At 46.0% G+C, this 144,179-nt stretch overlaps 1 protein-coding gene and 2 long non-coding RNA genes across 6 annotated transcripts in view; 1 reads left to right on the top strand and 2 right to left on the bottom strand.

Moving 5' to 3' along the window:
- Window positions 1–54,907, top strand: part of LOC146009368 (C-type lectin domain family 2 member A-like) — a 70,477-nt gene extending 15,570 nt beyond the window's left edge. For 2 of the 4 annotated variants that reach the window (XM_083149670.1, XM_083149671.1), the window contains exons 3-8: window positions 22–202; window positions 14,311–14,409; window positions 14,521–14,580; window positions 15,419–15,591; window positions 49,722–49,831; window positions 54,557–54,907. In XM_083149670.1, coding sequence (XP_083005796.1) covers window positions 178–202; window positions 14,311–14,409; window positions 14,521–14,580; window positions 15,419–15,591; window positions 49,722–49,831; window positions 54,557–54,689 — 600 coding nt within the window. In that variant the 5' untranslated portion in view covers window positions 22–177 and the 3' untranslated portion in view covers window positions 54,690–54,907. The remainder of the gene's footprint in view (window positions 1–21; window positions 203–14,310; window positions 14,410–14,520; window positions 14,581–15,418; window positions 15,592–49,721; window positions 49,832–54,556) is intronic. The other 2 variants (XM_083149672.1, XM_083149669.1) reach the window with 1 other exon arrangement.
- A 38,248-nt stretch (window positions 54,908–93,155) lies between these two features.
- LOC146007287 (uncharacterized) lies at window positions 93,156–94,370 on the bottom strand. Its single transcript, XR_014444316.1, has 2 exons — window positions 94,257–94,370; window positions 93,156–93,405 (listed from the first exon to the last, which is right to left on the bottom strand). It is a non-coding gene; the product is annotated as an uncharacterized LOC146007287 (long non-coding RNA).
- A 103-nt stretch (window positions 94,371–94,473) lies between these two features.
- On the bottom strand, window positions 94,474–128,458 carry LOC146007286 (uncharacterized). Its single transcript, XR_014444315.1, has 3 exons — window positions 128,352–128,458; window positions 119,483–119,566; window positions 94,474–94,617 (listed from the first exon to the last, which is right to left on the bottom strand). It is a non-coding gene; the product is annotated as an uncharacterized LOC146007286 (long non-coding RNA).
- Window positions 128,459–144,179: the final 15,721 nt, after the last annotated feature.

Here is a 144,179-nt window from a genome sequence, read left to right as displayed (position 1 = left end):
GTCCCTGTTTCTTTTTGTTAGACGCAGCTCTGGTTGCCGCGGCAACCATACAACGCAGTGAAGCCTGGACGTGTAGTGCGGGCGATCCGGAGGAGGGGGAATGTCATGACGCCTGTGGGCGCTGACGTGACTGACCTGGCCGGGTTTGATGACGTCACTCCAGGACGAGCGTGGTGAATGCCGGGCGACGGAGGGCGTGCTGGTATGTATGTATATATTTGTCATTTTGCACTGTGGTTTTTTGTATTGCTGGTCCTGAGGAAGAAGCGTGAATAAAGCTTCGAAACGTTGACCTGACCTTGGGGGTCTGAGAGTGTCATTTCTTTGATCGTGTGCCACCTCCACTCTGTTTGTGTGTATGTATGTATGTATGTATATATATATATATATATATATATTAGCCTTGCTGAAAGCTCCCCTGTCCTCTATACACATGAAACAGACAACAGACAGCTAAACATTAATATTTCATCCTATCTGGGAACCATTGAAACAGGGATATGAGGGAGGGGCCGAGTAATATTCATTAAAGCAATTACGGTATATACCCTCCCCTTTCCCTTAGCTCTGCAGATATTTGTTTTGATGCCAGGCAATAAGAGAATATAGTTGTTTTTTTTTTCTTTCTTAAAGTTTTACATTAATCTTAGAGCTTGAACCCCCTTCTGGCATCAAAGCTCGAAGGGGAGGTATAGGGAGCATTACCGGTAGCCGGTATTGGTAGGGTCAGATTAAACGTTCCATCCGCCCGAGGCTCATACAGTAGTGCACCTCCCCACCACGACCACCACCAATTTTTTGCTCATATTTATCTTTTCATATTGCCAGTGCCAGCAATCACAGCCTCGGTGGCAGAATCAGCTGCAGCTCTCACACAATCTCGATTTCTGGCATCCCTGACCCAGTGACTGGCAATCCCAGGAAGCGCTCCTATCCCAGCATAATCTATTGTGCCAGCACCTGCGCTGCACCCCACCTGGTCCTATTGCCCCAGTCTGCAGTATAATCACCCTATTGATTAATTAAGTCTGAACTGGGCCCTGGAAGAGCATTACAGGCATCCACGGGTGTGCTGGGACCATAGGATATTAAATAAAGTCCCCTGTATTAGCCGTATTCACGGAGGCTGCAGCTATGACTGGTGCTACAGCTTACTGTATCAGTGTTACTTGGTGACCAAAGGTGGTTTCTGTGGCAAGGAAATTGCATAAGCAGGGGTTGCTTTATGGGTTCTCCGGTTACCTCTAAGGGTGGAACAGGAGGCACAGTGAAGCATACCTGGATAATAGAGGCTCCATCTAGTCCTAGTGGATGTATTCATGCCCACACTCCCAGTGACTTTGGGAGGTTAGGTTGATTCTCTGTTGGATTTATTGAAAAAGAAGGTGGCCAGAGGCTGGGAAGCGTGGTATAGTTGAGAAAGCCAGAGTCTAGGAAGTGTGGTATAGTTGAGAAAGGCCAGAGGCTGGGAAGTGTGGTATAGTTGAGACAGGCCAGAGGCTGGGAAGTGTGGTATAGTTGAGAAAGGCCAGAGGCTGGGAAGTGTGGTATAGTTGAGAAAGGCCAGAGGCTGGGAAGTGTGGTATAGTTGAGAAAGGCCAGAGGCTGGGAAGTGTGGTATAGTTGAGAAAGGCCAGAGGCTGGGAAGTGTGGTATAGTTGAGAAAGGCCAGAGGCTGGGAAGTGTGGTATAGTTGAGAAAGGCCAGAGGCTGGGAAGTGTGGTATAGTTGAGAAAGGCCAGAGGCTGGGAAGTGTGGTATAGTTGAGAAAGGCCAGAGGCTGGGAAGTGTGGTATAGTTGAGAAAGGCCAGAGGCTGGGAAGTGTGGTATTGTAGATTTCTTGCTTTGGTTTCTTATTAAAGTTGCTAGAGTAGTGTAGTTAATTGAGATTTTTTTAAGTACTTACAGTAGGATTTCTTTATGTACCTATTTGTGAATGAGACCACAAAATGTTGCGTTTTGCAGTTGGTTCATGGCATTTTCAGTTCTGGGTTTTGCCCTTAGGAGTTTTCACTGCACCATCCAAATTGGTTCCAGAACAGAAGATGGTGTTTTGGGGCCTTCTGTTCAACACTGTGAGTCAGTGGGAATCAGGGAGTTGCAGTCCCTAGTACAGATGTTTTTGTCTTTACACAGGGTGTCCAAATGACATGGCATGCAGCTACATTCTTCAGCGCTGAAGGGGGTTGGATCCCTGTTTAGATTGACATTTTTTCCCCTATCTGTACAGGGGCGAAACTACATAAATTGTGCCCCTCGCCACCAATTCCCCCCCCCCCCCCTCTGCACTATGACCGTACCTGCCCGGCCGCATCTGCGGTCACGGTCCCGTCTCTCCCGGCGCCGGCTCCTCCTGCTATAATGAAAAGTGACTCTTAGAAAATGGCTGTCCCCATACTGCAGACAATTTTTAAGGATGCTAGAGGAAGCCGCCACTATAGTTACGCCACTGTATCTGTACAATTATGACAATCCCTGGTTTGGTGGCTCTGCACATGCAACAGGTCCAGGGGTTGTCAATTCTCTCCCTGGAAATAGACTCTAGTTACTACAGATTCCGGTCTCCAGGGTTGGGGTGTAGTGGTTCTAGGTTCCCAGTTCTAAGGTGATGGGTCACTGGAAGAAAGAATGTTGTCTATTAAGTGCTAGAACTGAGAGCAGTCATCTGTGTTTTGGTCCAAGCACAGGATCTTCTCAGAGACAGGTGGATAATGCTATGGGGGTGGCATATATCAACAAACAAGGAGGGACCAGGAGTCCTCTGGCTATGGAAAAGACTACCCAGATTATGGTGTTGGCAGATACATTTTGTTAAAAGCAATGTTTACAGTCCTCTGGAGTGGTGGAGTTGCCAGTGTGTTACCTGTCTATCCCTATCTTGCAGGAGCATGTGGCGCAGCTCAGCAACTGTTGATGTGATTGCCATTGCTTCCGATCACCCTTCTGGGGGTTTCCTCCATATTTCTGCCCAGACGTCATATAGGTCAAAGAGGAAGACCCAGGCAAATGACCCATGAACCCCCACGTGTGTCCAGTTATTTGCCCCATTTACACACCCATTTTTTTCAATACGTACCCTTCAGAGTCCAACGTTGACAGCTGCAGCAGTACAGTAACAATGTTTCCTGTGTTATATGCATGCGCAGGAGGAAATTAACAGAGAATTGTGCTCTACATTCTGGGTCTCATAGTGCCCAGAGTCTATAGCTGAGGGGGAAGGCGGTCCGGATGGAGGCTGCACACAGGCCTCCTCCTCTCTTGTTGCACCCCTGGCTGTAAGTAAGGATCATACTGTATAAATAACTTACAGAAAGTATATTTCACTTGGAAAACTGTATATAAAACAATTAAATTCTTAAATAGTAGTTAGATGTATACAGTATTTAATAGGTTGTTCCACAAACTATGATACTGTATTTAAGCTTAATGTGATCCATTAGAGAGACGACGTTTCAAGACATGTGCGGTCTTTTCATCAGGTCAGGTATCAAAGTATAATAGCATGTGTGCTGTGCAAAACATTTCATTTTGCACAGCACACATGCTATTATACTTTGATACCTGACCTGATGAAAAGACTACACAGGTCTTGAAACGTCGTCTGTCTAATGGATCACATTAAGCTTTTATGCATTTAAAACACCTTTGAACGATCCATTTGAGTGCCGCCTCTTTTTCTCATGGTTTCCGAAGTTTGGATACATATGGGAGTCTACATATATAATATATATGCAAAGGAGGAAAAAACCCAACCGTGCAAACAGAATTAATACCAGCACCTCTGAGGATCCCCTGTTAGGCGGGAACCCGTGGAGTTTTAAGAGATAAGAGAAGAAATGTTCAGGGTGCGCTAAGGAAATTTATACTCCATTAAAACAAAAGTTGTAATTTAATAAAACAATGCCCCATGGGCAGTATATGAATCACAGATAAAAAAAAAAAACATTTAATACAACACGTGTTGAGAATTATTTTCAAGCTTTGAGAATTATTTTCAAGCTTTGGTCTTTCCAAAAGTATGATAGGCCCAACGCGTTTCGTCAACTACGTGACTTCATCAGGGGCTTAGATAGCAGAAAGCCAATTGACACTGAAAATATGATTTACATAATAAAATGCAATGAATAAATGTATGCTGAATAAGAGCATGATGCAGAAGGAGAGGAGGACAAAAGGAGGGAAATAATCATACAATGAATTTAACAAAAACTGAACTTAAGTTGGTAATGAACCAAAAAGATTCAGGGGCATATTCTTAGTTAACATTCCAATAGTGGTTAACCCCTTCCCGACATTTGACGTACATTTACGTCATGGCCGGGATGTACTTCCCGACGCATGGCATAAATGTACGTCATGGCTTTAAACTGTCACCGCGTCTATAGACGCGGTGACAGTTTGGAGATGTCTGCTGTCCCTGACAGCAGACATGTCCCTGCATGCCCAGGGGGGGCTGCGATGCGGCCCCCCCGTCGGCGATCGCTGTGATTGGCTGTTCAAATGTGAACAGCCAATTACAGCGTTTTCTGTGTACCGGCGAATAACGTTCGCCGGTGACACAGGGATCGGTGGTGATTGGTGCTGTAAAGTACAGCACCAATCACCACGGGGTGTAAGGGTGACACTGGTGTCACCCCACCTCACCCCACCCGCCCCCAAAGGCCGTGATTGGTTCGTCGGTCCGACGGACCAATCACAGCCATGGAGGGTGATTTAAACTAACGGTGACTGCACTGCAGACGCCATTCCGGTCTGGAATTGCGTGCAGTGCGGTCACCGTGCCTATCTGCCGTGATATACTGACCTGATCCTTGCAAATACTTACCTGATCACTGCTTGTAGCGTGCTGGATGCTTCCTGGATCTTGTTACTTCTTGTGACTTCCTGTGTTGTGCTGCTGCAGTGTGATAGAGTTATAGATAGAGAGAGATAGAGAGAGATAGAGAGAGATAGTGACAGAGAGTGCTATATTTTGTGTCTGCTGCCCCCCCCCCTGTTGTGCTGATCAGTATATCTGTGCTGATCAGCAACTTTTTGGGGGTGCTGGTTTTTTTTTTAATATATATACAGCTGTGTTGCGTGTGCAACTGACTGCTGCCCCCCCTTTTGTGCTGATCAGTATAAATTAACTGATAAGCAACTTTTTGTGGGTGCATGTTTTTTTTTTATATATATACCTGTCAGTGCTGCTGCTGCAGTGTCATAGAGTGAGAGATAGTGAGAGATAGTGAGAGATAGTGAGAGATAGTGAGAGATAGTGAGAGTGCTATATTTTGTGTCTGCTGCCCCCCCTTTTGTGCTGATCAGTATATCTGTGCTGATCAGCAACTTTTTGGGGGTGCAGGTTTTTTTTTTTTAATATATCTGTCAGTTGCTGCCAGTTGCACTGTCAGTTGCACCAAAGGTTGTGCACCTGCTGCCCCTCACTGGTAATCAGTGTCGCATCAGTGTCGCATCAGTGATCACCTTTTTTTTTTTTTTTTTGAGGGTGCTGTGGGGTCTTTTTTTAATTTTTTTTTTACACACACTGTGATTTTGTGGGTGTCCTGTGGCCACTGTGCGCTGATCAGTGACGTACATCACTGATCAGCTTTTTCGGCACAGGGTTGATCTATTTATTTATTTTTTTGATCAAATTCCTGTTGCCTTTGAGCGCTGTTCAGTGACGGACGTTACTGACCAACATCTGTGCTCAATTTTTGGCGCAGGACCTTTTTTTTTTTTTTTTTCTGCACTACATACACACTACACACTACATACCTCCCCGGGTTGAAATAAAGTTTGTACCCCCCCTACACTATACACGTGTTGAAACATTTCACTACCAGAAACACAAAAATAAAAATGGCATCCCAAATGTCATCCCAGTCATCCAGAAGAATGTATTCAGCGGAGGAGGCATATGCCATGCTTGCCTCTGACTCTGACACAGCCAGTGATGCAAGCGGGGAATTTGAAGGATTCATCTTAAGCTCCTCTTCCTCCTCTAGTGATGAGGGACCCCCTCAAAGACGCCCCCGTAGAGCAGCTGAGACCCCCCCCCCCCAATAATTGATCTCGTATGGACCCCACCACCAGACAATTTTGAGCCCCAGGTTCCTGAGTTTTTGGCCATCCCAGGAATCCAATTTGATTCCACAGGTCTCAGAGAAATTGACTTTTTCAAATTATTTTTCTCTGATGATTTTATAAATTTAATGGTGGACCAAACTAATTTATATGCCCAGCAGTTTATTGCTCAAAACCCCACGTCATCATTTGCTAGGTGGACCCCTGTAGATGCAGTAGAGATGATGACGTTTTGGGGTCTGGTGTTTCATATGGGCATAGTAAAAAAGCCAGAAATTAGGCAATATTGGAGTACAGATGTTCTGTACAGCACCCCACTTTACCGTATGGCCATGACCCGGACTCGTTTTGAGTTAATCCTTAAATTTTTGCATTACAACGATAATGCACAGTGCCCACCCAGAGATGATCCCACCTTTGACCGGCTATTCAAAGTCAGGCCGGTCATTGATCATTTCAGTGCCAAATTTGCAGAGATGTACATCCCAGATAAATTCATTTGCATAGACGAGTCCCTTATACATTTTAAAGGAAGGGTTAAATTCCGCCAGTACCTTCCCAATAAGAGGGCAAGGTATGGCATAAAAATGTATAAGCTGTGTGAAAGCACCTCAGGGTACACTCACAGGTTTAGGGTATATGAAGGGAAGGATTCAAGAATTGAACCGCCAGAATGCCCCCCCTCCCTCGTAGGTGTTAGTGGAAAAATTGTCTGGGATTTAGTGCACCCCTTCCTGGATAAAGATTATCACCTCTATGTGGATAACTTTTACACTAGCATCCCCCTGTTTAAGGCCCTTGGTTCAAGAGGTACAGCAGCTTGCGGTACTGTGCGCAAGAACCAAAGAGGCCTCCCAAAAACGCACATTGCCCAAGTAATGAGAAGGGGTGAAAGCAGGGCACAATCCACCGAAAATATGTTGTTGGTCAAATATAAGGACAAGAGGGATGTCCTTATACTGACAACAATTCACGGAGACAGTACCACCTCCGTCCCTGTACGAGGTACCAGTACCCACACCTCAAAACCTAATTGTATCCTGGATTACAATAAGTACATGGGCGGAGTGGATCTTTCAGATCAGGTACTGAAGCCGTACAGTGCCCTGCGGAAAACAAAAATCTGGTACAAGAAGCTGGCCGTGTATATCATCCAGATGGCACTGTATAACGCTTACGTGCTATTCCGTTCTACCAGCCAGAGGGGGACATTTATGCACTTTCAAGAGGAAGTCATAAAGGGCCTAATATTTGGGAACCAGCAGGCAGAGGGCCCCAGTACTTCTAGTACTGGCCCCCGTATTGTACCAGGGCAGCATTTTCCTGATGAAATCCCCTCCACTGGAAAAAAGGGCAGGACACAAAAAAGGTGCAAAGTTTGCTATAAAAAGGGAATAAGAAAGCAAACTATTTTCCAGTGTGACACTTGCCCCGACAAACCCGGCCTATGTATAAAGGAGTGTTTTAAAATATACCACACATCTATGGATTATTAGGTTCATCATTTCACCGTGCTTCGGGGGTCTTGCTAATGCCACATAGCACCCACCATTCATTCCACCAGAATCTGAGCCGCAAAATCCAAAAATCACTCCTTCCCTTCTGAGTCCTGCCATGCACCCAACTGGTATTTTTTGGTCACATGTGAGGCATTGCCGTACTCGGGAGAAATTGGGGCACAGATTTTGGGGTGCTTTTTCTCCTTCATACCTTATGAAAATGAAAAATTTTGAGCCAGAACTGCATTTTTGTGTAAAAAAATGTAATTTTTCATTTGCACAGCCCAGTTGTATCAAAATTGGTGAAACCCCTGGGGGTTTGAAATGTACACTATACCCCTAGATGAATTCCTGAGGGGTGTAGTTTGCAAAATGGGGTCACTTGTGGGGGGTTCCACTGTATTGGTGCTTTGGGGGTCTTGCTAATGCGACATAGCACCCACCAACATTCCACCAGAATCTGTGCTGCAAAATCCAAATATCACTCCTTCCCTTCTGAGTCCTGCCATTTTTTGGTCACACATGAAGCATTGCCGTACTCGGGAGAAATTGGGGCACAGATTTTGGGGTGCTTTGTCTCCTTCATTCCTTGTGAAAATGAAAAATTTTGAGCCAGAACTGCATTTTTGTGTAAAAAATTTAATTTTTCATTTTCACTGCCCAGTTGTACCACAATTGGTGAAACCCCTGGGGGTTTGAAATGTACATTATACCCCTAGATGAATTCCCAGAGGGGTGTAGTTTGCAAAATGGGGTCACATTTCTCTAGTAAAATCTACTGTGTTCCTTTGAAAAATGTATTAAAATTACAAATCTGCAAAAAAAATGAAATTTTGAAATTTCACCTACACTTTGTTTTAATTCCTGTGAAACACCTAAAGGGTTAACAAACTTCCAAAATGCTGTTTTGAATACTGTGAGGGGTGCAGTTTTTGAAATGGCATCATTTATGGGGGTGTCTCACATACAAGTCCCTCAAAGTCACATCAGAACTGAACTGGTCCCTAAAAAAATCAGTGTTTGAAATTTTCTTGAAAATTTGAGAATTTGCTATTCATATTTTAAGCCTCCTAGTGTCCAAAAAAATTAAAAGGAGGTTGAAATAATGATGGCAACATAAAGTAGACATATGGTCTATGTTAGTTATTAACTATTTTGAGTGGTATGATTATTTGTCTCACAAGCAGAAAATTTAACATTTTGAAAATTGCAAAGTTTTCCATTTTTTTACGACATTTTGGTATTTTTCACAAAAAAACACAGACTGTATCGACGAAAATTTACCACTAACTTGAAGTACAATGTGTCACGAGAAAACAATCTCAAAATCACTGGGATAAGTAAAAGCAAAAAAAAGTTATCCCCACTTAAGTGATACATGTCAGATTTGAAAAAAAGGGCTCTGTCAGGAAGGCAAAAACAGGCTGCGGCGGGAAGGGGTTAATAACCAGTTGTGCAGATCCAATTAAAATTACTGAAATGAGTCAGGTTTTGAAAATAAAAAATAGACCCATAAGAGAAAAGTATCAAATATAGACCATACAAGAAGTAACGTCACATAACAAATACCTTCAGACAAGGATAAATCTCATACTGACATGATGGAGTCTGTATATCAAAATAGATAGATGGTGAAAAACCGAATCTGAAACAGTATACAATGGTATAATTATAAAATGTATGTTTTTTTTTATTTGTATGTATATATATATATATATATATATATATATATATATATATATATATATATATATATATATATATATATATATATATATATATATATATATATATATATATATATATATATATATATATATATATATATATATATGAACCGGAACCAATTGGCTGGCACTCCACCAATTGTAGTCAAATTATTTGCCCGGGTGCCATCAGGGTACAAATGAACCATCAGATAGAAGACACAATGCAGCGGCACTCCCACACGAACTATCACCAAAAAAAAATAAACTGTCAGACCACTCTGTGTGGTCTGACAGTTTTTTTTGGTGATAGTCCTGTGGGAGTGCCGCTGCATTGTGTTATATATATATATATCTCTTATATATTTGGCTACATCTGTCACTCAAAGTGTGTCTGAAGCTGTAATGCTGGGTGGAACCTCTGACTCACATGACTGACTCACACGACAGAGAACCAGCCCAGTGAGCCCACAGTGCCAGACTGCCAGGGTCTGCCTCTCCATGTTACACAGCAAAGACACAGCTACTCACCAGACACACCAGGTGAGCGCCCCACACCTCCATACCTCCCAACATGACCCTCTCCAGGAGGGACAGAATGCTCTGTTTGTGGACTTCCATCTTAATTTATGATTGTCATCACCTGTTTTAAACAGGGTAATTGATAAGAAAGGTGTTTAAGCACAGGTGATGGTAATCCATAAATTAAGAAGAAAGTCCAGAAACAGAGCAATGTGTCCCCCCCCATTCACGGCAACCCCATGATTAAATGGCACATGCAAAACACTGACATGGCTATGGTCGACAATGAAAAAGGTTGACATGAGTTTTTGAAGATTTATTTTTCACTTTTTCAATGTTTTCATATTCATTCTCATGTGTCGACATGGACACCAATGAAGTGCCACACTTATGTCAACATTTACATGTGTTGACCTTTCTGTGTTGATTTTTTCTTGTGGCGATTCGCGGCACCCCCCGGCGACCCCCCTCCCGCGATTCACAGCACCCCCCCCAATTCGCGGCGACTCCCACGATTTGCGGCCCCACCCTGTGACACACCCCCTCCTGCGATTCGTGGCACCCCCGCAACCCCCCTCCCATGATTTGTGCCAACCCCCCAGGCCCCCCCTTCCTCGCGGTACCCCCCACCCCCGCGAACCCCCCTACCGCGATTCCCCCCCTGTCATTGCGGCAACCCCCCGCCCCTGCGACCCACCCTCCCACGATTCACTGCAACCCCCGAGTCCCCCCCTCCCACAATTCGCGGCACCCACACCCCCCCCCTCCCGCAATTCACGGCATCCACCCACGACCCCTCCTCCCGTGATTCGCGGACACACCTCACCTCCTCCCTCTCCCCCCACCCCCGCTCGCGATTCACGGCAACCCCAGGATTAAATGGCACATGCAAAACACTGACACGGCTTTGGTCGACAATGAAAAAGGTTGACATGAGTTTTTGAAGATTTATTTTTCTTTTTTGAATGTTTTCATATTCATTCTCATGTGTCGACATGGACACCAATGAAGTGCCACACTTATGTCAACATTTACATGTGTTGACCTTTCTGTGTTGATTTTTTCTTGTAGCAATTTTTTTACAGTGACAACTACACAACCTACACATCAACCAATTCTTTGAATAATATATAACACCTGTTCTGTTTTACTGTAGGTGTTTTAAGTCAGATCTTTTACTGCTACTATTACTGTTTATGTAAATGCATTCTGAATGACAGCAACATCCTACCATCCTTCTACAAGAATATATAACCAACTAGGTGATTTATCGTGCCCCGTGCCCCCCCCTCCCACAATTCACGGACCCCCCGCACACACCCCCACGATTCATGCCCCCTCCCACGATTCACGTCACCCCCTGCACACCCCCCCTCCCACAATTCGCAACCCCCCCTCCCGCAATTCACGCCCCCTCCCACGCTTTGCAGACCCCCGCCCTCTCCCGTGATTCGCGGACACCTGCGCCCCCTCCCTCCCTTGATTCACGGCACCCCCCACGCCCCTCCCACAATTCACGGCACCCCTAAGCCCCTCTTTAGTCCCCGTATACTCACACACCCCTATCACTACCCAGCTTCTGCTCTCCTGAACCGTAACTTCCACCACTGGGGAGTCGCTGACGCTGTTTTGGCCACATGCCCCTATCATGCCTCATAGCCCAGCCTCCTGCTCTCATGTACCCTAACTCCCACCCAGTAGGAGGAGACACTGACTCAGGGCCACCATCCTGTACTCCTGTACTGCCACACTGGACCCTCACCCACTGGCAGAAGCTGCACAGTATCTCCCACCCTCCTCTTTAGTCCCCCTTATGTCCACACACCCCTATCACTACCCAGCCTCCTGTTTTCCTGTGTCGTGACCTCCGCCAGTGGGAAGCCGCTGACTCAAAAACACCCTACTATACTATTGCACACACACACACACCTAAACAACATGCACACACACACCCCCCCCACACCCACAAATGTCACTGTACCATCCACACTATAAATGTACATCTTACTCTGTAACTGCTTTTTAATTAAACAAAACAATACACACCCCCTTCCACATCATATGCTCTCTATTTAACACATTTCACCTATAACTCAAGTTGCAATAGAGGCCATCTTTCATACAATTCTAACCATCTTTCTCATATACAAATGTTCACAAATTAAGGGGGCGCAGCCCCTTACGACGGTGTGAAGAGCGCCCATAGGGCGCGATGAATCACCTAGTGTATATATATATATATATATATATATATATATTTGAAACTCAAATAAATTCATAAATATTTCACAGTTATAATGGTTTTAAATATACCTGATAAACGTTGGTACTTATGTATTATCTGGGCACCCAATTTTTTCATTGCATGCCACTACTTAAGGCATGCGATGCGATTTTTCATTGTAAAGACCCGATTTTTAATTGTATAGTCAACCATGGGTGATTTCATACTACCTCACTATCCAACTACGCATGGAGTTGACTCTATATAGTGTGGCGAGCCCCGCAAGGGGACACGGATTACTTTACATGTATTCTGTGTCCCCGCGCGGGGCACGCTGCGCTCGCTGCGCTTCGGGCGCGGTGGTTTGCTACGCTCGCCACGCTATATAAAATCAACTCCATGCGTAGTTTGAAAGTGGGGGTATGAAATCACCCATGGGTGACTATACAATTAAAAATCGGGTCTTTACAGTGAAAAATCGCATTGCATGAATTGTATGCCACTATATTGCATGCGATGTGATGCAATGAAAAAATCGGGCACCCAGATATTACATAAGTACCTAAACGTTAAATGTTTTTGTAAATTTAGGATATTTTTCAATACCTACCTCTGCGCGCCAAGAAGGAGACATTCTTTCCATTTTCTTTCTGACTGTAATTTCATTGTCTCTGGCTGCACCCCCATACAGAACCACTGACTCAGTGTATAAACTGTACCATTTTCCCTCTTACAAAGACTATCCCTCCAGTCAGGTAGTGGCTCTGCTGGAGAACTGGTGGCATCCTGGGGTCAGCTGTCACTCACATCATCTAGACTTGTCCAACAAAGACTTTGCGGCTGTGTGGGAGGGCAGGGTTAATGGGAGGAATGGTTCTTCAGAGGTGTGCGCTGCAGCTAGCCCAGGCTCCCGAAGGCTGGTGCTGCCACTTTATACAAAGTTTGCCTTGCAGCCTGAACTCCTCCATCTGCCCCTAACCTAGGCTGATTTCACAACAGTTGGAGAGCCACAGGTTGGCCAGGCCTGCTATAAGCCTTTGCCTGGTGGTACAGATTGCAGATAGTGGTGGGTGGAACCCTAGGTAGCTCCCTATATTGCTTTGGTCCCTATACAGGGAAGGATTAGGTATTCTGCCTACATAGGGAAGGGAAATGGGTACTCTTTACCTAGCACGGCGCCTGCAATTGGCATCGCGGTCATCGGGGGTAAAAAATCGCGGCCATCGCATGCACTAAAAAAACGGGTGCGACGCGATGCCCGTGATGCCCGCGATTTCCCATAGGGAACAATGTTAAAAGTCTGAATGGACGCGATTTTAGTGTTCAATGCCTCAATGCTTGCGATTTTTCCATAGGAAACAATGTTAAATGGGCCACAGAGCCCTAATAGTCCCCCTGAAGTGTGAAATGGCCCCCACAATTGTTAACGCCACCCCACGATCAACGTGAACCCGAAGCGTGGCGTGCGCAGCGAGCCCGCGAGGGGCGGCGGTACGCGTCCTCCGACCTTTTCATACCCCCACTATCCACGTCGGCGTGGAGTTGAGAATAGAATAGTGTGGCGAGCGCAGCGAGCCACCGAGCCCGAAGCGTGGCGAGGGGACGCGGATACCTTCACAGGTAAACGCGTCCCTTCGCGGGCTTCACAGGTATCCGCGTCCCCTCGCGGGCTCGCTGCGCTCGCCACGCTTCGGGTTCACGTTGATCGTGGGGTGGCGTTAACAATTCTGGGGGCCATTTCAGACTTCAGGGGGACTATTAGGGCTCTGTGGCCCATTTAACATTGCTCCCCTGTGGGAACATGCAGGGGAGCAAATTAATTATAATGAACTCCAATGATCTGTTGGGCCATCAGGAGTTGCTGGTACCCTCACCTGGATTGGCTACATTTTAATTTGCACAAATAAAATATTTTCAATTTAAACCATTAATAATTAATTTTTATTGTACAGCTGCTGTTCCTTACTGTCTGATTATTTCCAATTTCGGGTTAATCTTATACGGTGCGATGTGTCATCAGAGTGTAGATTCTAGGCTGGCAACGGCACCCAACCTTGCACCCTTTGTGGGCTGAATTTAAAAACAAAATAGCTTGGAGACCTATGGGGCATAGGGGGATGGGCAACAAGATGAATTTAGCCTGCATAAAGTGCCTCACAATGATTCGCACCCAGAAGAAGATCACTGTGGCTAATAGGAGTGACCGCTTTATATTGTCTTAGAATGGTTTGTGTTAAAATCAAGTTTCATCTTTCTATCTTTTTTTTGTTAATATGGAATCCGTTTTAGAACCAAGAAGATATCTTCGTCTGATCTTTGCTAATGGGCTATTGATGATCTCCCTATTATTTGTACAAATCGTTATAACAGCTGTTCTCGTCAGGGCAGGTAAGCAGCAACATCTGAGCGCAGAGACACCATAATCTGCAATACACAGACAGCACTGACCAGCAGTGCCCAGAGGACACTCATTTACCTGTATTCTTTCTTTGGTTCCAGGTGAGCAGTCACGCCATCATGGAGAAGTTAAGGTGACACCCACGCCAGATACTGCTTTATGTAAGATAAATGTACACATGGTTGGCTTTGTCTCTTTTAGCTTGTGATCCACTTAATAAACCTGTATCTGTAATGCTGCTTACTAATAACACTGAGATGATCGGACTTACCGGGCTACTTCTACAATGCAGCTATTCCTTCTCCCATAGACACCCCTGTATTTTTTTGTCCCTGGGACTTCTGCCCAATGTCAGGGATGGCAGCCTCTGTAAGCAGATGGTCACAGCAGGCAGGGATGGTGCAGCAACAAAATAAAAATGTATTCAAACAGCGCTGTTGGAATTAAAACAGTTTATTTAATTTGTACTATATGGATTAAAACACCGTCCGGTGTTAAAATATTAATAGGACACTTGTATCAATTAATACCACAATGCAATACAACAATCTCGATTTAAATTATAATGTAGCAGCAATTTCGATTCGCCCACTGCTCACAGGGTGATTGACAGCCTGCAGGCATTTGGGGGTGTGCCGTCGGCATCCTGCGGATGTTGGGAGGGAGGGCTGCTGACATCATCAGCGGCCTCCTTCTTCCGAGTCCTGGCTCACTCAGCGCTCACTCCCCCCCCCCCCCCTTTCCTGGAGAAGAGCTGCGTATGTTTTTGCAGCGGTGCACATGGGTGCGGGAGTGGGGGCGCGCATTTGGCAGCTACCTGCTCTCTGGGCTCCAAGCATTGGCAGCCCAGTGAGCCGGTCTGAAACTGGCCCAGGGTCCCCACATCTTGGATAGTCTATTACATTCAGTGTAGCATCCGTCACACTTGCTCGATTATTACAAATTATAGAGAACAAATTGGTAATAAAATTTATTTGTATAAATATTATCTATTTACAGCTCTATTACTACAAACCTACTTACTAATGGCTGCTCCATGTGAGGATGACTGGGTCTGGTTCCGGGGCAAATGTTACTTTTTCTCTGAGACTGATGACACATGGACCCACAGCCAGAGCTTCTGCCGGTCACATAATGCATCCTTGGTGGCTATTGATACTGCAGAGGAACTGGTGAGTGTGACGCGTGTCCTGTGATCATTGGTTACATGCATTAGTACCACTTTTAGCAAAGATTTAGCAGTTTTCCTTGAATTCCCTGAGCTCCAGAACAAAACATACCTTTATTGGCCACATGCTGAGCATGCTGTCATTGACAATATTGGGGCTCATTCAGGTATGATCGTTAATCTGAGAAATTGCAGTTGACTGCAAGCAGGAAGCCAGTGCTCAGACAGAAAGAGAAATCCCCCTGTGCATATTCGCAGATCCATACACAAATACCAGAACATCGAAGATAGTTTGACATCTGAGGAAATGTGAGTAGGTCAGATGCTTCCACTAATCTGAGACAGGCTGGAAGTGTTCAGTACTGACATCAGAGACCCTCCCCATAAACACCTGTGCCTGTATACATTTTTTACCGGTACACCCTGAAAACACCACATCCCCCCCCCCTCAACGGCAATGACTGGGCCTGATAGGTCTTATGTAACTACTCCTTACCTTTTTGAGGTGAAGTACCACCAGTGACCACTAGAAGCCCTCAACGGACTAACTTAGGACCCTATTCTGGTTGCGGCGGCCAAACGTACGTACGTCCCGTATCAGCGTACCACCCACAACACAGCCGCATACGGACGGTCACAAACACCGACAAAGGGGAGTGGCGTACACTTGAGCCTACACCAACGTGCACGGACGGATCACCCCTTAGACTCCGACAACTGGCGTACAACAGAGCGTACGCCACCGTTTACGGACATCTCTCATCCGTCTTCCCACCGACTTCTTGCGGCTATCTGAGCGTACGCCACCGTGCACGGACGGGTCTCTATTGTTTTCAATGGAAAACTCAGCGTATGTCACCGCTCGTGAGAGTGAGCGTACTGTATGTCCGTTCACGCTGGCATACCCTTCACATATATGGCCCTCATAATCTACCCTTTCAACTATGATTAAGACAATTAAAAGAATTATTCTATTTGTTAATCAATTATTGTTTTCTATTACCTCAATTGTCTACCTTAATGAACAGGCTAAAAATAATACATTTTAACCCTCCTTACATGTAAATATTTTATGTTCTAATGTTGCATTTTTATCACTATCTATGTGTCCCCACATTGCAATTTACTTTTAAATAAAGTTATGTTGGTGTTGGTGTTTGTGTTTATGTACTAAATTATGTTCATAATTAGTGTGATCCGAATTTGTACTATGTATACCTACCCTGATGTTAAGTGTGATGTTTTACTCTAACAACATTAAATATTCATGCTTTTTCACTATGTCTTATTTAACTCAAAAACACACACATTCACACAGCAATCGTTACCCCTCACCTCAAATTAAAAAGTATAACTTACATTACACATCCCTATGTACCTGCCCTTACAAACCTGCAAACATATTTTTGATTAACAACACAGGCAACTTCTCTCTGTACAGAAATTTTTATTATTAACATATAAACTTTTAAACTTTTTAAATAAATTTATATGCGGGCCTCCAGCTGGTAAAACAGGATGTGGAGGTACAGGAGAGTCAGGAATATCTCCTGAATGATGACTGCCACCTCCTCCTGGTACTGTTCAGTGTCTGTAGTGATGGGAAAAAAAATTAATACATAATATACACAAATGTTTGTTGTGTTTGTACATAATAAGAAGTTGTGAGTTATGTGTGAAGGCCACATACATTTTTAAACTACATTGAAGATGGGTCTGATGTAAACACAGTACTAAAAACCAATATGTTAACACACACATGCTGTACATAGTAAATAACATTAAATTACTCCTTCTTGGATGAATGTATGCTGTATCCCAATTGGTAGTTTTGTTTTGGGGGACTCACCTCTAACCTCACAATTAGGCTGTGCTATTTAAGGGTTATGACATTGTTGCGGCTTAAGCACTCCTTACTATTTTAAATTTAGGACATTGCTGTACAAATTCTAGGCCTAAAGCTATGTTTGTAAAGCATGCATCCGCATGGCCTCACACACTATTAACAAAACAATCTATAAATTAATGTTGCACATCATGCTGGGAAGTGGAGTTACACAACATCTGGACCCACATACCTACAACACCACTAATGTCGGATATGTCATTGGATGTACTGTTATGTCAATTTTTCAAGGGGTGAGGCATGGCCACACTCAAAAAAACCACCAAGGGGACCCTTGTTCCTGGAGAAGAACAGGCCACACCTCATGGTCGACCTGCAGTGATATGTTGCAAATAATATTGATGTTGGATACACATATGTGGTTGTTGTGATTGTTTATGTGTAGAAATGTGTAGGTAAACATTAGGCACATTATTTACTTACGACTAGATGACTCATCCTGCTCGCCGCTGGTTGGGTGTCTGGTGGTTGGGGGGGTCAGGAGCAAGGGGGATGGGATTGGATTTGGGATAAAGGCATTGGGTTGGAGTGGGGATTGGAGAGGTTTGGGTGTGAGTGGTGGGGAGGTGTAGGGGGGTTGGAAATGGGGTGGGGGTAGGGGTGTGGGTGGGGGTAGGGGTGTTGCTGGTGGAAGGGGAGGTTGATATGGGGTGGGCACCAGCAGGCCCCAATGTTTCCTCCTCATCATCATCATCTTCCTTCTCCGGCACTTCATCTGCCTCCTCTGGCCCTTCCTCTGCCTCCTCTTCCTCCTCTGGCCCTTCCTCTGCCTCCTCTTCCTCCTCCGGCCCTTCCTCTGCCTCCTCTTCCTCCTCCGGCCCTTCCTCTGCCTCCTCTTCCTCCTCCGGCCCTTCCTCTGCCTCCTCTTTCTCCTTTGGCCCTTCCTCTGCCTCCTCCTCCTCCGGCCCTTCCTCCGCCTCCTCTTCCTCCTCTGGCCCTTCCTCTGACTCCACTTCCTCCTCTCGGGCTGCCTCCTCTCGGGCTGCCTCCTCCCGGGCTGCCATGCGTGCCCTTGCGCATGCTGAAATGTTCATGTTGATGGCATAGCAATCGAAGGTTGGGTTTCATAAATTTGGGGGATAAAAAAAAAATTCACATTAGTCATGTTCATAACCTTACAAATTATAATTTCAGTTATATTGAATACATTTATCATGCTAACTGATTGATTTGCTACACCCAAAAACAGAGGGACTACATATACCCCCCCTATACACCCCCTATACACCCCCTATACACCCACATACTCATGCACATGTTTTAAAACTACAGAACGCAATGCTATAAAACGCATAAATATTTGAAAGTGATATACTTACATTGGGCGATATGGCGCCGAATGGCGCATAGTAGCTGTGGCTGCCTCCGCTGCAGCTCAGACCAGCGCCGCTGAACCTGCCCCAGGCTTCTGCGGACGCTGGTCCGGCGGTAGATGAAGCGGCGGGCAGCGTTATACGCCCGCCGCTTAGCTTCATTAGAAAGATATGGGCCCCAGGCGCTGGTCCATTACTTGGACCAACGCCAGCAGCTCAACATTGCTGAAGGGGTTAGCCCTTGGGGAAAACATATTGGCAATGGCGCAGGTATTAATTGCAGGTACATATATAACTTTGGGTGGTTGCTGATTGGTCTAAAAGCGAGTTTTTTTATTATTAACTTTATTGATCCATCTTGCATTAACAATATGTATGCAAATAAAAACTTTCGCGGACCGTTCCGATATGCACACCATAACATACAGTATGCTTTCAATGTAGAGAGAGACGTACTGTATATACAGTGTGCGAAAAATAATACACGCAACCATCTACTAATACATACGCTAACAAGGCACATACAGCATGTTGGTGTATGAGAAATGTATCCTCATAACAAATGTAAGGAAAGAATTGTAATGTTGGTATGTTTATACATTTGTTTAAAAAAGCATACATGTACTCCCAACAGAGACCACCTGAAAACACTCATCATTGGAAAAACATGTGCACACATTTCACCATGTTTCACACAATGGTCAACAACCTGTGTATGTGCATGTACAGGTGAATGCTCAGGTGCGTTGAGACCAGCGTAATTTCCGCGGTCATAAACGTGGAAATTATCGGCGGGAAATATCACCGGAAAATATCGGCGAAAATTAGCTACTACATTGCGGTAAAAAATATACGCCCTCTTGATCCAGGCGGGAAATTACCATATAAATATCCATTCAGATTCTGGCCATAATTGCTGCAAACATGTCTGACTCAGATGATTCCGCAGCTGAGGACGCCCTACGAAGAGCACAAGCAGAATCCCTGCTTGAAAGTTTGAGGCAGAGGGAGCAGGAGCGGAGAAGGAGGGCCCAAGACCAAGGGGGACCCTCACTAACAACGCCACCAGCTCCACAAGGGTCAAGCAACCAGCCACAACAACAGGTTGCATCTCTCCAAACATGTGAGACCAAGCAGGTGCATGGTGAGAGAACTGGGGCCACCAGAAAACCTCCTATTGAGGTAACCTGGATGCGGTGGACAAGCCCATACTAATGGCCATTACTATGCTAATAACCTCAAATGCAATATAGCAAGATATTAAAAGGTCTAGCATATATATTTAGTGTGCACCTGCAAACTGCTCCTCCTGCTTGCCACCAGAAAACGACCTGCACCATCTAGGACGAGTACTGAGCAGGATACCACCACCAAAAAAAAGAAACCCTGCATTTCTAGAGGAATTGTGTATTTTAGTTCCCAGGGCACGAGAATGGATAGAATTGCCTACCAGGAAGCCGGGTGCCAGTGCAAGAAAAAACCTTTGGGAGAAGATCACAGAGGAAGTGAACCAGGTGTCAAAAGTGGAAAGAGATGTGGCATCAGTGAAGAAAAGGCAAGTGTGTTTCTCCCCCTGATAATGTCTTATGTGTGTACATATGTTACATGTATGTTTTGAGAATATTAGAAAGGTGAGTTTGTAGATATTGCTACACTTCAATGACAAATGTGAACAAAACCATGTCTAATAACCCACATTTATCTATGAAACATGCACCATTGGTGTGATGTGAGGTTATGTGCACAGTTCTGCTCATGTGAAGTATGTGATGGGACAACAGAAAGTGTGTAGTTGTAAAAGAGTTGTAGTAACAAGTTCCAGATGATGCTACTGAAACAAGGATGTCAAAACTGTGCACATGTAGCTGGTGTGAAACTACACATCCCAGCATGTCTTCCCATAGTTAAATAACTCCATATTATCAACACTGTCAAGCTATGGTGGAATGTGTAGTTTCACACCAGGTGGAGGTGCATAATTTGGCCATGGATGATGTCATTTCTGCATAGTGATCTATGTATGTGCATTTAGTGGCATAATGAATGAGATGAGACACTGAAATGCCTCATAATGGAGACATTAATGTGTGTGTGGGAAACCTAAGCACAAAAAACATAAGGTCACCCACACTAGGAAATGTAACGTAGTCATGATGTTCACTAGCACAGTGGTGCACATATCTCATGGTGATGTTTGTATGTTTTAACTTGTAGGTGGTCAGACTTTAAAACTACACTGAAGAGGAAGATGACTGACCGGTACAACTACAGAATGTCCACCGGGAGGGGGCATATCCCAGAGAACTTGGAATATACCCCCCTGGAGGAGGAGGCCTTGGATGTAATTGATGTTGCCGAGGTCAGGGGGATATCCAATATGGATAGTGAGCTCCCGGTGGAGGTTTTTGCTGCTGCTTTTGATGGTAAGTCACAGTAATGCATTGTATTTGGTTAGAGAGATTTTTTTGTGTATGTGATGGTGACATTGTTTAAAATTATTATCCTAGAAGAAGCAGAACCAGCTGATCAACCGGCAGCATCTTCCTCTTCAGAGCCACCGGTGGAGCAAGTGGTCAAGCCTCCACCAACACGCCACCTCCCGCCACAGGCCACATCTGATGCCAGGTGGATCAAGATGCTGGACAAGATCAGGCAGCAAGGGTTGGAGGCTGCAGGTCGTCAGCAGCAGTTTGTGGAATTCATGGGGGATTGGAAGGAGAGCAACACCCAGCAGTTTGAGGCCATGCAACGCCAGAATGACATTCTGGCGGCTGGCATGCAAAGCATTGCCCAACAACTCAGCCATTCTGGCGGAGCTGCTGACCACCGCCAGGTCCCTAAGGGACAATCTACCATCTGCTGGCCCACCCCAAGCTGCTCCCCAACCTTCCACCTCTGCTGACCCTCCTGTGTCCACTAGGGGAAGAGGGCGCAAGCCTTCAGTGCCAAAGGCCCCTGTCCCCAAGGCCCCATCCAAAAAGGGGAAAAAAGGGCCAAAATAATGACACCTGGGTCACTTCCTCTGTGTTTGGAAACCAAATTTTTAAATTGAACTGGACATCCACTTCTTGAGTGGGCCATCTATCCATTTTCGTGCCATGGGCATTAAAGTCCTTATTTTGACCTCTAGAAATGCAGGTTTTATTTTTGGTGGTGTGTATCATGCTTAGTATTCTCCCTGGTTGTTGCAGGTCGTATTCTGGTGTCCACATTTCTCTCACCATTGCATTTGCAGGGTAACACATGTTTGGAGATATGCAACCTGTTGCTGTTGCTGATTGTTATTTTTGACAATATGTTAGATTTTTTTTTTATGATATTAAATTGTGAACTAAGCTGTGATGCTGAACAGTAAATAAATTTGTTTTAAGAATCAAAACACAATTGTTGTATGTGTAATTTCTTGTGTGAAACAAATAATACATTTATGTGTACTTACTGACCAGGGTATTTTTGTGCATTTATTAAAGTGTTGTAGAAGTTTCCCATGTGTAACCCTTTCCATGGCGATTCACATGTTCATATCCAACTTTTCCCAGCTAATTAGTTTGTGTCAGCACATGTGCAGAGCAACTTAATAGGTGAGAAAGCAGTTTGTGTGCAGGTGAGGGAACTCCAACATTAGTAGGTAAAAGCAGGTCCAGAACAATGATCTCGTCATGGAGTGGGTGAGGTAGGCAAACAGGGATCAAAATGTACATTTGTGTAGAAATGCATATGTGTCCTCCCTAAAAAAAAAAGTATGTCTTGGTACAGGTATGTTAAAGATGTGTGAGTCGACCAAACATGATGAAAGAGCTTGTGAACAAACATGTTAACACATTTCCATATAAATGATTTCTCAGTGTCATAAGCAGATGTAGGAATCCTTTGTTAAGGTGCGTACACACGGGGGAGATATATTGCTCAGCCATATATTGCTGAGCAATATATAGCTGAGCAATATATTGCTCAGTTTCTACTTTACATCAGCGACCAGAGATGGTCGCTGATGAAAGAAACTGCCGGGGGGAGCCCGGCAGTGGTAATCAGCTGGTCGCAGGAGCATGTTCCTGCGACCAGCGATCGCCACAGGGGCAAAAACAGGAGCGCGCACCCGGCGATATATCGCCGGTGCACACTCCCATTGCGGGCAATATGGTCGCTCAGCGACCATATTGCCCGCAATTTTGCACAATCGCCCCTGTGTGTACGCACCTTTAGAGAGATGTGATTGCAATAATGTGATTGGTGACATTTTACATCCAGAGTGTAGTAAAATCCAATTCATAGCACATCAGAAAGTGGTACAGTTATGTATTTTGGGTGATATACAAAGATTGTGTGCAAAATAGTGGCCATGGGCTGAAAACATTGCAGAAACATCCTTTGTAGGTGTTAGATGGGGTTTGTATGTATTTGTATCATAAATACAAAACCTATGTTTGTATTAGAGTGAACACGTTGACACATGTCGACGTGTGTAGATTGAGTGTGCTACTGTGTAAAGTATAGGAAAACACGTAGTGATTGTGTACAAATGTTTTAGAAATACCTACCTTAGCATATATAAGCTGATCTCAAAAAGATTCTTACCTTAAATGAAACCAACCTTTACATGTAGAGAAGTGTAGAAAGATAAGCTTCCAATGTGTTTGAGTGCTGTGTGTGGCTTGCAGATAGTGAAATCATGGTTTGGACTTAATAGACTGCAGCATTGCTTATTACATTCAGGTGTATGTGTTTGAGTAGTAATCAGCGTTTATTAGCAGACCCAGGCGCACGCTGGCATGCGGTATCTGTAGGGGTGGTCTGAGGTGGCGGTTGGCGGCCGCCTGTTTTGTGTCCGAAATGCACGGTGCTTTCGCCAACCGAGCGGTAGTAGCAGCGTACATTTTTTGTGCACTCCCCCGTGTACGCCCATGTTTACGCCCAGTTTCCCTCATTATTTTGGCCGCTCCCCTCAACACGCCCCTATGCCGCCCACAATGACCGTACTCTTGCAGACAGGTTTTTTCGCACGGAAAGACCCGTCCGTGAGCGTTGTGGAGTCGTCGCGCCTGCGCATTGCAGATGGTACGCATGAGCAGATAAAAAACCCCCCGGAACATACGCGTACGGCCCAGCCGCCCAAACTAGAATAAAGCCCTTAGTCTTTAACAGAAAGTAAAAACAAAATGATCTGTTTCAAACTTGCTGGATATGGAGAGATGAAGCTGTGAAGGCAGAGATTGGAGGTAGGAGCAGATAGGGACTAAGCCGCCATATTGACGGGTTTTTATCTAGTATACTGTACAAATAATGCTCCACAAGTTTGCCCAGTATTTCTGGACTTTCTGCCTATATGTCAAAAACACGTAGATCAAGTGGCGCTTAAAGTAAAAAACAAACAATATTAATAAAAAAATAAATTTTGATTTTAAGCAGCATATATAAATGACATACAAAAAACCACCCGGGGGTATCAAAATAACATATGATAATATATTAAAGTGTTAAAAATTAAGCATAAAAGCAATCACTGGAGCAGATGTAAATCTGATAGCTGTCACCCAGACATGCTCATCAACTTGCATTAATGGGATGGAAGGGGATAAACCAAAATAAATGGATGTATTCTTTAAGTGTGAGTCCACATATCCATTAGAATGTAAAAGTGGTAAGTGGAGAGTTAGTACGACTGGGTTTGACAATAAGCACCTTAAGATGGTTTCAGTTAATGAAATGCCCCGTTCCTGTGTGTAGCCGTGTTCCAACTTGTACCTCCTTTGTGGGGGATATTGCTAGCACAGCTAAGGGAATGCTGCGGGGAACACTCACTGTATGACGGATGGCTAAAGTACATCTTTGCTCCCAGCGCGGGCTGCCGGTTCGTAGTCCTGGATTACAGCAGCTGCACTTCCCACCTGCACAGGGCTCCAGGCATGTGGGTTCCATTCACTGCAAGCTTGCAAAGGTGACTCCACCCGTGGGCTTGTTGTTGGCCGTGGGATGCTGGTGTGCGCTATAGAATTATCAGCAAGTATCAGCGGGGTAGAGTGGTGGGCGCTCTGCTCCAACAGTGAGGGTTCGAGTTGTCAATGAGTCGGGATTTCCTAAAGCAATCCTTGGGATGCGTTTCACCACATTCTAGTTATGCCTCTATTCAGACCTGATCGCTGCTTGGTGAAGTTGCAGAGCAGGCACCGCCCAGATAGAGTGAAATCCCGTTTCCTGCAAATGGCTTGTGAAAGTCTCACCAGACGGTGGCCATCTGCTGTTCCATTCACAACTCTCTCACCATCTAATGATTTTTCCAGTGTGTGCAGTCTGTTTGTAAGCCTGACCCTGCCGAAAGTGTGGGATAGAATGAGGCTAATTAAGTCCTGAGCTTGGGCATGCCTGTGGTTATTCTGATACTCCAAGAAAACGGCCGGGTGACACCTAAAAATGGCAGTGCCTCCATACCACCTTTTGCCTGCATACCACCTCCTGCCTTCATACCACCTCTGCCTGAATACCACCTCCTGCCTTCATACCACCCCCTTCCTGCATACCACCCCCTTCCTGCATACCACTCCCTGCCTGCATACCACCTCCTGCGTTCATACCACCCCCTTCCTGCATACAACCCCCTGCATACCTCCTCTGGCTGCATACCACCTCCTGCCTGCATACCACCCCCTTCCTGCATACCACCTCCTGTCTGCATACCACCCCTTGCCTGAATACCTCCTCTGGCTGCATACCACCTCCTGCCTTCATACCACCACCTTCCTGCATACCACCCCATGCCTGCATACCACCTCTGGCAGCATAGCACCTCCTGCCTTCATACCACCCCCTTCCTGCATACCACCCCCTGCCTTCATACCACCCCCTGCCTGCATACCACCTCCTGCGTGCATACCACCCCCTGCCTGCATACCACCTCCTGCCTGCATACCACCTCCTGCCTTCATACCACCCCCTGCCTTCATACCACCTCCTGCCTGCATACCTACCCCCTGCCTGCATACCTACCCCTTGCCTGCATACCACCCCCTGCCTGCATACCTACCCCCTGCCTGCATACCTACCCCCTGCCTGCATACCACCCCTACCTGCATACCACCCCCTGCCTGCATACCTCCTCTGGCTGCATACCACCTCCTGCCTTCATAACACCCCATGCCTGCATACCACCTCTGGCAGCATAGCACCTCCTGCCTGCATACCACCCCTGCCTGCATACCTACCCCCTGCCTGCATACCTACCCCCTGCCTGCATACCACCTCCTGCCTGCATACCACCTCCTGCCTGCATACCACCTCCTTTTTACAAATCTGTATATTCAGGCTTCTCTAATAAGCTGCTGCTTGAGTGCGGTGTATAGTCAAGCACCTCTAGGAGAGAGAAAAAAGCAGCGCTTTAGTTTTTACAATTTTTCACATATATATGCAAGCGGGACTGTCTATATATTAATTAATAATTTATAAAAAAAAACATTAAAGAACAATTAAAATATAGCAAGAAAAATTAGTAATATGTCAGAGATAAGTCTGAAGTAAACAGCACATTGGCATGGGGGAATGGCACCATAAATCGGGCACAATAGTTCCTCAGTTATTGGCAAGATGTTGTAACAATTACGTCATTTATAGTTGATATACTGTAGTGGGTATCTCACCGCTGGAGGAATTCGTGATGGGCAATTATTGTGTCTCGATTCTTGAGTCCTCTCGATTCTGCGGATGATGTTGCTGTCCGCTAGAGTCTCTTTACAAATGACAATCCCAGTGTCCTCTCCAAAGTTTTTTACAGCAAGGGTGTAGCTGGGTTATCCGCTGGAGTAATGAAATGTACTGGGATGTCGAAGCCGTCCTCACTAGAATGCTGTGTTTTTCCAAGTTGGTGGTTTAGCAGTTAAATAGGAAATTCTTGCCAAGTTCATCTGGATTTGATGAATGGGTGCCAGCTGTGTGCTAGAGCCCCATCACCGACGCGTATCGCTGGTCAAATGCAGCTATTTCAAGGTGACTAGCAGTTGTAAATGAGCAGGTATATATACCTTAGATAATTAACAATCAGACTTAGGTGTGTGAATAGGCAGTCCCGCACCTTAATTATACACATTCAAATAACAACTCGTCTTAAAATGCAGTGAACCTAGAAGGAAAACCAATTGTTAATTTTATTAAGATACTATCAAAATGAGCATTAAAATTTAGAATACAAGAGTTTTTTATATATTATTTCAAGTACTGGTATCCATACCCAGAAGCCCAGTATTTGGAACGCATTGAACATCCTGATAGTGACTCACAAGCTTCTATATTGCCTAGATACTGAGGCTGGATCCTAGTGTGTCGCTACATACAAAAAAAAAAATTCAGCGCATGCTTGTTTATGTTTTGGCATGCACAACACCATATTTGATGTGACCCAGTATCTACATTGACAGAATGATTAGTAATGATGCACGCGTATTGATACCTAGGTAAAGAACAATCGGTACTTGTGTAATATCTGGGCGCCCGATTAATCGCATCGCATGCCACTAATTAAGGCATGCGATGCGATGGGACCCGATTTTCGGGTCCTAAGACCCTAAAGCATACAATTTTAAATTGCATCGCATGCCATTACAAATTGCATGCGATGCGATGCGATTACATCCTATTTTTAGTTTAACATGCACCCTAATGGTTGACTAGTATGTTAAATTGACCTTTTCATACCCCCACTATCCATGTGGGCATGGAGTTGATTTTATATAGTGTGGCGAGGGCAGAGAGCCACCGAGCCCGAAGCGTGGTGAGTGGACACGTAATCGCGTCCCCTCGCTGGGCTCGCTGCGCACGTCATGCTTCGGGCTTGGTGGCTCGCTGCGCTCGCCACACTATATTATATCAACTCCATGCCCACATGGATAGTGGGGGTATGAAAAGGTCCATTTAACATACTAGTCACCCATGGGTGACCATACAATAAAAAATCGGGTCTTTCCAATTGAAAATCGCATCGCATGGTACAAATCGCATGCCATGCCATGCGATGCGATTCGATTTTAAGATTTCAAGATGAACTCTGAACTGCATGTGTGTATTCCAATGAGCACACAAATCTGTGAATTAGCAGCTCCACCATTGTGTGAGTGACAGCAATCTCACTCTGTGAGAGTGCTGAATCTGCACTTACCCACAGGCTGTGATGGCGTACCATATCTGTATTGCGCAAGGAACACGTCCATTAAGGCGTCAGCCTTAATGATCGGAATTTCATTGCTTTTTGGAGTGGAAGCGTTAAAGTACATCAGGTTTCTGAAATGCCAGATCATGTGTATGAAGCCTTAATGGGACATGTGAAACCGTAAGGTTTTTTGTCAATGGAATTTCATAGCTTTTTTCAATTTTTTTTTTTTTATTTGAAATTTAAAAATTTCAGTGTTAGAATAAAATTGGATTTTTTAAATGTTTAATGATAGCGCACCCCTGGTAATGACTGGCAAACCCCTGTCAAAAGGCAAGACATCCATCCCATGAAACCCCTGGCAATGAGCATGACACCCAGAGTGTAGAAGCTTTACTGTAGGGCATTGAAGGAGGACAATGTACACACGGGGTACACATAGGGGGGCACAGCTTAGGCACGAGGGGCACTGGGGGGCACAGCGTACACACGGGGGGAACTGAGGGGGGACAGTTTACACACGGGGGGCACTGGGGGAGGGACAGCATACACACATGGGGCACTGGGGGAGGGAAAGCGTATACACACGGGGGCACTGGGGGGGGACAGCATACACACACAGGGGAAACAGCATACACATGGGGGGACAGCATACACACGGGGGGGCAGCGTTCACATGGTGGGGACAGCGTACACATGGGTGCACTGGGGGGGGCAGCATACACATGGGGGGCACTGGAGGGGGACAGCGTACACAAATGGAGGCCACAGCATACACACGGGGGCACTGTGGGGGACGACAGCGTACACATGGGGGCAATGGGGGGGCCACAGCATACTTAGGACAGGCACTGAGAGGGGGACAGCATACACACGGGGGGCACTGGGAGGGGGACAGCGTACACGCGGTGGCCACAGCATACACACGGGGGAGCACTAGGGGGGACAGCATACACACGGGGTAGCACTAGGGGGGGACAGCGTACACACGGGGGAGCACTAGGGGGGGACAGCGTACACACGGGGGAGCACTCGGGGGGGACAGCGTACACACGGGGGAGCACTCGGGGGGGACAGCGTACACACGGGGGAGCATTAGGGGGGGACAGCGTACAGACGGGGGAGCATTAATGGGGGACAGCGTACACATGGGGGAGCACTAGGGAGGACAGCGTACACACTTGGGAGCACTAGGGGGAACAGCGTACACATGGGGGACAGCATACACACGGGGAGCACTGGGGGGGACAGCATACACACAGGAAGTACTAGGGGGGGGACAGCGTACACAAATGGGGGGGCACAGCATACACAAGGGGGCACTGGGGGGACAACAGCGTACACATGGGGGCACTGGGGATGGGGCAGCGTACACACGGGGGGCACTGGGGGGGACAGCGTACACACGGGGACACTGGGGGGGCAGCGTACAAACGGGGGGCACTGGGGGGGAACAGTGTACACACGGGGGGCACTGGGGGAGTGTACACACGGGGGGCACTGGGGGGGCTGCGTACACACGGGGGCACAGCGTACACACGGAGAGCACTGGGGGGGCAGCGTACATGTGGGGGCACTAAGGAGGGGGACAGCATACACACGGGGGGCACTGGGAAGGTGACAGCGTACACACGGGGGCCACAGCGTACACACGGGGGCCACAGCGCACACACGGGGGAGCACTAGGGGGGACAGCGTACACACGGGGGAGCACTAGGGGGGACAGCGTACACACGGGGGAGCACTAGGGGGGGACAGTGTACACACGGGGGAGCATTAGGGGGGACAGCGTACACACGGGGGAGCATTAATTTGCGACAGCGTACACATGGGGAGCACTAGGGAGGACAGCGTACACACTTGGGAGCACTAGGGGGAACAGCGTACACACGGGGAGCACTAGGGGGGGCAGCATACACACGGGGAGCACTGGGGGGGGGGACAGTATACACGCGGGGGGCACTGGGGGGGACAGCGTACACAAATGGGGGGGGCACAGCATACACAAGGGGGCACTGGGGGGACAACAGCGTACACATGGGGGCACTGGGGATGGGGCAGCATACACACGGGGGGCACTGGGGGGGACAGCGTACACACGGGGGACACTGGGGGGGCAGCATACAAACGGGGGGGCACTGGGGGGGGACAGTGTACACACGGGGGGCACTGGGGGGAGTGTACACACTGGGGCACAGCGTACACACGGAGAGCACTGGGGGGGACAGCGTACATGTGGGGACAGCGTACATGTGGGGGCACTGGGGGGGACAGCGAACACGCGGGGGCATTGGGGGGGACAGCAAACACGCGGGGTTACTGGGGGAGGTACAGCGTACACACGGGGGACACTGGGGGGGGACAGCCTACACACAGGGAGCACTAGGGGTGTGACAGGGTACATACAGGGATAGTAAGGGGGACAGGGTATGCACAGGGATAGTGGTGTGGGGGACAGTTGGGGGGACAGGGTACACACAGGGACAGTGGTGGGATGGATTTACCTGGGTGCAGCTGCTCCCCTGATGGCCCGGGTGGCTGCTTTCTGTCTTCCGGGTGGCGGAAGCAACTCAAGGCCGGGGCTTCACCAGACTGTTAGGCCGCAGGCTGTGGAAGCGCCTGAACCTGGTCCCGACGAGTCCCGGCGGCAGCATGGGGAGGACAGAGTCTGGGCAGGAAATATAATAATAATAATTACAATAATAATAATGCGTACACACGGGGGGGCACTGGGGGGGGGGACAGATTTCACACGGGGGCACTGGGGGGGGAACAGCATACACACGGGGGGCACTGGGGACGAAACAGGGTACAGACGGGGGGGGGGGGACCGCAGCGTACACACGGGAGGAGGACCACAGCATACACACGGGGGGACCGCAGCGTACACAAGGGGGGGGACAGCAGCATACACACGGGTGGGGGAACCGCAGCATACACACGGGTGGGGGAACCGCAGCATACACCGGGGGGGGACTGCAGCGTGCACACGGGGGGGACCGCAGCGTACACACGGGGGGTTACTGGGGGGGCAGCGTACACACGGGGGGCACAACGTACACACGGGGGCAGGGGGGAAGCTTTCACATGGGGGGGCACTGGTGGGGACAGCGTACACACGGGGGACACTGGGGGGGACAGCATACACACGGGCAGCACTGAGGGGGACAGCGTACACATGGGGGGGCAGCGTACACGTGGGGGGCACTGGGGGGTGGCAGCGTACACACGGGGGGCACTGGGGGGGAGCAGAGTACACATGGGGGCACTGGGGGGGCAGCATACACACGGGGGCACTGGGGGGACATTGTACATACAGGGACAGTGGGGGGACAGGGTACACACAGGGGGCACAGCATACACACGGGGGCACAGCGTACACAAATGGGAGGGGACAACAGCGTACACACGGGGGCACAGCGTACACACGGGGGCACTGGGGGCACAGCGTACACGTGGGCGGGGCACAGCGTACACGCGGGGGCACTGGGGGGGACACAGCGCACACACAGGGGGCACTGGGGTGTGGGGGGATGCGTACACACGGGGGGCACTGGGGGGCAGCGTACACATGGGGGGCACTGGGAGGGGAAACAGTGTACACATGGGGGGCACTGGGGGGGGGGCAGCGTACACATGGGGGCACTGGGGGGCAGCATACACACGGGGGGACAGGGTACACACAGGGGACACGGGGGGGACAGCATACACACGGGGGCACTGGGGGGGGACAGTGTACACACGGGGGGCACTGGGAGTGGCAGCGTATACACGGGGGGCAGCGTACACACAGGGGCACAGTGTACACGGAGAGCACTGGGGGGGACAGCGAACACGCGGGGGCACGGGGGGGGCAGCAAACACGCGGGGGCACGGGAGAGGGGACAGCAAACACGCGGGGGCACTGGGGGGCAGCGTACACGTGGGGCACTGGGGGAGGGACAGCGTACACACGGGGGGCACTGGAGGGGGTGACAGCCTACACACGGGGAGCACTGGGGGGGACAGCGTACACACGGGGGGCACTGGGGGGGGGTGACAGGGTACATACAGGGATAGTAGGGGGGACAGGGTATGCACAGGGATAGTGAGTCTAGGCAGGAAATATAATAATTACAATAATAATAATGCGTACACACGGGGGGCACTGGGGGGGCAGATTACACACAGGAGGCACTGGGGCGCGGGACAGCGTACACATGGGGGGCACTGGGGGCGGGACAGCATACACACGGGGGGAGCGCAGCGCACACACAGGGGGGGAGCGCAGCGTACACACGGGGCACTGGGGGGCAGCGTGCACACGGGGGGCGCAGCGTGCACACGGGGGGACAGTGTAGACACAGGGGGGACAGCGTAGACACGGGGGGACAGCGTAGACACAGGGGGAACAGCGTAGACACGGGGGACAGCGTAGACACGGGGGGACAGCGTAGAGACACGGGGGGACAGCATAGACACGGGGCAGCGTAGACACGGGGGGACAGCGTAGACACGGGGGGACAGCGTAGACGCGGGGGGGACAGCGTAGACGCGGGGGGCACAGCTTACACGCGGGGGGCACAGTTTACACGCGGGGGGCACAGTTTACACGCGGGGGGCACAGCTTACACGTGGGGGGCACAGCTTACACTTGGAGGGCACAGCTTACATGCGGGGGGCACAGCTTACACGCAGGGGGGCACAGCTTACACGTGGGGGGACAATGGGGACAGCGTACACACGGGGGCACTGGGGGGGAGCACAGCATACACATGGGGGCACTGGGGGGGGACAGCGTTCACACGGGGGCACTGCGGGGGGGACAGCGTTCACACGGGGGCACTGTGGGGGGGACAGCGTACACATGGGGGCACTGCGGGGGGAACAGCGTACACACGGGGGCACTGTACACACAGAAGCACTGGGGGTCAGCGTACACACGGGGGCACTGGGGGGGACAGCGCACACACACGGGGGCACTGGGGGGGCAGCTCAAACACGGAAGGGGGCACAGCGTACACACGGGGGGCGCGCACAGCACACACACGGGGGCGCGCACAGCACACACACGGAGGGGGGTCACAGCACACACACGGGGGGGTCACAGCACACACACGGGGGGGTCACAGCGTACATATATATATATGTATAAAACTGCCTCATGTCAGCTCTACCTCATGTCAGCACCAACACACAATACCTATTTACCCTCGGGACCTACACACACACAGGCACTCACAGTCGATTCTCTCACTTTATATCACAAGCAGGCACATCCCCACACTCCCCCAGTCCCTGCACACACATGTAACACTGTTTTCTTCGCTAGACCAGCAGATATTGTTATGCAGTGCCTTCACCAGCGTCCCTAGTCACCATGGACTATCTTTCTGATGGCCGCTCCCCCTGTTCCTCTATTTGTGGGGATGACGGGGGCTGGACTCACCACCTCCGTCCAACTTGTTGCGTCACCCGCCCCTCTCTCTGGCTTGCAGGCAGTTACGCGACAATTTTAGCGCCGCCCATGGATGACGCGATGCTTTGGGACTTCCAGGCAGGGTTCAGAGCTCCGTCCCCCCAACAGACTGGAATGCCGCCTTTCGGATTCAGGTACCCGCTGCGTCTTCACTCACCCCCGGACCCTCGGCTAATTAGGCTGCCTCCCCGCACTCTCTCCGTATCCATTATACTGCGTTGCTCTGCCTCTCACAACCGCTGGATCCACTCTTAACTCTCTCCTCACGCTCTTTCTTTCTAGAAAGTTCTCTCCCTCTCTTATATCAACTCTGTTTTACCGGGCAACTGCTTTCTTGGGCACACGCGCACCCCAACTTTATTTAACACTATAGGGGCATCCACAGTCACTCGTCAGTCTCTCCCCCAACAGCAGGGATCATAGTATAGTCCTCCACAGATCATACCAGTGAACATATTCCATTTGTTAGTAATAAGGGATGTCCCAACAATAAATGCACATATATGGTACTTCAAAAAACCAAGGGTATGACTTAATAAAAAACACATCTTTATCAGGGTTATAACATTTTACCCTGTTTTAACGTCTTATATATATATATATATATATATATATATATATATATATATATATATATATAGGTCTCTGCTATAGTACAATCAGCGGCACTCCGATGGACTTGTGTGAAGACAATTTATTGCACAATGGTGACCGACGTTTCGGGGACAACGCTCCCCGTTTTCAAGGTGTACAAGACAATATGATAAGGAAACTAGGTACCTTAAGTAGTGTGTGAAGAAAACGTGAGCCCTCCTCTCAGCGTCCGTCTCCGGCGTTCAACCCGGCTTCCGCCGACTTCCGCTGACGTCACCGGGGGTGGGGGGATTGTTTCCCTGCGTCCGTGCCCTGGTGACGCTTCTGGCGTCTGCTGGTTGCCTAGGTGATCCGGCAGGCGGCATCTGCATGAGAGAGTGTGAACATGATTAAGAAAAATACAGATGATGCGTGAAATAATTATTGAAATCTGACATGGTCCATGTCATATTTCAATAATTATTTCACGCATCATCTGTATTTTTCTTAATCATGTTCACACTCTCTCATGCAGATGCCGCCTGCCGGATCACCTAGACAACCAGCAGACGCCAGAAGCGTCACCAGGGCACGGACGCAGGGAAACAATCCCCCCACCCCCGGTGACGTCAGCGGAAGTCGGCGGAAGCCGGGTTGAACGCCGTAGATGGACGCTGAGAGGAGGGCTCACGTTTTCTTCACACACTACTTAAGGTACCTATTTTCCTTATCATATTGTCTTGTACACCTTGAAAATGGGGAGCGTTGTCCCCGAAACGTCGGTCACCATTGTGCAATAAATTGTCTTCACACAAGTCCGTCGGAGTGCCGCTGATTGTACTATAGCAGAGACCTACATTCCCCCTTGCCAGAGGGCACCCACGGCAGCTGCACTAGCACCCCGGGAGTGCCAGGCTGATACATCCTATATATATATATATATATATATATATATATATATATATATATATATATATATTTGGGACCGGGTATTACATTTCTCCCCCTGGCGATCAAGTTGGCAATGTTAAGCACAAATTGCCACTTGATCTCCATTACCAAGTATTCGTCCTATGACTTATAACATATTAGAACCTTCACCAGCTTTTATTTAACAACAGTTTACAGCAAGACTTCCAAAATAGGGCCATGAGTATACAATGCTCGGGTGTACCACTCTATTCACCACTGTAGGACACCCTATTTGATCATAAGTTAACATTCTGGGCGGTCTACGCACTCTATCTGGTAAAGGAGGTTCACTTGGATACTCATTGAAAGCATTTTCACTCCCCCAACCATGGTGCTCAGTGACTTCTGGATCATCGGGTATTCCCAAAGATATTTCGGCATCTGTCAATTGGTTAACGTCCAATTCCCACTGGACAGCTGGTTCGGTATTCCCATCATGGTAGAAATACCCCATTTCATTTTCAATCTCATCCTCTTTAACTTCTTCAACGACAGGGCACTCAGAAGCGGGAAGTTTCTTTTTAGTTGATACTAGAGTTGTATCCAATTCATTACTCTCCTTATTATCTCTGGATGGAAACACAATGTCCTGAGTAATGGGTAATAAATGTTGGCTATGATAGGTAAGTATAGGTCCTGTATCATTTTCAGGGACAATCTGGTACACCGGTATATCAGGCAACTTCTTTAACACTAGATAGGGAAGGTCTTTCTATCGATTAGCAAGTTTCTGCTTGCGAGGACAACCCAGCCTCTTGAGAAGCACACGATCTCCTGGTAGTAATACATGTTCTTTTACTTTTCGGTTATACAGGGCTTGATTCTTTTCATTTTGTTTTCAGGCCGAGTCTTGGGCTAATGAGTAGGCATTATTAAATTGTTTTCTCAATTTGGCAACATACTTGGAATGAGAAGGAGCCTGGACAGTAGTAGGAGAGGTGCCCAAGCTAATGTCAATAGGGAGTCTTGCCTCTCGACCAAACATCAGTAAATAGGGGGAAAAACCTGTTGCTTCATTTCGTGTACAGTTGTATGCATGTACTAGGTGACAAATGTATTTGTTCCACTGGATTTTCTGTTTTTGATCTAATGTTCCCAACATGTTAAGTAGAGTTCGGTTGAACCGCACCGGCTGAGGGTCTCCTTGGGGATGATAGGGAGTGGTGCGGGATTTTCTTATTCCACACAGTTCGCATAGCTCTTTGATGAGATGACTCTCGAAATCTGGTCCCTGATCGGTGTGAATGCGAGCGGGTAAGCCATAATGTACAAAGAATTTCTCCCAAAGGGTCCTGGCCACCGTGATCAACCTCTGGTCTGGTGTCACGAATGCTTGGGCATATCTAGTAAAATGGTCGGTTACTACCAGAATGTTAGTGTCTTTTCCATTAGGACTCTCGAATGAAAGAAAATCTATACAGACTAAGTCCATAGGCCCAGAACTTTGGAGACTGACTAGATTTGCAGCATGCTGGGGTAACGTCTTCCTTAGAATGCAGTTTCGGCACATACGACAATACTCCTCAATGTCTCGATTCATCAAGGGCCAATACACTCGTTCAGTTATTAAATGTTGAGTTTTGTCATATCCTAGGTGTCCATGTTGATCATGGAGAGCACTCAATACCACAGGTCTTAGATCAGCAGGGAGTACTAACTGTTCTTTGGTTATACCATTTGGAGGTTTAGTTCTTCGATACAACAGTCCTTGTTTTACCACCAAATTCTTTCTTTGACGACACAATATCCTATACCTTAAAGTCACTGGATCGGATATTATAGTCTTGAAGGGATGTTGCAATTGCTGCAGTATAGCGCCTATCTCAAGGTCATCTTTTTGGGCTTTACGTAACTGTTCCTTGGACCATTTAGGTAAATTTCTCATTTCATCGTTTGTAATCCAACAATACATCAAAGGTAAGGATGTTCCAGAAGCTCCCAGTGCACTAACCCTTTCAGGCATTTGATGCTGTAGGACAGCCACTTGATGACATAACCCTTGTAGATCAGGTGCTGGTACCTCTATCCAGTCATCATTTTCACTACTGTTGCTGGAATGAGGTATTCGAGACAAGGCATCGGCATCAGTATTATTGATTCCTGGCTTATATTTCAAAGTAAAGTTGTAGTTGGAAAGAGCCGCCAACCATCGGTGCCCGGTAGCATCCAGTTTTGCAGTAGAATGGATGTAAGTTAGGGGATTGTTGTCAGTATGGACGGTGAAACTAACTCCATATAGATAATCATGGAACTTGTCCACCACCGCCCACTTGAGAGCCAGGAATTCCAATTTATGGACTGCATAGTTCTTTTCACTGTGGGACAGGCTTCGACTAATATAGGCTATAGGGCGTAGAGCCTTCTCCTGCCATTGGTAAAGAACCCCTCCTATACCATCCATGGAGGCATCGATATGGACTTCATAGGGTAACTCTGGGTTGGCATAGGCTAACACAGGGGTGTGCGTCAAAAGATGCTTTAGTTTTTGAAAAGCGTTGTCACACTCATCCGTCCAACGTTGCCCAAATTCTTCTTGTGGCTTATAATATTTTCCCATAGTAGGTCGAGGAGTCCCCACCGGGGGATACCCTTTGGTAAGTTCAGTGAGGGGTCTCGCAATTTGGAATATTGCGGTACAAATCGTCTGTAGTAACCACAGAATCCCAAAAATGACCGTAACTCTTTCAATTTCAGGGGTTTAGGCCACTCTTTTACAGCTGATATCTTGTCAGGGTCCATAGATACTCCATCCCTGCTGACCACATGACCCAAGTATTTGACGGTGGTCTGACATAGCCGACATTTATCAATGGACAGCTTCAATCCCTTTTTGTGTAACCTTTCCAGTACTTTCATTAACCGACGGTTGTGTTACTCTAATGTCTTTCCGAACACTAAGGTATACTAGTACTTCACGATAGCACATGTCCCCAATTCCTTTCTCCATGGTTCGCTGAAAAGTGGCCGGGGCCCCATTTATACCCTGTGGCATTTTTAGAAACTCAAAGAACCCGATTGGAATAATAAAGGCAGTCTTTGCACAATAATCTGGATGCATGGGTATTTGATAATATCCTGATCTTAGATCCAGTACAGAGAACCATTGGCTCCCCTGAAGACAGTCCAGCCCTTCTTCCACTTTAGGTACGGTATACTGGTCTTCCAGCGTTCGATTATTAAGGGTTCTGTAATCTATACACAATCTTATTTCTCCGTTCTTTTTACGTGCAACTACGATGGGGGACGCATAAGGACTTTGAGATTCAGCTATAACTTGGTTCTCCAGTAGGAATTTTAAATGAAGGCGCACATCGTCGAAATCAGCTGGAGCCAATCTTCCTGACCTCTCTCTGAAAGGAGTGTCATCAGTCATTCGAATTCGGTGTTCCACTCCAGTGGCAGTCCCTAAATCCCAATCACTTAACGAATATACGGATTAAATTTCTTTCATTTCCATAATTAGCTGATCTCGATCGTCATTGGAGATATCGCTGCCCATAAAACATTCAAGTATCCTTGTTTTGAAGGAAGAAAGGTCACTCTCATCGTTTCTATCATTGGCCATATTTTTCGGGGAGGCAAAGGAATTTAGCGACTTTGCCTCTTTGTCAGGGTAATGTGAGGTTAGATGATCCTGGTGTTGGCACCACTAAGACAATGTTTTAAATACATTTGAGTTAGTCCCCACGATTACAGAGATGACTTCTTGTCCAGAAGGAGGATCAGGACATACTAGGGCTAAGAATGGCAACGAGGTTGGAGAATCGTCAGCATTGTCTATGAACTGAAGGTGAGTAGTCACATATCCCAAATAGGGGTATTTTTGATGACTCAATCCCCATATCACCAGTCCGTCAATGGGGTTCAACGGTACATTCGCCAGATGTTGATGGTACCAGCTCTCAAACATTATTGAAACTTGTGACCCACTGTCCAACAGTACATTACAATACTGGCCATTTATCAGCGCTGGAACCATTGGGGCGTCTCCAACGATGCCATGGGGCATCAAACCAGACCACTGGGTGCTCCCCATTGAATTTACATCGATGAGTCGGGAGTCGATGCGGGGTTCATCGGCGTCCCTTGGGAGTTTCCCGACAGAGAAGATTCCCTAGAGTCAGGATTATTTACTCGCCGGCTGTATCCTCCACGTTGAGGGCATTCAAAACTTTGATGGCCCATTTGACCACAACTATAACAGGTATAGTTCCCTCTATCATCCGATCTTCGATTATAACCTCTTCCCCGAGTCATAGGTGGTACTCTGGAAGTTCCTTGGGGGCTAGTAGATTGTATGGCAATAAGCTGATCTAATTTCTTATAATGGGGCAGATGTATTATCCGTCGTTATGGGGGAGAAGGGTATCAGCGCACGTTATGTGCACTGATACCGCTTCTCCCCCATGTATGATCGAGCCGGGATGCGGTAATGGACAGGGGCGCTATGCTCCCCTGTCCATATCGGCGCTGCTATCAAAATGATAGCAGGCCGAATGTATGAGCGGTCAGCATCGCTGACCGTTCCGCACGAAGCCGGGTTTGGCTTCGCCAGCATCAGGCTGGCGAAGCCCTATCTAAACAGCAGGGACAGCGCTGTCCCTGCTGTTAGATCTGGGCTGCGCTGGGGATCTCGCGTGAACAGCGAGATCCCGCGCATGCCCAGTGCGGCCGGCCAGGGGATGGCTGATGCGCTATATCCAGAAAGGGACATCGCCGAAGGGGGGAGTTAACGCTCCCCCGCTTCGGCAGACAAGATGTTAATACATCTTGTCGATGTCCCTTCCTGCTTCGCCTCGCTATTGAGGCGAAGCAGGAAGTATCATAGCGGCGCGATAAGCGCTGCTATGATACATCTGCCCCTTTGTTCTTCCATTAACTTGTAGAGTTTATCATTAGGAAGTGGTACTTCAGGGGATGGTAAAATTACTTTTACTCTCTTTAAACATTTGTCTCGATTCTCAATTTGGACTTCTTCCAGCTTCACCTCTTTGATCAGTTCACTAAGAGTGGGAGCTGGCAATTTGGACATACTGCACCGCAGCCGCTGTGCCACTGGATTCGTGGTCAATGCTCCCCTCAGCACATACTTCATCCGTTTACCATCTATCTCCGATCCTTGAATTCCCCCTTTTTCCAACAACTTGTAAAGAATTTTGTCAATGCGATAAATATAGGTGGTCAACGTTTCGCTTGGTTCCTGATAAGTATGGTTTAACCGGGATAGGATATCTCCTACGTCTTCCAATGTTCCAAATGAGTAGTCTAATGCATCGCAATAGTCTTTTAGAGTGGCATTACTATTGCTTCTCCTTGTAGCTTGAATGATGCCCATTGCCGGCCCCGAAGACATTCAACAATTCGTTGCTTCTTCACATGCTCGGGACATCTCCATTCTTCAGAATGCTGTGAGGCCGCTTCTCTCCAGGCCTCATAACCCTCTTCTCCTGTTGGTACAGGAATTATACCAGAAAAGATGCGCAACCTTCGGTAACCCCCCTCATAGTGCCACCTCTCGAATTGCCTGACCACCCGATCCATTACGTTATCCATTGAGGGATCGGGCACTGACTCCCGATTAGTATCTGTTCCAGAAGTATTGATGGGGATTGGTTCATGGTCAGTTTTCCCATCACCGGCGTTTGTTCGTTGAGGTTCTATGGGGTTTGCTCTCTGATCCTCTGGAGGAAGTTCAGGTCAGACCAGTTTCCATCTTTGAGTGGGTGACCGGGAAATGATAATCTGAGCGGAAATTAAGTTAGAATCTAATCACACTTCTTCTCCCCCAGCTCGGGTCCTCTTATCAATTAACTTGGGGCTATTTATTCCATATAATTTGTCCACTTCCTTCATAATTTCCTCATCGGACAAGTTGTCAAACTTTCCTTCAATCCCAAAACTGCAGTCTATATCCACCCCATGTGTCTGAATCCACTCATGTATATCTTGGTTATTTAAACTCTCCATATTGTTATGATTGGATCTCAGCAGTGCCTCCATATGTAACACTGTTTTCTTCGCTAGACCAGCAGATATTGTTATGCAGTGCCTCCACCAGCGTCCCTAGTCACCATGGACTATCTTTCTGATGGCCGCTCCCCCTGTTCCTCTATTTGTGGGGATGACGGGGGCTGGACTCACCACATCCGTCCAACTTGCTGCGGCACCCGCCCCTCTCTCCGGCTTGCAGGCAGTTACGCGACCATTTCAGCGCCGCCCATGGATGACGCAATGCTTTGGGACTTCCCGGCAGGGTTCAGAGCTCCGTCCCCCCAACAGACTGGATGCCGCCTGTCGGATTCAGGTACCCGCTGCGTCTTCACTCACCCCCGGACCCTCGGCTAATTAGGCTGCCTCCCCGCACTCTCTCCGTATCGCTTATACTGCGTTGCTCTGCCTCTCACAACCGCTGGATCCACTCTTAACTCTCTCCTCACGCTCTTTCTTTCTAGAAAGTTCTCTCCCTCTCTTATATCAACTCTGTTTTACCGGGCAACTGCTTTCTTGGGCACACGCGCACCCCAACTTTATTTAACACTATAGGGGCATCCACAGTCACTCGTCAGTCTCTCCCCCAACAGCAGGGATCATAGTATAGTCCTCCACAGATCATACCAGTGGGCATATTCCATTTGTTAGTAATAAGGGATGTCCCAACAATAAATGCACATATATGGTACTTCAAAAAACCAAGGGTATGACTTAATAAAAAACACATCTTTATCAGGCTTATAACATTTTACCCTGGGTCTCTACTGATGGACTGTGCCATGACTAAGGGCCCTGAGGAGGTCCGAAACTTTGGAATTATGCAGTCATTTTAAGGAATAAAAAGCACCTTTGCATTTGAAAAAGTCTGGTGAGTGCCTTGTTCTTGGACTCTCATACAAGCCGTTCTGGCATCTGCACGCAGCACCCCAGCAACAATTACAAGGATTTACTGTGAGTGCACTGGAAAGAGACACAGGTACTTGTTTCCTATCTGGGCGCCCGTCGTGGTGATCGCGGGTACATTTATGTCTGGCCGCGACGCGACCGACGCGATGCCCCCGATTTCCCATTGAAACCCATGTTAAACATGGAAATCGCGTCGGTCGCGTCGCGGCCGGCCATAAATGTACCCGCGATGCCCGCGACGCGATGCACCCGATTTCCCATAGGAATCAATGTTAAATGGCCCGACCGACGCGATTTTACTGTTAAATGCCTCAATGGACCCGATGTGGCCATAGGAATCAATGTTAAATGGGCTACAGAGCCCAAATAGGCACAATTAACCCTTAAATGTCCCCCCAAATTTTTAACGGCACCCCACGATCCACGCCAACCCGAAGCGTGGCGAGCGCAGCGAGCCCGCGAGGGGCGGCGGTACGCGTCCTCCGACCTTTTCATGCCCTACTATCCACTAGGGCGTGGAGTGAGAATAGAATAGTGTGGCGAGCGCAGCGAGCCACCGAGCCCGAAGCGTGGCGAGCGCATGCGGATACCTTCACAGGTAAACGCGTCCCTTCGCGGACTTCCCAGGTGTCCGCGTCGCCATGGACACCTGGGAAGCCCGCGAGGGGACGCGTATAACTGTGAAGGTATCCGCGTCCCCTCGCGGGGCTCGCTGCGCTCGCCACGCTTCGGGCTCGGTGGCTCGCTGCGCTCGCCACACTATTCTATTCTCACTCCACGCCCTAGTGGATAGTAGGGCATGAAAAGGTCGGAGGACGCGTACCGCCGCCCCTCGCGGGCTCGCTGCGCTCGCCACGCTTCGGGTTCACGTTGATGGCGGGGTGGCGTCAACTACTTTTGGGGGGACATTTTTATGTTCAGGGGTGTTTTTGCCCCATTTCCCATTGTTCCCTATGATAATTTGGGGAAATTGATCCATTTAACATTGTTTCCTATGGTAAATCGCGGTCATCGCGGGTAAATTGAGGCATTTAACATTGTTCTCTATGGGAAAATCGCGGGCATCGCGTCTGGCACATCGCACCCGATTTTTTATCGGCCGCGATGCCCGCGATGGCCCCGATTTTACCCCCGATGCCCGCGATTAAAATCGTGGGCGCCCAGATAGGAAACAAGTACCGAGACACACATATATATATATATATATATATATATATATATATATATATATATATATATATATATATATATATATATATATTAGGGACGGGGTATTACACACAGTGACACACATTACCTCCTGGTCGAACAACAACCTCAGGAGACAGCAAGGCAGGCATGGAAGAAGCAGTATAGGCTGGACTCAGACTGCATTAAGTTTGTTCAGGTCAACGAAAAGGGGGCATGGCCTAATCACGGAACCTCTTGGCCACGCCCCCTAAAAGCCTGATCATTCTGCAGTGCAGCACAGTAATACCAGGTACTTACTGGAGACTCGGAGAGCACTGTGACATGGCCAGCTGTTAGCCCTGTAGCCCTCCGTCTCCCAGTGCCTGCTGTTGAGGCATGTAACTGACCCACTCATCTCTCTCTGCTGGAGTCAGGACGGGCGACCCCTGCAGGAGAGTGAGAGAGCAGCAGAGGAGGAGAGCCCTAGTGTAGTAGCAGCCCGCACATAGCATGTCCCCAACGCTCACCGGTGGAGGGGGATGTGCTCGGCAATCAAAGCGGCTCTCACCCGGGTGCCCTGCCATATAACAGCATTAGATGGGGCACTGCACAGTATTGTGATGCTCCTTATGGGCTGGCAGCAGATGCCCGGGGCACTGATGGAAGGTGCATCTTGCTGCAAACTCAGGGTGCCCAATTGGCTGCAAACTCTTTTTCCTGGTGGCTGTATATATGTCTCTGTCACAGTGTGCTAGTAAGCTAGCTCCCACCAGCAGGGCACAGAGACTTGTCTGCCCACATGCCAACACACCCCGCTCCGCTGGCTGCTGCACAGACCACTTTTGAATTTCCCGGCAGTGCAGTGAATAAATTAAATGACGTCAGCTTGGTTACAGCCACCTGACACAGCGGTAGCACGGACCTTAAACTCTGTAATTAAAGCAATGTCAGGGCTAATAATCACTCAGCACCCATCCCCATCCCCACACCCACCCACATTTATAACTTAAACACAGCTATTTCCACTTACAGATGAGAATTTCAGTTTGCGAGCAGGAGTCGGCCATCTTGGTACACCCAAGTGAAGCCACTGTGAGTACACCCCCTGCTGTGGCTTCTGCGGCTGCGCAACAAGTTGAGCTCTCCTATCTTTATAATGGGGGACATTTCACTAAATTATAAAAAAACTTCACCTATCTGAAAATCCTCAACCCCAAAAGGCACTCCACTGGGACAATATCTACCTAATAAAACAAACCCCAAGTCTCAATTGTTCCTCTACACCGAGTTATGCCTTCCCAAAAATACCCTCATAGACTAACATGGGTGACAAAGTGTCATTTCTCGAGTGTCAGAAAAAAACTGACAGTTGGAAGTTTAGATCGCTCCCAATTGGTATTTGGCACGCAGCACCGGTTGACGATTCTATGCGTACATGCCAAATTTCAGCTCAGTACGCCCAGTCACTTTTGAGGTGCAGTCCCTCAAACACCATGCCCCCATCCGAAAAGTTCCCTATGGGAAAAATCCGTTCGTTGGATTCAGCCTTAATATAAGGGCACGAACGTGCCCTTATTATATATATATATATATATATATATATATATATATATTATTATTATTATTATAATTTTATTTATAAGGCGCCACAAGTGTTTCGCAGCGCCGTACAAAGGAACAATACAGGGAGACAAAAACTTAGCATAACATTGAATAAATAACAAAAATACAGTACAAATAAAGAGCACCACAGTTCAATACACATTACAGCTTAAATGTAAGTAGTGAGGACCCAATCAACATACAACTAGAGGCTTGAGGCCAATGATGGAGATGAGTATGAAGATGGTCACTGAGTGTTGGAGTAAAGGAGAGCTGTGAGTGAAATGTGAAGAGAAGAGGGCTTTGACAACAGGAGGGAAGAGGGCCCTGCTCGGAGGAGCTTACAATCTAGTAGGAAGGGGAGACAGACAGATTACAAGAGGTGCAAGCAAGTGGGTGGTGGTTAGATAGCAGGATGTAAACATATATATACATATACCTGTGTGTGTGTGTGTATATGTATATATATATATATATATATATACATACCTGTGTGTGTGTATATGTATGTATATATATATATATATGTATATATATATATATATATGCAAACAAAAGATTAGCTGTGGTGCGCTGACACCTGCAGTCAATTTAACCCTTCACTGGGTTCTTCTGAGTTGATTGTCCCAGACTCAGGTGTTGGTACACTTATCCTTGGTTATGGACAGCAGCTCCCCAATGCAGATGCCCGATCCCAGGGCACAAGAGCAAACAATCTGGAACAAAAGAGCAAAGGGGGCGCCTATGGTGTAGTACCTTTTTAATTTTTTAAAAAGACAAATAAACAATCCGTTTAAAATAAATAGAGCGTCCGTACCAGACAGTTCGTCAGGTGTGGACTTAATACCACATGGTTCAAAACAATAGCCCACTGGCACATCAGCTACAAGAGTTAGCCTGCCGTCAGCAGATGGATTTTACAGACTCACGGAACCTCTCGGCGCGACACACCACAGTGTCCAGCAGTGTCGGTGCTTGCACGGGTCCCGGCGGCTTCTCCCTAGCCCGGTCAGTGGGGATAGTCTAGCGTCACTCTGGCCACGCCCCAACTCGTTTCGTCGTCAGACTTCGTCAGATATATATATATATTCGTCAGATATATATATATATATATACACATACAGAGTACCACAACACTCGCCATCCCTGCGAATGGGGTGCAAACAGCACTCGCCATTCCCAGGTTGGGGTGAAGTGGCCTGTGACCACATGCTCTAATAAATACAAATACAGGGACTCAACACTCTCCATAATGAACTAACTCACCTTAGTATACAATTAATCAAATAAATAATGGGGTTTTAGTTCATGAATTCATCAATGCATTTAAGCTTGCAGCCCATCGCCAAGGGACCCCATTTCACTGCAAGTCATACACTAACAATAGTCTCTCAAGAGCCTGCCAACTGCGGACACATCATAGCTAAAGTGGACATGTGTTTTTTTCCTGGTTTAAAGCTCACCTGCCAAGTGCCTTATGGCTTTTAAAGACGAGGCAGTCACCTAACACAACACCTGACTTAGAATTTATCTGTAACCTGTGACAGCTGCACCTTTAATTCTAAGTCAGGTGTTGTGTTAGGTGACGATGTTAAAAGATTCACCTCCTAAATGACCCTGAACAAAGTCATTCTGGGTTGTTCAGGAGGTGATTTATAATGGGGTCGTTCATCATCATAAGAAGACATCGTATTGTATGTATGGGTCTTTAGTCAGGTTTTCTTTTGCCCCTTTCAGACCGCACATATTAACCGGTATATTGCCATTTTTTACCGTTTCAAAACGGTAATACTGTATGTGCATTCTAAAAGGTCCAGAGCGAATTTACAGTAAAAAAGCAGGGTCCTACCCGTTTCAGACCTGTTTTTTTGCTATCTGAACGGGTCTGAAACGGTACCCAGGCAGCAGTGAGCACTATTGGTCCCCAGCACCGTGCATATTAATGAGCCGGCCACTCATTACATATGCACATATGTAATGAGCGGTCGACTCATTAAAAATGCACTGCGCTGGCTCAGAGAGGACCAGCTAATGCTCAGTGTACCCTGCCTCAGGTACTGGGGGATACGGGGGTATGAGGGGGGTAGTATCCCTCCCCCATTTACCTCCAGCAGCCAGCCAGTGTCAGCAGATCTCTCATTCCTCTCTCTCTGCTATTGGCCTGAGTATGCTCACTCCGTGAGTGCACCAACCTCTCTCATGCTGCCTATCAGGCTCCCCGTGTAACGTGTTACCGCCGGCCAGATGCACAGATCTCCTGCAGTATCCCCCAGCACCAGAGAGAGACTTCAGTGGAGGGCACAGCAGCACAGAACTGTTGCTTTCACACCGCAAACCTGCTTTAGAACAGGTAGTTCACATGCGATGTGAAAAAGGTTAAACTTGCCCTGACCAATTAAAAAAAAAAAAAACGTTTTAAATACCTTGATAAAGGTCATCAAGACCGAAACGCGTTGATCGTGCCAGAGATAAGTGAGCAGCCACACTTCCGGATGTATGTATATTGAACCTTTTTAACAGTATTTTTTGTTTTTTGTTTTTTAAAATATTTTTGGGGAAATTGTTTTTGGATCATCTTTTGTGAACCTTTGGATTTTATGCTTCTGTGTATGTCCTTATGAACTGCCCATGGGACTTCTGTACTATTTTATCTATTAAATTTTGTGGAGTTTTTTACCTTGAACTGGCCTTTGGATAAAAGAAACCTTTATGGGCTTTCTGCCCCCTACCAAAAGGGGTGAGTAAGGTACGCCACCATATTATGGTGTTGTAAACATCTATATTGAATCTAAAAGGATATTTCCTTATATTGGTGAAATTTCTTTATATTCTATGCACCTGGGAACAACGAATTTGAAAATCTGTGAGTTCCATATCTCATCAATGATACCAAACCAGTGAGACACCGTGCTAGAAAAGAAACCTTTATAGGTTTGAAAACCCCTTAAAACATCGTGAGTAGGGGTACGCTTTCCTTTTAGCCTACAAAGACACCTTTATATGTGTACCCTTCCTTCCTTTTGAGTAAGTGAGGTACGCTGTTTAAGCTCTGCCGTACTTATACAGCCCTCACATCATCTATTATATACACTTATGATGAGACCATAGTTCTCAGACAAATTTTCCTTTTTCCCTGAGCAACTGTGAAAACACTGGGATCCATCCGTCTATCGATAATACCTATTCAGTGAGATACTGCACAAGAAAAGAAACCTCTATAGGTTTGAAAATCCCGCGAAACATCGTGAGTAGGGGTACGCTTTCCCCCACTACATAAAGATACCTTTACATATGTATCTCCTCTTTTCTTCTAGTAAGTGAGGTACGCTGTTTAGGTTTTTGTACTTACACAGCTCTCACACTATCTACTGTACCTATATATATTTGAGACTCTAGACCTCAGACACTTTTCTATTTTTCCGAGTTACCACGGAATCATCACGGTTTATGCACATATTGATCTGGAGAAGTTACATCCCCCTTCGGTTAACCAAGTAAAGAAACCTTTATAAGAGGAGTACCATCTTGAACCCACGTGAGTTCTGGTACGTCTAAGGGGCATCTAAACGCTCTCCATATATATAATTAACACTACGCCACTGAGCGTTTATAATAAATAGACACACACACAGTATTCTAATTTTTGTTTATTATATTTTTTCCACGTTCATCACCTTCACCTGGATAAACCCGACCTACCGGAGCATCATCATTGTCACACCGGGAAGAGTCCGGACACACAAACTTTAAGTATTATTTATTGCGCCACTGGTTTGATATCCCATTTTTTCGAAGTTTTAAATACCTGGTCTAAGCAGGTTTTGTGGTGTGAAAGCAGCATAAGTCTCTACAATGGTGCAACACTATTATATTTGCTAGTATTTGTGTTGTTTCAAAACTCTATTCTTTAGATACAATGTCACACTATTTCTTGGGCAACACTGTTAAAAACAGATGAATACAATTAGTTATTTATGGTCTGTTAAGTTTGTAGTGAAATACAGTAATTTTTCACACTATGATTATTATTATTATTATAATTCAATACAGTTCTTACCACCACTGAGTGGTCTGAATACTGTGTCCCTTATATTGGGTTTGATAGGTAGTGTACTCCCAAATACTGCTTCAATATTACATATAGCCAGGTGTGAATCATACTCTCATTGATATCGCCTTGATAATATCCGATATTTAATATGTAGCTTTATCACACATTAACACATTTATTGCAGTACTCCGTTTTTTACATATAAACCAATCTCTGGGCTTTCAGCATTTTTGTTTAATATTAATATGCTTGTGTCACCAAGTACAGTTTATATGTAAATTATTCAGTGTTTTTTGCGCTTTTAATTGCGTGCACTTTTTGTATAATGCTCTACGCTGCAGTTGGCTTCCGTGTCCCACCTCGAGCAGCCGGAGCACACTGAATATTGGCATGTGGTGTCTCAGCGCCATTACTCAGGTACACATGGTTGTACACCGCTTCACGCCGCAGTTGGCGTCTTATGCCTCACCTCGTGCAGCCTGAGCGCACTGACCGCTTCACCTGATACTGGTGTGCGGCATGTCAGCACAAAGAGGGATTATCTGCTATTACCGTCTGTCCCTCATATAGGGGTACATGAAGACATTCCTAATATCTCAAAGACTTTTTTTCATCATTTCTGAGCTAGCCTACATCGCGTGCCTATGCGCATTTCAACAGTGTGTCGGCTTCCTCAGGGCACATCCAGTGCCAAATCAGATAGAGCAATCCCGTGGAGATGCCGGGGGGAGTTCAAGAAAACACAGGTCCAATTTGTGCCTGGGACAATTTGGACCTGTGTATGGGGTCCTTAAGACTCACAATTTGACAGGTTCTCTTTCATGTTCTGGGATTTGTGAACATTGTGATCACTGAGGCATTTTATATTTCAGCCTGGGTGGTGGCTTTGTACTTGCAGTCACCTACCATTTCTCAGATTAGTGATACATACTGAATCAGGCCCTGTGTGCATTCATTCACAACCACGAAGCCTCTCTGCCATGTTACATCACGTTACTACATGTTATAGATCTGTGAGCAGCTGATATTCATCTAATATATTATGTCTTCTATTCCCAACAGAGATTTCTGTACAGATTTAAGGGCATAGACAATCATTGGATTGGTGTAAGGTGGAGCAGTGAGCAGAATGACTGGACCTGGACCAATGGAACATTATACAATGAGCAGCTGTAAGTGACTGTATTTTAGGCATCATTACCAATCCTACTGTGTGTTCTGTTCTGTCCTGACTGCAGCACCAGTGGTATATATATGTCTATATCAGTGGTTCCCAAAAGCCATCCTCATGGCACCTCAGCAGTCCAGGTTTTAGGGATATCCCTGCTTGTGCACAAATTTGTGTAATAAAATTTTAAGGTACTGTAATCACCTGTGCCTAATTTATATCCTTCAAATCTGGACTGTTGGGTTACCTTGAGAAGCGCGTTTGTCAACCACAGAGCTATATATACAGTCAGGGGATAAAGTGAGCCAGAGTTCCATTTTGGAGATGGAACGGTTCTGCCTCCGTCCGCTGACTGCAGGGCTGGCCCGACCATTATGCACGGTAGTAATGAGTACAGTGTCTCAAGTGAGGAACGAGCCGGGCAGCCATCTACAAACAGCACCAGCTGCAGAGCCAATCGGAGTTTGTTTACTGGCCGCAGTGCCTCCTGATTGGCTGCCAAGTGGCCGAGCGGCACTAGCATTACATTTGAAATAGGGATGGCCATCGTTGCCATCGATGGTTGCCATCGATGGCAATTCGGCACTTGGCCATTGATAGTGCTTAACTATGCAATGGATGACCATCGATATTTTTACATCTTGATGGTCATCCATTGTGTTTTGATTGATTGGCCTGTGGGCCAATCAAAAACACAGAGGCGGGGCTTCGCGGGTGTCGGAGGGCGGAGCTATGCTCCGTGTCCCAGCACTTTGGAAAAAAAAAAGAAGCAAAACATCGTTTTGCTATTCCATCGATGGAGGGAAACCATCTGGTACTCCCCCATCGATGGCAAAAGTATTCGACATCAGCCATGAACCATCGATGATTTTGAATCATCCATGGTCGATGGCCATCCCTAATTTGAAATTGCAGCAATATGCTGCCCTAGGATGTCCGGCTGTCTCCGTCACCCCCGGCACGGGCTGATGTCCAGGATCTCTGCTGTAAACAAGTGTAGCAGGAATCTGACAGGACCTGTCAGTGCTCCACTCACCGGACTGCTATCATACGTGATATAGATGGAGCGGGGATCAGTGGCAGATCTATGACTAGGGACAGCTGCTGGGAGCCGGCAGATCTACGCTGTGCAGGTTAGATCTGCTAGCAGAGACCCCACTGTTGGAGCACAGGTACAGCTGAGGTAAGGCTGTGCTGCTGTCCCGATCATACTGTATGTGTACACACTTGATGTAGCTCCCATGTGTTCTGATGTTATGGCCACATACAAAAAATTGGGACAATAAAAGGACCCTTGCAGCGTTGGTGGGAGCGAGAGCAGGTGGCCACTGAGTGATAGGACCCGTCGCGGAAGACACAGCACTGTGGCACAGCATGAGGCAGCGGAGGACCAAGCACAGAAGAAGCGGGGGATCCAGAAGTGGAAGACACAGCTCTGGGCGGAGGCAACGCCGCGGGGGATTCGGGCAGAGGAGACGGTGCTGGGCTGAGCAGCGGAGGACATGGAGCTAGGCAGAGGCAGCGCTGGCCTAAGGCAGCGGGGGAACTGGCGCTGGGATAAGACAGCGCCTGGGTGGCTGAAGAAGCAGAGGCAGTGGCAGCAGTTCCACTGTCCTGAAGGTAAAAGCACTTTTACTGACAAGGCAGAAAGAGTGACAGAGCACAGTCCCATCTGTACTGCAGGAAGGGGGAGAGGTGTAATTATTAGGAGAAATGTTCTTCTTTCTTACCCATCATCATCATCCTTCCTCCTGCCCCCCTCATCCTTCTTGTCCCCCATCTCATCCACCCATGTCATCACTCCCCCATTTGTCTTACTATTTCCCCCCCATCCTCCCTCCTCGACACTCCATTGGCCATCCTACTCGTCCTCCCCATCTTAATCCTCCATCCCCCTCATCCCTCCCTGGTTCTCCCACTTGTTGTCCCTCTTTTCATCCTCCCTCACCCCCTTGTCTTACTCATCCTCATTCCCCCTCCTTGTCCTCCGCTCTTAACCTCCATCAGCCCCACTTCTCATCCCCCATCTTCACCCTCATCCCCCATCCCCCTCCATATCTCCCCCCTCCCCCCCTCCACCCACTCTCTTCTCTGCTCACTCTTCCCCCTGGCCCCTCTTTCTCTCATCCATCTCAATCCATCTCTCTGTCTCACCTGTATTTATCTCTATCTCTTCCCCTAATATCTCTCTTACTTCCTATCTGTCTGCCTGTCTCTGTCACTCCTTTTCTCTCCCTTAGACCGTCTCCGTGTCTCTCCCTTCTGGTGGTCAGCATTTCCTTGTTAGGACTTGGTGTTTGCTGGACTCCATTTTGAGAGAGATATAAATCAAGTCCTAACAATTAAATGCTGACCACCTGCTCCATCTTCTTCTGATCCCGTCCTAACCTGATCCATTGAGACCGTGAGAAACCTTGGACTTCTGGATTGCCATTTCAACTGAAAGGATACCCCGGGCTGGCTATAATAACATCCTCTTTGCCAACGGGCCAACCTCTAAGGCATCCATTAGGATTTTCCATCAAACGGTCACATCCACACGGACCCTCTTTGGACATTATATGGACACAAGCCCCTGGATCAGTGCAGGTCCTATCAACATAGTGCTGGTGACTATACAAATCACATTCTCTCCTAACAGGTCCATTGCTATTAATCATTCAATTTATTCATACATTTTTTAGTTTTCATATTTTATGTATTATGTCTGTATGTTTTTGAAATTTTTATTAAATATTTACTAAATTGATGCAAGCACTTGATTAGCACTTTCTTTTGAGCGCCGATTGCTCGCATCAGGCCTTTTCTCTCACAGAGTGCAACTAAGCTTATCATCCACTCACTGGTCATCTCACGGCTCGACTACTGCAATGTTCTCCTCACCAGCCTCACTCGATCCCAACTGGCTCCTCTCCAATCTGTCCTCAACTCTGCAGCCAGGCTTATCTACCTCTCCCACCGCTCTAATTCTGCCGCTCCCCTTCAACAAAATCTGCACTGGCTCCCATTCCCCTACAGAATCCTTTTCAAACACCACATACTCACATACAGTATGTGGTGTTTGAAATTCCATTGCTCCATATATTTCTAACCTAATCTTCATTCACACACCCTCCCACCCTCTACGGTACACCTCTCCTGTACCTTGATCACTGCTTCCCACGCTAGAGTACAGGAATTTGCCCGTGCTGCACCCCTTCAGTGGAACGCACTCCCTCACTCCATTGGACTCTCCCCGACCTTGCAAAGCTTCAAACGGGCACTGAAACTTCACCTATTCATCAAAGCGTACCCTTCCACTGCATAAACTAGCTGGTTCCCCAACCCCTTGCCTGTTTACATCCTGCTATCTAGACACCACCCACTTGCTTGCACCTCTCTGTAATCTGTCTGTCTCCCCTTCCTACTAGATTGTAAGCTCCTCTGAGGGCCCTCTTCCCTCCTGTTGTCAAAGCCCTCTTCTCTTCACATTTCACTCACAGGTCTCTTATACTCAAACACTCAGTGACCACCTTCGACCGCATACTCATCTCCATCATTGGCCTCAAGCCTCTAGTTGTATGATGATTGAGTCCTCACTACTTATATTTAAGCTGTAATGTGTATTGAACTGTGGCGCTCTGTATTTGTACTCTATTTTTGTTATTTATTCTATGTTATGCCAAGTTTTGTCTCCCTGTACTGTTCCTTTGTATGGACCTGCGAAACACTTGTGGCACCTTATAAATAAAATTATAATAATATTTAATTGGCATTACCGTGTGTGGCATATTGTGTAATGGGCGTTATGGTGTGTGGCATAATGTACAATGGACATTGCAGTGTGTAGCATGTTGTGTACTGGGCATTACGGTGTGGGGCATAATGTGTAATGGTGTGAATAATCCCCTGTCCCACCAAGCCATGCCCTAATTTTTTGCTGCGCGCCTTTGGCGCACACTGTTCCGTTTGCATTATTCTCTTAATTTGTGTGTGGGATAGGCCATAAATTTAAAGCTTGCAGGGGGGTGCTGAACACCCATGCACCCACCCAGTGGTGTAGCTATACCTCCGCAGCCCCCGCGGTGGCGGGGAGGCGCAGAGAACATGTGGGCGCCGGGGGTCTGCGGGGCTATAGTTACCCGCTACTGTCTTGCCGCCATGGTCCCGTCTCCCGGCGCCGGCTCCTGCTGCTATAATGAAGACTGTCACTTAGAAAATGGCTGCCCCCATAATGCAGACAGTTTTCTGTCTGCAGTATGGGGCAGCCATTTTCTAAGAGTCAGTTTTCATTATAGCAGCAGGAGCCGGTGACGGGACTGTGACCGCAGATTCGGCCAGGCAGGTACGGGCATGAAGGGGGGGGGGGCGCAGAGGGGAGGAGGGCAAGGGGAGGGGCGATGAAAAATTTGCGGGGGGGGGGGCATATTAGGTAGTTACGCCACTGCACCCGCCCTTGCTGTCATATGAGAGAGGGGGCGGGGTAATTGAGTTCCACCACCTCACCAGGACCACTTTAAGCACTGTATACAGTATACAATATTTGACTTTAAGAGTTCAAAGATTTGGTGACTACAGTCAGTGTCTTGCGTATAACAGTATTTTACTACAAAATGGGTATAGTCTTTACTGTGTATATTTGTGTGCAATAGGATTATGGGAATATCACTCCTGCTGTTGTAAATATTAGTAGTAGTGCTCCCTCTGATGTTTTCAATTACAACTCACTTTTGCCTTTTTGTTTTTCCAGATTTTCTATCCAGAGCTTGTCCGCACATGCTGATAAATCTGAAGGTGTTTTCCTGCATCAGAACCAGGTCAAGAGTGAGAACGGAAATTATCCCAAAAAATGGATTTGTTCCACGGCTAGTTGTTTTTCCTGAGCAGAGCAATAATCATGTTATTCATTTTAGTGCATGGCCAGACAGGGAAGGCTTTGACGCAGTTGGTTGGCTTAGCAGGCATTATTCCAGTGCGTAATATACAGAAAAGCAGCGCTGGAGTTACAATGAACACAATTATGGTTGAATGTAAAATACCTTTATATACCAATTAAAATGACGTTTTTAACACAATTACATGACATGAATATACAATGAAAACATACAATAAAAATGGAAATAAAAATAAGTAAAATTGGTCTCACTCTGTGGTTGGATCGAGAGAAGCACCTGGGCTAATGCCCAAGTTTTGTCTGTCCAGTTGGTAAGTGCACTTATCAATGAGTGGTCTGCCAAGTGGGACAAGATGGAAGTTGGTGGGGTACCGGTTCACTGGTCCTCACTATGTCGCGGAGGTCTGCTTGATGCCGCTGGAGGGGTCAGTGAGGGGGGTTCCGGATTGGTCCCTTTATCCTGGGCCTTTCAAGGGTATTTGAGGAGAATTTGGGGCACTCTGTACCCATGCAATGAAAGTCCCCTGTGTGTGATTTGTTTGGGTGAAAGTCACTGCTGTTTTAGCACACACGAGTGGAAGGGAAGGGTGTTGGTTCTCCAAATGTGACACTTGTATGGGGATCCTGGACCTCAGACAGGTGGCTGTGATGTTGGTGGCTCGCCTGGAGGTGTGGATGGCTGTTCACCCTGGTCACTCTGGTGGATGGAGAGGATTTTGGGACCCAATTGTCGGTCCTGTTGGGGAAGGGACACAGTCTCCACAGGTGGCTGGGAATGGCAGGGCTCACCTGGAGTTCTGTATTGGTGAAGGGTCCCAGAAGGGAAAGAAGGTGATGTTCCCAAACGGCAGATGATGGTAGTCAATATGCGATCCAATAACACAGAGATGAGGGGCTGCAACTGACGCGTTTCGCCACTAGCTTGTGGCTTTTTCAAAGGTGCCTTCTGGTGTGGTGGGTGGCAGTATAAATACCCCCAGTAGTTGGTGGCCAATTGGCATTCAATTAGTGTAATTAGCTCTAAAATTCACAGTTTTATTATTTACTTTGAACAGGAGACAGGTAAATCTATATACACACTATATGGTATTCTTATTTCATTAATATACACATGGCAAATGCAGAAATTGAAAGAAAAAACAATAAAACATGTTTTAATGCTTCCGGGTCGGAGGTCATATGTCCGATCTTAGATTCATTATGAGGACATATTTAGTCATTTATCTAACTCTATTCGACGTTACCTGGATAATATCATTAGTCTGTTGATGAGGTTATATGGAGAAGGAAGAAATGAGTACTGGAAATCCATATAAACAATAAGCTACGCAGGTGGAACGCATATGCGTTCCACCTGCCGGTAGCCACTTCCTGGTCACTTCCTGATTTTGCCGGAAGTGCTGTTTTTCTATTGGCCATGATGTGAGTGACCGGGTGGCGCTGCGTGACCGCGTCACGCTACCCTCTTTGTATCTATACACTCTATAGCACTTCCGGGAATATCAGGTTCATCTCCATGGTTTCAGAGATGTTTGTAAGAGCGAGGCGGAACCAGGAAGTATGCTCCAGTCTGTAATTGCAGACATATCAATCAGCTTTATTTATTCTTACATAGTTAACATATAGAAGTCCAGCGCAATTGCGCCCTCTTGAGGTATTAGCATATATTGTTCTAAATACAAATCCAGAACATAGATAAAGATAGAAATAATGACTAATGACTAATAATTTTAGAAAGTTATTCTGATAGGGTTTCAACAGGAGTATATGGATCTACAAGACTACATTTAATTCCATTGCCTCGTTGAGGCCTCTGGGATATAGACAATCGACCTTGAAGGTCCAATATATTTCCTGTTTGCAGAGAGTGCGGTATCTATCTCCCCCTCGTTTGGTGCGAGGTATGGTTTCCAAACCAGTTATTTGTAGGCACCTCGGGTCGTTGTTGTGTGATTCACCAAAGTGTCTGGATACACTGTGCATTTGATAGCCCCTCAAAATGCGGTGTTCCAGGAACCGATTTTTGAGGGACCTGGTGGCCCTGCCTACGTATCTCAAATTACAGCTGCAGGATAGCATGTATATGACGTAGGTCGTTTCACAGTTAATAAAGCCCCTGATGTTAAGTGACTCATTGGCTAGTTCAATATTAGTTAGTCTATTTGTTATGTGGTTGCAGGTAATGCATCTTACTTTGCCACATTTAACCCCTTCCCGACATTTGACGTACATTTACGTCATGGCCGGGATGTACTTCCCGACACATGGCATAAATGTACGTCATGCCATTTAACTGTCACCGCGTCTATAGACGCGGTGACAGTTTAAACATGTCTGCTGTCCCTGACAGCAGACATGTCCCTGCATGCCCAGGGGGGGTGGCGATGCCTCCCCCCCGTCGGCGATCGCTGTGATTGGCTGTTCAAATGTGAACAGCCAATTACAGCGTTTTCTGTGTACCGGCGAATAACGTTCGCCGGTGACACAGGGATCGGTGGTGATTGGTGCTGTAAAGTACAGCACCAATCACCACGGGGTGTAAGGGTGACACTGGTGTCACCCCACCTCACCCCACCCGCCCCCAAATGCCGTGATTGGTTCGCCGGACCGACGGACCAATCACAGCCATGGAGGGTGATTTAAACTAACGGTGACTGCACTGCAGACGCCATTCCGGTCTGGAATTGCATGCAGTGCGGTCACCGTACCTATCTGCCAAGATATACTGACCTGATCCTTGCAAAATACTTACTTGATCACCTGATCACCTGATCACTGCTTGTAGCGTGCTGGATGCTTCCTGGATCTGACTTCTTGTGACTTCCTGCTGCTGCTGCAGTGTGATAGAGAGATAGAGAGAGATAGTGACAGAGAGTGCTATATTTTGTGTCTGCTACCCCCCCTTTTTGGGGGTGCAGGGTTTTTTTTATATATATAACTGTCAGTGCTGCTGCTGCAGTGTCATAGAGTGATAGATAGTGATAGATAGTGAGAGATAGAGAGAGATAGTGACAGAGAGTGATAGAGAGTGCTATATTTTGTGTCTGCTACCCCCCCTTTTTGGGGGTGCAGGTTTTTTTTTTTTTATATATATAACTGTCAGTGCTGCTGCTGCAGTGTCATAGAGTGATAGATAGTGATAGATAGTGAGAGATAGAGAGAGATAGTGACAGAGAGTGATAGAGAGTGCTATATTTTGTGTCTGCAACCCCCCCTTTTTGGGGGTGCAGGTTTTTTTTTTATATATATAACTGTCAGTGCTGCTGCTGCAGTGTCATAGAGTGATAGATAGTGATAGATAGTGAGAGATAGAGAGATAGAGAGAGATAGTGACAGAGAGTGATAGAGAGAGCTATATTTTGTGTCTGCTACCCCCCCTTTTGTGCTGATCAATATATATGTGCTGATCAGCAACTTTTTAGGGGTGCAGGGGTTTATTTTTTATATACTGTATACCTGTCAGTTGCTGCCAGTTGCACTGTCAGTTGCACCAAAGGTTGTGCACCTGCTGCCCCTCACTGGTAATCAGTGTCGCATCACTGATCACCTTTTTTTTTTTTTTGAGGGTGCTGTGGGGTCTTTTTTTAATTTTTTTTTTTGCACACACTGTGATTTTGTGGGTGTCCTGTGGCCACTGTGCGCTGATCAGTGACGTACATCACTGATCAGCTTTTTCGGCACAGGGTTGATCTATTTTTTTATCAAATTCCTGTTGCCTTTGAGCGCTGTTCAGTGACGGACGTTACTGACCAACATCTGTGCTCAATTTTTGGCGCAGGACCTTTTTTTTTTTTTTTTTTAACCCCTTCAATTTTTTTTTTATTGGGATCTAATTCCTGTATAAAGTATTTTTTTTTCTGCACTACATACACACTACACACTACATACCCGCCGTGTTGAAATAAAGTTTGTACCCCCCCTACACTATACACGTGTTGAAACATTTCACTACCAGAAACACAAAAATAAAAATGGCATCCCAAATGTCATCCCAAATGTCATCCCAGTCATCCAGAAGAATGTATTCAGCGGAGGAGGCATATGCCATGCTTGCCTCTGACTCTGACACAGCCAGTGAGGCAAGCAGGGAATTTGAAGGATTCATCTTAAGCTCCTCTTCCTCCTCTAGTGATGAGGGACTCCCTCAAAGACGCCCCCGTAGAGCAGCTGAGACCCCCCCCAATAATTGATCTTGTATGGACCCCACCACCAGACAATTTTGAGCCCCAGGTTCCTGATTTTTTGCCATCCCAGGAATCCAATTTGATTCCACAGGTCTCAGAGAAATTGACTTTTTCAAATTATTTTTCTCTGATGATTTTATAAATTTAATGGTGGACCAAACTAATTTATATGCCCAGCAGTTTATTGCTCAAAACCCCACGTCATCATTTGCTAGGTGGACCCCTGTAGATGCAGTAGAGATGATGACGTTTTGGGGTCTGGTGTTTCATATGGGCATAGTAAAAAAGCCAGAAATTAGGCAATATTGGAGTACAGATGTTCTGTACAGCACCCCACTTTACCGTATGGCCATGACCCGGACTCGTTTTGAGATAATCCTTAAATTTTTACATTACACCGATAATACACTGTGCCCACCCAGAGATGATCCCACCTTTGACCGGCTATTTAAAGTCAGGCCGGTCATTGATCATTTCAGCGCCAAATTTGCTGAGATGTACATCCCAGATAAATTCATTTGCATAGACGAGTCCCTTATACATTTTAAAGGAAGGGTTAAATTCCGCCAGTACCTTCCCAGTAAGAGGGCAAGGTATGGCATAAAAATGTATAAGCTGTGTGAAAGCACCTCAGGGTACACCCACAGGTTTAGGGTATATGAAGGGAAGGATTCAAGAATTGAACCGCCAGAATGCCCCCCCTCCCTCGTAGGTGTTAGTGGAAAAATTGTCTGGGATTTAGTGCACCCCTTCCTGGATAAAGGTTATCACCTCTATGTGGATAACTTTTACACTAGCATCCCCCTGTTTAAGGCCCTTGGTTCAAGAGGTACAGCAGCTTGCGGTACTGTGCGCAAGAACCAAAGAGGCCTCCCAAAAACGCACATTGCCCAAGTAATGAGAAGGGGTGAAAGCAGGGGAATATGCACCGAAAATATGTTGTTGGTCAAATATAAGGACAAGAGGGATGTCCTTATACTGACAACAATTCATGGAGACAGTACCACCTCCATCCCTGTACGAGGTACCAGTACCCACACTTCAAAACCTAATTGTATCCTAGATTACAATAGGTACATGGGCGAAGTGGATCTTTCAGATCAGGTACTGAAGCCGTACAGTGCCCTGCGGAAAACAAAAATCTGGTACAAGAAGCTGGCCGTGTATATCATCCAGATGGCACTGTATAACGCTTACGTGCTATTCCGTTCTACCAGCCAGAGGGGGACATTTATGCACTTTCAAGAGGAAGTCATAAAGGGCCTAATATTTGGGAACCAGCAGGCAGAGGGCCCCAGCACTTCTAGTACTGGCCCCCGTATTGTACCAGGGCAGCATTTTCCTGATGAAATCCCCTCCACTGGAAAAAAGGGCAGGACACAAAAAAGGTGCAAAGTTTGCTATAAAAAAGGAATAAGAAAGCAAACTATTTTCCAGTGTGACACTTGCCCCGACAAACCCGGCCTATGTATAAAGGAGTGTTTTAAAATATACCACACATCTATGGATTATTAGGTTCATCATTTCACCGTGCTTCGGGGTTCTTGCTAATGCCACATAGCACCCACCATTCATTCCACCAGAATCTGAGCCGCAAAATCCAAAAATCACTCCTTCCCTTCTGAGTCCTGCCATGCACCCAACTGGTATTTTTTGGTCACATGTGATGCATTGCCATACTCGGGAGAAATTGGGGCACATATTTTGGGGTGCTTTTTCTCCTTCATACCTTCTGAAAATGAAAAATTTTGAGCCAGAACTGCATTTTTGTGTAAAAAAATGTAATTTTTCATTTTCACTGCCCAGTTGTATCAAAATTGGTGAAACCCCTGGGGGTTTGAAATGTACACTATACCCCTAGATGAATTCCCTGAGGGGTGTAGTTTGCAAAATGGGGTCACTTGTGGGGGGGTTCCACTGTATTGGTGCTTTGGGGGTCTTGCTAATGCGACATAGCACCCACCAACATTCCACCAGAATCTGTGCTGCAAAATCCAAATATCACTCCTTCCCTTCTGAGTCCTGCCACTTTTTGGTCACACATGAGGCATTGCCATACTCGGGAGAAATTGGGGCACAGATTTCGGGGTGCTTTTTCTCCTTCATACCTTCTGAAAATGAAAAATTTTGAGCCAGAACTGCATTTTTGTGTAAAAAATGTAATTTTTCATTTGCACAGCCCAGTTGTATCAAAATTGGTGAAACCCCTGGGGGTTTGAAATGTACACTATACCCCTAGATGAATTCCCTGAGGGGTGTAGTTTGCAAAATGGGGTCACTTGTGGGGGGGTTCCACTGTATTGGTGCTTGGGGGGTCTTGCTAATGCGACATAGCACCCACCAACATTCCACCAGAATCTGAGCTGCAAAATCCAAAAATCACTCCTTCCCTTCTGAGTCCTGCCATGCACCCAAATGGTATTTTTTGGTCACATGTGAGGCATTGCTGTACTCGGGAGAAATTGGGGCACAGATTTTGGGGTGCTTTTTCTCCTTCATACCTTCTGAAAATGAAAAATTTTGAGCCAGAACTGCATTTTTGTGTAAAAAAATTTTATTTTTCATTTTCACTGCCCAGTTGTACCACAATTGGCGAAACCCCTGGGGGTTTGAAATGTACACTATACCCCTAGATGAATTCCCTGAGGGGTGTAGTTTGCAAAATGGGGTCACTTGTGGGGGGGTTCCACTGTATTGGTGCTTCGGGGGTCTTGCTAATGCGACATAGCACCCACCAACATTCCACCAGAATCTGAGCTGCAAAATCCAAAAATCACTCCTTCCCTTCTGAGTCCTGCCATGCACCCAAATTGTATTTTTTGGTCACATGTGAGGCATTGCCGTACTCGGGAGAAATTGGGGCACAGATTTTGGGGTGCTTTGTCTCCTTCATTCCTTGTGAAAATGAAAAATTTTGAGCCAGAACTGCATTTTTGTGTAAAAAATTTAATTTTTCATTTTCACTGCCCAGTTGTACCACAATTGGTGAAACCCTGGGGGTTTGAAATGTACACTATACCCCTAGATGAATTCCCTGAGGGGTGTAGTTTGCAAAATGGGGTCACTTGTGGGGGGGTTCCTAAATTTTAGCATCTTATGGTGCCTAGAAACCTACATGGTGCCTAAAAAATAATCTCATAAAAAGGAGGCTCCAAAATCAAGTAGGTGCTCCTTCTATTATGAAGCCTGTGGTTTGGTCAACGTGCACACTAGGGCCACATATAGGATATTTATGAAAACAAAAGAATTGGGGGAATCAATTTTTAGTCACATTTCTTTAGTAAAATTTACTGTGTTCCTTAGAAAAATTTATTAAAATTGCAAATCTGCAAAAAAAATGAAATTTTGAAATTTCACCTACACTTTGTTTTAATTCCTGTGAAACACCTAAAGGGTTAACAAACTTCCAAAATGCTGTTTTGAATACTGTGAGGGGTGCAGTTTTTGAAATGGCATCATTTATGGGGGTGTCTCACATACAAGTCCCTCAAAGTCACATCAGAACTGAACTGGTCCCTAAAAAAATCAGTGTTTGAAATTTTCTTGAAAATTTAAGAATTTGCTATTCATATTGTAAGCCTCCTAGTGTCCAAAAAAATTAAAAGGAAGTTGAAATAATGATGGAAACATAAAGTAGACATATGGTCTATGTTAGTTATTAACTATTTTGAGTGGTATGATTATTTGTCTCACAAGCAGAAAATTTAACATTTTGCAAATTGCTAAATTTTCCATTTTTTTTACGACATTTTGGTATTTTTCACAAAAAAACACAGACTGTATCGACCCAAATTTACCACTAATTTGAAGTACAATGTGTCATGAGAAAACAATCTCAAAATCACTGGGATAAGTAAAAGCAAAAAAAAGTTATCCCCACTTAAGTGATACATGTCAGATTTGAAAAAAAGGGCTCTGTCAGGAAGGCAAAAACTGGCTGTGTCAGGAAGGGGTTAAAGCACCCCACATCCCTCTGGTCTAACCAATTAGAGGCACAGTTGGGTGTATTCTCATTTTTAATGGTTTTTAGAAAACTGGGAGCAAGAATGTTTTTTATACATTTGTTTTTACAAAATATAAAGCAAGGGTCTTCAGGTATTATGTCTTTGAGTATTTTGTCCTGTTTTAAGATACAGTCATTTTTGCGAATGATTTTTTTGTATGTCCTGGTATTGGCTATTGAATGTGGATATGAATGAGATGTTCCTATCTTCTCTGAGGGTTTTGTCTTTTTTGTTATTATTTTGGAGGAGAGATACTCTGTCTCTTTTTCTGGTTGAATCGTATGCCCCCTCTATTAGTTGTTTGGGGTATCCACAGTTTTGAAATGCTTCCATCATCCCTGCGGCTTGGGTATCAAATGTCTCCAGATGGGAACAGTTCTGTCTAAGTCGGAGCATTTGACCCTTAGGAATGTTTTTAATCCACATCGGATGATGGGAGCTTTTAAAATTAAGGTATGAGTTTGTATTAACTGATTTTTGATAATTGGAGGTGTGGATCTTGCCATCAACAACTTCCACTGTGACGTCTAAAAAATCTATAGTGGATGGGTGATGGTTGAAGGTGAAAGATAAATTAAATGTGTTGGAGTTGAGGTGGGAAACAAAGGAGTGAATAGACGTGATGTCCCGATCCCAAATGAAAAATAAATCGTCTATGTAACGGCCATAGAGGACCAGGTTCGCGCCGAAGCTTGATCCCCATATTAATTGATCTTCTAGGTCCCCCATATACAAATTGGCGTAACTGGGCGCGAATCTGGTCCCCATGGCTGTCCCCATGACTTGCAGGTAAAAAGTGTCCAAAAACAAAATATAATTGTGCTTTAAAATAAATGTGATAGAGTTAATAAGGAATTGTTGCATTTCCACACTGAGATCACCATCATTTTGTAGTCTCCTCTGAATGCACTGAATACCCAGATCGTGTGGGATATTCGAGTAGAGACTTTCTACGTCTAAAGTGAGAAATGAGTAAGAGTCCTTCCAAACAACATTCTGTAATAAATTTAGGAAGTGGGTAGTGTCTTTGATATGTGAGGTCAGAGTGGAAACACGGGGTTGTAAATAAAAATCAACAAATTGTGAAAGGTTAGAAGTGAGGGAGTGGATACCTGAAATAATAGGGCGACCTGGTGGGGAAGTGAGATTTTTGTGAATTTTGGGGAGGTGATAGTAGATGGGTGTGTTAGGGTGGGGATTAATTAAAAATTGGTGTTCTTCCTTGGTGATGACAAGATCCACAACTGCCTGGTCTTGAAGCAGCCTGAGCTCAGAGGCAAATTTCTGTGTTGGGTTGTTAAATATTTAAGTATAGAATTTTTCATTGGACAGTTGGCGGGCAGCCTCGTTGACATAGTCCGTCCGATTTTGGATCACGAGGCCCCCGCCTTTGTCTGCTTCCTTGAAAACAATTTAATTGTCTTTAACAAGGTTCTTTAGAGCCATTTGCTCCCATTTGCTCAGGTTGTCTCTATTTTTATGTTTTTTTTCTGTTGTCTTTTGGTGAGGGCCATTTGGGATTTTCTTTTTTTCTTATTGTTAGAAAGACAAAGATTCTTAAAGTCTTCCAACGTGGTTTTGTAGAATGATTCCACATTGGTCCCTTTGGCTTTAATGGGATAAAAATCTGATTTACGTTTGAGTTATTATTCCAGTGCGTGTGACTAACATTCCCTGTATTATCTCCATTATTGCTGAGGGGTTTCTCACTCCTCTGCTGAGACCATTTGTCAATGTTTGCTCACATCACATTGTAACCTTATTCCTGACTGGTGCTATACAGTGCGCACACAATCTATGGGGCGTATGTAATGGGTCCAAATCCATTGCAGGTTCTGGATACCCACCGGTCCCTGGTATTTTTTTTAAAGCTGCAATAATTTACAAGGTGCTATTAGGTTGGATTTGCTTTGTACATTGCTGGCTTCCATATAGGAAGCATAATGTGCAGGTGGATATACTGCAGTGGTGTCATGCTGCCGAGATTCCCAGTACATGACAGTCACTCCCTCCTTGCTCCCATAGGTAAAAAGCGAAGCCAGGCAAACCTCTGTTGTCGCCACTATCCCTACTTTGGCAGCAGAAAGGTAAATCCACAAGTGCAAAGTTAATACAGAAATAACAAAGTTTTTGGTGAAACACCCACTGGCGAGATGTAAATAAACTTACACAAAGTAAGGTATTGTATAGGTCCAGACAGATGGATAAATAATCTAAAGACTCAAAAGACAAGAGCAACAAAAAAAGACCATAGTGTGGTAATGTCATACAATTTCTGGATGATTTTGAATTAAGTAGCACACTCACAAAAGTGGGTCATATATGCGCATATCACCAGTCTTTAAGCCACATCTGAATTGTGTTCTCCTCCTCAGGTTTTTTACCTATAGGACTAACGGAAGAACTAGTTCTTCCGTTAGTCCTATAGGTAAAAAATCTGAGGAGGAGAACACAATTCAGATGTGGCTTAAAGGCCCTTATTCTGAATCGTGCGGTACGGCCCGCGTGCGGCCGTACCGCCGATGTTTTCAGTCTGCACATGCGCAGAGGTCAATCTGCGCATGTGCAGCCCAATTCGCCGCAGACGTAGTTCGTCCGCCGCAAAGGGGGCGTATAGGGGCGTGAGGGGCTTCATACCCTCATTTCCCTATGCATACGCCCCGCGTTTCATGGGCGTTCCCATGCAAACGCGGGGCGTATGCATGCTAATGAGGGTATGACGCCAGTGATGGGGGCGGGAAGCTGACGTCGCCGGATGTCAGCTCTCAGCCCCCATACAAGCTATCACACGGACGATTGTCCGTGTGGTCTCAGCTTGCGGGACCTGGTGGGGCGTGCGGCCCTGCCTTCGATGGTCGCCGACCATCGAAGGCAGGGGGCAGCTCCCACCATGGTGGAGGCGTACGCCCCACCATTTTCTTGCGGATCGCCAGCCGTCCGTGTACGGACGGCCGTGGCGATCCGTATCGTGGGCGGGGATTGGTTTGTGCGGCCGGAGCACCGTGTGCGGCTCCGGCCGCACAGATCTGAATAAGGGCCAAAGAGTGGTGATATGCGCATATATGACCCACTTTTGTGAGTGTGCTACTTAATTCAAAATCATTCAGAAATTGTATGACATTACCACACTATGGTCTTTTTTTGTTGCTCTTGTCTTTTGAGTCTTTAGATTATTTATCCATCTGTCTGGACCTATACAATACCTTACTTTGTGTAAGTTTATTTACATCTCGCCAGTGGGTGTTTCACCAAAAACTTTGTTATTTCTGTATATGTTTTAAAGCTTTTTTGGTGGAAGCTTTCTTGGTGTCACCCTGGGCAGAGTTGTTTGTTTGCGCTGTGGAGATCAGATATATCTTTCTACTAAGTGCAAAGTTAAGTTTAAACAATGGGCCTGATTCTAATTCATTTGGTCCCCGGAGTGCTTTCACCAGGGACCAATGATTTAGCGATGCTCATATTCGCATATGGGGGGGGGGGGGGGGCAGATCGAAGCGTGTAGGGGATTGGTGCATGGGGAAATCTATCATATCCTGGATGTACCCACAAAACCGCTGGGTGTGCACATCAGAGGAAAACAATATTTTATCCTAACCTGGGGTAAATGTGTCTGGTGGTCACCAGCAAGTTGGCCACATTGTTCTACATAGGGGACTGTCCTCTTTCAGATGTGTATGCCACCATGGTTGCAGGGGCAAATATGGTGCGATAAGTTCTTCATTATTGCAGAGAAGCATTAAATACCGATACCTAAACACCACCTTAACTAAAGCAAAATCATGCAATTAGAAATATAGTATAACCTTAAAGATATTTGGTATTCATTACAGCGACTAGAGAAAATAACTAAGGGGGTTATTTTGGTTCACTCTTTCTAACAAAAACCATGTGCACTGCAGGGGGGCAGATGTAAAACGTGCAGAGATAATTCGATTTTGGAGGCGTTATTTTGTTTCTCTGCAGGGTAAATACTGGCTGCATTATTTTTACACAGCTGGGAACAAGTCTGCACAGAGTGAGCATCGCCGATGGCGTGCGGCGGATGGCTCGCTCCCTGCCCACTCTGACATCGGCGGACTCGTCAACAGACGGGGAGCGCCTAGCGTGGTAGCATGGACTGTCTGCAGGTACAGTTTTTTTGTTGTGCCCGCACAGACACAATTCTCTACAAGTTTCAGGTCTATTTGCATCTATTTAATTCTACTACCGAAGGCCAATTCACACCCTCTGCTCCTGCCAGGTGGCGAAACCCTGCACGGCCAAAAGCCGTGCCGCACACAGTAGTTAATAATGGATACAATTGTGTCCATCCACATGCCACGGCCCGGCCGCCCGGTTGCTGCCGGATCCCACCACCGGAAGGGACGGCTGCCGGGCTGTGGCCATCCCCACCATTGTAAACTTCTCAGTGCAGCACGGCTTCTTGGCCGTGCGGGGTTTCACCGCATGTATGTGTATTATCTTTTATGTGAGTTATTTTATTCATATAAGTTAATTGATTAATTTTATACTATTCATTCAGCCAATTGTGTGGCACTCTCTGAGATATATACATAGGGGTAAAATCTCTATGTATTTATATCCAAATTGTATTTTTAGTGTTTACTGAGCAGTTTCCAGTCTGCCATTGGGAGCAGCTACCATTAGATTTCATCCAATCAATCTAAATGAATTATTAATTCCAATTTAGAATTAATTTATAATTGATTGATAATATTTGCGCCCGGGGGTATACTGGTATAAAGGCTCTTAACATCGGCCGTGCAGAGCAAACAATCACTAGGAAGACCAGGTAAACCATGGAGAGCATTAAGTTAGGTTGTCGTGTCTTTTAAAAATGTATCTTCATGCTGGATAACCGGCTGAAGGAAGCTACACAGATAAATGGCAATAGGTTGATACAGAGACCTCCTGGCAGAGATGATGGGTCTGCAAAGGGGATTCTGCAATGACTTATGTACTTTCAGCAAAGTATACAAAAGAGGGACTATAGGAAAAAGCACGGTGAGGGCATCTTTCACATCTTTATGTATAACATCCTCCATGCAGGTATCATTTTTAAGTTTATTAAGCTCTATTTTAAACTCTGTTGTGGGATTGCATTGTAGCCTGGAGTAAGTGTCAGAATCTGATAATTGTTCATAAATTTCAGATTTATAGTATCTTAGATAATAGAGCCACATTTATCAGATGGACCTATCACAATCTGCTCACAATTCTTCAGTTTGACAATGATTTTCTCTCAGAAAAAGACAAATTGGGAAAAACACGCAATATATCATTAGTCACTTCCATATGTACTACCTCAGAGAAATTTTTTTTTTTTAAATTCAATAGTTTTTATTGGTGTTTTTTTTTGTCTTGCGACAAAGAGAAGAACAAAGAGAAAACAATTACATACATACATACATACAAAAGCGAGATTTCAATAGTCTCGCATATTAACAAGCAGTCAACATTCCTGCTTTAACATTATTGCTGATACATTGGATTTCTTGAGTGATCTGCATGCACTGTAAACATTATAGGCTGGATTTACCTATACAATAAAGGTATTTTACCAGTTATTTTGCATAAAGTGTGTTTTGTCTTGCTTCCTACCAGAGTTATAAGATTAACAAGCACGTCCCTGATCTTATACAGTATCTGTGTGTTGGATATGTTCAGTAAACTGAGTACGTCCCCCTGTGTATCTTTATCGCGTCTAATTCCGTCCTCGGCACATGCAGAGGATATATGTCCAGGCTCAGCCCAGTTAAGGTCGCACATATAGGGGGGAGGACAACCACCCGCCCCAGATTCTCAGATACTTGGGCTCAGTGCGTCTAGCCATATGCACAAACCTCTCATGACAGGCCGTGTCGTTGGTGAGTGACACCCATACTTCAAGAAATGGTCCACTGGAGGCTAACCATGCCCGCGCTATACAGACCTTGGCCAGCGTACAAAGGATGTTTATGTAACCCTGGGCGTCTCGGTCAAGTGTATCGTCTCCAGCGGCTGCCAGCAGGCACACCGTGGGTGTAAGTGCATCCAGGGATACACCAGTGGATGCAATAGTATGGATGATCTGTTGCCAGAAAGCTTTTACCACGGGGCAGGCCCAAATTAGGTGCCAGTAGTCAGCATCCATATGAGCGCACTTGGGGCACCTGGAGTCAGCCCTCCCTCCCATACGGAAAAGACGAGCTGGGGTGAGGTACACCCTGTGTAGGATGTATAATTGAATTTGTTGGAAGCGTGCACAGGAGGTTGCTACACGCGAGCTAGCCAAGGCCAACTCCCAGGCTTCAGAGGACAGGGGCCCCAAGTCTTCTTCCCATCGTGTCCTCAAACTCGGAAGCACATTAAGACCATCTATCGGAGTGTCAGGGTCCCACCCCACAGCTCCCATTACGCTGTTTGCCCTCTTCCAGACCAGAATAGCTTGTTTGACCAGGGGTAGCCTGATCAATGCAGTATTTCCTGAGAGAAGAAGCTGTAGCGGTGTGAGTCCCGGAACCAGGGTAGATATTATTTGTGTGGGCAAGGCCCTGTCAGACACCTCGTTTATCCATGTGTGTATGTGGGATAGTTGTGAAGCCAGATAATAAAGACGAAAGTTTGGCACTGCCATGCCCCCCATGTCTCTCGTGCGGGTTAAGGTGTTAAGGCTGATTCTGACCCTTTTAGCGGACCATACAATAGATGACAAAAGTCCATCAATTCTTTTAAATATAGACTGGGGAATATAGACTGGGGAGTGCTGTAGGGCATAGAGTACTTTAGGCTTTGCAATCATTTTAATGAGTCCAATCCTGCCTGTAACGGTAAGGGGCAATTTTCCCCATACTGCGATCCTGGTCTGTAGGTATTCCAGCTGGGGCTGGATGTTATATGGTATATAGTTGGAGGGGTTGTTGGATATCCATATCCCCAGGTATTTGAATTTGTCTACCCATTTAAGTGGGAGGAGAATGGGCACGCTGCTCGGGCACGGACCAGTATGGGGCATAATACAAGACTTATGCCAGTTTATCAGCAAACCAGAGTATTTGCCGAAGGCGTCCACAGTGTCCAATACTATGGGCATGGTAGTTGGGTAGTCCGAGACGAATAGCAGTATATCGTCTGCGTATAGCGCTATTTTATCTGACCTGGACCCGGTCTTGAAGCCCTTCACTGCCTGTTTGTGTCTGAGGAGGCAAGCCAGTGGCTCCACCGCCAGGGCGAACAAAGCAGGAGAAAGGGGGCACCCTGCCTAGTGCCTCTGTATAGCGGAAACGCGGGGGAAATGTACCCGTTGGGCGAAACCCTGGCGCTTGGTGAGGAATATAAGAGTTGAACCCATTTTAAGAATCCTGGTCCGATGCCAAACTTAGACATAGTTCCCCATAGGAACGCCCACTCCACTGAATCAAATGCTTTTGCAGCATCGAGCGATACTACTATAGATGTCGGGGCGTCCCCACGGGGAAATTGTAGAAGGGCAAACAGTCTACGGAGATTTCTGAGTGTGGATTTGCCCGGCATAAATCCGGTCTGGTCGCCATGCACAAGTTGGCAGATGACTGAGTTGAGTCTCATGGCGAGGACTTTGGCCAGTATTTTTATGTCAGTGGTAAGGAGGGAGATGGGTCTATATGATTCAACTTTATGTGGGTCTTTGTCAGGTTTCAATAGTACTATGATGAGTGCTACCGACATAGAGCGGGGGAGGGTGCCAGAATCATATATCCCATTAAAGGTTTCAAGCAGTTTGGGCGCGTAAAAGGTAATATGTTTTTTGTACACCTCCAGAGGAATGCCATCCAAGCCCGGGGCCTTGTTACTTGGGAATGACTTAACCACTGCCTCTATTTCGTCAATCCGGAGAGGAGAGTTGAGGCGATCTCTTGCGTCAGGGGTCAGGGTGGGCATGGGTATGTGGGCCAGATACTCCTCAATTGCCCTATCTGTGTGCTGCAGCCTGGTGCTGTATAGTTGGCTATAGTATGTCTGGAACTGCTGTGCTATGTCTGGTGTGCTGTCGTATTTAGTCCCATTGTTGTCTATTATTTCAGATATAGTATTGTTAAGGTTATCTGTCCTAGCCAGTCTCGCCATAAAACTTCCGGGTCTGTCCCCTGTGTGGTACTGGGTACTTTTGTTGAATAGTAGTTTGGTGCATGTTTTGTCTTTAATGCAATCGGTCCACTTCTTTTGGGCCCCCAGCCAATTTTCCCTAGATGTGGTCAGACATCAGCCAGATATGCTATCTCCAGTGATCGACAGGAGGCCTCTAAAGTCTGTTCCTTTTGCTTGTATGACTTTTTAAGGGTGGAGATGGATTGTATCATTGTTCCTCTCAAGAAGGATTTAAACGCATCCCACACCACCGTGGGAGGCGCTGAGCCCATGTTTGTTTCAAAGAATTCTTGCCAGAGGCTTTCTAGTTCCCGCCCCTCGCCCAACCTTGTAAGCCAAAAGGGGTTAAGCTTCCAATGTATCTGTCCCCTCAGGCCCCCCACGTCTAGCGTGAGCGCCAAGGGGGAATGGTCCGATATGCCTCTGGTCTCATACTGGATCAAACTAGTTCTGGGCAAGAGGTCAGGCGTGATTAGGGCCATGTCTATTCTAGTAAAGGCAATGTGGGCTGCCGAGAAGCAGGAGAACTGCTTTACACCTGGGTTTTTATGTCGCCATGCATCTATCATACCCATTCCCTCGACCAGGGCACAGAATTGGCCATTGCCCCGTCCACGCGGGTCCCCAGATGTCGTGCGTCTATCCAGTGTATGGTCCATGACATTATTAAAATCACCCAGGATGATAGTAGGGGTATCAGGATGGGCGGCCATAAATTCAGCGGCCTTCTTGAGCACATCATGTGAGTATGGGGGTGGGATATATACAGCCATTAGTAATAGTGACATGGAGTGGATTCTGCCCTTTAGGAAAACCGATCTGCCCCACGGGTCAATTTGGACTTGCTCTAGCTGAAATGGGATGGCTTTACGTATTAGAATGGACACTCCTCTCGATGCGGACGTGTGAGTAGAATGATAAGACCAACCCACCCATGGTTTTTTGAGGGCCAGGATCTTAGCACCCTCTAGGTGCGTCTCCTGGAGACACACAACATCGGAGTCATACTGTTTAAGTTGTCGAAGCACCAGTGAGCGCTTGATTCTGTCATTTAGGCCTCTAACGTTCCACCCTAGGAGTTTGATTTTATTTGACGTCATTAGCTATTTGTAATGTAATGTGTGCGTATGACCATGAGAGTGCAAGCAAAGTTTTACACCAGCATCGGTAGGACATATAACATGCATGAACAACATTTCCAGCAATATCAAAACATTGGGCTATCCTTAGCCTCAAAGCTAACCATAAATTTTTAGAAAAACCCATACCCCCTCCCTGTATACTTTCGTAACTAAGTACACCTCTTACCTATAACCAACCCAATAACAAAAACAATCAACCCTAGCGGTTAATAACTATACGAGGCAAAAGAATAATGGCTTCTGGGCATGTGCGCACGGCCAAGCCGTCCGTCCCTCATTACTGCACTTATCTAGAGTCAGTCATCTAGGATAACTGTGAACATAGACCCACATTGCATCAGGTAAATTAAACGGGTACCTGGTTTGCTGCTAACGTGGTTAGTGTATGAGTAGGTTTTAGTGTCCTCTTTTTTTTTTGCGCCCCCCCCACACACACACACTCACACAGAGGATTGGAGCAGTCGCATCAAAAGTGGTGATTTGGTAATGTGATATCCTTTAGTACCGTCATGAGCATCTCCCCTAGTGGAGACCTACATCCCAGATGCCAATACACACATCAGTAGTCATGCAAGTGTATGCGGTCTATTAGACGTGTGTCATGTTACGGCCCTTATTACGATTATTACAATGGGTAACATATCCAACGGGCCAAAACAAGATGGGAAGGTAAAAGGTATGCATAATATACATCACTATTGTTACTGAATGTCCTGTATATATTCGAGGAGTGAGTCATTACAGCCTGAAAAGAAAATACAAGTAATTTTAGCAGGTGGTGTAATATACATTACGGTTCCGCAGCAATTGGTCTTTGTGCTGGCCTAGCAGTGTCTAGCCAGCGGGCCGCCTCCCTAGGCGTGGAGAAGAATTTTGTGTCCCCATCTACGATTACTTTAAGGTGGGAGGGGAACAGCATAGCATAGGTGATGTTAAGTTCCCGTAGTCTCCTCTTCACCGGAAGGAACTCCGCTCGATGCTTTTGGACCTCCACGGCGAAGTCAGGGAATAAAGAGAGTCTATTGCCATTCCATGTCAGTGGGCCCTGTGTGCGGTTCAAACGCAGGATGGTGTCTCTATCTCTGTAGTTAAGGAGTTTAGTGATGAATGTGTGTGGTGGAGCACCAGGGGGTAGAGGTCTTGTCGGCACTTGGTGGGCACGTTCCACAGCAAAGAATTGAGAAAAGGAATTAGCTCCATACGTATCCAGCAGTAATTTTTCAAGAAATTTCTCAGGGTTTTGACCCTCCTCCTTCTCAGGTAGACCCACAAGGCGTATGTTGCAGCGCCTTAGACGCCCTTCCATGTCAAGTATCTTGTCCTGAACGGCGGATAGCTGGGTAGCCATGGTCTGTACTTGATTGCTAAGGGGATCAAACTTGTCTTCAAGGGTGGAGGTTCGAGTTTCCACCTCTCCAACCCTTTCTCTGACCTTTTGTAGATCTTGGTGGATAATGGACAGGTCAGATTGCACATGGCCTATTCTCTCCGCCAGCCTGGTCTCGCACGCGACAACCGCCTCCAGCACTTTCTGTAAGGCGTCATCTGCATGTGTGTCAGTAGGGGAGGGCTCTTGCAGTGAGGAGGCATTTGAGTCCGAATCGCGCTCCGGTGAGCGCCCCCTGGGGGTGGATGACCTAGCGTAGCGCTCCAGCTTGGAGGCGGCGCTTGCGTTCTGCGTTTTACCCATGTTGAGAAATTATGCAGTTAGTATACCAAAAGCACGTGGAGGATATTAGAGCAGGCTAGTGTTAAAACGACAATGAGACCACAGTACAACCGGCGGGCACGCTCCACCTGGTGGTCTCAGTCTCCCCGTTATCAGTGGGCACCAGTGAGAATTTTTTTTTTTTTTTTTAATGGCCTCAAGAGTGTTGTTTTGGAGCAGGGTAGTTCAGGGAGTAGATTTGGCCTCAGGGGTGTTGCTTTGGAGCAGGGTATTTAAGGGAGTAGATTCGATTGAGGCTGGGAATGGGCAGGAAGCCAAGGTGTAGTGTCACAGGGGCAGTTGCTGCTGCAATGTTCTCCACTGTAAATGTATCCTGCTGGGCTTTGTCCCCCTTCACTTACAGTATATTAGTGTAGCCTGTGGTGTGGGGGCCCCCAGCCAGGTCAGGGGGTGTCTTGCAGGAGAGCCCAAGCCAGCTCAGGGCCACAGCAGCGAGTCACAGACGCTTTATCTGAGGGTTCTGCTCCCAGGGTGATAGAGGAGTCCCTCTGCAGTGTCAGTCGGGCAGGAGGGGGGACTGGCGGCGCCTCTGGGCAGACAGTGCGGCACTTCCAGAGCGGGGGAGGCTAGGCGGCCCGCCGCAGGAGCATAGTTGGACGCTCCGGCTCACCAGCGGCTCTCTCACCTGTCTCCTGTTCTCCGGTCACACAACGCTCCCTGCAGCAGCACTGAGCGGGCGGGGGAAGATGGCGCCCGCAACTCGCGTCACAGGTCCCGTCGCCTCCTTCGTCTAAGCAGGGGCGTCGGGCGGCGTGCCGGACCCGCCGGAAGATCAGATCCAGCTGCCCCCTTGTCTGCTTGTCTCGCCTGGGTTCTCACCCGCCGGGGCCTCCTCTGCAGGTCGTGTCGGAGCGACGCCCTCGTGGGACCAAGATGGCGATGGCTTCCTTCAGTGCGAGTCCTCCCAGCTTCACAGGGCACTGCGTGTACATACGTGGGGGGACACCAGGAATTTTCTGCTCCCGCAGGTCAGTGATCACTCCAGCGGGTGTCAGTGGGTCCAGGGCTCGGGTGTTGTGCAGCTAGGATGTGTTGGCAGGATGTTAGGGACGGAGAGCTCAGTCCAGCACATCTACTCCATGCCCCGTGAAGCCACGCCCCCACCTCAGAGAACGTTTTAATTGAACTATTCACTGATACTGGATCAAATCTAGATCTAGGCATTAAACTCTTTAATTTAGCTGGACACCCCACTTTGGTGTCACCCCTCGGTGGGTGACACTGTGCTGGTTAACCCTTTGAGTGCCAACATCTCAGTAAGAGATGTTTAAAATATCCTCTAACAATGACAACGTTGCTCACAGTTGTTTATATATGTTAAAAAAAATGTTGTGTAAAACAAATTAGATTTCCTATATAAGGTAACACTATAGGCAGTCAAAAGGTATACAGAACAGAACTTCATTATGTACAGATTCAGAGACTGAAGCTGGGTACAAATTGAACAATATGGTCAATTTCCCTTGAACTCCACAGAGCTCCTTGACAAGAGAGATCTTTAGTGGCCACATCCAGGAGCATGCTGTCACTGACAATATAGGGCGATACTCAATGCGGCTGGCAAAGGGGTTTGTACGGCGAGGGCGAGTCCGTTGCATTTTGTGGTGAGTCCCACCGTTTTAATGGCCACACTGGACGTTTCCACCTAGCCTCAGGGAACAGTTTGGCGGAAACATCAAGTGAAGGGGGGAGTTGAATACACTGACAGCGAGCTATCGGCACTTCTCGCTGTCATAGCTCGCTGTCAGGGCATTGAATATACAGATGGAGCCCTCTTGATTCCATCGCCAGCCGTTGCCAGGGGGCGCGAGCGCATGAGACGCTCTCACACCCCGTATTGACGGAGCTCCCTGCTGCTGTACTCCTCCTACCCCGCTGCCATCCCTGGTCCCCACCGACACCCCAACTCCCCCCTAAACCTGCCCGTCTCCCTGAAGCGGAGACGGGCATGGTCCCACCACCCAGCCGCCAAGAGACTGGGAAGCACGTGTGCGTGAGACACATGTGCGTCCCAGTCTGATGAAGTCCCTGTATGCCAGCTCTCGCCAGCGGAGATGTTCTGGTGAGCATCGAGCAAAGAATAAAGGGGCTCTATCGTACCTCATAATCAGGATTTTACTGCAGACAACAGGTGGATCATTAACAACCTAAGGGAGCACGCATCGCTAATGATATAAACCAGCGGTTCTCAAACTGTGGGTTCTGACCTCAAAGCAGGTCACGACCCTCTCAGCATGGGGTCACCACTCCATTTTGGTGACCATTGTGCTGATGACAGTCCACATGTATGGCGACCATTCTGTGGTAACTTGCTGGGGTCCTGTAATCATTTTTATTGTCTTACGGCGTCCCAGAGCAAAAACAAGTTTGAGAACAATGCACTAGACGATAAGCACGAAAATATCATAGTCGTATTGTGCAGTCATTTCAACAAAAATACATTAGATGCTAGCATAGTCTCATGGGACCTGGCGGCTGAGCGAGGCTGTTTAACTCAACTGCAGCAATGATCTATGAGGACACATCTGTATATCAAAGTCTTCTCTCCTGACCAATTCATACACTGACTCACAAAGACATGATAATTGCTATTTTCAAATGGATGGATCTCCCACTCAAATGTGATGCATATACAGGAGGAAAGAAAGGCTTATAATGGTGAAGCCAGTTTTAATATAAATATAACATATAACATACAAATACGGGCAGGACTTGTGTCACTTGTGATCTAGACGAGGAAGGACCTAAGGACACATTGCACGGCATCTGTATATCTTGTACCAGTTCTTTTACCCGGGCATTGGACACAGTAGCGCACGCAGGGGGGTTTCTGAGTACCCAGAAACCCCCCCAGGAGTCTAAGGGCCCTAGGCTGAAAGTTGAGGGTCCCCTCTTTCCATGGGTACAAGAATTTTTAAAATCGTCCCTTGGGAACCAGAGATATCCGACTTCAAAGCAGTGGTCCCCATCCAAGCCTGTTAATTGCTCTTCCCAGTCAGATATTTCAGGTCCTGTCTGACTTAGAGTTTTTCTGAGGGTATATTCCAAAAGCTGGGACTCTCCCCCTTTGAGGGACACTAGTAGCTTGTCTCTACTGTTCCCAGAACCAGAGATATCAGCCTTCCAGCAGCTGGTTACTGCTCCAGCTCCACACACCTGGTATACTCGTTGGCAGATTGCTCTGCCTCCTGAACTCTCATCCCCTAGCCCCCAATACCATTTGGTAGGTGGGATTATCTAGTTTTTAAATCTATTTCAAATCTTAGAAATCTATATCTGCGAACTGGAGATATCTGCAGTCAAGCAAGCTGTCCTCCCACCAGAAAATTATGAATAATAAGCCCACTCCACTATACACCCCTCCACTGCGTATTAAACATCCTCTACCACCCTGGAAGTTATGTATCAGGACCCCTTCGTTCAGCCCAATGCCCCCTTCTCCCACCATCTGTGCAGTAAAGGGGTAATTGCAGGCCCTACATGCTGAGCGGTTGATATAATACCCCCTTCCACCTGGGGGACATCAAAGCTTCCCCCACCCCTACCGCTGGAGGATCGGTAGGGGCCCCAATACATTGCTATGCCCAGGGGTCTACTCTACTGTTGACGCCCATGTATGTATATATATATATATATATATATATATATATATATCATTATTATTTATATACTATACATTTGGTCTATCTATAATACTTTAACTGACCCGGCATATACTGGGTCACCTAAGTGTCCATCTCCGTGCTTTGCTCCGCCCCTCTGGAAACCCCCTTCTGAAAATCCTGCGTTTGCCACTGGGACTGGTGACTATATATACAAAAAACTTTTAGAACTGCTTAAAAACCAGTTCTGTTACATCTGCTGGTAATTGTCCCTTTTAATCCCACCTCCTAGATTTTTATGAATTTTATATGTATTGTATTTGTATGTTGTATGTTAAGCATTACTGCCTCACAGCACTGAGGTCATGGGTTCTATTCCCACCATGTGTAATATATGCGGGCAGTACGGATGGTGTAATGGTTACATTACTGCCTCACAGCACTGAGGTCATGGGTTCTATTCCCACCATGTGTAATATATACGGGCAGTACGGATGGTGTAATGGTTAACATTACTGCCTCACAGCGCTGAGGTCATGGGTTCTATCCCCACCATGTGTTATATATACGGTGCAGCACGGATGGTGTAATGGTTATAGCATTACTGCCTCACAGCACTGAGGTCATGGGTTCTATCCCCACCATGTGTTATATATACGGTGCAGCACGGATGGTGTAATGGTTATAGCATTACTGCCTCACAGCACTGAGGTCATGGGTTCTATCCCCACCATGTGTTATATATACGGAGCAGTACGGACGGTGTAATGGTTACATTACTGCCTCACAGCACTGAGGTCATGGGTTCTATACCCACCATGTGTTATATAAACGGGGCAGTACGGATGGTGTAATGGTTAGTATTACTGCCTCACAGCACTGAGGTCATGGGTTCTATCCCCACCAAGTGTTATATATACGGTGCAGCACGGATGGTGTAATGGTTATAGCATTACTGCCTCACAGCACTGAGGTCATGGGTTCTATCCCCACCATGTGTTATATATACGGGGCAGTACGGATGGTGTAATGGTTAGTATTACTGCCTCACAGCACTGAGGACATGGGTTCTATCCCCACCATGTGTTATATATACGGTGCAGCACGGATGGTGTAATGGTTATAGCATTACTGCCTCACAGCACTGAGGTCATGGGTTCTATCCCCACCATGTGTTATATATACGGGGCAGTACGGATGGTGTAATGGTTAGTATTACCGTCTCACAGCGCTGAGGTCATGGGTTCTATTCCCACCATGTGTAATATATACGGGCAGTACGGATGGTGTAATGGTTAGCATTACTGCCTCACAGCACTGAGGTCATGGGTTCTATTCCCACCATGTGTAATATATACGGCAGTACGGATGGTGTAATGGTTAGCACTACTGCCTCACAGCACTGAGGTCATGGGTTCTATCCCCACCATGTGTTATATATACGGGGCAGTACGGATGGTGTAATGGTTAGCACTACTGCCTCACAGCACTGAGGTCATGGGTTCTATTCCCACCATGTGTAATATATACGGGCAGTACGAATGGTGTAATGGTTAGCACTACTGCCTCACAACACTGAGGTCATGGGTTCTATTCCCACCATGTGTAATATATACGGCAGTACGGATGGCGTAATGGTTAGCACTACTGCCTCACAGCACTGAGGTCATGGGTTCTATTCCCACCATGTGTAATATATACGGCAGTACGGATGGTGTAATGGTTAGCACTACTGCCTCACAGCACTGAGTAGATGGATTCTATTCCCACCATGTGTAATATATACGGGCAGTACGGATGGTGTAATGGTTAGCATTACTGCCTCACAGCAGTGAGGTCATGGGTTCTATCCCCACCATGTGTTATATATACGGGGCAGTACGGATGGTGTAATGGTTAGCATTACTGCCTCACAGCACTGAGGTCATGGGTTCTATTCCCACCATGTGTAATATATACGGGCAGTACGGATGGTGTAATGGTTAGCATTACTGCCTCACAGCACTGAGGTCATGGGTTCTATTCCCACCATGTGTAATATATACGGGGCAGTACGGCTGGTGTAATGATTAGCACTACTGCTTCACAACACTGAGGTCATGGGTTCTATTCCCACTGTTGCCAGATAGGTAATTGTTTGCATAAATTATAACTTAGAATCAGAGATATTGTTTTCATTAAACATATTATTGATGAAAGGTGACTTTAACCATAGTGAATAATCTAGATAGATAGATATAGTGTATAGTGAGGAATAGATATAAATGTATTAGGTTAATGCTTATATGATTTAGGATAGTGTTTGAATATGTCTGTATATAGATCTACAATTGTGTCTTACTGCAAGGTTATGGATTTTTATGTAGGTCTACTGTATGCCTGATTCACAGCAAATAAATAATTAGAACCTGGTAGAATAAAGAATAAAGTCAACAGGTCATCTGGTTGTTAGGCCACATAATATGCAAACAGATCCTGGTATGTGCAGGAGGATGTTCAGATGCAAAGTTACAGATCACAATCAAAGATCTGCATACCTTAAGAAGTGTAGAAGCCAGCTGACCTACTGTACTGTCCAGTTATGGTGCAGGCCAGAGGCAATGACAACATGATAACAAACTACTACCAACAGGTTATGATTGTTCATGCCAATACCCTAGGCAAAACAGATCATTGTCACATCAACACAACCAAGGGGAAGCCTCTGAAGATTAAAGAAATACTATGATTTATGATCTTGAGATCATAAATACCCTACATGCTCACTACCTTGGGGCAGAATGAGCAGGGTATGTTTTATGACACTGTGGAATCTGGCAAACCCTATAATTATCTCCCACACTGGGCACAATGGGAATAGGCCAGTTTGAATGGGCAAAATATGGGATAAAAGGAGCAAGCTTATGGGTAGAAGTCAGTCAGCAGAGGAGCACAAGGAGGAGAGAGAGAAGGATGAGGAACAGAATGACTATTGGGGCAGGAGAGGAAGGAGATGTTTACACCTAAGGAATGGAACAATGAACTTGCAAGTATTCAATTAGTGTTAGTAATTGTCAAAGTTTGTTAATTTGTTTTATGTTCAACGTTTAATGTTTAATAAGGAAGTATAAATATAATTATAATTAGCATATATATCACTACTGTGCAAAACTTATTCTGTATGATTTGTGTTTTTCCTGTAAATAAAATATCTTTGATCAGAGCGGCAAAACCAAGTTTGAACTCACTTTGGAATCATAATTTCATAATTCCTATATATGAGAATTGCATGTATGTATCAGCAGCCTAGGTTGTAAGTCTGACGCAATATATTTGCAGATATATAGGATAAACGTGTATTATAGAGCATACATAATTTATTATTATTGAAGAGTCCCCTTTTCAATAATTGGCACCCCAGGTATTAATAAAATATAAGATTCCCAGTCCACACCACCATGTGTAATATATACGGCAGTACGGATGGTGTAATGGTTAGCACTACTGCCTCACAGCACTGAGGTCATGGGTTCTATTCCCACCATGTGTAATATATACGGGCAGTACGGATGGTGTAATGGTTAGCATTACTACCTCACAGCACTGAGGTCATGGGTTCTATCCCCACCATGTGTTATATATACGAGCAGTACGGATGGTGTAATGGTTAGCATTACAGCCTCACAGCACTGAGGTCATGGGTTCTATTCCCACCATGTGTAATATATACGGCAGTACGGATGGCGTAATGGTTAGCACTACTGCCTCACAGCGCTGAGGTCATGGGTTCTATCCCCACCATGTGTTATATATACGAGCAGTACGGATGGTGTAATGGTTAGCATTACTGCCTCACAGCACTGAGGTCATGGGTTCTATTCCCACCATGTGTAATATATACGGCAGTACGGATGGCGTAATGGTTAGCACTACTGCCTCACAGCGCTGAGGTCATGGGTTCTATTCCCACCATGTGTAATATATACGGCAGTACGGATGGCGTAATGGTTAGCACTACTGCCTCACAGCGCTGATGTCATGGGTTCTATCCCCACCATATGTTATATATACGGGGCAGTACGGACGGTGTAATGGTTAGCATTACTACCTCACAGCACTGAGGTCATGGGTTCTATCCCCACCATGTGTTATATATACGAGCAGTACGGATGGTGTAATTAGTTAGCATTACTGCCTCACAGCACTGAGGTCATGGGTTCTATTCCCACCATGTGTAATATATACGGCAGTACGGATGGCGTAATGGTTAGCACTACTGCCTCACAGCACTGAGGTCATGGGTTCTATTCCCACCATGTGTAATATATACGGGCAGTACGGATAGTGGTGTAATGGTTAGCACTACTGACTCACAGCATTGAGGTCATGGGTTCTATTCCCACCATGTGTAATATATACGGCAGTACGGATGGTGTAATGGTTAGCACTACTGCCTCACAGCACTGAGTAGATGGGTTCTATTCCCACCATGTGTAATATATACGGGGCAGTACAGATGGTGTAATGGTTAGCATTACTGCCTCACAGCACTGAGGTCATGGGTTCTATCCCCACCATGTGTTATATATACGGGGCAGTACGGATGGTGTAATGGTTAGCACTACTGCCTCACAGCGCAGAGGTCATGGATTCTATTCCCACCATGTGTAATATATACGGGCAGTACGGATGGTGTAATGGTTACATTACTGCCTCACGGCACTGAGGTCATGGGTTCTATTCCCACCATGTGTAATATATACAGGCAGTACGGATGGTGTAATGGTTAGCACTACTGCCTCACAGCACTGAGGTCATGGGTTCTATTCCCAGCATGTGTAATATATACGGCAGTACGGATGGTGTAATGGTTAGCATTACTGCCTCACAGCACTGAGGTAATGGGTTCTATCCCCACCATGTGTTATATATACGGGGCAGTACGGATGGTGTAATGGTTAGCATTACTACCTCACAGCACTGAGGTCATGGGTTCTATTCCCACCATGTGTAATATATACGGGCAGTACAGATGGTGTAATGGTTAGCACTACTGCCTCACAGCACTGAGTTCATGGGTTCTATTCCCACCATGTGTAACATATACGGGGCAGTACGGTTGGTGTAATGGTTAGCACTACTGCCTCACAGCACTGAGGTCATGGGTTCTATTCCCACCATGTGTAATATATACGGGGCAGTACGGATGGTGTAATGGTTAGCATTACTGCCTCACAGCACTGAGGTCATGGCTGCCCCCTAATAGCAGACAGTTTTTAAGGATGCTAGAGGAGGCCGCCGCCTCCTCTAACATCCCTAAAAAAACTGTCTGCTGTACGGGGGCAGCCATTTTGTCGTGTCATTTTTCATTACTGCAGGAGACGGAGCCCAGAGGCTATCTGCAGTGACGGACTGAATGCGGTGACGGCGGAATGCGGAGGGGTAAGGGGGGGTCTGACCAGAGTGCCAGGGCACCGGCGGCGCCCCGCGGCGGCATGCAGAGTAGAGATGGGTCGTTCGCGAACGATCCGGTTCTTTTGAACGGTTCCCAGCAAAGAACGAGGGAGCCGACGATCCCAAAATGGTGAACCAGATCAGTTTCGTTTTGCATTGCATACAATACAATACAATGCATTGCTTGAGCTCAGCACTGCCACCTTTGGCAGCTGAGATATTTTCTTCTAATTGGAGACTGTGAGTGAATAGAGAAACAAGCCTGCTTGTGCTGCTGCTGCTGCTGTGTCATGTGCAGATCTAGATTCTTCTTGAAGCCCTGAAGGAGGTCAACAGCAGACTCAGCAGAGGCATTGCAAGATTGCTTAACCATCTTCTACTAGTACAGTATCACAGAAAGGTGTGTAGAAGTATGAACATACATTCTCACAGACACACAGACTTTGGTTAGGCAGTGCACATGTTTTTTTTTTTTTTTTACTAGATCTGTGTTTGCTGGGCTGTGTAGTACTTTTAACTTTAATTTGGAGGGGGAGGGGGCCTTCTTTTAACTTTCATTGGGGGGGGGGGGGCTTGGCAATGAGCAAATTTAATCCCCCTTGGCAATAAGCAAATTTAGTCTCCCTTGGCAACGAGCAAATTAATACCCCTTTAACACCGCCGCAAAACCCCGGGTCTTCAGCGGGTCAGACCCCGGTCAGCGGCAGTGTAAATGGGACACGCCGTGTCCCTTTACACGGGACTTCGACCCAGGTCCTGGGAACTGGATTGTTCGTCAGACAAGCGTTGGTCAGACAGTCACTAGGTCGACATGGAAAAAGGTCGACATGGAACAAGGTCGACATGGTTTTAGGTCGACATGGACTTTGGATTACAGGAGGAAGGTCAAAAGGTCATAAGGTCGACATGGGGTTTTCGCTGTTTTTGACCCGAATGTCAACACAGTTGACATGGACACAGTTGGAAGTGAGAATCGGACCCTCGCATCGCTCGCAATGCTTCGGCACAGTGGCTCACTTCGCTCGCCACCCTATTATAATCTCACTACATGCCCTAGTGGATGGTAGGGCATGAAATGCCGCCTGTCGGCACATGTCGGCTCAAAAAACAGTGAAAATCCCCATGTCGACATTATGACCTGTCGACCTTCCTCATGTTGACCTATAACCATGTCGACCTTGTTCCATGTCGACGTAAAACCACATCGACCTATAACCATGTCGACCTTGTTCCATGTCAACCTAAAACCACGTCGACCTAAAACCATGTCGACCTTTCAGCATGTCGACCTAGTCTTGTTGACTTAGTTCAGTCAACCAAACGACCGTTTCCCCAGGTCCTGACCTGGGTAGAACATGACTATGACCTGGGTAGAGGGCGGTGTAAATGGGTACACTGGGTCATCCGACCCGGCTCCCATTTACATCAATGGGGGACCACAGCATCCGCAGGTTGGACAGGGGGCACAGACAGCCTGCGCTGCTGTCTGCTATAATCAGCAGACAGCAGCGGAGGAGGTGAATGGATGCTGGTGTGCGGCATCCATTCACCTCCCGGACGATGGCTGGAGGGGTGCACGGGGGCTGGGGGCTGGGGGCAGCCCAGCAGCTTACCTTGGTGCTGGCCTGTCCCCAGTACGGCGATCGGTGGTCCCGGCGGGGATCACCGCGGGCCTGGCGCTTGGAGATGATGTCATTACATTTCTCTAAAATGTGCAATGTACAGAACGCTTTAAGGAGCCGCATTCCGCTGTAAGCTCCTCTTCTCCTTCTGACACCCTCCGTGTACTCCCTGGTTAGCAGCTGTACATGTACCAGAGACAGGGTATCTTCTACTCTAGTAAGCCAGTACTAGTACATTTATCAAACCATATTTGCGGCTAAATCCCTGAAAACACATGTTTTCGGGGTTTAGCAGCAAACATTAAGTATCCCCTAAATGTATCATCGGGGAACCGCAGCAGAAATCTCCGATCCCTGCTGCGATCCCCCTTTCAGCACCGCCGGCCGCATCCCCATAGGTTTGGGGATGTATCAACATCGGGCAGCCCGGCTTCGCACCCCTGGGCTACCACCATTCTGAGATGGCGATAGCCCATTGTAGTCTATGCCTACACATCGCACTGCCCGGCTCGGATGAGAGGGGTCAGCGGGGGTCTGACCCCCCGGCTTCCGGGTTAGGGCTTCGCAGGGACGGGCTCCTTTCGGAGCCCTGTCCCTGCGCCCTCAAAATTGATAAATTGCCCCGATATGATCAATACCCCAGGACACCACCTTCTCACAAAGGATTATTCCCTGTATTTGTCATTGTACAAGTATATAGGTAGGCATGAGGGAAATGGTTGTATTTAATGGGTGAGTAGACACTTTTATTTTTATATCATAGGGACCCCCTCCTCCCTCCCGAAACTGGCAATGAAAAGGGGTCTTCAAGAGGGAGGCCTGATTTGTACAGTGAGCCACAGAATGTCAGACTCCACCTCCCCCTACTGCCGTATCCGGGGGCGTGTATGCCTGAAATGCTGAGGGCCTATTGGGGAGATATTCAAGGGGAGGGGCTACAGGCTAATTGTAGTAGTACAGAGACCGGTAGCCCCACAGGAAGAGACCCTGAGATATATAAGGGGGGCAAACCCAACGTATTCAATATTCATTTATCTACTGTGTTTACCACGCAGGGCTATTCAATTATTAGTCAATTTCCCCTGTGTGTAAAACCATACTGTAGATTCTATGGGCTAATACTGCGGAGAACAATCTATGTTAAGTGCACCACCTAGGTCAGGGTTAGAGAACCTTTGGCCCCAGCTGTTGCTGGACTACACATCCCAGCATTCCCTGCAACAGTTTTATCATGGCCAAAGAGCAAATTGTAGCAGGGCATGCTGGGATGTGTAGTCCAACAACAGCTGGAGGGCCAAAGGTTCCCTACGACTTTGCTCTGTTTCTGGACTTCCCTCTTAACGAATGATTGCTATTACCTGTTCTAAACAGGTAAATGGGTAAGAAAGGTATTTCCACACAGGTAATAACAATCAAACATTAAGAGGGAAGTCCAGAAACAGAGCATTGTGTCCCTCCTGGAAAGGGTCATGTTGAGAGGTATGGTACACTGACGCAAACCATAAATAACTGTCTTTTTTTACACAAACAGAGCCGTTGATTTGCCCAAATGATACGTATCTTTTCACTGACCGACCCGGTGGGACCCGGATCCGATCAGTGACCCGGATTTGGCCATCTCTAATGCGGAGGGGTGAGGTAATTTTTTGGCGGGGGGGGGCGCCACAATATTAGTTACGCCTCTGGGAGTACTGACTTTATTCCTCACTTGGGGATTAAAGTCCCCAAAATATTGGAAACTTAAATATAAAAAGGGGCCATTTCCACCTTATTAAATGGCCCCTTAAATTATGTTTTTTTTTTTTTTTTTCAAAGAACAATTTTATTGATTTTATAAATGACTAGCAAACATAAACATAGCGTACAGCAGGAAAGAACAGGCTTAGATAAACATATTGCATGTGTGTAAGGGTTAAATATAAGGGTTTTCCAAGTTCAGTAAAGTTTAAAATACAGTACAAATATCAGATTGCCATCCGAGCCATGTAAAGAAATAAAAAACTGATAAGTATAGTATGGAAGGGGGGACTAAAGGAACACAAATTTAAAAAAAAAAGCATGACGGAATCAGAATAATGCATAAATAAATATTAGTATGCGGATAGCCATAATTATAAACAATTTGTATGATTGGAAGGAGTACATTTGAGAAGTACATCATAATAAAATAGATAACCTAGCCATAGCAACATTGTAGGACATTGAAAACAGCACAATAAAGATTACAAATGTGATTAAGAGGGGAAAATATTATGGTCCTTGTCATTACAAAAATAATGAAAAACAATGAGTTATCCCATGGTTATTTTATACCAGTTGGACCTTGTGTCTAAGCTCTAAATTGAGAGTGGATATGGTTCCAATTGGATTCAAAAGTACAGGAAGAATTTGGTGGGCGTGATAATAACCAAGACTTTCGATCAAAATATTGATGTTGTACCATCATGTTGTGGAGTTGGAGCATGGAGGGGATCGTCTTGACTGTCCAATATTTCAAAATTCTTGGCTATTGTAAATATTATTGTAAACATGGGGAATAAAGGTTTTGTGACCGGAACATTTGACTATTTCTGAATAGTTAAGACATAGACTTGCTGAAGGGCGACAGGGAGAAATTAGAATAAATAAAAAGGTATACCTTATTCCATAAATGTCTGATTTTGGGGCAGTCCCAAAAGCAGCGATAAAAATCAGCACTCAATCTCCTGCACCAGAGGCAATGCCGCATACACAGATGGATCAAAGTGAGCACGTGTAGATGGAGGTATATACGCTCTGTGTATCACTCTAAAATGGACTTCTTGCAAAAAAGCTGGTCCTAGTTTTTTGTATAGATGTGAATTGGTGTAAGAACATGCCTGCAGATGTAATAGTAGGAATATCAGTCTGCCATGAATGGAGTAATGTATTGAGAAACAATTTTGATGGGGGATTTATTATGAAATTATAGACATGTTTCAATTTGCAAGGTTGTTTTTGCCATCACTGGAGTAGTCTCGCAATCAGGGAGGAAGGGGACGGCAGATACGTCTGCAACTGGAGGGAAGAGATATAATGATGTGATTGGAGAAACATATAAAATGAAAATATGGGAGATCAAAGGTTTCCTTTAATGAGGAAAAAGGGAGAATGGTCCCACCCGGGTCGAACATTTGGTCTGCCGCACATAGGGCCTTATTCTGATCGGATCGGTGAAACGTGCGTAAGGTCCATCACACCATACGTTTCCCGTACGCTCACGGTGAGCGTAAGTCCGCCCACAGAACAGCCACACACGGACGGTCACAAACGCCGACAATGGGGAGTGGCGTTCACGTGAGCGTACGCCACCATGCACGGACAGATCTCCCTCTTAGCCACCGATACCTGGCGTACATCAGAGCGTACGAAACCGTATACGGACGGGTCTCGTCCGTTTTCACACCGACACCTTCCGTATATCTGAGCGTACGCCAAAGTGCAAGTAGAAATTGAGTCCAAAAACATCCTTGTTGCTCTTAGATGTGGTCTTTTTCCTAATAAAAAACTGGTATGTTTGTGTTACAGTGAAAAAGTTGACACATGTCGACTTCTGTGAATTGAGTGTCCTGCTTTTTAAAGTATACAGAAACACTTTCTGAATGGGTGAGATGGTTATTGCAGCATTGCTTATTGCATTCAGGTGTATGTAATTTACTTGTACTCGGCATTAATTAGCAGACCTAGGTGTCCGCTCTCATGCGGTAGCTCTAAGAGTGGTCAGGAGCACTCTTTGGCGTCTGCCTGTTTTTGGCCCAAAATGCACGGTGCGTTCGCCGATCGAGGCGGTTGTGGCACTGTGCATTTTGTGTGCACACCCCCGTGTACGCCCATGTTTATGCCCAGTTTTCCTCATTAGTCCGGTTGCTCCCATAAAAACGCCCACATGCCGCCCACAATGACCGTGCTCTTGCGGACAGGTTTTTTTGCACGGAGAGACCCGTCCGTGAGCGGTGTGTGGTCGCCGCACATGCGCATAGCGAAAGCTACGCATGCGCAGATGCAAAAAAAAACCCGAACCGACCGCGTACGGTCCCACCGCACCAAGCAGAACAACCCCCATAGTCCCTTAGCCTTACAACTGAGAAAGAAAGAATTTGAGAGAGAGGGAGGAAAAGAGGGGTTGCCCCATATAGATACATCACTTGTGGCAAAGTGTTCGCTAGCTAACTTTTTATGCAGTCTAATCCAGTTGAAATATGTGTTATGAAATAAAAGATGAAAAAGAATATGTGAGGGGATGAGAGATTTTTTGGTGTGCAAAAACGTGTTGAGGGAATAAGGACGGACAGTCCGGAGTCCAAGGAAGGATCAGTATAAATTATTTTCTCGAATATCAATGTAATAGGGGGCGATTTTATCGCATGTCCCAAAATCACACCAAATCACACTTCTCAAAATCGCATTTTGCATTTTTAATGAGATTATTATTATTATAATTTTATTTATAAGGCGCCACAAGTGTTTCGCAGCGCCGTACAAAGGAACAATACAGGGAGACAAAACTTGGCATAACTTTGAATAAATAACAAAAATACAGTACAAATACAGAGCGCCACAGATCAGTACACATTACAGCTTAAATGTAAGTAGTGAAGACTCAATCAACATACAACTAGAGGCTTGATGCCAATGATGGAGATGAGTATGCAGACGAAGATGGTCACTGAGTGTTGGAGTATAGGAGAGCTGTGAGTGAAATGTGAAGAGAAGAGGGCTTAGACGACAAGAGGGAAAAGGGCCCTGCTCGGAGGAGTTTACAATCTAGTAGGAAGGGGAGACAGACAGATTACAAGAGGTGCAAGCGAGGGGGTGGTGTTTAGATAGCAGGATGTAAACAGGCAATGGGTCAGAGAACCAGCTAGTTTATGCAGTGGAAGGGTACGCTTTGATGAATGAGATGCGAATTTTCAGAAAAAAAGTGCGATATGGTGCGATTTTTAGTCATGAAAATGTGCGATTTTTAATCATGAAAATGTGCGAATTTGAGAACATGTGCGATTTTTTTTTTTTTTTACGTGAAAAAAAAAAAAATGGTGTGGGGTCCAACGTCCTGAGCTTAACCAGCCACGGGCTCATTGAGCCGGACCTGGTGCCAAAAATACAGGGTAGAAAAAGCATAGGGGTCTCCCTATTTCTGAAACCAGCCCCGGACTCTTGGACCGGTTCTGGTTCCACAGATATGGGGGACAAAAATCTGGGGGTACCTCATATTTTGAAACCAGAACTGGGCTCCAACAGCCCGTGGTGTCATGCCACAGCCAGGGGACACTTTTAAAATAAGGCCCCAAGGCCATAACATGAGCACCGTGGCTGGTCAGCCTTGGACAGGGTACCCGGGGGAGTGGGGACCCCCCATTAAAGGGGTCCCCCCCCAAGGCTTCATCCTTCCAGGGCTAGAGCCCAGGGCTGTCACCAGCGTCCGTGGCCAGTGGACGCCGGCCTGACAGGGTTAAATCATTCATACATAACATTGCTTTATACAGGTGAACTAGCAGTGAGAGCAGGCCTCCCCCGCATGCTGGGAATTGGCAAACCACCTTGGTATTAATGGGCCTGCTGGTACTTGTAGTCCACCTGCAAAAAGAATGTTAAAAAAAAACACACACACAGAAAAGTACAACTTATATTATAAATGTATAGGGCCTTATTTTGGTTCATTCTTTCTGACAAAATCCTTCTTAGATGGACAAAACCATGTGCACTGCAGGGGGGGGCAGATGTAACATGTGCAGAGAGAATTAGATTTGGGTGATTAATTTTGTTTCTGTGCAGGGAAAATACTGACTGCTTTATTATTACACTGCAATATAGATCTCACTTTGAAGTAAAACCCCACCCAAATCTAATTCTCTCTGCACATGTTACATCTGCCCCCCTGCAGTGCACATGGTTTTGCCCATCTAAGAAGGATTTTGTCAGAAAGAATGAACCAAAATAAGGCCCATAGTGATATTACTTATACTTATATTATTTGCTGATCTAAACCTTAGTAAGTTTGCTCAGAGACCATTCATGCAGTATATATTTCGGTGTCAATGTATTATACAGTACCCTCAGGTTACATGCGGGTATAACTCCTCCTGCTTCACCTCTTTATTAAGCCGAGGCAGCAGATGTATTACCTTCTCGGATGCTGAAGTGGGGGATTGAAAACTCCCTCGTCAGGCGACCGCAGCCAGACCCTTCAAGTGCATTAGCTTAGTGCTGGCGCATTGTGTCTCTCCCCCGGCAGCTCATTGAGTATGCATGAGATCTCGTTACTCACGCAATTTCTCCCATGGATCCAGGAGTGACTGTTAAAGGGGCGAGGACACCTGCAGTGCCACTGACCTTCCTTACAGATAGTAGTGCCGATAATGGCAGTAATACATGGGTAAGAAGCTGTGTCAGTGCATAATGCACACTGATATCACATCTCTCCCATAGCGGGGGATAATACATTTACCCCAATGTACAGCGCATTTGCCTTTTTTTTATTTTGGAGGTCAAAGCTGCAAAGTTCTTGCAAAGCTGCAAAATATGAAGCTTTGCAAGTCAACTAAATGCTGCCTGCAAGAACGCCCCCCCCCCCCCCCCCCCCACTGCATGCACGCTGATTTCCCCTACATGGATGTTTTGCACAAACATCCATTCGCAGCTTGCGTGCGTGGACGAAATTATTCGATTTTCGGCAACCATTAAATTATTTCTAAGGCGTTTGGAAATCTAAGTCACTCTCTGGTGACTTACAGTAGATACAGTATGCGGCTCCCTGGTACGAGAAGAGGGTGGGCAGCTGACATCCAGTGATGTCAGCTGCCCACCCCCAGTACCCGCTTTAAGGGCAGATTACCATGGGAACGCCCAGCGTCATGGGAACGCCCAGCGTCATGTAACAGTGGACGTTCTCATGGGTGCAACTCGTGTCTGCTGCCTGACATAACAGCAATCTCCCTCTCCCCCTCAATAGTAGTCTAGCAATCTCCCTCATGTCACCTAGCCCACAATACACTGTTACATCATAGTTACCTCCCCTCCTGGATTCGGCAGGAGACTCCCTGACATAGCAGCAATCTCCCTCTCTCCCTCATTAGTCTAACAATCTCCCTCATGTCCCTAGATAACCTATGGAATATACCCCCCCCCCGCCGAGCGATTCCCTGCGCTCATAGTAACCGATCATAGTTACCTCCCCTCCCGCATTCTGCAGGAGACTTCCTGACATAGCAGCAATCTCCCTATCTCCCTCATTAGTCTAGCAATCTCCCTCATGTCACCTAGCCCACATTACACTGTTACATCATAGTTACCTTCCTTCCTGCATTCTGCAGGAGACTCCCTGACATAACAGCAATCTCTCTCTCTCTCTCCCTCATTAGTCTACCAATCTCCCTCATGTCACCTAGCCCACATTACACTGTTACATCATAGTTACTTCCCCTCAAGCATTCTGCAGGAGACTCCCTGACATAACATCAATCTCCCTCTCTCCCTCAGTCTAGTAATCTCCTTCATTTCACCTACACCAAATTACACTGTTACATCATAGTTACCTCCCCTCCTGCATTCTGCAGGAGACTCCCTGACATAGCAGCAATCTCACTCTCTCCCTCATTAGTCTAGCAATCTCCCCCATGTCACTTTGTGGCCATTTATATGGAACCACGTGTTTTCATTTATATGAACAATACTTTTCTTTAGAAAGTATAGTAAAGGTCTATGCACACTGGGTGATTATGCTCAGCATGTATGGACAGTGATGACCGCTTTTCCCCTGCCCGGCATGGTCAGCGGGGGGTGGACGGCTTTGCATAGCACAGCACTATGCAAAGCCATCCACAAAGAAGCTCATCTGCTGTTAATGCCAGCAGATGAGCGGCTTTCCTGGCGATGTAGGAGCTCGCATCACTGCTCATCGCCGGGCCATACACACTGTGCTACTTTGAGCTAAAAGCTGATGTGTGTATGGGCCTTTACTCTTACTAACTGCTTTAAGGCTCAGCTACATTTGGATATAAGTTATTTTAAAAGATTCCTCAGATGTAGCAGTACACACCCACGCTTCTAGGTGCCACGTTCTCTTTTTACAATATCTCCATATATGGATCTAGCCACGCCCTTTGGGTGGAGCATGACACACCCCTCAATGGGGCACTGTGCAAAATTGTATTACCAACTATAATCTCCATGAAACTAGTTTTCAAAAGTAGGCAAGTATGGTTTGAATGTTGTTATAGAAAATTAATTAAATAACTGTTGTCGTTGCTTATTTTATGCGGCTGTCTGATGTCCCATTTCAGAAAGATCGGGCCAACAAATCAGTACCCTGTTAGGGTGTGTATGACATCCCATCAGGTCTGATGCCATTGAGTCTGACGCACATCCGAACTGATCCAAAGGTTGGACCTGCATGCAGGTCCAATCTCCCACTTAGACCCCCTTCAGGCGGCATGGAACAGGGGTAGCATGCAATACATTACATGTGAAAGGAACGCATGCAATATGTCGCATGCGATCCTGCCACCCGGGAAGGTCCTAAACGGCTAGCGAGGTATCGGATGGCCATACATTGCTGAGACACATCTCAGTAGTGTATGGCCAGCTTTCAATCAGTGAGACACATGTTCTGCAGATGAGGTTTGCAAGCAAAACATGTTTAATATGCAGCTTTTTTTTTTTTTTAAGCCCTATATGGAACATGCATCAGATATTTATCTTTAGTCAAATGATCCATCAGCATACAGTATTCTCCTATTGCAGCAATGTCACACCATCACAGCTTTCCTCTGACATATGAAATTGTATGTAGAATTACACACACTGAGATAATAACCATTAATACTCATTAATACACAGCTCCATCCATTATCCCCTATCTGGAACCTGTGTAAGAAAAAAAAATCACATTAGAATGTGTTGGAGGTTCTAAGAATAAATAATTATACAATGGTAACTGAATTGACAGAAGCGGATGTTCATGGGGTGCCGGATGATGCTCAGACAGTTGGGATTCAGATGTCAGTATACCGACATCGGAATACTGACTGTTAAGTGGAGTCCATGACCGGCATAGAGGGAGAATAGAACGTGTGGCAAGTGGGGCGAGCCACTGAGCCCGTTGCATGGTAAAAGAAGGGAGCCCGCAAGGAGCTTCATTGCGGTCCCCCCCCCCCTGTTGGAGTACTGGCAGTCGGGATGCCGATGTCGGTATACGGACAGTTGGAATCCCCACTCTCGGAGCGTCATATCACACCTATGTAAATGTACATGGCTTGTATTACAGATTATTGCTAGAACAATGGCTGTGTGTAACTTATCTGGACTCACGATAGATTGACTGTAGGTCGACAGTCATAAGGTCGACCACTATTGGTCAAAAGGGCGACATGGAAAAGGTTGAATGAAGATTTTTTCTTTTTTTTATTTGAGCCGACATGTGCCTACAGTCGGTCTTTCATGCCCTAACATCCACTACGGCATGGAGAGAGAATAAAATAGTGTGCCGAGCACAGTACACGGTACACTTAGACGGTGTCCACACCGACTTATGTCGACATAGACACAAAAAAATGAAAAACTCATGTCAATCTTTTGACCCTGTCGACTTTTGACCCTGTCAACGTTTTGATTGTCAACCGTTTGACCCTGTCGACCTTTTGACCCTGTCAACCTATAGTGTTCGACCTTATGACTAAACCAAAATACCACAACCATGTGTAATATCAGTCACTTACAGGCTGGTGTTATAGTGCCGGCCGCTCACCCATCTCAACCCATCTCCAGCCTGGTATAGTTCATTCAAAATCTTATCCCATGCCTGCGTTTCGAGATTGTGTATTATAAATGCCTAGAACACAGTGATATAACACGGTGATTGATTAATAATGAAAATAATATGATATATTAGATGATTACTGAGCCTCAAAGTAGAGCAAAGACCACTCACCTCCTGTCCCTGGTCCTCTATCACTAGTAGATGAGCTCCCATCACCTCACACAGCTCCTGGCTCTGGTTCCATGTCCTCCGTGTAGCATCTGAATAGTAATAACAGTTGTCCCCATACAGCAGCCAGTTACTAGGACACAGTGCGCACCCTGTAAGACACAATTGGTTTTTGTGACATTCCCCTTTTAATGTACAGCTTTACCGGGTTACATTGTGTGTGCATTGTAATAAGACATCAGGGTGCATAACACCCAAACATCAACATTTTTTGTCAAAGGTGAGATCTACTAAATCTTCACATTGCACTAATGGAACTTGGCATATTGATCACTGAATGGGTGCAGCAAGTATATAGTATCGTGACTATATATTATCTTGTCATACTCCTCCTTCCTTTACAGCATACTTGCCTACCCTCCCGGAATGGACAGGATGCTCAGAAATATTGGGTGGCCCTCCAGGCCCCTCAGAGAAGTGGACAAGCCTCCTGCATCTCCCCGACCCCATACTTGGCCATCCACTTACATATTGCAAATTGGTGTATGCGGATGGAGAGATTGCTCGCCTGTTCTGATCATTCACAATTATTTCTTTGGGATTTCACCGGCCCACAGCAGAGAGGCAGTGGTTAACAAAAAAGATCCAACTCAGTATATGACTCTTACAATGTGAAAGAAAACCAATGTGATAACCAATTAAGTCAAAAGAGTTAGGAAAAACACAAGAAAAAGAAAGCCATTGTGGTTTGCAAAAGAAGTAGCAAGTATCGTGAAAGCAAAAAAGTTGGCCTTTAAGAAATTTAAGCAGACGCAGAAGAAAGGACAAAGAGGTGTATCTTGTTAGACAGAAGGAGGCTAAGAAGGTAATCAGATGTGCAAAAGCACAGGCTGAAGAGAAAATGGCCCAGTCAGTGGGTAAAGGGGGGAAAACTTTTTTTAGGTATATAAGTGAAAGGAGAAAAACAAAAAGTGGAATAATTAGACTGAAGACAGAGAGTGGAAGTTTTCTTCAGGGGGACAATGTAATAGCAGATAATATTAATAATTATTTCTGCTCAGTATTCACTGCCGAAAGAGAGGGGAAGGGGCCACAGTTAAGTTGCAAGTATAGTCAGAAAACTGAGGGAGAGACAAGTACATTTACAGAGGAGAAAGTCCTCACAGAACTCTCAAAACTGAAAGTGGATAAATCAATGGGGCCAGATGGGATACACCCAAGGATACTAAAAGAGCTTAAAGGGGAGCTGGTAAAACCAATAACAGAATTATTCAACCAGTCACTAGCTACTGGAGTAATCCCAGAGGACTGGAATACAGCAAATGTAGTCCCACTGCACAAAAGTGGAAGCAAGGAAGAGGTAAGCAACTATCGACCAGTGAGCCTCACATCAGTAGTAGGAAATTGATGGAAACACCAGGGCCGGTGCAAGGCACCGGAGCGCCCCAGGCGAGTCGGGCTGGGGGCGCCCCGGTGCCGGGGGGGGAGGGGGGGTGGGTGGTGTGTGTGAGGTGTGGTACCTGTCCTACCGGCGCTGTCTATTTCAATCTGGCGGCGGAGGCAGCGGGGGTCCCTGCAGTCTATTAAAAATCACGAGCGCTATCCGCCGGGCTATGCGGAAGCGCTTCTAGTGTGAAAACTCTGGCAGCACGCTGATTGGCTGAGATCAGCGTGCGCCGTGCTGCCAGAGTTTTCACACTAGAAGCGCTTCCGCATAGCCCGGCGGATAGCGCTCGTGATTTTTAATAGACTGCAGGGACCCCGCTGCCTCCGCCGCCAGATTGAAATAGACAGCGCCGGTAGGACAGGTACCCGGGCGGCATTTTCCGCCCTCCAGTGGCCGGCGCCCTAGGCAAATGCCTAGGTTTGCCTAGTGGTGGCGCCGGCCCTGGGAAACACTCTTAAAACAAAGAGTTGTAGAATATCTCAAAACCAGTAATTTACAGGATCCAAAACAGCATGGGTTTACTGGGGGAAGATCATGTCAAACAAATCTTATTGACTTTTTTGACTGGGTGACTAAAGTAATAGATCAAGGTGGGGCTGTAGATGTAGCTTATCTAGACTTTAGTAAAGCTTTTGACACTGTCATACATCGCAGACTGTTAAATAAACTTGAAAGCTTGGGATTGGATTCTAAAATAGTTGAATGGATAAGAGCGTGGTTGCAGGACACAAAACAGAGAGTTGTAGTAAACGAAGTACAGTCAAAGGAGTGAAAGGTTACAAGTGGAGTACCCCAGGGATCTGTACTTGGACCGGTGCTTTTTAATATCTTTATTGGTGATATTGCAAATGGAATTGAGGGTAAAATGTGCCTTTTTGCAGATGACACAAAGGTATGCAACAGGGTAGACACACCAGGAGGGGTAAAACAAATGATTGAGGATCTAGGTAGATTAGAGAAATGTCAAGAGAATGGCAACTACAGTTTAATGCCAAAAAATGCAAAATCATGAACTTGGGTCTCAGAAATCCAAAGACTCAATATAGTATAAATGGCACTATAATGGAAACTACTGAGGAAGAGAGGGATCTAGGTGTCACTATTTCAGGGGACTTAAAAGCAGGTAGGGAATGTAACAAAGCAATGAAGAAGGCAAGTCAGATGCTTGGTTGCATAGGGAGAGGTATCAGCAGTAGAAAGAAAGAAGTAATAATGCCACTGTATAGGTCCTTGGTATGACCTCACCTAGAGTATTGTGTTCAGTTCTGGAGGCCGTATCCCCAGAAGGATATAAATACATTAGAGACTGTACAAAGAAGAGCAACTAAAATGGTGCATGGCCTACATCACAAAACGTACCAGGAAAGACTAAAAGATCTTAATATGTATACTTTAGAGCAGAGAAGGGAAAGGGGGGACATGATAGAAACTTTCAAATATATCAAGGGTTTTAACAAGGTACAGGTGGGAGACATTCTTAACAGGAAGAGGAGCAACAGAACACAAGGACATGCACTGACACTAGAGGGAGGAAGATTTAGGGGAAATGTGAGGAAGAATTTTTTCACAGAAAGAGTAGTAGATAAGTGGAATAGCCTCCCATCAGAGGTGGTAGACGCAAATACAGTAGTACAATTTAAACATGCTTGGGATAAGCATATTGATATCCTTACAAAACAATAAGGATCAAATATGGTTTGAGGTAACATGTTTAAAAAGAGGGCAGACTAGATGGGCCAAGTGGTTCTTATCTGCCGTCAAATTGTATGTTTCTATGTTTCTATGTAATTACTTATATTGCTAACAAAATTACATTACTGTAGTAAGGATACAGCTGAAAAACCTTTTGCTAAGAACAGAAAATAAGCAACGTCTTGCAAAAAATAAACAACTACAAATATACAGAACATATATAACTATAATTCATCAAACCTATATATACAGATGGAGCCACTCTCAATCAATACAGGAGCGGACGGGGAGATGCATGCGTCACACGTGCATGTGTGTCCCATTGTAGAGAATAGGGCACGCGAGCACCTCGTGTGCGTGCATCAGAATCAGAATCTTTATTTGTCATGAAATGGCCACACGCAGTGAACATTAAATGAAAATAAATAGCATACAGCACATATATACAGCAAAAGCATAAAAAGACAGTGATAACCGACAGCCAAATCGTTCATGCCTACATTATTTAACCCTAGGATTTACAATTATTTAAAATCCGAACAGCTGTTGGAAAAAAGCTCTCTCTAAATCTCTTTGTCTTACATAAAACTGATCGATAACGCCTATGAGATGGAAGTAAGGAGAAAAATCATTATATGGGTGGGTTAAGTCACTCAGAATACATTTTGTCTTCAAAGAAAGTCGACTCAAAAAGATGTCATGCAGGTTCGGCAGAACAACATACACTGCCTTACCCGCCGTTGACACAACCCTCTGAAGGGACTTTCGATCCGTAACCGAGCAGGGACCAAACCAAGCCAATAACCCATAAGTGAGGATACTCTCAATTACACAAGAATAAATATGAATCAGGGTCTTCTCACTCAGACCAGCCAGTCGCAGTTTCCTCAGGAAATACATGCGCTGGTTGGCCTTCTTAATAATGATGTTAATATGGGTATTCCATGAAAGGTCATTAGCAATATTGATACCCAAAAACTTGAAAGTATCAACAATCTCCACCTGTTGACCATTTAAAACCAACGGACAACACACAGTCTTTTTATACCTCCTAAAATCTAAAATCATTTCTTTTGTCTTGCTCACGTTAAGGACCAAACAATTCCCTCTGCTCCAGGACCAGGGCCGGAGCTACCACTAGGCAGGCTTAGGCAGCTGCCTAGGGCGCTGGCCGCTAGAGGGCGCCCCTTGTTCAGTCCAACATTTAATTGGTGTACCACCAAAACAGCAGCCGGTCCCTTGACCACTGGTTTTATATATTTTTTTTTATAAATTTTTGCGGGTTTTCTGTGGGGCGGCAAGAAGCCCATGCCTCACCTGGAGCAGCACTATACAGCTGACGGCAGCTACATGGAGCGGTACCTGAGTCCTTGCCAGCAGAAGTCTCTCAGCGGCAGGACCACGCAAGGCGGCTGGGGAACAGTAACCAGAAGATATAAATAGATGGTAGCAGCAGGGAGCAGTAAGTAACCCCCCACTACATCCTGGTCATCGGTAAAATGCTATTTGTTTTTCTTGTGGTGTGGTGGGCTGGGCAGCAGCAGCAGCAGCAGCGCGGGGACAAGGTCCTGTATGCTGATCCTGACAGCTGGGTAAGCTCCTCTGCTGACTCCACGGCTGTCAGGCAAAATGCTGTGGCCATTGACTAAGCTTTAGAAACTTTCAGGGTAAAGAGGACACAGGGCACCCCCCTCTTCATTTTAGTGCTGATCCTCCTATTATTCCCTATAGAAATACATACTGTATGTTCAGCATGCCCCAGTATTAGGCAGGCAGGAACAGGAGTCATCAGCGTGTCTCCCTCCCCCTCATGCTGCAGTCGGTCAGACAGGTTACATTCAGATCTCACGCTGGGAGCCAGGGAAGGTATGTAAACTATATATCCCTTTCCAAGTGTATCCAAATAGTGTTGAATACACTTGAATAGTGGCATGTAATTTGCAGACTACCCCTTACTCCCAGAGTTCGTGAGACATCTCAGACTGGGAGAAAGCAGAAGAGCTGCCCAGTGCAAGACAGCAAAATAAGAATGATGAATGTGCTCAGCTGTATGGGGAGTTGTGGATTTAGGTGGGTTTCTCTATCATCCTGTGTGAGTGTGCCTATGCTAAATCCAGATGATCTGTGTCCCCACTACTACTCCTATCCAGTACCTTCTACTACTCCCACCCTTACCTCACCAGCTCCCCCAGCTACCATGTGCCACTATAACTACCCCCACCCAGTCCCTACTACTCCCACCCTTACCTCACCAGCTCCCCCAGATACCCTGTGCCACTATAACTACCCTCCACCCAGTCCCTACTACTACCCTCACCCAGCTACCATGTGCCACTACAGTCCTTATCACCTCCCTCACCCCTGCCAAGTGCCACAATGTCTTTACTACTACCACCCTCACCCACCATCTCCCACAGATGCCATGTGCCAATATAACTACACCTACCCAGTTGCTACTACTACTATCACCCCACCACCTCCCACTGCTGCCATGTGTCACTACAACTTCCCCACACAGTCCCTACTAATAACTCCCGCACCCACAACATCCTTCTGTGTCACTCAAATGGGGTAGGAAAATGTATGAGACAACACTTTCACCTGACTAACTGGGAAATTGTGTGTGGGGGGGGGCGGGGGGGGGGGGGGCGTTAAGCAAAAGTTTTGCCTAGGGTGCCAAGAAACCTTGCACCGGCCCTGTCCAGGACTCTAATTTCGAAACTTCTGATCTATAAGCCGACTCATCCTCATTGGTGATAAGACCCACAATGGCGATGTCGTCTGCAAATTTAATAAGACGGACAGAATCTGAGCTGGAAAAACAGTCAAACGTAAATAATGAATACAATAGAGGACTCAAAACGCATCCTTGAGGGACTACAGTATTAACTACAAGTGTAGTGGAGACCTGATTACCTATCTTGACGGCCTGAGGCCTATCCGACAGGAAATCCAGAATCCAGCCACAGATGGACCCATTAAGACCTATACCAGAAAGTTTTTTTACCAATAGTAATGGCGGCACGGTGTTAAACGCCGAGCTATAATCGACAAACAAAATCCGGGCAGACGAACCGTTGGATTCTAGGTGGGCAGAAAGCTCATGAACTAACATGAGCATTGCATCATCCGTAGATCTATTTGCTTTATAAGCAAACTGAAAGGAGTCAAAGCCAGGGGGAATGCACACCTTAACATTCATGCCCCATGCCCCATTCTGGCAGATGGGCGGGGACATCTGTACTATCTCCCAGTCTAATCCTGTGAACCTTCACTGGCCAGTCTTCCAAGGTGCACATATCACTCCTTTAAATACTGTTGCAGTTGCTGAATTAGTATTTGGCTAAAGATTCATGAGCGAAGAGAAGTTACTATTACTCTCTTGTGGAGAGAATTCAAGATGATGAGCAATATTGCAATGTACAACTGTATTTGTCTCCAAAATTCTCCAATTTACGTTATTTTATTCTAATAATTATACATTTCTTTTATAATTAACTTAATTTATTTAAATAGTAATTTATTTAATTAGTAATTGTGCAGCGGCTATCACTGAAGTGGTATCTTGCCTGAGGATGATATGCTGTCTGCAGTGGTGTAACTATGGCAATGCAGCCCTTGCGGTGGTGGTGGTGGGGAGGGAGCTTGTGCCACAAGGGACACAGGGTTATGGCACTTTTATGGAGCCGGAGGCTGTAAGCTGGGCAGTTTGACTGCCACCCTTCCACCATGCATGCCGCTCCCCCTTCCACCATGCACGCCTGGGCGCAGGGTCACTAACGCGGCTGGCGGGACGTGGCTCACATGGATGCAGCCCTGACCCCAGATTACTGCATCCATGCCGGGGGGGGGGGGGGGGGGGGTATGCAACCAGCATAGTAACAGGCAGCCAATCGAGAGACAGCATGTTGCTGAATGGGGGCCTGAAGACACTGCTCAGAGTCATATCTTAATCTGAGCAGCGAGGACCCTCCGGAGTGATGCCAGGAGCATACAGGTATGCGGGAGCAGCATGTCCAAGCCACAGGTGTGGTTAACTAATTTCAGAGGGGTCAGAGAAATAATAAAAAATATAACAGAAGTAATAGAATATCTATGGGGTGGAGTGTGTGTGTGTGTGTGTGTGGGGGGGGGGGGGGTGATTGTAGGCTGCCAAGGCTGCCCAACTTTTAATAATAAAACTGCACGAGGGGGCTCTTGAATGCTGATAAAACTACAGGGAGGGGGGAAGGGCGTGATAAAATCAATATTATTAACATGCATCAGCCTAAAGTGCAGAATACTATGGAGGGCAGAGCTTATGGCTACTCTCCACCTGCCACCCCCATTGCCCTGTGTAGTGTCCGCTCAGCTCCTTGACTCCTGAGCATCTCACACTAGTACCAACGAACATTTGGAATATGGCGCCTGTACACCAGCCTAACAAAATTCACTGACTGCCAACCAGAATCAGTGATTGGCTCATGAGCCAGTGCTATATTTCAATTGTCCATCAGTACTGGTATAGGAGCTGAGCGCACACCACACAGGGTGGTAGGGGTGAGCACTTTCCTCTTCTCTCCTCTCCTCTCATGCACTAATGTTGGAATTCTGTAAGGGGCACCAATGTGGGTAATGTGTAATGGGCACTACTGGAGGAATTATGTGTAAGGGTCATTACTGCGTTCATAATACATGTGTGGCATAATGTGTAATGGGCATTACATGTGTGGAATAATGTGTAATGGGCATTACATGTGTGGCATAATGTGTAATGGGCATAACAAGTGTGGCATAATGTGTAAAAAGCATTATGTGTGTGGGATAATGTGTAATGGGCATTATGGTGTGCATAATCCAGGTGCAGTGTGTCTAAGGGGATCTTTCAGATCGATATCCCAGGTCGGGCCCGGGATTTTGAAATCTTAAGTATAAAAACAAAAATAAACAATGTGTTTTTTTGTTTGTGTTTGGGGGGGGGGGGGGGGGCAAAGCTGATTTTTGCACCTGGGCCCACAACTCGCTAGTTCCGCCTCTGGTCACAGTGCTCTCACGGAGCCAGAGCCAAGAGTCCTGTGTGAGCTGTAGCAGCCTGCCTACCACCCTTCCACTGTGCCCGCTGCTCCCCCTTCCACCTTGCATGTCACTCCCACTTCCACACTCCCCTCCAAGCATACAGGGATTAACCTGTATGAATGGTGCGGTGCCTGCAGCAGAATTCCGTTGTCTGCTACATTTCTGTCACAGGTCGCCGCCGTGGGACACAGCGGGTGGTTTTACTCACCTGTCTGTGGCTGTCCTGTGTGCAGAGGTCCCCTGGGGTTTGCAGCAGGCGACGGGGGCCTGGGGCTGTGTCCGGTGGCAGGGAAAGCTGAGAGCGCTGTGGGGAGCCGGAGTATGCTCAGGCGGAGCCGGGAGTCCGGCGCCGCCATCTTTGTTGAGGGAAAAAGTATGGGCAAACTACTATTGGCCAGGTTGGGAGGTTTCCCTGGTTTCCCTGACATTCCAGCCAATGGCAGCCACTCCCTGAGTACCAGGGAGGCTGCCTAGGCAAACCTATGTCAGAACAAAAAGTCTCTTGAGCCAGCTGCACCTTTGGGAGATCAAATGGGGGTCAGAACACAAGTTCTGTGGCAGCGCTGGGGTTAAATGGTTTAAAAAATAATGGATATTAAAGGATTGGATGATCTTTACAAACAATTGTAATATATTATTAAACAACCTGTATATACAGTATTCTGTTAAAAATGATGTAGAATAGTACATGATATCAAAGCTGCTCAGCTTTGATAAAGCTGCATTGTGGGAAAGCAGCGAAACGCGTTGGAGACCCCACCATTACCCTGATCTCTACTCTGCTGGACACTGTTTATCCCTGGACTGATCATCATTCATTGCTGTCCCTTCAAACAGCAGAAAATACCCCATTGCCTCCAGTGACTGTAGACTTCACGCCATCTGTCCCAAACAGCCACCTACTAGAAAGGACTCACTCCCCTCAGCAATTGGGAGTCACTCATTTCCCCAGCCCACACGGGCTAATCATTGGACACCCCGACATTGGGAGCTCCCCACATCCCCCTATCACTGCCCCCCCCCCCCCGCGCGCTATCCGTCCACAAGTGGGGAAGAATCTCCTGGAAACTCCTCCAGTGGCCATGGAACTCACACCATCTTCTCCAGGCCACACACTAGAGAGGATCCATCACTTATTGGCTGGGTGCTCCTTTTCTTCCATCAGCCCATCGGGGCTTGACATTGTTCTCCTGACAAGTGGGAGGCCCACCCAGTATATTGGACATTGCCCGTTCCAACCTACCAACGGCAGGACGATCACAAACCTTTTTGCCGTACACCAACGTCCTAGCAGTGGTAACTATACCAAGTACTAACTGTGCATATTAATACTGATTTATTCATAATTATAGAAACAGGCCCAGCAGACAGAGTGGTATATTATGTATATATCATTTATTTTATTGTTTATGCGTATATCATGTACTATTCTATATAATTTTTAACAGAATACTGTATATACAGGTTGTTTAATAATATATTCAAATTGTTTGTAAAGATCATCCAATCTTTCAATATCAATTATTGGTACTTATGAGTTATCTGGGCGCCCGATTTTTTGATTGTATGCCTTAAGTTAAGGCATACAATCAGATGCGATGCGATGCGATATCGCATCGCATCGCATCGCATCGCATGCGACCATCGGATGCGATGACCCGATTTTTCCATAGGAATCAATGTTAAAATGGACTGAGTCCATTTTAACATGGAATTCAATGGGAAAAAGGGGTCCTTTTCATACCCCTACTATCCAAGTGGGCATGGAGTTGGATATAAACCTGTGGCGAGCGTAGCGAGCCACCGAGCCCGAAGCGTGGCGAGCGAAGCGAGCCCCGCGAGGGGACGGTATTCTGTGTCCCCTCGCGGGGCTCGCTACGCTCGCCACGCTTCGGGCTCGGTGGCTCGCTACGCTCGCCACAGGTTTATATCCAACTCCATGCCCACTTGGATAGTAGGGGTATGAAAAGGACCCCTTTTCCCATTGAATTCCATGTTAAAATGGACTCAGTCCATTTTAACATTGATTCCTATGGAAAAATCGGGTCATCGCATCACATCCGATGGTCGCATGCGATGCGATGTGCCCGATCCGACCCGATTTAGAAATCGGGCGCCCAGTTAACTCACAAGTACCCAATTATTTTTTAAACCATTTAACCCCAGCGCTGCCACAGAACTTGTGTTCTGACCCCCATTTTTTCTCTTTGTCTTTATCGGGTCTAACTAACCCGCCAGTGCAGCTGCCCCAACTCATATTATGCGCCCCCTGGTGGACACTCCCATACGGTGTCCCCCTAACCTTTGTCTACCTTTGGGATATCTCCTGACTGTCCTAGTGCCTTGGTATTCCCATCCAAGCCCGGCACCTCTGGTCGCTGATCCAGTCCGATCCAGCTCGCTGCTCCACTCTGAACGACACTATCGGGTCCGTTTCTTGATTTTGATTTAAAAAAAAAACGAAGTGCCCAAACAGGCAGGCACGTCGACACATAAACATTGTGCATCAAGTAACAACAATACAGCATAAGTAATGAAAAGTAAGTATATTTCAAGGACCACATTTCCTGCAGGAGTTGTAGAGCAAAAATACCCGCAGGTGCCATGTGGGTAGGTGTCCAGCATATTGAGACAGGAATGCACATGATGTCTTACCGTAATAGGATATTTAGAAACACTTAACATAAATTCCCAGCAAAATGGACGTATAATGAGTAGAGTGAAATACCAGACTGGCTATTAGTATCGGCGTATCTAACATAAAACAAAATACCTCCCCATAAACCCCAAAGCAACCCTACCACAGAACCCCCGACCCTGTACACAGCCACTAGAAATGTTGGGGCCTGGGACTGACCTACAGTCTGGGCCCCCAGCGGCACAGCCCCATACCTCCGGCCGCCGCCCCCCGCAAGCACGCCCGCCCCCGCATGAAAGTACCCCACCTCCCCCTACCCCGTCCCCATTACTTACCATCGCGCATCGTCCGGCTCCTTCAGTGTCCTCCACGGTCAGGTGAGAGGTCCAGCGCGCACACCTGCAGAGCGCCGAGCCCCTCTGTATCTTAGGCTCGGCGCTCTGCAGGCTGCACTGTGTATTGTGCGTGCCTGGCCGCCAGCGCCGGGTGGGGGAATGCGGGTGCGAGGGGGCTGGGGGCAGCTGCCTGGGCCCTTCCAGAGGCTGGGGCCCAGGACAGCTGTACCCAGGGCACCCCCCTGTCGGCGGCCCTGCCTGTACAACCCACCCCCAACTTTAGGCGTACCTGGATCCCAGAAAAAACTACCCCTACCCCTCTAACTACTATGGATTATAGGGGAAGGCAAGTTAGTGGACCTTAGCTAAGTAGCTAATCTATCCAAAACCAAAAGCTAACCTACCTCTCCCATTTTACCCAAAAACCCACCCACCCAGCTAACCCACTAACAAACTACACTACACTATACTATATCGAGAATTACCCCATCCATAAACTGGAGCATATCTACCACATGGACCGACTGGGGCAATGTATTAAAGATAGAATACACAAAGGTCAAACAATGCTACCATCTCTTCCCCACCAACATAAAAGGAAAGACAGACATTGCACCAAATAATACTGCATAGGCCTACATATAAAAGTAAGGCTTCCATAAGCCGGATATAGAAAAGTACAAGTGTACGTAACAATATAAAGGAAAACAGGAATATAAAATTATTGTCTCTTCCCCCATAAAAACATACAGACCTCAAACATAGGGAAATCAGTCCCTGACTAGAAACAATAAACAGCATTATCCTTATTCTGACTATACATATTCACCTTTATCTATTAAACCGGCCAGATATCAAGGCTATAGCGTTACAACATAAACAGAAGACAATTAGGCAATATCGAAATGACCAAGAGATTAGTAATATACAGGGAGCTAGAACAGAGGATATGTGCGCAAAAGCATTAATCTGGCTAAGCCTGTCCAGCCTGTAGAGTCACATATACATAAATAACAGTCCCTCCCCTGTAAATCCCAAAACAGACATGGATGATCTGCCAGAATTGTGGCAAAAGTTCCAGGAGTATCCCGTCAACCAGGAATGAATAAATAGGTAGAACGATCGTAAGAGCAGGGAGTTTTGAAGCTTCAATACTGGAACCGGATCTGTAAAACAGTGTGGTCGTGGATAGACCTCAATGACAGGAGGCGAAACAGTGGCATAATTATCAGGAGAGATCTCCATATGGCGGGATGAATCCGTAGATCCAATCACACGGAGGTACGCAGAAGCATATCCAGGAAAATAAAAATAAAACAAAATAAGGGCCATACAGCTGCAGGCAGGAAAAATTGAGGAGGTTGTAGCGCAGCTTTATGCGAGCATTTAAGAACAGGATTCCAAGAGTCAGGTAGGGAAAATGTTCTGGACGATTCACATAGTAAATGACTAGACGGGGCCATTCAATGGGAAGCAGAATACCATCAGGGACAGTAGGCTACATTCCAATATGACAGGATGAGGCAAAAGGAGTAACGGTACCGGTATCTGGATTTACAAAAGACTTCTCCTTCTGGCAGTATATATCGAGAAAATTGGAGACTCAGGCTGTGTACAAGGCATAGGCACAGGATGTATAAGCACAGAGAGTACACTATCAAGAGTTTTCTACTTCTTCTGAGTAGAAGCTTCAATTGCCTCAAGCAGCAGCCATATACTGTAGGATCAGCCATAGTATTAGTGGTAGTTAGCATAAAACAGGCTCTGGTCAGAGGTATGAGATACAGCTCTCTGAGCCAGGAGTTAATTATGCAGCCTCTGGAAAGTTAAATTAAACTGTCCCCACTTACTTTATTGGAGGTCAGAGCCCAGGAGCATACAGGAGTGTCTCTGAAATTAAGATGGCGCCCGGTATGAGCCAGCCACCGCAGCAGCAATGAACGCCGCTCACCCCGACCAGGGCACCAGCCGCAGCAGGATTCGTCAGGATGAAAAGAAGATCCTCAGCAGCAGCCTCACCCGTGGTCACCCCCAATGCCGCAGCCGGGAGACAGCTATGCAGGAGAGGTGTGGGGGAGGATAGGAGACAAGATAGCGCCGGGGACCTCCACACACAGCAGGCCCAGCAAAGCCCAGAAGCACCAGGAGGATCCGCCAGAAGGCAGCGGGCAGCACCAGGAACGCAGGACAGGCATCAGAGGGTAAGCAGAGAGGTGTAAGGGCACAACAGTCCCTGGGGCAGGAGTTTGAAACAGGATACTTGCGGAGCTCTCCCCAGGCACGTCTGCTCACGAGTCCAGTCAAGCCACGCCCCCTAATCCAGCCTTATACAAGCCACAGATCTCTCCGTTCAACTGCAAATCTTCCAACTGGTCTCCTCCACGGTTACAGTCCTCTCCGTATCCCGTCATCAACATTATTATTTACGCAAGAACTTATTGCTTCATATTATTTACGCAAAAAAGGAATCCAGAGATTCCTTGGATTCTCAAATTACTACTGACGGTTCATACGCAATTTCTCTACCATAGCCGCTCCTCTCACCGTGCTCACTCAAAAGGGGTCTGATCCATCAAACTGGTCCTCGGCGGCTGTCTCGGTCTTCCAACAGCTTAAACAAGCCATTGTGTCTGCACCCATTCTCCTCCAACCAGATGTCCACAAACCATTCTATCTAGAGGTTAATGCGTCTTCAGTAGGAGTGGGAGCCATCCTGTCCCAAAAAGAATCAGTGTCTACTTCCCTGTGCCTATTTCTCCAAGAAATTTCTACCGGCTGAGAAGAATTACTCCATTGGGGAACAGGAACTTTTAGCGGTTAATTTGGCCTTCGAGGAGTGGCGTTATCTTTTGGAAGGGGCTTTTCATAAAATTACAGTTTATTCCAATCACAAGAACCTCTCATTTCTCCAGAAGATCCAGTGTCTCACCGCTCGCCAAGCCCGGTGGGTGATGTTCTTTGAGCATTTTAACTTTCAGATCACGTATTGCTCCAGGTCTCAGAACTGTAAAGCGGATGCCTTGTCTCGCTCATTCGACTCTGTAACAGAGGAGCCATCTCAGTCCCAGCCCATTCTCAATCCTCTCGTCTTCGCTCAAGTTCATACTCAGCCTGTCCCTCCTCCTCGGGGAACATTCATTCCACCGGACCTGTTGTGGACTCACTCCTCTCGCTTCGCAGGATACCCAGGAGCACAAAAGACTCTAATGTTCCTTCAAAGGTCCTACTGGTGGCCTTCCATGTGGACTGACATGGTCAACTTCGTCTCGTCATGTGTTAAATGCGCCCAACATAAAACATCCAGGGCAGCACCCGCTGGAACCCTTCTGCCACTTCCCGTTCCTACCCAACCTTGGACACATTTGTCCATGGACTTAATATCAGAGCTACCTCCCTCAAAGGGACATACAGTAATCTGGGTTGTGGTGGACAGATTCTCAAAGATGGCGCACTTCGTTCCATTAAAATCTCTCCCATCAGCTTCAGCTTGGGCACATCTCTTCATCAACACGATCTTCAAACTTCATGGGCTTCCAACCGAGATAGTGTCGGATAGAGGAGTTCAATTCATAGCCAGATTCTGGAAGTCTCTATGTTCCATGGTCCAAGTTAAGCTTATGTATTCCACCGCCTACTGTCCGCAGACGAACGGACAAACCGAGCGGGTCAACCAAGACTTAGAGGCGTTCCTAAGACTTTTTATCTCCTCTTCACAGGACGACTGGGTAGACTTGTTGCCATGGGCCGAATATGCCCACAAAAAATTATTTTCACTCCTCTTCTGGTACCACCCTGTTCTTCACCGTTTTTGGCAGACATCCACGATCTCCAGACTTCTCAAGATTACAAACTCCCGATGTGCCAGCAGTGACGTCCACTATATGGCATTTCTCCAAGATTTGGTCTGATGTGCACAACTCCCTCTTGAAGACGTCCGCTCAATACAAGAAGTGTGCCGATAAAAGAAGAAGAGCCGTTCCTCTTCTCAAGTTTGGGGACTGTGTGTGGCTCTCAACTCGTAATTTACGCCTTCATTTACCATCCATGAAGACGCTTTATTGGTCCCTACCCTATTATTCAAGTAATTAACACTGTGGCCTATAGACTACGTCTTCCTGCTTCCATGAAAATTGCAAATTCTTTTCACATTTCACTCCTCAAGCCATTGAGATTGAACACTTTTCAGAGGAAGTGCCTAAACCTCCTGTGGTTAAAGCAGAAAAGGATGCAGAATTTGAAGTGAAAAGAATCCTGGACTGTCGTCATCGCAATTCTCACAGTATTTGGTGGAGTGGTCTGGATATGGTCCCGAGGAGAACTCATGGGTAGAAGTGACTGTTCTTCATGCTCCCCACCTCATCAAGCAGTTTCTCTTCAGAAATCCTCACAAGTCACTGTTGTGCCCGGTGGTCACCCAAAAAGGGGAGGGTACTGTCACAGGTTGCCGCCGCGGGACACAGCGGGTGGTTTACTCACCCGTCTGTGCCCGTCGGCGGCTGTCCTGTGTGCAGAGGTCCCCTGGGGTTTGCAGCAGGTGGCGGGGGTCTGGGGCTGTGTATGGCGGCAGGGAGAGCCGAGAGCGCGGTGGGAAGCTGGAGTATGCTCAGGCGATGCCGGGAGTCCGGCGCTGCCATCTTTGTTGAGGGTAAAAGTATGGGCAAACGACTATTGGCCAGGTTGGGAAGTTTCCGTGGCTTCCCTGACATTCCAGCCAATGGCAGCCACTTCCTGAGTACTTAGGGAGGCTGCCTAGGCAAACCTGTGTTAGAACAAAAAGTCTCTTGAGCCAGCTGCACCTTTGGGAGACCTCCTGACTGTCCTAGTGCCTTGGTATTCCCAACCTAGCCCCGTGCTCCGTGGCCGAAGCCCGGTACCTCTGGTCGCTGATCCAGTCCAATCTAGCTCGCTGCTCCACTCCGACCAACACTATCGGGTCCGTTCCTTACTCCAGCCTCATTCAAGCCACAAATCTCTCAGTTCAACTGCAGATCTTCCCACTGGTCTCCTCCATGGTTACAGTTCTCTCTGTATCCCATCATCAACGTTATTATTTAAGCAAGAACTTATTGCTTCATATTATTTACACAAGAACTTATTGCTTCATATTAATTTACGTAATAACTTATTGCTTCATATTATTTCCTCCGCAAGAACTTATTGCTTCCTATTTATGTTGTTCTTCCATTCTCCGCAACAAAGTAATTGAGTGTTCTACATTTATGAACAAGTCATTTATTAAACCTACTCGTTTTAACCCTACCTCTCCTGATCATCTGTGGTCCCAGTAACTCACACGATTCCATCCGATCCTCCACCTGTGACACATTTCAGGATGAACTACTCCCAGACCCAACTGACAGATTAAAGTAGCGCAGGCACTGTTCATTCTGGGTGTCTGTCTGTGGGGGAGGGGGGGAAGCAAGCAGTGGTGTCTGGTCCCTTTTAAAATATTTTACAAGTGTCATTGTGTAGTTTTACCAAAATTGGTAGGAGAAGGCGCCAAATTTTTGGGAGGCAGGAGGAGCAAAATTTCTAGTTATGCCACTGGGTGTCTGTGTAATGTCTCACCACAAGAGATGCCTTTCACTTATGGAAGCTGATCCCGGGCATTTCTCAATGCAGCAATTTGGTATTAAAAATGCTCAGTTAAAAAACACCCTGCATATTTACTTACATTGGGTGCTGCCGAGTTCCAGGAGCCGGGCAGTGCGGGATGGGGGGGCTAGCAGTGTGGCTGACAGTAAGGGTGGTTGGGGGGACAGGTGGTGCAACTGACAGTGAGGAGGGTGGGTTGTGTGGGCGGGGCGATGGGTCATGCAACTGACAGTGAGAAGGGCGGTGGTGTGGGCGGGGGGATGGGGGAGTAGCTGACAGCGAGGAGGTGGTGCAGCCAGGTGTCAGATCAGCCTGCGCATCATGATATCTCAAACGTCACACTGCGCCGAGCCACACAGCCATGGATGGTTGAAGTTGGACAGTGCCTGAGCGTCAGATGCTGCCCGGCATTGGACTGTGCATGTGCAGTAGGGCGGAGTGAAAAAACTGAAATTGAGAAATTCTAAATCGGCTAGTGTGGGAAAGTTGTGACTTGACCTGAATAAGAAACGTGCAAAAGCTTTTTGATCTAAGTCAACATCTTCTGTTCTGGCAAGAGGCCTGAAGTTTCACTTTTTTGGTGAAAATGTCGAAAACTGTGAAGATGCTCCGATCTAGTTCAAATGATGTCATGATGCCTTAGAGTGGTTTATTAATATACTTTAATAAATCAATTAAAGACTTATTTTCAGAATGTGTGTGTGTCACTTAATATAAACCAATAAGGTGAAAGATGTTAAGTTCCATTGGCGTACCAAGACTCACGTTGTTATACGGAATTCTCCCTCTCGTAAAGGTATCTTTGGCACGTCCAGGGAACTTATATATTCAGCGATGAGAGATCCTTTTTCTTTTTCGCTGTGTGTAGTTCGATTATTTTCACTTGTGCTCAAAAAGAAAAAAGTATAAAAGGTGTCTGAGCTTTCCGTGTATGCAAAGGATTATATTTCAGTGTTAAAGGCAAGTGGGGAGGCTGGTAAAGGATGGTAGACCTATAACAGCGTACCTCACTTACGTGATTAAAGAGGAGGGAAACACATGTAAAGGTTTCTTTTAATAGCGAAGGAGGGCGTACCCCTACTCACGATGTGTTAGGATGTTTTCAAACCTACAAAGGTTTCTTTACACGGGTTTCTCTCCAGGTGCAGATCATTACGTGATTACTTCTATACTTCAAAAATTGAAAGATTCTTTCTCCACTATGGGGTGTTCAATATTTTCCACGTTTGCTCGAAAAGGGAAATATAGGAAGTGTCTAAGCATTCAATGCGTTCAAAAAATACTTATCAAGTGATATAGGTGAGTGGGGAGGCTGATCAAGGATAGTGAACCTATGACAGCGTACCTCACTTACGTGGTAAAAGAGGGGGGGAACACTTGTAAAGGTTTCTTTTTTATTATAGAGAAGGAAGGCGTACCCCTACTCACGATGTATTATGTTTTTTTCAAACCTACAAAGGTTTCTTTACGCTGGCTTCTCCCCTTTATCAAGATGTGATAAAGGTCACCCAGACCGAAACGCGTTGATCCTGTCAGAGGAGAGTGAACAGCCACACACCCTTTGGATGTACGTATTGGTTTTTATCCTGTTTTTAATCTTTTTGTATTTTTGTGAATTTTTTGCATCCTGTGTATTTTTGTGAAATTTTTGCATCTCGTGAATTTTGTATTGGAATTTTTCTGGATTGGTTGTGGATTGGCCCACATAATCCATCATATGGGATTTGTACAAAGAACTTTTTTGAATTAAAATATACAGTAAGATTTTTACGATCTGTCTCCTGGCTTTATCTGGCATCTCCTTATACCATCTACCACCATAGTGGAAAAAGAAACCGCTACGAGCGGGTTTCCCCCATAAACAGGGGTGAGTAAGGTACGCCATTATATCCGGTACCTATAATAGCGATTAAATAAAGAATATTTGGTTACATTCTGCCAAAAAAATTTTTATTTCATGGAACTCATACCGGGGAAGCATTGGGTCTGACTGATATATCCCGAATCCACATAACCACACAAACGTGGTGTACCAGGGGAGAAGCCAGCGTAAAGAAACCTTTGTAGGTTTGAAAAAACCATAATACATCGTGAGTAGGGGTACGCCTTCCTTCTCTATAATAAAAAAGAAACCTTTACAAGTGTTCCCCCCCTCTTTTACCACGTAAGTGAGGTACGCTGTCATAGGTTCACTATCCTTGATGAGCCTCCCCACTCACCTATATCACTTGATAAGTATTTTTTGAACGCATTGAATGCTTAGACACTTCCTATATTTCCCTTTTCGAGCAAACGTGGAAAATATTGAACACCCCATAGTGGAGAAAGAATCTTTCAATTTTTGAAGTATAGAAGTAATCACGTAATGATCTGCACCTGGAGAGAAACCCGTGTAAAGAAACCTTTGTAGGTTTGAAAACATCCTAACACATCGTGAGTAGGGGTACGCCCTCCTTCGCTATTAAAAGAAACCTTTACATGTGTTTCCCTCCTCTTTAATCACGTAAGTGAGGTACGCTGTTATAGGTCTACCATCCTTTACCAGCCTCCCCACTTGCCTTTAACACTGAAATATAATCCTTTGCATACACGGAAAGCTCAGACACCTTTTATACTTTTTTCTTTTTGAGCACAAGTGAAAATAATCGAACTACACACAGCGAAAAAGAAAAAGGATCTCTCATCGCTGAATATATAAGTTCCCTGGACGTGCCAAAGATACCTTTACGAGAGGGAGAATTCCGTATAACAACGTGAGTCTTGGTACGCCAATGGAACTTAACATCTTTCACCTTATTGGTTTATATTAAGTGACACACACACATTCTGAAAATAAGTCTTTAATTGATTTATTATTTATTCAATTTTCTTTTCACCGAACTTCTTTTGATCCGGGTACCCACTCCCACGTGAGAACATCTCCATTTCGATTAAGGAGAAGCCGGTAACATATAAGCATCAAAGATTCCTCTGCGCCACTTTTCTATCTCCCCCTCTTGTCTTGTTGTATGGTTTGTGAAGTATTGGTGTTACTTCTGGGGATTGTGAATTGAGGCAGCAGTGCGCCACGTATCACCTGTCAATCTCGTTCTGTAAAATATTAATATACTTTAGCTTAGTAAAAGTACGAGTACGAGCTTGTCCTAGTGCAAAGTGACTGACTTTGGCGGGAGAAAAAATCCCAGATAAATGACCCATTTTCATGGTTTCAATTGTGAATATGGTGTTTTCTCCGGAACGTGTTTTTTTTTTTTTGGGGGGGGGGGGTGCTCTGTAATTGATGTGATCAAGAAAAAAAACTTGGTGAAATAAAAACAGAGTAAATCCCTTTTGTTTGCCTTTAATAGAATAGTGCACCTCTGTGTCTTCTAACGTCCAACAAACTCTTTACTGAATGCTCCAGTAAGTTCAGTAACAATGCATTACACTCTGTTCTTTAGGTGCAGGATTTAAAACACTTCTGTGTATTGTCTTTACTTGTGGCAGTTTATTTTAAACATGAATTGGCCTGAAAAACAGTTTGCATCCCCTATGCTGGGAACATGAATGGGCTGCATTACGGCATATAGTTATGCCAAAGAAAAGCCAATATATTAACAGTTAAATACGTTGAAGTGTATTATGATGTAATAAACAAATACATCTAATGTTTAGTGATATTAAAAATGATACATTAAACATTTTACACTGTTACTTGTAATACTTATTGTAACAGTTACTGTTTTTCAATAACAGACTGCAACAGTTATTTCTTATTAGCAAGATCTGACAAACAGACACTCTTATTGATAAGACACAATGGGGCAGATGTATGAAAGATCGTTATGGGGGAGAAGGGGTATCAGCGCACGTTATGTGCACTGATGCAGCTTCTCCCCCATGTATGATGGAGCCAGCGTGCGGTAAAGGACTGGGGCGCCCCTGTCCATATCGGTGCTGCTATCTAAATGATAGCAGGCCGAATGTATGAACGGTCAGCATCGCTGACCATTCCGCATGATGCCGCTTTTGGCTTCACCAGCAACAGGCTGGCAAAGCCCTATCTAAACAGCAGGGACAGCGCTGTCCCTGCTGTTAGCTCAGGGCTGCGCTGGGGATCTCGCATGAGCAGAGAGATCCCGCGCATGCCCAGTCGAGCCGGCCGGGGGACGGGGGACAGGAGACAGCGCATCAGTGTAAACTGATGCGCTATCTCCAGGAGGGGACACAAAATATCACTAAACATTAGATGTATTTGTTTATTACATCATAATACACTTCAATGTATTTAACTGTTAATATATTGGCTTATTTATGGCATAACTATATGCCGTAATGCAGCCCTTTCATGTTCCCAGCATAGGGGATGCAAACTGTTTTTTCAGACTGCTACAAGTAAAGACATTAAACAGAAGTGTTTTAAATCCTGCACCTAAAGAACAGAGTGTAATGCATTGTTACTGAACTTACTGGAGCATTCAGTAAAGAGTTTGTTGGACATTAGAAGACACATACAGATGGGGCAGGCCTCTTCTTTGCTGGCGAATCGCCAGAACATCAGCGCTGGCGATCTGCCAGCAGCCTGGCTCACGCGCGTCTCAATCTCAATCGGCGGGGCGACGGGAACCATGTCTGTCTCCGCTTCAGGGAGACGGACAGGGTTAGGGAGGGGTGCGGGCAGGCAGCGGGGACCCCGGGTGACCCGGGGGAAGCGATGGAAGCGCCATCGGAAGGGGACTCTCGTGCGTGCGCGTCCCCTTCTCGCTATACAGATGGTGCTGGCGGGGGATAGCGGCTGGCGTCGCCATCGCCATCCCCTGCAAAGATGGGACCTGCCCCATCTGTAGGTGCACTATTCTATTAAAGGCAAACAAAAGGGATTTACCCTGTTTTTTTTTTCACCGTTTCTTTTCCTGATCACATCAATTACAGATCATCCTCTCTCACCCCCCCCCCCCCCCCAAACAAAAAACACGTTCTGGAGAAAACACCATATTCTTAATTGAAACCATGAAAATGGAGCATCTTCACAGTTTTCGTAATTTTCCCCAAAAAAGTGAAACATCAGGCCTCTTGCCAGAACAGAATATGTTGCCTCAGATTAAAAAGCTTTATTCAGGTCAAGTCACAACTTTCCCACACTAGCTGATTTTGAGTTTCTCAATTTCAGTTTTTTCACTCCGCCCTAATGTGCAGCCTATTCCCAAAATCCCGGGATTGAAATCCCGGCAATTTTGAGGCCAAATTCCCTGGGATTAGCAACCCTACTTTCACTAGATTCTATCGGTAATAAAGTTCTGGATGCTCCTGAACTCCATAGTTCTGGATGCTCCTGAGCTCCATAGTTCAACTCCATAGACCCACAGAGGTCTATGGAGTTGAACTTTACTTGACCCTGTCAGCTCTGGCAGGAGTTTTCTTTACAAAATCACTCTGTCACGGTTAAACTACCTCTGGCCAGCAACAGCCGGACCCGGGAAATTGGCCCACCAACTGAATGGACACCCTGAGTTGTAAGGGTGTGGGGTTGCTGGGGTTTGACCTGGAAGAGGAAGTGAGTGGGTGACCCTGGGGAGGATAAAAGAGGCTGTATAGTGACTGAGGGAAAGCAGTACAACTGGAGATCTTGAGATTACTGTTTGGAAAAGATGTAGAAGCCCTTGCTGTGGTCTGTGGGTTGAGGAGCGACAGGACCAGCATTAACAGAAGAGCTGACCTAGAAGTGCCTGGCCGCTAGGAAGTTACCTACGATTATGTCGTGGACCAGCGGAGACCCAGATCAGATGGAGCAGAACTTTACCCAAAGACTGTGGCCTGAAGGAAGCGGGTGGGCAGAGCTTAGAACAGCCCTGGCGAAGAGGAGCCTTAGAAAAGACCGGACATTAGGTGTCCACAAGCAGTCCATCTCCGGTGTTGTACTCTTGCGTCCTGGGTGGCGCCAAAGATGGAAGTCAGCCGAGGGTGGTAGAAGCGCCACAACAAGTGGTGAGAGATCTGCAACCCTTCCGCTGGCAGAACTTTGACCTGTAACACTTCCTCTGCCAAAACTCTGCCATTATTCCCCATAGAGAATAGAGAATGTGTCACAAAGCCTACAGCCGGCCCGCTCACTTCACACATGACTTATCTGTATGCTACTTGCTTGTTATTGCTGGAGTTAGTAACTGGTCACAAAGCCTACAAATCAGCCTATTCACCTGTCATGTGATAAACTTGCTTGCTACCTGTTATTATTGATGGATATAGTGACTGTATCCTAATGCCTGAAAACCACCTGCTTACCAGGGCTGGCAACTTTCAGCCCAGGGAGCCAACACTAGTAAACAGCCCAGCGACCCCTCACCCCCATAGGTGGGAAAGTCTCCCAAATCACTGCCACAGCCCCCCGCTCCCCCTCCGCTGTATGAAATCCCAAATTTTGTGGGTCCATGGGAAGGGGAAGGGGCTAAAATTATGCAAATCATTACTTCAGCTACTGTCACACAGCACCCCCCTAAATCCACTCAGTGTCCACACTACACAGTACATCAGTCTCCCAGCATCCAAGTTCTCAGCGTCACCAAATCTTACAGTGCAGAACGGCTGGGCAGCAAGCCCTCTGTGCCGCAGCCAGCTGTGAGCAGTGTGGCTGGGGACCTGAGACCCTTTGAACCCCCCTGTTCCCGGTCCTGGCTAATCATGCAGGAGATGGGCAGGAGAGCTCGGCTGTCAGGAGGCGGGCGGGCTTTATCAGCACTACCTGACAGCCTCTGAGTCCTGACTAGCTGCTGCTGCTCATGGAGCACCGGCATTCTCTACCCAGGAGCCACAAGCCGAGCTCTGCTGTCAATCTTCTGCCTGACCAAGCCGCCAGCCACACAAAGCAAGGCCAAGGACACGGCAATACATCCCGGCCGGGGGGGGGGGTATGTGGTTACTGCTGGTAACATAGAGACTGCATGATATAGCCTGAAACCCAGTCTGCTCACATGTCACCTGCTACACCTGCTTACTTCCTGTTATTACTGCTGGTAACATAGGGCCTTATTTTGGTTCATTCTTGCTGACAAAATCCTTCTTAGATGGGCAAAACCATGTGCACTGCAGGTGGGGCAGATGTAACATGTGCAGAGAGAATTAGATTTGGGTGAGTAATTTTGTTTCTGTGCAGGGTAAATACTGGCTGCTTTATTTTTACACTGCAATATAGATCTCACTTTGAAGTAAAACTCCACCCAAATCTAATTCTCTCTGCACAAGTTACATCTGCCCCCCCTGCAGTGCACATGGTTTTGCCCATCTAAGAAGGATTTTGTCAGAAAGAATGAACCAAAATAAGGCCCATAGAGACTGTCATAAAGCTTCAAACCCAGCCTTTAATTACATGCTTTTGCATGCTTTCAATGTAGTACGCCTTAGTGTGCCATAATGGGATATTTTACATGGTGGGACAAGGAAGCCAGGATGGTGGTCCAACAGTATACATTAGCGTGGCTACATCTGTAGGTTGTGCTGATTGGCTCACCAATTCAGTCTTACAAGCTGCCAGGGACCGGCCAGGCTGTATAAAGCCTCAGCTTACGAAGCCTGGCCAAACCAAGCTATTAGAAAAAAGAGGTGGTCACCCTGAATGGCGCTTATACTGGATTAGTGGATATACCTCTTTCTGGACCCAAGGCTCTCCTTGATTGCCCCCGTCATGTCATGGTTGTATAACAGTATACTATTGTAACAACCTATTGCATTTGCACTTTATTGAAAAATATTTGTCTTTATGTGTAAAATGTTTTTTTTTGTTGTCTTGATGTTTTAAGTGTCAAATAAATTCTTTTCTGGTACAAAAAATAATTCCCTGATTTGGGTAAAGAAAGAGGTATATCCACTAATCCAGTATAAGCGCCATTCAGGGTGACCACCTCTTTTTTCTTGCATCTATTTTGAAGAGTGGGTGTGTACTCTTTTCCGGCCACCAGAAGGCTGCTATACTGGGATTAGGAAAATAGAGAGCACAGACCCCATACACTTTTTTTCCAAACCAAGCTATTAGTCACAATGGAGATCTGAGGCAACATCTATGTGCACAGCACTTTAATAAAAAATGCAAAGCAGGAGGTGTCTTTTATATAGGAGGCGTCTATTTCATATAGACACCTTCTGCTGCATTTGCATTTTGGTGGCCAGAATTAAAAAGCCCCTTGTGTGCATTTCCTCCGATTGCTGAATCACAGTGAATAAGTATTTATAAGTTGGTAAGGATCTCCATGAGATATGCATTTACAGTATAATAGAGCACTTACCTTGTAGTGTCCCATTGGAGCTCACACAGAGCTGCTTTATCTCTGTTTTACAGGTCACATCATTTGTATTGATATACTGATACACTGAAAGAGACAGAAGAGCGATTTAGTATCTTTTATCGGTGGCAAATGCAGGATTTCTAGAGGGGGGTTTCCAAATTCAGTCCAGAATCTCGCACTCTGTGCAACATTTGAGCAATGCAGTAGTCTGGGGGAGCGGTAGAAGAAACAAGTAACGATCCCCGGATATTAATGTTCACATTGGTCTTTTTATACACTGGATACTGTATGGAATACAGTATTAATAGCTAACAGTATAGATGGTCTATAGAATGGGCTGTATCATACATTTAAATAATATAAATAAGTGGTCAAGAAAAGGTTAAATATACCATTATAAATATACAAAAATAATGGAACCAGTACTGCACTTTCTAAGCTCACATTCTCCCACCTCTTGGTAAGGCTCCTGTCTCTTCTTCCTGGTTGCTACTCTCAAGTCTTGTGCACTGATGGAGGACTCAAATCCACACACACACGAAACACACACAGGTCATGGTGTTTATTGTACATGTCAGTATCTGTGCAGTTACATCTAAGACGTAGTAACTGTCCCTTCGGTACACCATTGAGCAACTGAGGTAGATGATTGCTCGTTTTTGGAATATAAGTGTTGGATTTTATAATTGGAAGTACTAATCCTTTTATTTTTTTACCTCCAACGGGAGATCTAAAAAATTGACCTTCTTCTAACTTATATTATGTGTTAAAACAATAGTCAAAGTATTATTAATATAGTAACAAAAGTCTTGAAGGCTTGATAAATCTCCCTTAAAAATGAATAAAATATCATCGATACAGTACAGTATATTTCCACCAATGCACCAGATTTGCAATACAGGTATGGTCAGTCCACACATGTGTATCCTCCCATAGTGACATAAAAAAGGTTGGCATACCCGGGTAGGCTCACAACAGTCAGCCTAAACAGCTGTTGGGTCTGCTGTACACATGTGATGTATTATTTGCACATGTAAGTTTTCCTAATACAATTGTTTTCTTCATGAAACTGTGTGCTGGTCCTTTCCTCTCTCATCTGGCATGGTTGGGTAAGTATGGTTGGGTACTCATTTGAAAAGTAAATTTGATAGAACAGTCAGGACTGTCCTATCAAATTTACTTTTCAAATGAGTTTAGAGGAAATTCCCTATCTCGATGTTAAAATCTTATTATGTGATAATCATATTTCAACAATGTTATACACTAAAAGTACTGATAGGAATAGTGTTCTCCGAGCTGAAAGTTACCATTCTCCTGCCACGATTCGTGGTTTACCATACTCACAGTGCCTGCGTGTAAAGCGCATTACCAGCAATCCTGAAATTTTAGACACCACTTTAGATGGTATGACAGAAAAATTTAAAGAGAGGTTATTCTGACAGGACATTGAAAGAAGCTCGTAACAAATTGGATAACGTTACTAGAGAAGAATCCCTCATCAGATCATCTAAAAATAGTGGTTCTAACCCTAGTGAATGCATCCATTGGGTTCAGAATTATTCTAAAGTCCAGAAAGATATTAATTATTGGTCTAGGAAATTGTGGCTGATTGTTCAAAACAACAGGGATTTAAAATGTTTAAAACACACCAGAATTATGCCCAGCTTCAAAAGAGGTAAAAGCATATGCGATTGGCTTGTCCATACTGATATTAGTGACCATACTAGTATTGATTCAAGAATTTGTAAGAGAGAGCCAGGCTGCTTTAAATGTGTCGGCTGTGAAACTTGTCGACACACGATAGCGACAAAGTACTTTTTCCACCCCCATACTGGGAAGAGGTACTTGATTAGGCATGCATTAACGTGCAGCACTCCTTATGCTGTTTTTACATGGTCAAATGCACAAGTGGGCTTTGTTACAGCGGTAAAACCATTCGCCCCTTTAAGGAGCGAATGGCAATGCACCACACTTCTATTAGAGCGGCAGTATCGGGCAAGCCATCAGACCAACCACTAGCTTTGCACATTGCCGAGATGAAACACAGTCTAGCAAATTGTAAACATACAATAATAGACCATATCCCTGAAAGCAAGAGGAGAGGTGATAAAAGTCTGTTGAAATTAGAATAAAAATGGATCCATATTTTGGATACCTTTAGACCGAAGGGGTTCAATGACCATCTTAACCTGAATGTATTTTTGAACTAAAATTTCTGCTGTATACTCTCCAACTGCCTTTTGTTTAAATAATTTTGGTTTCATTTTGTAACTGATCCTACATTGCCTGTCCTAATTATGCTGACGTTGTAATATATTGTGATGCATTCTCTGTGTTACTATGTATATCTTTACGCAACACTGTATTGCTTTGAATGTTATATTGATTTTTCAATGTTGTGGTGCTGCACTGCCATAGCAACGGTTGAGGCGTTCATTGCGGAGAGCATTCTGAAAAGGTTGTACCCGGAAGCCTCTGCTGGAATGCACGCTGGGACTCCTGCTGTGCGGCACTGGTTTCATGACTGTTTCATATCTATATAAGGTGAGCACTATGTATGTTTGTTTGTCTGTTGCTGCCTGATGAAGGGCCCAATAAAGCCCAAAAGCTTGTGAAACTTCACCCTGTTGGAGTGATTCATTATTGTTGGATAATCCATGGGTGCTTGCCGTTGGACTTTGCTTATAATTTTATTTGGCTGTAGCACCATGGTGGTTGCACAAAGCTGCAGGAGGGTGCCTGTCTTTCTGGATATATATCCAGAAATATATATATTTATATATATATATATATATATATATATATATATATATATATATATATATATATATATATATATATATATATAGACTTCTGTGGGGTAATGACGCGGCACTCCAAGCTTGTAAATGTCCAATTTCTTTATTGAGACAAACAGCAACGTTTCAATGCAGGTGCATTTTCATCAGGCTCCTGCATTGAAACGTTGCTGTTTGTCTCAATAAAGAAATTGGAAATTTACAAGCTTGGAGTGCCGCGTCATTACCCCACAGAAGTCTACATTAAAAGGACGAAGGCAACCAACCAGCAGTTTATTTGGAGGTCGTGCCCGGCCAAACATACAAGTCTATATATATATATATATATATATATATATATATATATATATATATATATATATATATATATATACACAGCATGGAGATCCGGCACTCAAATAAAGGGAGACTTACTTTAATCCATAATGAATTCACAAGTGCTGAGGTGCCATCCAATTGTAAGTCCAAACAGGGCAAACAGACATGGAGGAGGAAGGAGGTGGAACTGGACAGGCTAATATCAATGATGTCCTTTAATCCATTAAAGGACTTCATTGATATTAGCCTGTCGAGTGCCGCCTCCTTCCTCCCCTATATATTTATATATATATATAATGAGCGGATTTGGATCTCTGAGATCCAAGCCCCACCAAACTTCATGCACTGAAGTGGTATACGAGTATGGCTTGGGTTTTCCGTCCAGACTCGGGTCCCAGTACGAAGCAAAATATAATCATCCCGCTGTCAGATTCTCATGGCTTTTGGATCCTATGCAAGTCCCTGCGGGTCGGCACCATCTTCACTCCAGCATAGGAGAGTGTGGGAGATGGACCTCTGTCTGTCTGTTGGTGGTGGCATCTGGTGGGTTCTTGTTGCGTCTGCTGTCTTACTCCATGGATGCCCTGTCTGCCCTATAATTGGGTGCTGCCTGTCAGATGTGTACTTAATGATGTGCGACCCTGCTTGCTCTATAATTGGGTGCTCCCTGTCTGCTCTATAATTGGGTGCATTCACTGACTTCCAAATAATTGGGTGCTCCATGTCTGACAAATAATTGGGTGCTCCATGTCTGACAAATAAATGGCTGCTGTCACTGTCTGCCAAATAGGTGGGTGCCCCCTGTCTGCCAAATAATTTGGTGGTCCCTGTCTGACAAATAAATGGGTGCTCTCTGTCTGCTCCATAATTGGTTGCTGCCTGTCTGATAATTAATTGGGGGCTCCTTGTCTGCTCTATAATTGGGCGCTGCATGTCTGTCAAATAATAATGTGCTCCCTGTCTGCTCTATAATTAGGTGCTGCCTGTCTCACAAATAATTGTGCGCTCCTTGTCTACTCTATAAATTGGTGCTGCCACTGTCTGCAAAAAAATTGTGTGTTCCCTGTCTGCCAGATCATTTGTGCTGCCTCTTTCTGAGTGTGAAATGGAAGATAAAGATTTGGAGGGAACTTAATGAATGATCAAGAACAAATTAGTGTTGAAGCTTCTGCTACTAGTCATGACATTGGCAATGCAATTTCATCAATGTCGTTTGCCAAGTCCAATGCTCAATGTCATAGAGGGCATGTAAATTCCAAGAAGCACCAATTAATAACCCCCCCAAAAAAACAGGTTATCTAATGAGAAACTTAAAATTGGCAATATACCATTCACAAGATGAAGTGGCAAGGAAAGGCTAAGGCCTTGGCCTATGTTCATGACTAGTGGATTAGCCTTACATGAAAATGGAAGCCCTCGTCCCTCTTAAAAATATAAAAAAATAAGCTGGCAAAGCACAGTAAACAACTATGCGTTCTATAGAGATATCACAAATCCCCAAGGAGAGTACAAGTGTGTCGGCAGTTGCAATGTTTAGGCCTGACCTTCCCAACACTGAATGGGAAGAGGAGGCTTCTTCCGCCACTTGCATGCCCTCTGTTTCTTTATAATGTTAAGCTTGCAGTTGACTATTCTGTTCCATCATTTGATCAACCATTTTGTAGGCATTTTGCAGTCTTTTTTTAGTGCTCGATTATCCATTCTGTTTCCGGAAAGGTTTTCTGTCTTGGGGCATGTTAATTTTCAAATTTGCAGGTACTGTAACTTTCCCTCTTTTCCAAACAAAAGATAATAGGGAGTAAACCTAGTGGAGCTATGTTCTGTATTATTATATAGATAAGTAATCTCAGGTAAGTGGATAAGCCAATCTTTTCTTTCAGATTCTGGGATGGTTCTCAAGATGGTAATCAAAGACTGATTCATCCTTTCGAAGACACCATTGCATTGCAGATGATAGGCTGTAGTATGTAATTTTTTACACCCATATAGAGCACACAGTTCATGGAATAATTTGGACTCAAATGCGGGCCCTTGTGCAGTAAGTATTTTCTCTGGATAACCGTACAGTCTTACAAATGCCTGCCACACTATTTCAGCCATGGTAGCAGCAGATAAATCTTTTACTGGTAAAGCTACTGCAAACTTGGAGTAGTGGTCAATTATAGTGACTGATTATTGATATCTAGCTCTACTGGGTTCTAGTTTCACCTTATCTATTGAAACTAGTTCTAATGGATAGTAAATTTTAGACGGTTCTCATAGATAAAAATAATTTATTAACTCTAATAATATAAAATGGAAAAACACTATACAGTAATATAACTAAGACAATACAAACACAGTATATAAAAAAAATTCAAAAAAACTATCGATTGATCACATCAGTGATCTCAGGGGTGGTATAATCAATAAAGTATTTTGTTCTTGAAATGAGTCACTCATTAATAAAAAAAAACTGGGTAAGAGTTTTGCTTGTTACCATTGATTTGATCTCCATTTGTTTTTAAGAAGCTCTGAAGAAAGCAATGCAATTTCCTTTGTTAGCTGAGAAAAGATGATTTAATCTTACTCAATATCTCTGTATGTAGAAATGTCCTGATGGCAGCCACTTGTCCTCTGGAATGGGTCCTTAGGGATTGGTCTAGGTATCCCAAATGTCCGTCTCTAGTTTTTTTAGATGCTCCTGAGGAAGCCGGAGGTTATAAATTATCCGGGGAAACACGTTGAGCTTTTTAATATATTGCCATACTGGGACCCTATCATATGCCATTGAACTATACTACATTTATATTCATTGGACATCTGAAAAACTAGAGCGCCATCTGACACATTGGTAAAGTGATCTGACGGACATTTGGGATACCTAGCCTGATCCCTAAGGACACATTCCAGAGGACAAGTGGCTGCCATCTGGACATTTCTACATACAGAGATATTGAGTAAGATCAAATCATCTATTTTCAGCTAACAAAGGAAATTTCATCGCTTTCTTCAGAGCTTCTTAAAAACAAATGGAGATCAAATCAATGGTAACAAGCAAAACTCTTACCCAGTTTTTTTTTATTAATGAGTGACTCATTTCAAGAACAAAATACTTTATTGATTATACCACCCCTGAGATCACTGATGTGATCAATCGATAGTTTTTTTTTTAAATATATACATATTGTGTTTGCATTGTCTTAGTTATATTATATTGTTTTTTCCATTTTATATTATTAGAGTTAATAAATTATTTTTATCTATGAAAACTGTCTAAAATTTACTACTTACAGCCAGTGCTGGCACACCCTTTCTTGTTTATTGTCTTTTGAAAACCGACCACCCCCTGCCAGTCGCTGAGAACTTAGCACCACACAATTTCGGTTTGTTCTAATGGATAGTGACTAGCAATGGGATGCAAAGGGGCTTTTTGAGAAGATACAGGCTTCCTTTTTATAGCACAACTTAAGCAACTCTGACCCCATTCTTGAATATCCTTTCACATAGCTATGCAAAAGAATCGCTGATGAATGGTTGCTTCTACTTTTTCTATGCTAAAGTGTACCAGTGTACTTTGGAGAAGCATATAATTTTGTTGTCGTAGAACAACATTCTGTGTGATTGGACAGAAAGTTCTTTGGTTAATAATGGAGCATAGAAGTATTCCTTTCTGTTCCCGAAGTTTGTCTCCTTGCCTCCACAGTTTAACTACAATTGTAGCTTGTCAATCTTCTTTTTTCCATGTTTTTTTTCTTTAGCAAAGTCTTCAACTTTTTTAGAACAGGACAATTTTTCTAAAATCTGTTTCCATTTTTACAATGATTAAGTAGACACATTAAGTTCACATTATCTTCATTCGGTGCTTGGAATAGTACTTTGGTAGAGATAGCTTGCTGGTTAGTCAATAGAGTATGAAAGGCAGGCATTTCCACATGTTCCCATTTATTCTCATCTCCATACAAAGTCTGTGAACGAATTTGTGACAAAGTGTCCACATTGCTATTGCTGCGTCCACTTCTATATTTTATAGTGAATTGTTAATTTGCTAATCTTGAATATCAGCGTTTCTCGAGTGCTCCTAACTGTGCTGTCGATAAATGGGCTAAAAGGTTATTATCTGTGAATGCAATAAATGGAGTATCAAATAAGTAATCTTTGACTTTTTCAGTAACTGCCCATACCAGGGCCAAAAACTCCAAATGAAAAGCACTACAATTAAAGTCTAAAGAGAACAGAATGAAACTACTCTGACATGCGTAGGAAATTACATGTACTTGCTTGTTTTGCCTCTGTGACAGCACAGCTCCAAGGCCTTGATAACTCACATCAGTAAAAAGATGAAATGGCTGACTGAAATCTGAGTATGCTAGAATAGGTGCCTCAGTTATTAAATGTTGAAGTTTCTCAAATGCATTTTGTTGTGATTCTGTCCACTGGATTTACATGTTTTTACTCTGGTGATGCTAGTTCACTCCATGAACTAGCTATTGAAGGGGACTTGCAATTTGAGCAAAGTTTCTTTTGAATCTCTTGTAATACCCGATGAACCCCAAAAAACTATTTACCCCAAAAAACTATTTACGTCCCTGACAGTATTGCGTACTGATCCGCTGTCCTATCACATCTGCCTCAGTGACAGGGTCGTGCATCCCTGTCACTGAGGCAGATGTGTAGATGCCGCTTTCACATTGATTTTTAATGGGCTTTTCAGATGCTTTTCTCCCCGCGGCTTAGCCCCGCCCCCCCGCTGCTGACATTTTTCAATTGTCAGCGGGAGGCACAGCTCCAATTGCCTCCTACACTCTCACATTGTCCTACCTCATAAATAATAAAAATAATTAATAAGATATTTATAGCACAGTATATGTGTTATAAATATTTTTGTAAATTTTTTTTTATCATTTATGACAGGGGAGGCACTGCCTCCCCTGCCTCCCCTGACTGCACGTCCCTGACACATAGGCACTCTCATACACAATACACAAAGTCACACTCTCATGCATAATCAGGGTTGCCTACTTCATGGCTGAGAGCAGCCAGTTCATTGAGGCACAGGGGGCCACTGACAGGATTGGATGAGTGTGGGGCGCCCAACAGATCAGTGTGGGGGTGTGGCCATGCGATGGCATCCTCGTGGCCATGCTTTTGCCGTGCAATGCCGCTATTTCAGACTGGGGATAGGGTTATAAGTATGCAAATTGTGTCATTTGCTAAGAACGGACCCCCCCACCCCCGAGGGGGGCTTGTTCACGGGATGTTGCCCAGATTCTGGGATGCTTACCTATCTTTCCCAGGGGCGGGAGGGGAGGTTCCGGGACCATTCTAAGCCATTCCGTGAGGGTAGGCAACCATGTACATAATACAGACACACAGTCACACTCTCATGCTTTATACAGACATGGCATAATTCAGTAAGGATCATATATGCTAAGCTGCAAACAAGACATGCCCCCATCAGCCATCACTATGTGGCATGGTCAGTGCTCTTTGAGCTGCTGGCTATGCTCACATTTCCTCTGTCTGCTGTGAATAGACACTGTGCAGGTGGGACAGTCACAAAAAATCGGGACTGTCCCAAGAAAATCACTACAGTTGGGAGAAATGTATGTGGCTTCGAATCAGGCTCAATCCAGTTGGATTTTTTTCTTTAGGTAATAGACCAGCTCTGGGATCTCCATAATTTCCATTTAGCATAAGTTGACAGACAGGGGGCAGCACTGGGTACAATACAGAATAAGAGGCCGACACTTCACACCTGTGACATCACTTACTGAGTTCTGCAATGATGCGAATGAAGATGATATTAGTTCCGATTAGAAGGGTAAAAATCACCCCCTTCCAGGAGGGCAGCCAGGGTTTTGTCTGGAGAGGTTTATCTGAAAGAGATATAAATAGCAGAGTTCTGTTACAGTGACAGGACAGCCGCGGTAATGTGAGATTCCAGAAAGAGCAAAAACAAAATTCTGGGGCACCTTGTGCCAGCCCGAACTACTAAGTGCATGATGACATACAAAGAAGGCAGGGCTGCCAGCACCCACAAGTGCAGAGTTCCAGGACAGAGTGCATCTAAAGTATGTTCTGGGTGGCACTGCTGTAGCAATACTGGCTAGCAGCAGTGGCGAACAATGGCACTTCAGCCCAAGTACTGGCTTGGGAGAGCTGGCGGTGTGGGAGCGCATGGTCTCTGCAGATTCCAATGTAGCCATCCATATGGAATCTGATGAAAATGTCGGTACTTGTGGAGTATCACGGCTCCCACGACCTGCATCGTATGCAGATCGTATGCTAAAAATCGCATGTGGCATACGATGCGATGCGATGTTTTACCGATTTTTGACCATTTTTGCTCAAAAATCGTATGCCATCGCATGGCATCGTATGCCATATGTAGTGGCATACGATGGCATACGATGCGATACGATGTTTTACCGATTTTTGAGCATTTTAGCTCAAAAATCGTATGTGATCGCATCGCATGCCATACGATGGCATGCGATGCGATGCGATCGCACCCGATTTTGCATTGAAATGCATCAGAATGCATTGAAATGTGTATTAAACTTGTGAAATGCCCCCAAATGCCATTTTTCATAGTGCAAAACATCGTATCGCATCGTATGCCATTGTATGCCACTACATATGGCATACGATGCCATGCTATGGCATACGATTTTTGAGCAAAAATGGTCAAAAATCGGTAAAACATTGCATCGTATGCCATCGTATGCCACTACATAAGGCATACAATGCCATAAGATGGGAGCCGTGATACTCCAAAAGTACCAAAATGTCCTTCCCAAAATGTCCACCCCCTTGGAGACAGATGCTAAAGGTCCAACAGGACAGCTGGATAGATGCTAGAGGTCCCACTGGGCAGTGCATATCGCTACCCATAATTTATGGATTTTGGTTAGCGAGATATATATATATACATATGGGAACGTGGTATGACTTCTGCGCCTTCAGTGTATCAATAATCCTTCTTAGTTACTTAATACATGCATACAATCAAATGAGTGAAGAATTCTCATCTCCTATATATTTGGCTACATCTGTCACTCAAAGTGGGTGTCTGTGTCTATAACGCTCTGTTCCTGGACTTTCCTCTTAATGTGTGATTGCCTTCATCTGTGCTGAACACCTTTCTGAGAAATTAACCTGTTTAAAAAAGGTGATGGCAATCATACATTAAGGGGAAGTCTAGAAACAGAGCATTGTGTCCCTCCTGGAGAGGGTCATGTTGGGAGGTATGTGACAGAGAACCAGCCCAGTGAGCCCACAGACAGTGCCAGACACCCACTGCCTTCCCATGTTGCCCAGCACTGCTACTCCACAGCCACCAGGTGAGCGCCCCCCTCCCGCGATTTGCGGCAAAACCTCCCCCCCTGCGCCCCCCCCCCCTCCCGCGATTCGCGGCAAAAACACCCGCTCCCCCGCGACCCCCCCTACCGCGATTTGCGGCAAAACCTCCCCCCGCGCGCCCCCCCCTTCCGCGATTCGCGGCAAAAACACCTGCTCCCCCGCGACCCCCCCTACCGCGATTCGCAGCAAAAACACCCCCGCGACCCCTCCCTCCCGCGATTCGCTGCAAAAAGAACCCCCCCACGACCCCTCCCGCAATTCGCGGCATAACCACCACCCCGCGACCCCCCCCTCCCGCGAATCGCGGCAAACCCTCCCCCGTGACCCCCCCCGATTCGCGGAAAAAACACACCCCCCCCGCGACCTCCCTCCCGCGATTCGCGGCAAAAAGAACCCCCCCGCGACCCCCCCTTGCACGATTGGCGGCACCCCCCCTGCGACCCCCCTCCCGCGATTCGCGGCACCCCACCCCCCCCTGCAATTCGCAGCAGCCCCAGGATTAAATGGCACATGCAAAACACTGACATGGCTATGGTCGACAATGAAAAAGGTTGACATGAGTTTTTGAAGATTTATTTTAAATTTTTTTAATTTTTTCATATTCATTGTCATGTGTCGACATGGACACCAATTAAGTGACACACTTATGTCAACATTTACATGTGTTGACCTTTCTGTGTTGATTTTTTCTTGTGGCGATTCGCGTCACACCCCCCCCGCAACCCCCCCTCCCGCGATTCGCGGCACCCCCCGTGACCCCCCACCTCCCGCAATTTGCGGCAACCCCCCACCGGAACCCCTGTGAACCCCGCCCTCCCGCGATTCGCGGCACCCACCCCCGCGACCCCCCCCCTCCCGCAATTCGCGGCACCCCCCCCCCCCGTGATTCGCGGCAGCTCCAGAATTAAATTGCACATGGAAAACACTGACATGAAAAAGGTTGACATGAGTTTTTGAATTTTTTTGTCATTTTTTGAATATTTTCATATTCATTCTCATGTGTTGACATGGGCACCAATGAAGTGCCACACTTATGTCAATATTTACATGTGTTGACCTTTCTGTGTTGATTTTTTTCTTGTGGCGATTCGCGTCACAGCCCCCGCAAGCCCCCCTCCGGCGATTCGCGGCACCCCCCTGCGACCCCCCCCCTCCCGCAATTCGCGGCAACCCCCCACCGGAACCACCATGAACCCCGCTCTCCCGCGATTCGCAGCACCCACCCCCCGCAACCCCCCCCCGCAAATCGCGGCACCCCCCGCGATTCGCGGCAGCCCCAGGATTAAATGGCACATGGAAAACACTGACATGGCTATGGTCGACAATGAAAAAGGTTGACATGAGTTTTTGAAGTTTTTTTTTTCATTTTTTGAATATTTTCATATTCATTCTCATGTGTCGACATGGACACCAATGAAGTGCCACACTTATGTCAACATTTACATGTGTTGACCTTTCTGTGTTGATTTTTTCTTGTGGCGATTTGCGTCACACCCCCCCCCACCCCCCCCCACAACCCCCACTCCCGCGATTCACGACACACACACACACACACCTCCCCCGCGATTCTCGGCACCCCACCCCGTGACCCCCCCTCCCGTGATTCACGGCACACCCCCTCGACCCCCCCTCCCATGATTCGCCGCAACCCCCGCCCCGTAACCCCCCTTCCCGCGATTTGCGGCACCCACCCCCGCGACCCCCCCTCCCGCAATTCGCGGCAGCTCCAGAATTAAATTGCACATGGAAAACACTGACATGGCTATGGTCGACAATGAAAAAGGTTGACATGAGTTTTTGAAGTTTTTTTTTTCATTTTTTGACATGGACACCAATGAAGTGCCACACTTATGTCAACATTTACATGTGTTGACCTTTCTGTGTTGATTTTTTCTTGTGGCGATTCGCGTCACACCCCCCCCACCCCCCCCGCAACCCCCACTCCCGCGATTCACGGCACACACACACCCGCGATTCTCGGCACCCCACCCCGTGACCCCCCCTCCCGTGATTCACGGCACACCCCCCGCGACCCCCCCTACCATGATTCGCCGCAACCCCCGCCCCCGTAACCCCCCTCCCGCGATTTGTGGCAACCCACCCCGCGATTCTCTGCAATCCCTCCCCTCCCGCGATTCGCAGCATCCACCCCCCACAACCCCCCCTCCTGCAATTCGCGGCACCCTCCGCGACCCCCCCCTCCCGCGATTCGCGGACACCTAAGTTGCAATACAGGGCATCTTTCATACAATTCTAACCATATTTCTCATATACAAACGTTCACGAATTAAGGGGGCGCAGCCCCTTACGACGGTGTGAAGAGCGCCCGTAGGGCGCGATGAATCACCTAGTGTAGTGATATCTTTCTTTACAACGATCTCCTTCCCTCGCTTTCTCTCCTGTAGATACGTCTCAAAAGGGCGTTTCAAGCATAGGGAAAGTTGATGGAGTGTATTATTACAGGTGATCACTTTTGGTGACTTAATTAAATATTTATAAGTGCTTGTGCATAGAGTATAAAATTGGTGAACAACGCCACCTAGTGGAATATTCAAAATAATCCACGTGCTGATCACCTCGTGAAAAAAGGCTTTTTATAAGGGGTAAATTCAAGCAACTCACACTTGGAGCATGTATATCCAGGTGTTATCCAATGAGTATCGTCCAGAACCCTTAAAGCCAAAACAGTATCCCAAAACGGGAAAAAAATATAGCGTAATATTGCTTATAAACAATAAAACATTTATTCAAAAAAACAGCAATGTACATTAGTTAAAAGAATTAAACATGCATGGAGACAGTAAAAAATGGATGGACCCGTACATTGGCAAACAAAGATATAGCTCTTATCTGATTGTGATGCCAGCGGGGGATGGAGAGGTAGTTTACCCAACCGGTTTCGTCCCTTCTAATCCTTATGGTGGGACTTCCTCAGGGGTTAGAGATGAAGTGACCAGAATGTGTGGAGATATAAATAGGTGATCTTAATGCCCTTAATTGGATTCCGTCCGGAAGTGATTACTGCGCATGCGCACGGCGCCCGTGTTGCTACAGCAACCTCCGGGTTGTATTGCCGGTATTTTAGCTCTATTGCGCATGCGCAGACACTCCGCGATATCGCGAGAGTGTCTAGGAATAGATCTTCCATAGTGTTAGTTGGGGCTTTGCATGCGCAAAGACCCGCAGTGACACAGGGTAGTAATCGCGCATGCCCAGAGACGGCAGCGATGTGCATGTAAGAATGATGCTGGTAATAGTATGTGTCCATACTTTAAACCAGGCATGTCCAACGTTGGCCCTCCAGATGTTTTGAAACTACACATCCCAGCATGCTTTGCAATTGTGTTAGCATTCTCTAATAGCAAAACCGTGGCAAAGCATGCTGGGATGTGTAGTTTCAAAACATCTGGAGGGCCAACGTTGGACATGCCTGCTTTAAACAGTGTGTGTACAAAAAAGCGCTAGCATCAGTGGACATTTAGTGACAGCACAAATTAGCCATGTTACTATACATTTCAAAGTCCTGCGATAATAATTGTGTATAGCCCTATATAATGTATTGGACATCTACCCATATCATCAATGAAGTGCCACACTTATGTCAATATTTACATGTGTTGACCTTTCTGTGTTGATTTTTTCTTGTGGCGATTTGCGTCACACCCCCCCCACCCCCCCCCACAACCCCCACTCCCGCGATTCACGACACACACACACACACACCTCCCCCGCGATTCTCGGCACCCCACCCCGTGACCCCCCCCTCCCGTGATTCACGGCACACCCCCTCGACCCCCCCTCCCATGATTCGCCGCAACCCCCGCCCCGTAACCCCCCTTCCCGCGATTTGCGGCACCCACCCCCGCGACCCCCCCTCCCGCAATTCGCGGCAGCTCCAGAATTAAATTGCACATGGAAAACACTGACATGGCTATGGTCGACAATGAAAAAGGTTGACATGAGTTTTTGAAGTTTTTTTTTTCATTTTTTGACATGGACACCAATGAAGTGCCACACTTATGTCAACATTTACATGTGTTGACCTTTCTGTGTTGATTTTTTCTTGTGGCGATTCGCGTCACACCCCCCCCACCCCCCCCGCAACCCCCACTCCCGCGATTCACGGCACACACACACACACACCCGCGATTCTCGGCACCCCACCCCGTGACCCCCCCTCCCGTGATTCACGGCACACCCCCCGCGACCCCCCCTACCATGATTCGCCGCAACCCCCGCCCCCGTAACCCCCCTCCCGCGATTTGTGGCAACCCACCCCGCGATTCTCTGCAATCCCTCCCCTCCCGCGATTCGCAGCATCCACCCCCCACAACCCCCCCTCCTGCAATTCGCGGCACCCTCCGCGACCCCCCCCTCCCGCGATTCGCGGACACCTAAGTTGCAATACAGGGCATCTTTCATACAATTCTAACCATATTTCTCATATACAAACGTTCACGAATTAAGGGGGCGCAGCCCCTTACGACGGTGTGAAGAGCGCCCGTAGGGCGCGATGAATCACCTAGTGTAGTGATATCTTTCTTTACAACGATCTCCTTCCCTCGCTTTCTCTCCTGTAGATACGTCTCAAAAGGGCGTTTCAAGCATAGGGAAAGTTGATGGAGTGTATTATTACAGGTGATCACTTTTGGTGACTTAATTAAATATTTATAAGTGCTTGTGCATAGAGTATAAAATTGGTGAACAACGCCACCTAGTGGAATATTCAAAATAATCCACGTGCTGATCACCTCGTGAAAAAAGGCTTTTTATAAGGGGTAAATTCAAGCAACTCACACTTGGAGCATGTATATCCAGGTGTTATCCAATGAGTATCGTCCAGAACCCTTAAAGCCAAAACAGTATCCCAAAACGGGAAAAAAATATAGCGTAATATTGCTTATAAACAATAAAACATTTATTCAAAAAAACAGCAATGTACATTAGTTAAAAGAATTAAACATGCATGGAGACAGTAAAAAATGGATGGACCCGTACATTGGCAAACAAAGATATAGCTCTTATCTGATTGTGATGCCAGCGGGGGATGGAGAGGTAGTTTACCCAACCGGTTTCGTCCCTTCTAATCCTTATGGTGGGACTTCCTCAGGGGTTAGAGATGAAGTGACCAGAATGTGTGGAGATATAAATAGGTGATCTTAATGCCCTTAATTGGATTCCGTCCGGAAGTGATTACTGCGCATGCGCACGGCGCCCGTGTTGCTACAGCAACCTCCGGGTTGTATTGCCGGTATTTTAGCTCTATTGCGCATGCGCAGACACTCCGCGATATCGCGAGAGTGTCTAGGAATAGATCTTCCATAGTGTTAGTTGGGGCTTTGCATGCGCAAAGACCCGCAGTGACACAGGGTAGTAATCGCGCATGCCCAGAGACGGCAGCGATGTGCATGTAAGAATGATGCTGGTAATAGTATGTGTCCATACTTTAAACCAGGCATGTCCAACGTTGGCCCTCCAGATGTTTTGAAACTACACATCCCAGCATGCTTTGCAATTGTGTTAGCATTCTCTAATAGCAAAACCGTGGCAAAGCATGCTGGGATGTGTAGTTTCAAAACATCTGGAGGGCCAACGTTGGACATGCCTGCTTTAAACAGTGTGTGTACAAAAAAGCGCTAGCATCAGTGGACATTTAGTGACAGCACAAATTAGCCATGTTACTATACATTTCAAAGTCCTGCGATAATAATTGTGTATAGCCCTATATAATGTATTGGACATCTACCCATATCATCAATGAAGTGCCACACTTATGTCAATATTTACATGTGTTGACCTTTCTGTGTTGATTTTTTCTTGTGGCGATTTGCGTCACACCCCCCCCACCCCCCCCCACAACCCCCACTCCCGCGATTCACGACACACACACACACACACCTCCCCCGCGATTCTCGGCACCCCACCCCGTGACCCCCCCCTCCCGTGATTCACGGCACACCCCCTCGACCCCCCCTCCCATGATTCGCCGCAACCCCCGCCCCGTAACCCCCCTTCCCGCGATTTGCGGCACCCACCCCCGCGACCCCCCCTCCCGCAATTCGCGGCAGCTCCAGAATTAAATTGCACATGGAAAACACTGACATGGCTATGGTCGACAATGAAAAAGGTTGACATGAGTTTTTGAAGTTTTTTTTTTCATTTTTTGACATGGACACCAATGAAGTGCCACACTTATGTCAACATTTACATGTGTTGACCTTTCTGTGTTGATTTTTTCTTGTGGCGATTCGCGTCACACCCCCCCCACCCCCCCCGCAACCCCCACTCCCGCGATTCACGGCACACACACACACACACCCGCGATTCTCGGCACCCCACCCCGTGACCCCCCCTCCCGTGATTCACGGCACACCCCCCGCGACCCCCCCTACCATGATTCGCCGCAACCCCCGCCCCCGTAACCCCCCTCCCGCGATTTGTGGCAACCCACCCCGCGATTCTCTGCAATCCCTCCCCTCCCGCGATTCGCAGCATCCACCCCCCACAACCCCCCCTCCTGCAATTCGCGGCACCCTCCGCGACCCCCCCCTCCCGCGATTCGCGGACACCTAAGTTGCAATACAGGGCATCTTTCATACAATTCTAACCATATTTCTCATATACAAACGTTCACGAATTAAGGGGGCGCAGCCCCTTACGACGGTGTGAAGAGCGCCCGTAGGGCGCGATGAATCACCTAGTGTAGTGATATCTTTCTTTACAACGATCTCCTTCCCTCGCTTTCTCTCCTGTAGATACGTCTCAAAAGGGCGTTTCAAGCATAGGGAAAGTTGATGGAGTGTATTATTACAGGTGATCACTTTTGGTGACTTAATTAAATATTTATAAGTGCTTGTGCATAGAGTATAAAATTGGTGAACAACGCCACCTAGTGGAATATTCAAAATAATCCACGTGCTGATCACCTCGTGAAAAAAGGCTTTTTATAAGGGGTAAATTCAAGCAACTCACACTTGGAGCATGTATATCCAGGTGTTATCCAATGAGTATCGTCCAGAACCCTTAAAGCCAAAACAGTATCCCAAAACGGGAAAAAAATATAGCGTAATATTGCTTATAAACAATAAAACATTTATTCAAAAAAACAGCAATGTACATTAGTTAAAAGAATTAAACATGCATGGAGACAGTAAAAAATGGATGGACCCGTACATTGGCAAACAAAGATATAGCTCTTATCTGATTGTGATGCCAGCGGGGGATGGAGAGGTAGTTTACCCAACCGGTTTCGTCCCTTCTAATCCTTATGGTGGGACTTCCTCAGGGGTTAGAGATGAAGTGACCAAAATGTGTGGAGATATAAATAGGTGATCTTAATGCCCTTAATTGGATTCCGTCCGGAAGTGATTACTGCGCATGCGCACGGCGCCCGTGTTGCTACAGCAACCTCCGGGTTGTATTGCCGGTATTTTAGCTCTATTGCGCATGCGCAGACACTCCGCGATATCGCGAGAGTGTCTAGGAATAGATCTTCCATAGTGTTAGTTGGGGCTTTGCATGCGCAAAGACCCGCAGTGACACAGGGTAGTAATCGCGCATGCCCAGAGACGGCAGCGATGTGCATGTAAGAATGATGCTGGTAATAGTATGTGTCCATACTTTAAACCAGGCATGTCCAACGTTGGCCCTCCAGATGTTTTGAAACTACACATCCCAGCATGCTTTGCAATTGTGTTAGCATTCTCTAATAGCAAAACCGTGGCAAAGCATGCTGGGATGTGTAGTTTCAAAACATCTGGAGGGCCAACGTTGGACATGCCTGCTTTAAACAGTGTGTGTACAAAAAAGCGCTAGCATCAGTGGACATTTAGTGACAGCACAAATTAGCCATGTTACTATACATTTCAAAGTCCTGCGATAATAATTGTGTATAGCCCTATATAATGTATTGGACATCTACCCATATCATCAAGTGGCATATGTCATCTTAACCACAGCGTGTGTTACATGACATTGACATTGAGAAATTATATATCATGTCATAGATGGTGCTTTCGTCACCAAACATATAACAAAAAAAACATATACATATCGATTTACACGGGACGTCTATACCCTAGAGCGGGGGTGGGGAACCTCAGGCCCGGGGGCCATATGCGGCCCTCGTAGCTTATCTGAGTGGCCCTCCCACCTGCCCGGCGGCTTTGCCGGGAGTCCAGTACAGGGGAATTCTCGTGAGAGGTTGGTAGTTCTCGTGAGATTCCTCTTAATCAACAGCAGCCTGAGACTGTCAGTCCTATACAGCGTCAGCCGCCGGAGTTCGGGACGGCTGCAGCAGGACAATTTGTAAAACACATTTTTACATATGGCCCCCGAAGGATTTTTTCCCCATACAAAACGGCCCTTGGCACAAAAAAGGTTCCCCACCCCTGCCCTAGAGACAGTCCCAATGTTCAGTGTGGACCCACTGTAACATTGTAACGGACAGCTGCATTGTGCAAAACGCTCCCGTGTAAATTATCATAAAAATAAAAATAAAACCAACTACAATACACAGGCAAAGAATACAACAGCATGAATTTGACAGCATAAATTGATAAATATATAAAAACGAAGTAGTACAGCAGAATGAGTTAATACATAGGTGTGTGTTCCCTTCATTGCCCAGTGTGGAACCACTGTCGCAGTGTAACGGATCTCTTGATTATGCATACATTTATCAAATTATGTAACAAGTAGAGGGATCTATGAGAGTCTAACATCCTCATATATTATGCAGTTACAGACGTAAAAGCATTATTCTATATAGTGTGAAGGTGTGCACATATACAATATATAAATATATGTGCATATATATAAAAATACATACATACAAGCACACACTAGTAAGCCCACTCGGAGCAAAAACTTCTAGAGCAAGTTCTGTGTTTGTGCATGTGCGAGAAAGTTGTAATTTCACTCTCTGCCAGCAGATGGCAGTGTTTTGGAGACTCATGGACACTATTTATATATATGGACCTGGACTGGATGGGCTGGGTGGCTTTAGTGCGGCATGCCCTTACATTCTATTAACACTTTTCCCTCACTAACACTCTCTCTCTCTTATTTTAATTACATTTCATTTATCTCTCTCTTTTTATATAGCTCCGGCTTCCTATCACTAATTATTAACACTTAGTATCTCACTGGCATGCCACACTGGACCTCCTAGCTTATGATAGTTTTTGGGGTGCCACACCCTGCACCTAGATATAGCGCTAGGGACCCCCAATATACAGAGAAGCCTTGACGCGGCTTGGGGGCATATCATACACCTGCGCAGGTATATGTAACCAATATCTCTGAATTCTATTATCATGTAGTGTTCAAGATTGGTTGCTAAAACTATTCAGTGTGCCGGGGGGACCAATGTCTTGTTACTTACTAAGTATTAACCCCTCCCTTGCATGCACCTGAAAAGTTTTACTGAACTAATTTGAGCATCTACCACTATCTGTATATATATATATATATATATATATATATATATATATATATATATACACACACACAAGTCCAGAACGACAGGCACCCTCCTGCAGCTTAAGACATCCACCGTGGTGCTCAAGCCTAATGTAATAATGCAGCAGTTCCAGATGGCGAGCACCCACGGATTCTTCAACGGCAATAAATCACTCCAACAACATGAAGTTGCAAAAGCTTTCGGCCTTTATTATGCCCTTCGTCAGGCAGCAATAGACAAACAAACATACACAGTGCTCACCTTATATACACTATATGCAGACGTGAAATTCAAGACGCGCGGCGGGAGCTCCGGCGTGCGTTCCAGCAGGAGCTTCCGGGTACGTCCTTCCCAGCAAGCTCTACTGCAAGGAATGCATCAGCCGTTGCTATAGCAGCGCGGCTATACACCGTTAAAGACAAACTAACAAATAAAGACATACAATGTTACAGTAAAGATACAACAAGTTTACATTTAGAATGCATAATCATATATCAACAGTTGTTACTACAATATAGGACTTGTACGATCAGAGCAAAAAGGCAGGTATTACATGAGAGTTATAATGGCATATTATAGACACATAGTTAGTTTAGAAATATATTAAGATTAAGATGGTCATTTAACCCTTTAGGGCGAACAGTATCTAATACATGAATCCATTTAAATTCTAATCTCAACAAACTCTTATGCCGATCACCTCGTCTCATGCTCTCAGGCATGTGATCTATAATTGTATGCTTAAAATTTGCTAGGGTATGTTTATGCTCAGCAAAATGCCTGGCAAGAGGTTGGTCCGATGGTTTGCCCGATAAAGCAGCTCTTATAGATGTGCGATGCATCGCCATTCGCTCCTTAAAGGGGCGAATGGTTTTGCCAATGTAGCACAACCCACACGGGCATTTGACCATGTATACAACGTAAGGAGTACTTCAAGTTAATGCATGTCGAATCATATATTTCTTACCCGTATGCGGGTGAAAGAAGTATTTAGTGGCTACCATGTGTCGACAGGTCTAACAGCCGACACATTTAAAACAGCCTGGTTCTCTCTTACGAATTCTGGCATCGATGTTAGTATGTTCGCTAATGTCACTCCTTGCAGTAGAGCTTGCTGGGAAGGACGTACCCGGAAGCTCCTGCTGGAACGCACGCCGGAGCTCCCGCCGCGCGTCTTGAATTTCACGTCTGCATATAGTGTATATAAGGTGAGCACTGTGTATGTTTGTTTGTCTATTGCTGCCTGACGAAGGGCATAATAAAGGCCGAAAGCTTGTGCAACTTCATGTTGTTGGAGTGATTTATTGGCGTTGAAGAATCCGTGGGTGCTCGCCATCTGGAACTGCTATATATATATATATATATATTGGATGCCCTATGATGAAGGTGGTTGGACACCGAAACGGCCCGTCAGGGCTATGCCTGTGGATATAAATTTATACTGCTGTCTTCAGCTACTGCCACGGATATGCTAAGTATATTGAAACCCTGTACTGCTTATTTGCTTCATTAAATGATTTTACTGCATGTGACATGCTGAGGTGTGCTGGACCTGTCTGTCTCAAGATTGGACTGTTCTATCTGGGGATTGATACATAATACATATATATATATATATATATATATATATATATATATATATATATATATATATATATATAGCTTAGCATATCGACGGCTACCAAGGACTATTTAGAAATCAATTTGCACACCAACACAGGGTAAGTTCAGCAACGTTTCAATGTTATTTACAACATCGTCATCAGGCTGTGGTAGCCATTGATATGCTAAGCTGTATTATCAAATGATTGTGGGTGACTGAGCTCCGGACTTAAAATCAACCATGCCTGTAACTGTAGTTGCATTATGTCTAACAAATATTGCACTAAATATATTTATTTTTCTTTCTATGTCGCTGGCTCATTTCTTTTAAAAAAAATGTCTATACTACTGAATGAGAACTCATATGCTATATGCATAGGATGCGCACGGCACAGACCAACCTGTTATAACCCGTCCAAACCACAAGATGTCGCCACTACAACCTATAATACCAGTACCATGTTGGCGAAGTACAAAGAAACCACGTGACCGCTATTAACATAAGCCGGGAAGCAGCTGCAATACAGACGCGGCTCACTGTGAATGAAAGTGGGACACATGCGCACTAATCCCTCTAATGACGGCAGATGCGGGGCGGAAGTGGGGTGGATATGACGTCCCGCCCCACTACACCACACCCCGAGCATCAATTAAAAGACTTTTAGCAATAAGTACACTTATTGTATGTTTATACTTATAAATTATGTACGCTATTGACAGAGAGATCTGTTACCAAAATACCACTCTTTACCCACTCGCTGTTTGATTGATTGATTGAATGACAGGAAGTGATGTAGGCCTGCCTTAGCAATAAATACTAGCTCCAACCAGTTTGTCCACACCCCCTGAGGAAGTCTTATAAGACGAAACTCAGCTAAGAGATTTTACATACCTTATTTTACTCTATTTTATATTCCCGTTTTTTATGATTGTATGTTGTATGATTGTATGATCCTGTCGGCAATATGTCGGCAATATCTTTATTCAGAGCGAAATAATTATTGTGTTTTACTAGTATTAACTTTTTATTGCTGTGCATATATTTTTAGTACCGTATAAATTTTAAATCACCATCCCTTCCTTTTTATTGTGTACTGTGTTAGCCTTCATTTGTAAAAATAAATACATTTTATTTTTTGAAAACTTCCAGTTTTGACCCACTATTACTAAATAACACTAAATAACACTATATAGACACAGGTGGGTGATGGTAGCTCCTAGGAGTTGAATCACCAACGCGGCACTCCAGGTCTTGTGAGCAAACGAAAATTTATTTGTGCAACGGTTTCAGGGACAACTCCGATGATAATAAATGGGGAAAGAATATATAGGATAATTGGTCAGTGGATTCTTTTCCAGAACCGAAAACTGTGTCAATCCATAGGACAGGGAATAAGGATGTGTACTTTTTACTCACAATTGGAGTGGTGTGCGTACTCCTATCTGGGTTTCTTTATGACAGGACATATGATTGAAGTTTGTCCCTGTCAAGGTATCCCTCGTTGTGAGTATCATGCAAATTCAAATAGAAAAAAAAAGGGGAAGAACCGTGAGTGAATGGTCACTATTTCAAATCAGCCAGATGGAGGATAGTGGGGACCAATATTGCATACCCGACTTACACAGAAGCTTATATTCACATGTGCATAAAGGTTTCTTTTATGTGGGATCACCAAAGTATGTGAAGATCTGCCAATAATATGTGCGTACCGTACTTACGGTGCACAACACGGTGGTACTCCTATCTGGGTTTCTTTTTAAAAACGATCCCCTCTGTACTTTCTTAGCAGCAGACTTTCTCTCTCAAGTAGTGCATGCAAACAAAGGATGGAGACCGTCTTATTGTAGAATGGTGCTTTTATTGCTAAACAAGCCAATTAAAGCACAAATAAAAAATTAAAAGTACCTGAAAGAAGTCCTTATAGCAACAAGGACTTTAAAGAATGATGGGGCTCAGTCACTCTGCTTGCCAACGCGTTTCGACAGACTCATCTGTCTTTTTCAAGGCTACAGAGTGACTGACACTGTGCCTGGTTTTATACTATACTGGGTGAAAAGCTTGATGACGCACTTCCGGTATAGCCATTGTGCGTGAATTTGGTAATTCTATATAGGTTATATTAAGCTTATTAGGCAGGTGGGCTTAGCGTTAGTATAAGGAATCCACTACTTTTACTAGTGGATCCTGTAGCGCTCTGTAACTCTTAAATCAGGCACCGCCGTCTGTTACTTCCGGTCTTTGAGACACAAGGAAGTGACGCGCGGCACCTGTGTGGACCGCAAGTTCCGTCTTAGAATACCGGAACTGACGGGCGGCACTTGTGTGGACCGCAAGTTCCGTCTTTGACTACCGGAACTGACATAGCGCTACCTTTGTGGAACGCAAGCTTCCTGTATTTTGGAACGCAGACCCGTTTGTATTGTATGGGTCCTGTCTCCAATCTTTGTGTTTGTTTATAAGGAAGCCCAAATAACAAAACCTATTAAGGTATGGCTTCGTATTAAACTCTATTCTATTGTAAACATAACACATTTGGAAGGTGCATAGGTTATTGCGATATGCTAATAAAGTGCATTTGATTAAAATTAACATTTTAATCTAAAGTGCATCCAGTATTAAAATATTTAGACATAATAAGATAGAAAAAACTTTCACCCAGTATGTATAGCTCCTTACAGGATATAAAGGGAATTAAAAAACATTTAAAAAGTTTTATTAAGCATACAATATCAAAGTAAAAAATTCATAAAATATGTAAAAAAGACTGTTGCCCTATAACATCTAGGATAAAAACCATTTTAATTCAAATTCATGGTTAAGGCCATTTGGTGAGAGTGAGTTGAGGTCATAAATCCAGCGCATCTCTTTTTTTGCCAACTGGATATCTCTGTTTTTATGACGCCAATCTGTTTTAACCCACTCTAATGCCCAAAAACCGGTCAGATGTTTGCAAGAGTTTTCATGTTTATCTCTAAAATGTAATGAAAATGGATGGTCAGGGAAACCTTTTTTAATATTTCTCACATGCTCCGAAAGGCGGGTTTTAAGGCTTCTGGTGGTCTTACCTACGTACAGTTTATCACATGAGCACCTAATTGCATAAATAACATAGGTGGAATTACATGTGATGAACTGCTTGTATTTAAAAACCCGGTCATTCAATTTGACTTC

The sequence above is a fragment of the Crinia signifera genome, chromosome 6 (assembly GCF_055691185.1).
Source record: "Crinia signifera chromosome 6, ASM5569118v1, whole genome shotgun sequence".
Lineage (NCBI taxonomy): Eukaryota > Metazoa > Chordata > Amphibia > Anura > Myobatrachidae > Crinia > Crinia signifera.
The sequence above is the reverse complement of the archived record's forward strand: the minus strand, read 5'-3'. Positions and strand labels throughout refer to the sequence as shown.